Below are 107015 nucleotides of genomic sequence, written 5' to 3'. Positions count from 1 at the left end.
TTATCAAACATGTCTGCCAGATCACTATTCCAAAATTTGAAAGTGTTCTTGCATAGGCTATTGTATTATGTACGGTACTGGCAATCTGGCATGTCATTCTTTGAAGACATCTTAAGTACCGTCCAAAAATATACCGTACCTCATATCTAGCCTAAAACGTTTCAAAATACTTTATATAAATATTCTAATACTTCATAAAACCTTTTTTCAAGGAAAGTCTACACAACATAGGTGCACAACTACATGTAGCCTCACTAGTAGTCCAAATAATCTCATTAAATAGAACCACATCCTTAAATAAAATCCAACTCAAATGGTTACTCAAAGAGTCGAAATAATTGCACAGTGATTGATGGAATCTTTATTCTCGGACTGGGAAAGCTTCTTGCAGAGCTTAATCCTGGCAGTTTCGCATACCGTACTTGTGGAGTGCAGTGGTATTTTCAGGGGGGCCAATCGCTCTTCTAAAACATAGAAAAATAACTGCATTTACGATGCTGTTGCAAGGTCGGATTAATGTAGACTTACACATCATTATGTTTTGTGAAAATCGCCACTTCTAAAACTACTTGCTGGATCCTACCCTGGCACAGTGAACGCAAAGTTAAATTAACTTTAAACTTAACTAAAATTCATCTTCTAAACTCAGGTCTTGATCTTGTTTTGAAAATTTTTCCTTGTGAGAGTCAGAAATAAAAACAAACTGTTACTGAACACAACTGGCTTTATTCTTAAAAATTTGATAGTAAACAAAATTACCACAACAGCCCAAATCTCGATTCTTTACAACATAACCAGTGTTGCCAAATGCTGCCAAAAAAAATCTTTAACAAATTCATTTCACTTAACATTTTTTACAACAGAGCTGGTTGGTTTTGAATTTTTGTCCTCGGACTGACAAAGCCTTTGATAGGTTATTCCTGGCAGCTTTGCATTTTGCAGAGGCCTTGAACTAATTAGGGTCATCTTCTCTTCTTACTTCCCTTTCTACAACTTTCTGAAATCTGGAAATTTTTCCAATTCGCCTCCAAACAGCACTGAATTTACAGCAACAACGATTGTTTTTTTTTTCAAAAGCTCGATATTCAATAACTTAAATCGCACAAGTTCAAATAACTTAAATTTGGTGAACAGCCTCATTCAATTTTCAGTGCCCAATTTCTTACTTTCAAAACCCTGATTAGTGGGCCCACATAGGCTAATCTCTGTTTAGAGGCCCACCTATGTTCTTATTTAGTTGGTAGGCAGTAGGCTCAAAGCCTCTGAGAGAGATGTTCACTAGGGGTACGAAGAGTCATTCCGGGCCCCCTCTCACTTCGGGCCCCACTTTCACTTCGGGCCCCTTTTTTCATGGGCAAAGCACGTGATGTTTGCTTAGGCGTATTGCACACAGCACAACCATACAACATTTTACTGCAGAATTGGACATCTGTGCGCAATAATAGTATCAGGATGCAATAAAACTATTAGCCTTAGGGACGGTACATAACGGGACGCGCAACTCTGTTGTTCCTTCAACATTAGAAGGGTCAATTGCCAATTTGACATTTTTTTTACGCTTTACTGCTGGCTTGCTTTCAACTAAAAACCTTAAACTACTTTAAAACCAACTTCACTCTTCTTATAGCCTATAACCTATAAAAAGTAAAATATTTTGTAAATTACAAAAAAACGTAACCCTTCTAGTGTTGCGGATAAGTCAAAAGCGGATGAAGTTTCGCATCCCTGATTAGCCTATAGGCCTACCTTAGTGTTTTGTGTTGTGCATATCTTGTGATCTGTCCCTCGCTAATTTGTGTATCCTGCATTGAATTCGTGTGTCAGTTGTTGATGGTGCTGTTGAGAGATGTCGCTTGTAGGCTACAGCTTTAATGTAAAATTCTCAAACTTATTTATTTATTTCTCTTAAATGTAGCCTATAACTATTCCTGATGAGGACACTATGTGGTCATGTGGTGTCGAAAACGTTGGATTTAGTAGTTTTTTAGTGTTTTTTTGTAGGGGGCCTATGTTCAATAAAAAATGTTAAATCCGTTAACGTCAATGAGTGTTGTATTGTAGCCTACTTGTATGTAAGCTATCTGGTAATTTACAACAAGTCAAGCTCTCTACTACGGCTCAAATATAACATCTTGTAAAAACATAAAACATAATCAAATTAATCATCTGACCAATAACCTTTCTTCATTAACTTTTTCATTCACCACATGCCTGGCATAGGTGATCAAAGTCATTTTTTTTTACTCCGGTTGCACTCTTGCTCTTAAAGTATTCACTCCGGCTCCTGCTCGGAAATTCATTTTAAAGTAAAATAAGCGTGAAACTACCTTTTTCAAATAGTTTTTAAAAAACAAAAAAGCCCAAAAATACCCGCTTTTTAAAAAAGCCCGGATTATTCTCAAACCTGCTTTTGCTGCACTATGCCCTCCGGACAGGAGAATAACCAACTTTTATGATTTAATTTAGGGTGTTTTTAACAAAACATTTTTGCTCGCAAAGCATTAAATTACCACTTTGGGCTCCTAATTTGCGCGGAATGCATTCAATTACTTTCCCGAGCCCTTTTTTTACATTATGGGCCCCCCAGGACTAAAGAAAAACAGCTTTTATGCTTGAATTTAGTCATTTAAGATGGTTTTAACCAAACATTTATGCGTGTAAACTATAAAATCACAATTTCGGGCCCCTCAACAATCAAAGTCCTGGGCCCTCAAGGGTACGCCGTATCATCCGTACCCCCCTCTCATAGGCCTTGAGTAGGCTACAGCGTTTTGCACGGTAACTAATTTGTTAAAGTAGGCTGTTTTGTATTGAGTCTAGCGTCCTATTTTCTTCAAGACAAACACCGTGTTAGCGTATTCTTTTCTTTAGTTTTTGTGTTTCAAGACTGATGCTTTTACATGTTTTCCAGACGGCCTTTTTCATTGCCAAATTATTCTCTAGAAAAGGCCCCGCCAAATTTTTTAGTTATCCATATAGTGCAGGCCCTTTTGGGGCAAAAATGAGCATCTTTAAGCTAAACGTGCTACACGTTGTTGTTTTGCATTTTTTTGTAGTTGATGAATCTAACTTCAATTTTAGTGGGTGCCGCAACTTTTTGGGTCACGTGATCACCCCCAAATCGGGGAATCCCCCAAATCAATTTTGAGCTTTTTTCACGGCATTTTTATGCAATTAGATAGGCTACGTTATTTTTTTATATTTGGACTGACTGCCACTACAAAATACACGAGATAAAAACCACACAAAATTACGTTATTAATGACGTCATTGTGACGTCATATATTAATTTTTTGCTTGTTTTTTTTCTTATTTTAGTCGCTTGTTTGTTGTTGGTGTTACTTTTTTGGTTACAATAGGTTACCAATGCTAAAATAATTACCCCTTCAAATATGACGTCAGCATTGCATCATGAATGACGTCATAATTTTGTTATGTGATTTTTTTCCAGATGTTTTTTTTATAGGTTAGTATAGTAGGTAGTCAATAACTATAGGTAGGGGCATATACTGTATGGTTTGACCCCAAAAAAATTGCAACAAAAGGTTTTTCAACTGATTTGATTAGTATGGGTGTCAGTACTAACATATTATTCAAAATCTTAAGGAATCCAACTTCCGGAAGGTGGTTATTTTTAAGATAGCTTCCAAGATCGCCGCCAAACCATTGAAATAACAGTAAATTGACCATAACTCGGTCATCACATGACCAAAACATGTAGTTTTGGTGTCTATATCTAGGTTTTTATACCCTGTGAAGTCAATGAGACCATTTTCAGAATTGTTAAATTATCTGATAGTCTATAAATTCAATATGGCAATCCAAGATGGTCGCCAAACCATTAAAATAACATAGTAAATTGACCATAACTTGGTCATCATATGACCAAAACATGTAGTTTTGGTGTCTATATCTAGGTTTTTATGCCCTGTAAAGTCAATGAGACCATTCTTAGAATTGTTAAATTATCTGATAGTCTATAAATTCAATATGGCAATCCAAGATGGCTGCCAAAACAATTAAAAATGTACAATAGCAATGTATTGTTTATTAAAAAACCCGGTAAATTTGAGTAAACTGAGCAGGCATAAAGAGTGTATACGATGTGGTCATGTAGACTCTTGACATAATCAGCGTAAAGAAAGCAAATGGATCAAATATTACTAATGCTCATCGCTGTCACTCTCGATGTCATCGTCTGTAATTATGTGATTGCTGTATGGATAGTGAACCAGTATGTCATGGTCCACATCCAGCATGGTATGGTAACACATATCTCCGGCAACTGTAGTGAGGTGGACACGATTCGCAATTGCAGTGTATCATTTTTAGTAGCTTGTCCGGGGCAGCTTTCATGTCCGTCATGATTAGAATCATCTGATTATTGTCTACTTTCCATCCCCAGTCTAGAGCATCCATACCATCGTCAGTAGCCTACCCAACCTGACCATAATCTGGTAGTAAACTCTGAGGCATAGGAATTTGGTGAAAGATGATGTAGGTGGCAAACGTTCAGGGTGAACAAAGGACTTGGCTGTTTAAATTTTCTTGACCAATGTATTGTAGCGCTGTGTTTCTAGGTTACGGTACTACTGCCATCGTTGCCAAACATAACGGTCATAGTTTTGTTTCCAAAATCCTTAATGATGTGGTCTGTCTGATTTGGGAGAATAAAGCAATTTGCACATTCTTTGATTATTGGTTGACCTTTCACTAGTTTCTTGAAAGCGTCTTCTTCGGTTCTTCCCCATACCAAATATCCTTGACGTTGAATCACAACCGGTGAATGCATGAATAAAGAGGAGTTGTGAGCATATGTCTGGTTCGATGATTGCTTTAAGTTTGTTGATGTCGTGTATCTTGGTTGCGTAAGCTTTGTCGGAGCGGAAGTGAAGGTCTTTAATGTCTGGGTCAGTGTCAGCATAGTGTATAGCAGGGCTACTCAACTGGCGGACCGCGGTCCGAATCCGGACCTTCTGGGTGTTGATGGTGGACCTCGTGCTTCTGGAAAAATAACCTCATTGCCACGTTTCAAGGCCTCTTCAAATATATTTCCACTGGAAGGAAGTTTTTTTTGTGCAATTATTGTAGTAACTGGGGAGATTCGCTCCCCAGACTTCCCAACACTTCGTTAAAAATCTAAGTCGAGTTACATTTTACCCCCCAAAAAGTGGTTCAGGACTGGTACTAATAGTTTAACTTTTGTGGTTGCGTGTGAAATTACTAATTCACCGGACCACTAAAAATATTCAACTAGTCAAACTGGACCTTTGTTAAAATTAGTTGATTAACCCTGGTGTATAGTAACAATATTAAAAGGTCTGTGTTTTCACCAATTAAAGTCGTGCTATGTCGATGAGAGCAGTCCATCTGCCGTCTTGACGATGTCCACATCTGCATCACCTGGTGCGTTGATCACATTGCAGCTTCTATTCCTCAGCTGAGCAGAAATTAGAGAAATTAATCTTTCTTTGTTGGAAGCTCGAGACAAGAACTGCTCCTTCTTTCCAATGAATTCGGTTTCTACAGTAAAGTGAACAACCGGGTGGACGTTCATGCCGCGTCTTTGATAGGTATTGTCTTTGATAGACGGACCGCCATATCCATCAAAGATCACCGTTGCTAAGCGATAACGACGAATGGTAAAATCTGCATACGACTGTGCAATAGACCCATTACTGTCTCCAGCTTTCCATGGCACTCGATGCAACAAGAACCATCCATCAAGGACATAGTGATCGGTTTTCGAGGCAGATTCTTTCACTACTTCATAATCGCCTGACATCACACTGCTGGCATGTTCTGTGATGGCGGTAGTTATTTGAGACTTATCTTCTGCAAGAAACAGGCGAGGGTCTGGATGTTACGTGGCTGTCACAAGTAATACTCGTCTTCCTCTCAACTGGTCTGAGTTTTTGAGAAATGACAGCAACAAAACTGCGTTATTGGCTACCAACTGTGATAACTTCAGTCGATCCAAACTTGTCTACGATTGTTGTTACATAGCCTACAGCTTTTAGCAATCAAACATTGGACAATTGGACATGTTTGAGATTTCCCTGTGTGATCATAAAGAGGCAGACACCCGTATGTTTCTCCCAGGGATATCTAGAGAAGGGGATATGAAGGCTCGCAGCGATTGCCTTATTCTCATGACACTACCAGGGCGGTAGTTTGTAGCTAGTGAAACATGAAGGTCTTTTCAAAATTGCAGAAAGTTTTGTAGTGCAACTGGTACAGTCAGCTACCAAAGACAGTTAGTAAACGTCACATAGAGCATATTTAAAGAATACTTGTTTACAAAGACAGTTGAAAAGTTACCAATAAGCTGTTTTTTTAAACAAAGCCTTTGCAGTAGGCTAGATGTACGAAGATGAAGACGCAAGTACGGTATGGGTAGTTGAATTAACAAGCAACCATGAGCATGCTATGAATATCTAGGCCTGATGCTAATAGCGCAATGCAAGTTATCATAACAAGATTTATTAAACTACTATCGGTGCCAATTTACAATATACACATATTATATATATATTACAATATATTACACATATTATATAATATATTACAATATACACACGGTGCCAATTTACAATTGTCATTTTACAATATACACAGATTATTTACGATAAACAAAAGCCCTTCTATTGTCAGACGTAATAAAAGCCTTCGTATCCCCTTCTTTAGACACCCCTTGTTTCTCTATGTGAAACATGGAAAATCCGATGCCATAGTCAAGACAGTAGATACTGATGTGGTAATTATAGCAATTTCGTGTTTTGACTCTGTAAACTATGGGTTGAATTTGGAGTTGGAGAAAAAACTCGCTTCATTCCAATCCATGACATTGTTTCATCTTTACCTCAATCTCTGATGATTTGCGCTTCTTTACCTTTGTTTTATGCTATCACAATCTGTGATACTGTTTCGTCTTTGGAAAAAAAGGCTTGGGATTGTTGGATGCTTAATCTTACCGAAATGTGTGGCTTATATAACTCTCTGAATTTCTCAAGCTCTCCTAGTTCTATAAATGACATACAAAAGTATGTCATAGCATAGCTCTTTATGACAATAGTCCTACTATCACGGATATAGACGAATGCCGTTATACGATGTTTACCAATGGTTGCACTATTGAAAAGCTGCCACCAACGTCAGCTGCTCTGATGCAACAGACACGCAGAGCGATATATCAAGCTAAAATATGGAAATCAAGCCTCGTAAATGCTTAGCAACTACTTTCTCCTCTAGCTTGGGGTTGGAAACATAATGATGCAAATCAGCTTGTTCCGTTTTGGACCTCAACTCAATCCGCATCATCGATTCACGAAATGATAGGCTACATCATTATAGTAGTCAGTCTACTTGTGGCGCTCAATGTTCCTGTAAGAAAAAATCCATAAAATGCACAAGTCTTTGTTCATGCGAGTACGAAACATGCAATTCGACCACAAAATATCCAATTCTCCCTGATGTTTCATCTTCAATCCACATTGACGTTTCATCTCCAATCCACACTGATCATTCAAGAAATGCTTTTGACTTTCTAAACTCTGTGTTGTAACTTGAAAAAACTTGTCGTACGAATTTTTTTAACATCAAATTACGTATGGTAGGAATTTAACATCGAAAACCGCTAGTTTTTTCATCTTGAATTGACAGTGTTAAGACTCTGACATTGCATCATCTGGTGTCGTGTATTAATTTTTTTCGCAAATCTGACAGTATACCCTGTGCTTTTTTTACGAATACAGCACTGATAACTACATATTATTTTAAATTTTAAAGTGGCACGACTAAAAGGGAAATTCACCCCTGGTAGCTGCTTTTCTGGTTATACCCTTGATGCAGTGGCGTAGCTAGGGGGGGGGGGCGGGGGCGGCACTTTCAGACAGGACGTTTTGTTTTTTTTGTTGATAATGCAAAAGTACACGGAAAATAAAAGCAAACAGAATGGCAACGTTCAAAACAGTAGCGTAGCCAAGGGGGAGGAGGGATTTGGGGGTTACAACCCCCCTTTGGCACGCATGTGACGTCACGATATTGAGAATGATGCTTTCAGTCTCTATGTCTCTAAAACAAAGTTTGCCTAATTTTAAACGAAACTCCATTAAAAGAGCGAGTTTTGCCAATACCAAACATTCAAATATCTCAGCCAGAAATTAACAACAAGAAAACATAGAGACTTAGCTGTATTAAGTTACCGAAAAATTCCCAAGAAAACATAATCTTATCCTTTTGCTATGCCACCGGACAGCACCATTTTACAGGAATATATATACTAGGGGATTTATACCCACATTTTTGTTGAAAATGCTCTCAGAATGCACCAAATCCAAAGTAATTTTTCAAAATTTTCTGGGGGAGGCCCCCCAGACCCCCCGCCGCTGAGTGTCGTCTTTGGCGAGGACGCCGTCGGGCTTCGCCCTTAAAACCCCCCCTTTTAAAATTACTGGCTACGCTACTGGTTCAAAACAGACAATAATTCCACTTTAAGTCAATAAAAAAAATTTCATTTTCACATGCTTTTTCTTGAAGGGGCGGCAAAATCTGAATCCGCCCCGGGCGGCAAATTCCCTAGCTATGCCACTGCCTTGATGACGTCGTTATTGCGTTATACTGTACTGGAATTATTGCTATTGCTTGCAATTGTAAAATTTTAAGCATTTGCAAAACTTAGGCCAATAATGAGAGTATTTCATCGCTTTTTTTGTAATAAACTTACCTTTGGTTCCTGAATTTCAAGTTGTCTAGTTTTAATAATGTAATGCTGACGTCATAAAAGATGCAATCATGACGAAACTACCTTTAGGAATTGTGAAATGGTTTTAGTGACCGGTAAAAACTAACTAAAACCAACAGCAAACGACCAAAATAGGTTAAAAAAGCAGAAAAAATGTGATGACGTCATCAATCAAATTATTTTGTGTTTATTTTGTGTCACTTATTTGTATGTGCTTTTTAAGTTAAAATGTGCAAATATCAAATATGTAATTGCACAAAAATGCGTAAAAAGAGCCGAAACATGATTTCTGGAGAAATCCCCGGATCACGTGACCCAAAAAGTTGCGGCACCCACTAAAATCAAAGTTAGGTTGACCAACTGCAAAAAAACAACGTGTAACACGTTTAGCCTAAAGATTCCCCTAAGGGCCTGCACTAATAGCCCTTTGCATTGTTATGTAGTCAAAGACTGAGACCCAACAGATTGTTGAGTCAGTCTGATGTTTTTGATCCGAATTCTCAACCAATAATTTGAAAAAAAAACATTTTAGACACCTTCACTAAAAATTAATATTTCACAGAAGGAAGTAGGGTATGCCAGAATGTGAAATTTTTGGACTTAGCCTAGTCTTTATTCTCTAAACCTAGTCAATTTTCTCCCTTCACAATAAGCATTTCGTCTCAGGTGGCTAAACATTTTCGTGCAATGCTAGTTATATACGGTAGCCACTTTAAAGGCATACTAAAGGAAAATTTCAAACCGGAATTAAGCATTAAAATGAGTAAACTGAACATTCAAGAATACATTTCAAAAACAATTACCCAAAAAAATTTGTTTTCAATGGCGCTGGCAAGGCCCAAAGTCCAGTGTTTCATTTATTTTCATTTTTTTCAAAATGACCAAAACGTGCAAACACAGCTCAAGAATACGTCATAAAGTCCAGCAATAACAAAAGCCACGTTACCAATCTGATGTTTTGAGCAAACTGTTTGCTGTTTTGATGTTAAAATGTGCTGTTTTGATGTAAATACATACATAGCCTACAGTCAAATCGCCCGCAGTAACAATTAATGCGTGATCGGTTGATTGCTAGACTTTATGACGTAGACTTTATGACGTTCTTTACAGTCGCACGCTTCGTTGCTCAGGCAAATCTCGTTTTGAAAGCTCTGACAAAAGCACGCGCACAATGGTGGTCAGACCGCAATGGGGCAAAATTTTATTGAAAATCGTTTTATGGTAGCATGTTAAACACAAAGAACGTGGAAAATCGCCAAGTCAGGTTTTTCCTTTAATACCCCTTTAACAAGTAGAAATTCTGCCACTGCGAATGACTACAATGCAACCGCCAACCAATCAGAACATGTTATAAGAGGCCACCGTCCAATTGTGGCCTTTCTAGCACTCAGCCAGAGAGTTAATGCTTGTTTTGAACTTTATTTGATAATTACAGAAGAAAAAAGGGCAATAGCAGTGCAGGGAATCGAACCCACGTCAATGAAATAACTATTATCTAGTCCTAACCCCTAAGCCAACAAGCTGACAGAAAATCCATCAATTAATTTGCTTTGTATCATCTTCTTTGCGCTCTTTTTCACGTCATAGAAAACGTAGCTTATGATTGGTTGGCGGTGCATTCAGTTCAGTTGTTTTTATTTCTGACCATCATATCAAAACAATACACGTTAGCATAGCAAAGGTCGAGAAAAGGGTAGAAGCGATAAAACGCGAACGTTAAAACGTGCTTGAGACCGAAGTAAGTTATTGAGTTGAAAGAAATTTGGCACGGTCGCAACACCTTCAGTGGCAGAATTTTTCCTTGTTAAAGTGGCTACCGTTATATACGGTACTGTATACAGGGCCGGATTTAGCCTAAGCGTTGCCCTAGGCAGATACGAAAAGTGCTGCCCCCCAAAAAATTTTTTCGATGGTGCGCTACGATTTATATTTTCAATTTCTTACAAAAAAATTATTTGCACTGTTTATTTGAATACATCAATAAATGTCATTGTATAATGGGGGGGAAGAACAAGCACCTTCTCGTGGTCCCTCCTGTCAGTACCATATCTTCAAGAAAAAAAGATATGCGAAGCGAAGCTTGTCATACTCGAGCAAACCAGGCCCAGGTTCAGCGCAGGGTGGATAGGGAAACGCCCTTCTCAGGGCGCGGCAGCTCCTCTGTCGAAAAGTACCGACGACCCACCGTACTGCAGCTGAACACCGAGGGCATTACGGCCAGCAAGCTCAGCATCATCGAGTATCTGGCCACAAAACATCAGGCCCTCGTCATTCTCCTCCAGGAGACCCACTGCACATCTGTGGATAAGTTGGTATTACCCAACTTCACACTCGCAGGCGCAACCATCAGCAGGAAATACGGCCTCGCCACGTTTGTCCATGAGCAACTGAGCTGGACGCCAATAGACCAGTCCAATGCCCAATCGGAGATACAGTGGCTATGCATAGACATATCAGGCTATCACATCATCAATGTCTATAAGCCACCACCCTCACGCTTAACACCAACAGCCATCCCAGTGTTTCCCCAACCCAGCCTCTATGCTGGCGATTTTAATTGCCACCACGTTGACTGGGGCTACATCACCACCAACATCGACGGAAAAAGCCTGGCCTCATGGTCAGCCAATAATAACCTCACCCTACTGCACGATCCCAAGGGTGCAGCGAGCTTCTTCTCCGGACGCTGGAACACTGGTACAAACCCCGATCTGGCTTTCGCAAGTGATGACCCCGATAATTGCCAACCGGACAGACGTGTGCTAGAGAAGTTCCCCAGGTCCCAACATTGACCCTCGATTATCACGGCTCCAACGCTCATAATGCTTGTCCCGAGCAAGCCTGTTAAGCGATGGAACTTCAGAATGGCTAACTGGGAGTACTATAGCATCCTCACAAATGAAGCCACACAGTATCTCCCATCCCCTCACACCAACAACGTGGAAAAAGCCTTTCAGGACTTTTGTGATGCAATAACATCTGCGGCAAAACAATCCATCCCCCGCGGCCGACGAAAGACCTACATACCGTGCTGGGATAAGGAGTGCGAAAGCATCTACTCCGACTTCCTCCACGCCCCTCAGGGCAATGACACCAACAGCTCAGCCACAGCTCTGCTGGCAAGGCTGGACTCAAAGAGGAAGGAGCGCTGGACAGAAGCCGTTGAATCAATTGACTTCACGCACTCCAGCCGCATAGCATGGAGTACACTGCACAACCTAACTGGCAGATCACGTGCCTCTCGTCAACAATGTCCCGTTTCAGCAAATTCCATCGCCTCACAACTTGTGGAGAACGGGAAATACAAATCGAGAGACCGTGAATCAGATAGATCCGTCTTGCAAGAAATGACGGACCTCTGGAGGGTAACAACCCCAGATAGGGACAACATCTCGGGTGAGTTTACCCCGGAAGAATTTTCCGCCGCCCTCCAGCACATAAAGCCAGGTACAGCCCCGGGCCCGGACCACCTTTGCCCGGAGCTGATACTCCATGCTGCTGCCTCCTTAAAGTCCTGGTTAAAAGACTTCTTTTCCTGCTGTTTGCGCCACCTGAGAATTCCCAGAATCTGAAGAAGAGCCCTTGTGGTTGCAGTTCCTAAGCCGAATAAGCCCCCAGGGGACCCGAAGAGCTACCGTCCAATCTCACTGCTCTGCATCCCCTTCAAAATTCTCGAGAGACTCATCTACGCCCGTGTCGAACCAATAATAGATCCGCAGCTCCTCCGTGAACAAGCTGGTTTCCGACACGGACGATCAACCGTAGATCAGGTCACACTTATGACCCAAGACATTGAGGACAGCTTCTCGGCTAAGAAGAAGGCTGGCGCCGTGTTTGTTGATCTCACGGCTGCCTATGATACCGTATGGCATAGCGGCCTTACCTGCAAGTTACTCCGTCTGCTCCCTGACAGACACGTGGTCCATATGATGATGGAACTTGTGCAAAACCGCAGTTTTACCCTCACAATCGGTAGCGGTCGTCAAAGCAGACTACGCCGACTTAAAAACGGCGTCCCACAGGGCTCAGTCTTGGCTCCTCTCCTGTTCAACATATACACCTACGACTTGCCCCCCACCATCTCCAGGAAATATGCTTACGCAGACGACCTGGCACTCCTGCACTCAGAAGGAAACTGGCAGTCAGTGGAGAGGAACCTCAGCCAAGACATGCAAACACTATCAGCATACCTCCAGAAATGGAAGCTACAGCTCAGCAAGTCAAAGACAGTGTCGGTGGCCTTCCACCTTAACAATCGGGAGGCACAGCGTGAGATAAACATCAACATTGATGGGCAACGCCTGCCCTACTGTGCCGAACCTACATACCTCGGCATAACCCTGGACAGGTCACTCACGTACCGCCGGCACTTGAAGTCACTGCGCAAAAAACTATCTACACGCGTCGCACTTTTGAGGCGATTGGCGGGTTCCGGCTGGGGAGCTGGTGCTAAAACTCTTCGTACAGCTACCCTAGCCCTTGTTCATTCCACCGCTGAGTACTGCGCGCCGGTCTGGTGTCCTAGTTCTCACACCCACCAGATTGATACCGCCATCAACGACGCACTGCGTACTGTGACTGGATGCCTGCGTCCCACTCCAACGGACTGCCTACCCATCCTAGCAGGCATCCAACCCGCTGAGCTACGCCGTAAAGGAGCCACGATTTCTCTCGCTCGCCGCGCTTTGGACCTCGACCATCTCCTCCATGCAACATTCAAGAGACCACCACCTATAAAGCAGCGCTTGAAATCAAGACGCCCCTTTGTGCCTGCCGCACAACAACTACTTAAGAACGCAGAAGAACTTGGTTTAAGTGCGGCACACTGGACGAACCATATGTGGAACACGGAGTGGCAAAATCACACCTCCACGCTCCGTGACTTCATACCCGACGCCGATCCCTGTCCACCAGGGCTGTCCCTCGCAAGGCTTGCGTAGGTCAGGCTTAACCGCCTGCAAATTGGCGTCGGCCGCTTTCGTTCGGACATGCACAAGTGGGGCCTGGCTCCTTCATCAGAATGCGAGTGTGGTGCCACGGAACAGACCGCAGACCATGTCATCCGCCACTGCCTAAAGGTGCGTCTACACGAGAAAGTGTTCTTGCTTAGAAATTCTTGCTTAAGCTAGTGATTAAGCTCGTTTCGTCTACACTGACAACCTCGACGAAGATTTTGCTCGCTTGAATCGCGGTCACGTGAGTATCTAATCCCCAATGACGTCACGTTTTAAAAAGTTCGCGCCAAAGCATAGCAGTTCGCGCTAAAGTACAGCAGAGTAGACCAAGCAACTGACTGTTCTTTAACCATTTGAAGTTGTTGCAGTCTTTCAGTCATGGCTTCCCAGAAGTTGTGTAAAAAATGCTGCAAAAAGCGAAGGATGCAAACCCGCAATTTACTGCTTATTGAAGCATTCAGACACCTCAGTGAGGTTGAAATGTTGGAAACAGAATTTCGTGTCAGCGTGGGTGACTGGTAACAACCAGCAAGATCATTCCTCCGCTATTTTTATTACCCAGTGTACAATGGCAATGGTTTTCTGCTGAGATCCTGTTTTAGATTTGAAATTGGAAAATATTGTGCTTTCTATGGGCTATTTCGAGTACGGTCACCGCCAGTTCAGCCCGCAACATTAATAAGAACGGGTTGGGATCAAAACTTAACGAAATCCTTTAACGATACCGCCCTGCCCTGTCTGGATACTGAGCTGAGAGGAGACCTGAGATTTTGGCGGGAAAAAACATTTCTAAGCAAGAGAACTCACTTAAGCGCCCAGTTTTTCGCTCTGGAGCGTATTTTTTCTCGACGGCTCGCTTACTCGCCCATTTTCTTAAAAGTAAGCGGCACAAACTGCGATTAACTTAAAGAAACAAGAAGTTTGGCTAGCTTAAGCAAGAAAACAGTCGTCGTGTAGACGCACCTTAACCCACCGGCCTCCACACGGTGTGCATGGTCTGAGGATCCTGGACGACGAGACTGCTGAGTGGCTGAAGATTTCCTGCCCTCCAATCTAGCCTGGAAAGATCGCTCATTCGCCATCATCATTGTATAATGAACTAATTGTTTAAAATCGCTGCCGGCGGGTTTTTTCTCTTGCAAACAAATCAATAATTTCTTCAAAGTCTGTAGCTGTAGTAACAAGTAAAGATGAGTTAATCCTCAAAAATATGAGACCATTTATTGTTTACATACTTTAAGCCTCAAGGCAAGTACACAAAATAGCCTGCAACTTTTCCATCAACCTAACATTGACTAAAAACATTTTTTTCTAGGCTCCTTTAAATTTACTAACAGTGAAACAAACCGAAAAAAGATTTCCGGTAATAAAAATTGCACAGACAAAGCCTAGTCCTCCATACTAAGCAAAACAGATAAATAAAAGAAGCGCTAAGCAGCACATATTGTTGAAAACCAATCAAGCGTGAAGTACTTTAGGGGCGATGACTTGCCGCACTATGTGTGTGATAACATATTTATTAATTCCTATATATCTGTTGTGAATTATTATATTCACGTACAGTAATATCAATGTAATATATTTGTATATTTTGCCGCCCTAGGCAACTGCCAAATCCGGCCCTGACTGTATATCAGGGTTACTCAACTAGTCTTAACAAAGGTCCGGTTTAACAAGTTGAATATTTTTAGCGGTCCGATAAATAAGTTATTTCACACGCAACCACGATAGCTAAACTTTCTGGGAGTGACTATTTTGGAGTACGGGAGTCGAAGCCCCCCAGCCACAAAAGGGGATGAGAGCTTCATCACCCACCAGGACAAGAAAGAGCTCAACACCTGCTCTCCTGGGCCACGTTGAAACGGGCTTTAGCCTGAGGATGGGTTTCTTTTATGTCCGGTTTTCTTTCTCCATCCTATATTATGACTGCTCATCTACATCAATATAGGAACTGGCAAATTCAATCCACAACACTTTTCATTAGGGGAACGTTAAATTATTACGTAACGCCTTCGAGGGGGTTCAAGCAAAACGTTACGTAACGCTTTCGAGTACGGAATGGTAGTTTTTTGTGCTGAATTTGTAGTGAAAAAGCGTTACATGGGGGAGGTCAAAAATTCGGAAAAAAAGCGTTACGTAATATTTGAACGTTCCCTAGGCTGTTATTCATTACTACATGTGTGCTTCTCTTGTTTTATTTTTTGCTGCGGTATTTGTTTTTTGGCCGTGCTAACTACTGATATATACTATAGCCTACTACATAATTTTTCATTCAGGCACGTTTTAAACCTTTCAAGGTTTTGCCACCTATTCCCGTTCGTTATCGTGCTGGTAGGTTTATATCGATTTTTTCCTTTTTCTTACCAGCCTTTTTATTCATTACACACTCAGCAGTTTTTGTTAAAACCAGCATGAGCCAAACTAGGATTGCAAAGCGAGCGCACCGACACAAACGAATTAAACTGCTGACTTTAAAAAAAAATCAACTACGGTACACATCCTTCTTGGTCATGTGAAAAAAAGTTAGACTGTTTCGAGTAATCTTTTGATCGATGTAAGGAAAATAAATTGTTTTAAAATCTAAAACTGAAGTACAATTTGATTTTACTTTAACTAGAAAAGGAGGGCACACAGTTTTATAAGAGGCCCAAAAAGTGTAAGAACCCTTAGAAATACAGTACACTGAATTGTCGATATAGGCGATTTCTATTGTACTGTTTCTGGAGGGTAAAATCTGATTGTCTTCCTCATCCAAAAACCTGACAAGACGTTCTACAGTAGAATACATTTCGCCCGAGTTTTCACCAAAATGACAACCAAATCAATAACCAAATTATTGTATTGAGGTCAATATTTCGCTTTCTGAGCTGCGTCTCGGGCGCGCGACTTCTCAAGCTTCCTTCGCTTGGCCAACGACTTGTTACCCATAATACCACCACCCCAGTGACGACGGATCTGCAAAAAAGCAATCGCATTGGACACCCAAGTTTGTATCACGTGTGACTTGGTGATAAATTATTAAATATGAATAAAAAAGCTGCTCAGAGAATGTCAATTCCACATAACAATTCAGGTGAAGAAATTCTCGCATCATTGCAGCTAAAGCAAAAGCTTACCTCATCGAAACGATCATTGTAGTTGTTTCGGACGCTTTCCACAAGCTTGCTCAGTTGGTTTTTGTCCTCACTGAAAAATACATACTTGGACATGAATAAATGATCCGAAATTTCTGAACTTATGAGAGGAAGCCAGGTAGCGCCTCAGAGATCTTGGTGGGCAAAGTGTTATCATAGTCCAAGACTAATCAAGATAGCAAATATTGCCGTCATCATAAGCACTCTAACTACTACGAAATAGCATAGGTTTTAGGAAAATTATAAGCCAAACACAATCACTATTTACATGCAACCTAAACAGAGTAACATACTTGTTGACATCAGTGATTGCAACACAGGTGCAGGTCTTTCTGTGTACAAGCCGACCCAACCTTGCCTTCCCCTTAATTATGCAATAAGGCACGTTCATCTTGCGGCACAATGCGGGAAGGAAAATCACAATCTGGAAGAGAAAGATTATTGAGTTGTGAATGAGCGGTTTCACTAAAACTAAAAGCTGGTAGAGAAAGTTTAATGAGCTGCAAATGAGCGGTTTCATTAAAACTAAAAGCTGGTAGAGAAAGTTTAATGAGCTGTAAATGAGCGGTTTCAATAAAACTAAAAGCTATTTTTGTTGCAGTTCACACCATACAACTGATAACCAGGGCAATTCACCTCAATGGGATCCACATCATGAGCAATGATCACCAACTGAACCTTTTTTCTTTCAATAAGATTGGTCACAGTATTGACACCACTTGCCAAGACGAATGGACGACGTGTAGGAGTATCTGGCTTACCTTCAGCTCTGCAACACATTAAGTGTTAAGTTGTGACTTAGCAATATCAAATATGATGAGTCGAAATAAGATTTCATCCAACACTCTATTATAAGGGATGAAAATACTATTATCATTTATTTCCAATAGTATTACAAAAATAACTTTTGAAAATTTTGATGTGTATAGTAAACACTACTCTAGAAAAGTAGAAGCATTGCTAAGCGATACTGTATTTACAGTGCAAAACACTTGTGAACATGTGCTTCTGATACTCATTTGAAAACTAACACTTTTAATATGGCATACCATCACAAACATCCCTAAAAATTTGTACCTTTCCTCCGCACGCTTGCGCAATCGAAGTTGCTTGGCTAATCGAGTCTCTGGTTGATACTTCTTCGCCAATCGAAATAAATTCGTGGCTATACAAAACCCACAATGCAATGGTAAATTAAAACTGGTTTAAATTGAGATCTTTTGCATTTTATTAAAACCATTTTTAATGTGACACCATTGCATTGATACGGTCTCCACCGAAGTGGGATAAACTTGCAAAGCTAAAAGCTTATGCAAGGGACAGCATTTTATAACAAGCAACCTGCAGAACACAACTGGTTGAAAAGATAATACAATCATACAACACTCCTCTTTACATTTACTCAAGTAGTATTGTTTTTAATTAATTTTGTATGAATTACCAGATACTACTCTGCTACATTTAATCGCAGTGGCTACTCTTACCATGTATTGTGAGTATACCCTCAGGATGTACGCACACGATGCATGTTTTTACCTAATCTTTTAAAGCATATACCGGTACGGTAATAAGAAAACAATGATAAAAATGCGTATGTAACTTAAATTCAAGAGTTTACTTTTTAACTGAATTGGCAGCGTGCACGCTGTTTTTTTAGGTTGGTATTCCAAAGGATATTATTTCTATACAGCCTGAAAGCACGTTTTTTAAAAACTTAATGCTAATTTAATGCGAACCATTATGAACCTTAAATTTGAGTAGCCTGCAGCCCAATTGTTTGTTTTTTCAAATATACTGTGTTTTTTAATTTGTTGGAATTTTGAGAATTTCTCTGATTAAGTTTTTGTTTTGTTTTAATGCACTACATTTCTGTTGTTTAACAAGTTGTTTGGTGGCTGTAAAAAGTATTATTATTAAAGTGTTATCCAAATACCTATGATACAAGAGGCCATAACTTAAAATTGTATAAGCCACAAACTATGTCAAGGCTGAGAAGCAACTTTTTCACAGTACGTGTAGTAAATGCCTGGAATAATTTACCACTAACAGTCATAAATGCACTTAGCTTGAATGCATTCAAGGCAAGGCTTGACAAGCACTGGAGCAGTGATCCATTGAAATCATCTTATGATGTTATGTATCAAGTGACAGTACTATTGTGTATGTATTTTTTATGTACATATGATCGTATTTTTTTCATTTTCTGCTCCCACTAATATGTCTTCTAAAAGTTTATATATGTTATTAGATTTTATTGATGGTTAGAGTTATTAGTTATGAAACTAGCTGTTAACCTAATTAACAGCAAATGCGTTACGGTATGTATATCAAAATGATGAAAAAGCACATCGGTGCTTACATCAAATATTTATTAATATTATTATAAGGAAAAATAGCTTTATCAATGTTTAGTTCAGTTTTTTTTATTTTTGACTAGGCCTATGACATGCACGCACTTAATTTTTGCAAAAAGATAAAGCTAAAGGCCTATATTATCCCACTGCATATTTAATAGTTTTAAATTATATAAATATAAAATCAGTACCCGTCTGCAAGTCAAGTGTATTTGAAAATTGATGAATTGAAGGAGGAATCTTCAGTCTCTTCTTTAAAATCACTTTTTGCCTTTGCAGTCTAATATATTTTGGCCATCTCACAAAGCGAGTTAAGTCACGCCTTGGTTGAATGTCCTGACCTGGTTAAATGTTCCCAAATTAAGCAGAGAAAATTTATCATGAATGAGTAAACATGGAAATAGTTCTATACACCACCTCAGTAGAACGGTTGCTTTTAACAGTTGCAATCCTACTACCGATGCATCCTATTGGCAGAATTAGCCTTTTGATCATCATTGGTGGTGAGACGTAATAACCTACTAAAACATGCTTACAATATTTTCGATCACTCCTGTTTGTGACAAATTAAGGAAGTAAACAAAAGCTAGATTGTGAAGCTCACCGATTCCAAAGTTTTTTGGCCGTTTCTCAAATAGAGGATTGGTTACTTTTTTTGGAACCACTGGCTTTTTTGCCAGAAGTGGCGCAGGGGCAACTTTCTTTCCTCGGCCTTTCTTTGGTTTAACCTATGCACAGACTATGTTTTAAAACTTACTAAGTACAATATTCACTGTTACAGAAATAAATTGCTGTAATGCCTCAGGAATTTAGTGTCACATGACATTACTTCCAAACACACCCGAGTTCAACATGTTGTTTAAACTGTAATTACTTTAACAGTCCTCAGAACAACATGAAGACGTACATATATCAACGAGCTGTTATTTTGAAATTTACTATGGCTGTTGTTTTCCGACAAAGAAAAATAAATTAAAAGTACAGAATTAGTTATGCATATTATTGAAATAATTTCCTCGAATAGTTTTTGACACGTTAATCTACAAATTGATATATCCATGAAGCAACATATCTAAAAATATTCATTACTTGGTTAGGAGTTTTGTTATGAACAAACTGCCTAAGATTTAGTGCGATACAATTGCTAACAAAAAATACCCACCATCTTGCAACATGCGTTTCACAAAAGAGAACGTAATCGTGCAAGTCGTGTCGTTTTGTGACGTTCTGCGCATTAAGCCAACCGAAACGGTATTTTTTTGGTTCGGGTTCTAGTTAAAGGTGTTTGTTATAGAAACTATAAATTAAAAAAAAGATATTATTTTTCTGGGGACGGAACGCTCCAACAACTCCTCTTCACCAGCTCAATCATACAAACGAAATTTATTCTACCGTACGCTATGTTGCAAAGAGTGGTTTGGAATGACTAAGACGACTTTAGCCCACTCATTAACTTGGTCTTTCGCTACCATCCTGATTGCGCCATAATCTAACCAACAGTTGTACAATGCATTGTTTTGACAATTACATTTTACTCTGATTATATGTTAATATATGGCGCTGTTAAAACAAAATAAATTGACTTGACTTGACTTGACATTAAAAATCACCCCCCCGAATTCTAAACGTGGATAGAGCCCCTGGTAGTTTATTCACAAATGTATCAACAAACTCAAAGATATCGATAAGTTTGAAGTCGTACTGTATGGAGATATCATCGTATATCTGATGTGTAGATGCGGGCATGTGGAACAAATTTGAACAAGTTGTACAACAGTGACATTTTGGATGATTTGGTAGGCTACTTTTGAAAAAAAGCTAGCCAGCAAACTTGAGCTGAAAACCGGAACGGGATCACCCCATGATATCTACTCAAGGAAATCACTGATTGCAACTTTCGAAACACTTTTTCAAATGTTTTTGTTGCTTTGAAAAATTGTTACGTAAACCAGTAGGCTACCTCCAACGGTTGCAAGTTGAAAACGCGGCTTCATGACCATCCTTAGCAAGCAGAAATTTGTAAGAATTGTTTACGCTCCACCAGGATTCAAAACCGAGTGAACAGTTTATGCATGTTGTGCATCAAATTAGACCTTGCAAAATCTTTATTATTTGATGCTTTGATCTGTAAATTTGAATTGCAAAAGGTTCGGAATTGATTGAATGCTTTGTTGAGCTATTTTCATTGCCCGCATTGTGTGTTTACAATTTTTCCTCTATCTACTGTAGGCTATTCTAAAATTATCAACTATAACAATTTTGATTCACAACATGACTGGAACCAACGCAGACTTGTCAAGGGAGGAGACGTTATTGTGGCACGAAACAGCTAAATCCGTTTTCGGGATTTTGCTGTACTTCGTTACGTACCACAAACTTAAGTTGTTTCTGATAGAACACAAGGGTCGACTTGCCTTCGCTGAGCACCCCAACATCGGGAGCTCCCACTCTCGCATGTAAGGCAACGTCGACCAACGGATGAGGATTAGCGACCCTCCCCCGCACTGGTGACCCCCGATGTTCAGAACAACGCAGGGCGCTCTACCTTTGCGTGTCTCGGGCCAACCCAGCCCTCAGACACTGGTGGGGTGTTATGTGGCACGAAGCAGCTACATCCGTTTTCGGGATTTTGCTGTACTTCGGTACGTACCACAAACCTAAGTTGTTTCTGATAGAACACAAGGGTCGACTTGCCTTCGCTGAGCACCCCACGTCCCCAACATCGGGAGCTCCCACTCTCGCATGTAAGGCAACGTCGACCAACGGATGAGGATTAGCGACCCTCCCCCGCATTATCACCGACCCAAAAGCGGCTCTTGCAGGATTCCACACAACGAACAGACAAGAATTCATCAGCAAACACGCCCGCACTGCCTTAATACCAGAGAGTTTGAACAAAATTCTTTGGATATGGTGCATTTTTCTTGGAAGTGTCTTCATTTGGGGCCGGAGAATCGGTTTGGTACGGGACCCAGTGATGGGCATTATCGGCGATAATTTACCGGCGATAAATTTTTATCGCTTATCGTTATCGCTCAATTATTTTTTCAGTTATCGTTTATCGTTATCGCCAAAGGCAATATTTGATTATCGCCGATAATCGCCGATCAATTTTATTTCGGATCAACACACAAGTGGAAAGACCATGAAAAGTAATATTTTTACTAGCCACCTTATAGTTACTGAAATTAAAATTGAAACCAGTTCTTCTTCAGTGCCTAAAGTGTGTGTGCACAGGTCGTTGTCAGAGGAGGGGGCAGCGACGGCCCCGACAACACAATAATTTTTAGAGTTGCAAATTGTAATGCAATGAAATGCATGCAACAATTCTCTTGTTGTTTTGCTGCAGTGGGCAATCGCGAGTGAATTTTACAATTAAAATGTAAGCGCACAGGTGCACAGCTTCCTTTGAAGCGAAGCGAAAGAAATTGGCAAGTGGTTTGTGAAAGTGTCGCAATACGAGACCGCTTTCAAGTAAGCATTGCAGCAGAAAGAGAACTCTGATTGCAGCATCGTGCATTTTACCGCACTTTTCAAGATCAAAACTCTGGAGAGTGGGATTTTATTGCATAGGCTTATAGATTAGGGGCGTAGCAAGTTAAAAGTTGTTCCTGTTTAAAGTTAAAGAGAATTAGCAATGCAGTAAGTATGAAGTAGATAGGCTATGTAGGCTATGACTGTCGAGAAAAGATGCAAGAACAATACAGTAGGCCCATAGTTCAGTGCTCTCGCCAGAGCGAAAAAAGTAAGGGGAGGCACCTGCCCAAAGTGAGAGAGCACCGAAATGTTAACCTAATGAACAAGTCATAAAAAAGCCGGTCACATAATAAACGCCATAAGTTTTTGTGGGGCAACAATATTATGAATGCTGAATGGTAATTTTGCAAATCAGAGTTAACAAATAACTAATCAACATAATAAGAAATCGGTTTAGGCTATAAGGAGAGGCCACAGAGACAAAAACGTAACAAATAATAGCCTAGTGAATTTGAATGAAAAATCATTTAAAATTCAGCTAGAGAACTGGGAAAGCGCTGCAAACTCACTCAGTGGAATCCGAGGATCGGAAGCTCAGGGAAGTTATCAGAGAGTTTTTGGCATTAAATGGCTAATTTTAACATTGAAAAATCCGATATTGTTGTTCCGATATTAATTTCGTTTGATTTTGCATTTTTTGGAATTTTTTTAATTATTGCTGACTTTGCTGTAAACAGCCCTTTAAGCAGAAAGCAAAATACAAAGTTTGAAATTTTTTATGGTATTTTCATTTGATTTAATTATTTTGCCTACTGCACGTAAGCGGCAGTGTAACTCAATTGATAAAAGCATCCAACTGGTATCTGAAGGTATAATTATAAGAATGGCGGTTACCTCAGGGGTTTGATTCTGGATAAAGAGGTTGAAGATTCGATACCCACTGCCGCTGTTGCGATTCTATTCATGCATAACTTAGCCTACAAAAAGTTTTGTTTCTTTACAGTAGCCTATTAGGCTATGTTCGATTTTTCGTCATGTTAAAGGGGTATTAAAGGAAAAACCTGACTTGGCGATTTTCCACGTTCTTTGTGTTTAACATGCTACCATAAAACGATTTTCAATAAAATTTTGCCCCATTGCGGTCTGACCACCATTGTGCGCGTGCTTTTGTCAGAGCTTTCAAAACGAGATTGGCCTGAGCAACGAAGCGTGCGACTGTAAAGAACGTCATAAAGTCTACGTCATAAAGTCTAGCAATCAACCGATCACGCAATAATTGTTACTGCGGGCGATTTGACTGTAGGCTATGTATGTATTTACATCAAAACAGCAGACAGTTTGCTCAAAACATCAGATTGGTAACGTGGCTTTTGTTATTGCTGGACTTTATGACGTATTCTTGAGCTGTGTTTGCACGTTTTGGTCATTTTGAAAAAAATGAAAATAAATGAAACACTGGACTTTGGGCCTTGCCAGCGCCATTGAAAACAAAATTTTTTGGGTAATTGTTTTTGAAATGTATTCTTGAATGTTCAGTTTACTCATTTTAATGCTTAATTCCGGTTTGAAATTTTCCTTTAGTATGCCTTTAATGAAAACAGTTCGTGCTGCATGGGATGGGGCAACGCTAATCAAGAAAAAAAAATTATCGTTATCGGCGATAGTTTTATCGTTTATCGTTATCGCTTAACTTTTTTTTGATTTATCGTTTATCGTTATCGCTTTAGGCATTTTTCGTTTATCGATTATCGTTATCGCTGAACTGAAAAATGAGTTATCGCGCCCAACACTGACGGGACCTAAATTCTCCTCTCAACGGCCCTGGCCAAAGGCACCATTTATGAGATGTGTACGTGCACACCATATTACTTTTACTGCAATTCTTTCAAGAGAAAATATTGAGCAACAATGGCAGTTTTGCTGCAAGTGTAGAGTGATTTTTGCTGATTTTCATATTGAAAGAAGTTTTTTTTATGGGCTAGGCCTATGGATATATACGTTGTTTAAAATCGAATCTTTAAAGGAATTCAATTTCACGCTGACGAAAGTAGCCAAGTTCGGCTTAAGACCAGGGATGGAGGAACCATTTTAAAAGTAGGTGGGCCCAGAGGCGCAGCAGTCAGAGTCAATCCAACTTCTGGGGGGCTTCGTACCAACAAGCAAAAAGTTTACATTTTTGGGCCCAATTTGGCCAAAACATTTACAAAATTGTTAAATTGCTTTATAGTGATAAAGCTTTGGTAGAGAGTTTGCTTTGTTGAACCATAGAGAAATAAAACATAGTAACCTTAGCGGGTTTAACATACTTTACTACACACAAAAAATATAACATAATTAAAATAAATTCAAACGTTTTCGACACGTACGTGTGTCCTTGTCAGAAAACAACACATACATTGGTATGTCAACCAGACATTTGTTGACAAGGGCCGGGAAGTACTTAAACCCAAACCTAACAACTAAAAGTGCAATTGAAGAGCACATCGCCTCTTGTGAAACGTGCACTGACAATGTCTCGATCAGCCAATTTAAAATCATCTCTCGAGACAGATCTGATTTTCAGACTAAGATCATGGAAGCCTTAAGAATCAAACGTAACAATCCATCTCTCAAACGGCAGTTATTCGCCTGTGGCTCATCGTTCCTTTTGTGCGTGTTCTCATTGTTTGTCCAATGCCTGTAGTCTACACCTCATACGATCTGTTTCCCACTGCATAATTTACTCGTAATTCTTTGTTCAGTTTGTGATTTTCAGTCCAGAGCGTCGTTACAGTTACAGTGCAAAGTCAAATTTATCTTACGATTTTTCATTTTATGTATAGGTTGCAGATTTAATTCCTGATGAGGACACACGTATAGGTGTCGAAAACGTTTGAGTTTATTTTAAATATGTTATATTTTTTGTGTGTAATAAAGTAAGTTCTGTTAAACCCGCTAAGGTTACTATGTTTTATTTCTCTATGCTTTATAGTGCTGTACAAAATATGGCGATGAACACACAAATAAAAAGGAAACAATTCACACACAGTTATAATACCACCTGGGATAAATAATCTGCAGCATTATACAGTAGTCTGTGCGCATATGTAACAGCCGCAGCACCAATTAGCAAATATAATACTGGCATCAACAATGCACAGCTAATTACCACAAAGTTTCAATACCAGGAGTACCGGTAGCCTACTGGTGTATAGGCCTACACATATTTAACAGTTAGAAAAGTTATTCGGGACTAACAGCCTGCAGTAGATTATGTGCATACACAACAGCTGCACCACCAATATACAAATATAATAGGCCTACTGGTATCAAACAACAATAACAAGGTAATCCAGCCAATTGTTCACCAAATCAAACGTCATATAAAACCGTTATGGTCTGTTTAACCTAGCTGGCATCTTACGTCACGGAAATTGCTAGAAAATGAGCCAACATTGCACCATCGTTCGTAAGACTTGTATCACACCTGTTGAGAATTGCTTCACAATGTTTCACTATTGCGTCACATAACTGCGTACGTGAGTTTGAGATATTGAAATGTATTCTGACCATTCGTAAAATTGTTACTTGGAAGTTGGTCGCAAATTTAACTGTTTCGCTTAGTGCTGCTAGCTGGACAAAATTTCCGTCTTTTATCTAAGTAGTTTGTTGTAGTGACAAGTTTTTAGTGGTGTATTGCGTTGCACCCCATTTTCGATAGCAGCAGGCTAATTTTACAGAAATACACTTTTTGAATAGACGTTTCAAAGGAGTGTTTCTTTTTCGGTCATTACCGTACATACATACGAACGGATCCGGAAATCTTATGTTACAATTTTCCCACGAAGAGATTATGGTTTACCGCTGTGACCACAAGGTTCCTTCAACTGTCACTACATACAGTAACTGCTATACTGTACTACACTTTAAATTTTTTCCTAAAAAATTAATAATACGATCATTGAAAGCAATAAATTCTTGGCAAATTGAGGTGAGATCAACCTGATCGATCAAGTTTTTGTGAATGTGTTCAACTGTTCATCCTATGGTTCAAGTGCTCTTGGGTTAATCTGCTTTTTAAGTAATTTTTCACCAGTCTGTGGCACGAAAAAGACCTGTTTGCAGTAGCATTAAACATAGGGATTTCCAGGTAAAACTGTAGCTTATCAGTTATGATAGATTTATGAAAATGTTTTATCTATTTTAACAGCTTTGCTTGAGTTCGTTTTCGAGAGAATTAACATCAATATCCCGATCTAGCCTGGTTTAAGTGCCTTCTTTTAGAGACAAAGTTGCTGCATCCTCTACCCTTGCTGCAGCTAAAATTACTTTCTCTATATCACAAAAAACTGCACGTTATCTTGGTCAAATCTTTCGCTACCTTTTCAAAAATATTTGACTTTCAAAAGTGGGTGGGCCAGGCCCACCTAGAAAATAAAGTAGGTGGGCCCAGGCCTACGTGGTTCCTTCATCCCTGCTTAAGACACATGATGCAACGCATGATCCAAATTTGTTACTTGTATTTTTGATGAAAAATGTTTTTTTTGGCGCCCACTTTTCGCATTGTTTCCCGACCAGTCATGATTCCTCTCGGAGGCCCTGAACTGAGCTATCGGGGTGTATGTGTAAGCGGACAAAAGCATGTGTAGGTGTATGATGTAGCCTGCATGGTGTTGTGTTAGTCTGAGATTTTGTGTGATGATCGTTAAAAATTTGAAGTCTATGGACTTTGTGCCTGATGCAAATAAATAATAAACTGGCGACATCCAAAGTGGCTCACTGTGGCTTTTGTGCATTTGCAGTTTGTTTCAAACATTCGGAATTATATCGTTTTCATTGAAACTCTCTAAAATTAAGTTTAAGTCCAGTTGAAAAGTAACCCACAGAGGGTTTAAAAATATTCTTTGCTAAAATCTTGTGTTGCCTGTCAATTCGCAAAACACAAGCTGGTGGCTTTCGTTTACAGTCGATTTTTTGGGCTATAGACCTCATTAAGATTAAACTCTTCAGTTTAGTTTAAAATAGCCAGATCAGAGACCCATCACTCTTAACATAAGATTCATGATCTTTGTCACTCATTTTGCCATTAGGCTACAAATCACAACTTTATTCTTAGCGATTTTTTTGTGCCTTATATAGTAGGGTGGCTCATTTTCCTTGATGTTCTTTAAAATTTTTGTCAGTTTAGAATAATGTTCCATTTTGCTCACTGATATTGACAAACCAAAAATTTTTGTTGGGTTTTGACCTTTGACCCTGGTTCACCCAAGGAGAAGTTCTAAATTTTTCAGAAAAATTAGTAAATTTTGAAGTGGTTTAGCAGTGTCTGAAGAGGAGATTTCTCAAAATTTGACCACGTGATTTTGACGTCACTTCCTCTGTTAACTTCCACGTGGAACATCTTCACCCAACTCCAAGTCTGAAAGTCACTAATAGTGCATGCTTTTAGTGTCATTTTAGTTGATTTTACAGCCTTTTTGCAGTCAGTGAATCTGTAACATATAAACCAACAAAAGTTTTTGGCACAAAATATGAGAGTCATTTTAGAGCATTTCAGGGCCCCTGATTCCGAAAATGCACTTAGTTTTTTCGAATTGGCTCTAGTTTTCGAGATATTCGACAATGAAAATATTTTTGAAATCGTTACTCAAAAGATTTGAATTAGCAAATTACTTATTTTCAGCCCTGTTTACCACTATGATGTCATAATTGCACTTGTCTAGTTCAATTGGTTCATATTGCGCGAAAGTTCAAAACGCAAGCAAAGGTTGAAATGAACTGTGTTTAACGTAAGGGAGCCATAAATATTCAATGAAAACAGTTGTGAATCAGTAGGCCTACATGACCAAGTCTTTGCTGCAAAGTTTTTTTCTGGTCTATAGGCTAAATAAATGGCATATAGGCTAATAAAATATGCTTGACAAGTATGCTTGTACAAACAACCCAGATATATGTTACTGCATGCAGGGGCGCCGGAAGCGGGGGGGGGGGCAGGGGGGCGCCTGCCCCCCTGCCCTCAATTTTTCTGCAGATGGAGGGGCAGGGGGGGCAATGGTGCTCTTTTAAATTCATGTAAGCTCCTGCACATTTTGCAATATAAAAATTTCTGCTATTCGCTTTTAGCCTAATTATAATCATTCATTTTTGCCTCAAAATAATATATAAGTTACGGCACAAAATTTTGCAACACAGTAGGCTACAGGCCTTAAAACTCGTTTTTTTTCGGCAGCCATCGTGGCCTACCGGGAGCTCCTTCTCGGCGGCCAAATCTGCGTGCTTGGAGGCCAAAGTACAAAATAAAAATAGCACAAGTAAATAGAATTAAACTTGAAACAATGCAAAAATGATCACTTAGCGTTGTTGAAGTCTGGGCCTGGGCGACGTCCTACAATAGAATCGTTGTACCACGCAATAACTGCTTTATCGGGCTTGTAATCCAGTACTGCGGGACCATCTAACGACACTCGCACGAGTGTCTCCAATGTGGCTGATTTTAAACAAGTTCGCCACTCCCCTAGAATCAGTGGTGGGCACTAGTTACTTTCAAAGTAACTGAGTTACAGTTACAGTTACTTCGCTCAAAAAGTAACTAGTTTCAGTTACAGTTACCCTTTTTAAAAAAGTAACTAGTTACAGTTACTAGTTACAGTTACTTTTCAAAGAAAATGGTTGCATATGAGTACTGATCTACAACTACTCTTCTTTGCATGAAGTACAAGTTGAAAAATACATGATAAAGGGCAAAATGATACTTTGTTCGTAGCTGTTGTCTTACTACAAAACAGCGACCACTCTTCTAGCTGTCCACATACTATAATGCTTCTAAGATTCCATAATCTAACCCCAAAACGTCCGCCTACCAAATATGAAACAATAATCGAAAAAATGACATGCACAGGACCAGTGCCGGCCTTAGGGTATTTCGGGCCCTGTGCGGAATATGCTTTGCGGGCCCAAATGACAATTATCCAAATCATCCAATTTAGTAGCGTAGCTAGGTATTTTGAAAGGAGAGGAGGTTTGACGGCCGGCGTGCGAAGGCTGACGGCGTGTGCACCGAAGGCGACCCCCAGCGGCAGATGGTCTGGGTGGCCTCCCGCAGAAAATTTTGAAAAATTACTTTGAATTTGGTGCATTCTGAGAGCATGTTCAACAAAAATTTGGGTATGAATATTACTGTAAAATGGTGCTGTCCGGTGGCATAGCAAAAGGATAAGATCATGTTTTCTTTGGCATTTTTTGGAAATAAAGCTGAGTCTCTATGTTTTCTGCATTTTCTGAATTGCGGCCCCCTAATTTGCTGGCCCTGTGCGATCGCACGGTTTGCACACTTGAAAGACCGGCACTGCACAGGACATTCCTTGATAAGCAGTAGGGGGTGTCAATATTTTTATACGGGTACGTATCTAAAATGAACGAAGAGGCACAACATCAATTTCTTTTCACAAACATCAGTATTTCAAAATGTTGACTGCTAAGTCCAACTTGGTTTGGCTTCAAAATATCCTTTCCAAGGGAGAGCAGTCTTTCAACAGCAGCACTGGAGGGGATAGGAGTATTGTATCGCAAGAACAAACGCCTCATGGCGTCATTGGGGAATGCATCAGACGTAACCGCCTTTGTTGTGTTACGTTCGAGAAATTCATTTAAAATTTTTCCCGCACTCGCTTTCTTTTTTGTGTTTTCAAATAACGAAGCAAAAAGTCATCTGCTTCATGCCTGTCAACATCAGTGTCACGGTTGCTTGCTGCATCGTCGATGTTGGAATTGCTGTGGTTCTGTAATAGGTTAACAATTTTGAGATGTAGAGCCGTCTTAACTTCTTTACCCTTGTAAAGCCAAGAAAGTCGGAATTGTGGGTGAAACGCAGCAGCTAATCATCAAAGACATGGCCAAATCTGTTTTCCAAAGTTTCCAACAATCTGGTAAGTAATGGCAGGCAGACAGCCATCTTGATGCTGTTTCGAAGTTCTTATAGTCTTTTCCTCGTCATGCCCATATATGCATTCTCTTCTGATTGCAGAATGTCCAGAGATTGGCATATTGGTCGCATAACCAGTGGGGTTTGTTTCAGTCTCGGATACTTTAGACAGAAACTTATCCATTTCGACTTTTGACTACTGAGTACTGCAGGCTTGCCAGATTTTTTTTACAAAAAGTAGCAAAAAAGTAGCAAAATGGATTTGAAAGTAGCCCAATTTCTGAGCGATGTTTTTCTTTCAAGGAAAACTGTATTTTGTATGTTGCATAATTTTCCAACATGTCCCAATTGTAAGATATTGCATTGTATATCAGTTCCTACTGTACAATTAAACTTTACAACCTTAAATTACCTAAACAGAAAAAATATTATAGGCTACAGTATTGACAGTCAGTAATCGGAAAGATCACAAGAACTATATATAATACAAGAGCAGAAATATATGCAAAATAATGCTTACACCAACAGACCAAGAAATGAACACCAATACCGTTAATTGTTTTAATGAAACCTATACGAGTACTAAAAAAAAAAATCTATTGATTGTTTTACAATACCACTAAGTGATGTATATATATAACACAAAAATGTCAACATAAATCTTACAATACCCACATAGCAATGACAAACCTCACGGAGTTAAGAGTTATTTATGCATTCATATCTAGGTAGTGCTGCATAATTGTGCTCATTGAAATATTCATTACTATCAAATATCTCTATGAATATTCAGTATATGTGATCTAGACAGTTTTGTTCATGGCAAGTTGAAAATGGATATAGGCCTATATTGTAAGGTTTAAAACACAGAAGAAAGTGAGCAATAATGGTAGCACAACAAAGATTGACGAGAAGAGTTTAGTTGGTAGCGCTAACCAGAGAAAAACTGGTCACAAAATTGGTTTTAACGTCACTCAATTAGCTTTATTGTGCTACCATTGTTGCTGACTTAAAATATTAAAAGACTGTCACAGCTAGCCTCCATTGGGTTAATAAAATTTGCTACATTACTACCCAGTGGCGTAGCCAAGGGGGGGGGGGGGGGGTTTGGGGGTTACAACTCCCCCCTTTGGCACGCGGGTGACGTCACGATATTGAGAATGATGCTTTCAGTCTAAAAAAAATTGCATAATTTTAAACAAAACTGCATTAAAAGAGCGAGTTTTGCCAATACCAAACATTCAAACATCTCAGCCAGGAATTAGCAACAAGAAAACATAGAGACTTAGCTTTATTTCCGAAAAATTCCGAAGAAAACATGATCTTATCCTTTTGCTATGCCACCTGACAGCACCATTTTACAGGAATATTCATACCCACATTTTTGTTAAAAATGCTCTCAGAATGCATCAAATTCAAAGTAATTTTTCAAAATTTTCTGGGGGAGGCCCCCCAGACCCCCCGCCACTGGGTCGTCAAAACCCCCCCATTGAAAATTCCTGGCTACGCTACTGTTGCTACCCACTACACCTCTAGTTTTTGTCTAATTAAACAATACCGTACATATCTTGTTTAAAGTTTACTAATTCAAACTTAAACCCAAATCTTAACCACAAAAAATAAGTCTATCACAAAATTCACACTCTAAGTCTAATCTATCAATAGCAACTACTTACAAAACCCCCTGGGAAACTTCTGCCTTATAACAACAAACGCATAGATCTAGATGCTGATAGTGAGGCGACAATAGCCAATTACTCGAGTTCGACTCGGCCAAGGCCAACTGGGTAAAACTCAGCAAGACGCTACTCGCTCATTGGCTAGGAACAGTACACGTGGTCACGTGGAAGGGGTCATCACGCCATTTTTACCAAAATAAGAGAGAAGAGAAAAAACGTAAAAACGCTCCAAAGTGAGAGATGTGATGCAAGTCGATTATTCTGTGATTCTTTTCACTTTCATCTTTGTTAGGCATTGGGAAGTAAAAAGTAGCCCAAAAAGTCGCAAATTTCAAAAAATCGCAAACCTTCAAATTCAAGTCGCGAAGCGAATTAAAAGTAGCCCAATTCGCGATAAGTAGCCCAATCTGGCAACTCTGGAGTACTGACTACCTCGTCTACCTGTGCTCAAAGCTATATAACCCCAATCTACAAAAAAAGAATCGCTTTACAAAAAAGGAGAACCTGAAATTTCTAAAAACAGACAGCTTAGTGGGGGAACAAACAAAGGATTGTGGCGTCACAGACATCAATCCTTATAGAACACCGCGAAATCCTACCTCGCAGTTTACGCGGCCTCCTTTCTGTCGATGGTACACCGCAAAATCCTATCTCGCAGTTTACACAGCTCCTTTCTGTACACAACCTCGCTTCTTGTCTCGAATGCCTATAATCTCTTCCAAACAGATAATTTGACCTCTACAAATAAACTGCAATAAACGACTAATTTTTGTTCGGGAAATCAAGTAACTGTAACTAGTAACTGTTGAAAAACGCTAAAATAGTAGCTAGTTACTGCTTATCGTTACTTTTTCAAAAAAGTAACGAAGTTACAGTTACAGTTACTCAAAAAGTAACTAGTTATGTAACTAGTTACTTTTTTAACTAGTTACTGCCCACCTCTGCCTAGAATTCTCTCTAGCAACGAAAAATAACGTTCGACATGATTGTGTTGACGATGACGGCAAGGTAATAAAATAAGTATTTCAATGATGTGAAGGACATTACTAAAAGAAGCATAATTTTTGCAAAATATGATCAAAAAATGTTTTCCCCTCGGATGTTAACTAACCTAGTTCTCCTTTTTAATGTCCGACAACATCGAAACGACATAAAAACGACAATATTGCCAGCCGATGTAAATTAGCACTTCGGGTTAAGACTTTGTTAAAATAAACGTCGGTAATTACAAACAAGACTTACAGCGCTGGTGATCGCAGATGGATATATTCCATCAATAACAAATACTCCTGCACAATGCAACAGTGGCGATTATGACGCGCTAACCTAATTTTGCGTCACTCTTTGATACTACATATTTTCGACAGTTAATCCACGATCATTCTATTGCGAAATTAAATAATTGACTAGAAGAGACCGGCGGCCAAACTTGGCCGATTGAGGAAGTAGCACCGGCGGTCATTCAAGCACTACTTAGCGGCCATGGCCGCAGGCTGCTTTGGCTTGACAGTAGGTTACATCATTATAACATAGCATGATGCCCTTCTTTGTATACCGGACACTTGTACTGTAGGCTATCATTACTCAATACATAGTGAGCTGATAGATTAGCATTGTCGCTATATCTTATCTTACAACTTGAAAATAATTTGGCCTTTTAGTAAACAATAGTGCCCTTTTTTCGTAATCTTGCCCCCCCAGTCAAAAATCGTTCCGGCGCCCCTGACTGCATGAGGCAACGCAGAGGAGCAACGCATTCTGCGGTAGACACAGCGCTATATCAAAACAAGCATTATTATTATTATTACTTTGACATGAAGCTGGGTGATCAAGATAAGTCCTGGGTTCCTCCGAAAGTATGCAAACATTGCACTCAAACCGGTTTCTGGGCTCAAGGCTAAGAAGTTCAGAGTACCATGGCATAAAGAGAGCCGTGGAATCACCATGAAAATTGATAGTTTTGTACGGTGAACATGTTCGAAGGAAGTTGGAACATCATGTTTACAGGGAGTGTGCAAGGCAGTCATTGCGTGGACGTTGCTATTTCTGTTTGCCCTCTCTTGTTTCAAGTGCCTTGCTTGAAACAATAGGAAAACGGGCATGACTGAGAGTAACCTCAATACCTTCAGTAATGTTTTGGAGCAAGGTCAAGCTTTTTTCTCAAAACCATTTCTACCATCTACTGTAGTAGTTAAAGATTTAGTTATCAAAAGTGGTAGCTGGAATCTTTGCTAACTCAAAAACTAGAGCCAATTCGATAAAACTTAGTGCATTTTCAGAATCAGGGGCCTCGAAATACCTTAAAACTGACTCTCACATGTCCTGCCTTTATATAAAAACTTTTTTTGTTGGCCTGTGAAAATCGATAAACATCGTCAAATGATTCAAGAAACTGAAAGCAGTAGATATTTACTACAGTGAACGGTGCACAAAGAAAATCATGTCTGAAATGTGGTAGAATTCGACATTTTGAGAGTAGTACACGTGTCAGTGTTCATGGAGCTGCTAATTAAACCACTTTGCTTGCTACAAGTTTGTGTTACTGCGTCTTATTGTGTCCATTAAGATGCTAGAGTGCATTAGAAGATAGCGAGTGAGCAGTTTCAGGGATAAGCGAAAATTCGATATTTTGAAAAAATTCAAACCAGGTGAACCAGGGCCAAACGTTAATATTTTTTTGTGAAATTTGGTATAGGAGATACATTTACCAAAAGGAACAATATTCCAAACTGACGAAAATTTTAAAAGAAAAAAATTTTTTTTCGATATTTTGCGCTAGCCTAATTATAGGCTAGTGTGTTTTCCAGCTTAGCCTACCTTATGGATTAGGCTGCTAGCCTAATTTTTTTATAGCCTATATTGGTCTTATTATCCGCAGATGTTACTGCAGGCGTAAGACAGAAGATATGTCCTTGTTTTCAAATGAAGATCTATACACTATCAATGAAGTGCAATGACAATGTGCTGGAGATCTAAATCTTTATAGCCTAATAGCTTGAACATATCACATGCGTTTGTGTTTATTTTAATCTATCTTTCAAGGGGTTTTAAAATTTTTGAGACGTGCTATAGCTAAACTATTTACAGGGTGCCAAAAAGGATGGCAATGGTATCATACAAAACTTGATCAGCCACGGTATGCAAAACTTCCCAGATTAAGTGCTCAAAGAAGATTTTTCAGATCTGAGATACAGATTCGACAATTAATCAATGAAGTTGTCATTTCTTCAATAAAGAAAACTCCATTTCTAAGTGTATTGTGCAAGTTTATAAAAGTGGACAGTAAACAGATAACATGGCAATGAACAGAAAAAGCGTAAGCTACCTAAAAATTTTTTTATTTGCCATTCTTTAGATTTAACGTTCAGTTTAGAAAAAAGCTCCTGTAAATTGGAATGTTTTCATCATTTTGGATTCTTTTTTTGTAGGGAAAATTCACAACGATACGTGGAGAAAAGATTTAATGTTTAAAGCAATGCATAATTAATATTTTTCGAATACACTGAACAGTTTTTGGCTTTGTCACCGGCGCGACTCATGTTACAAGCACTGCAATAGTAGACAGCTGTAGTCTACGCAAAGTGTCACTCAAAAACAACACAGCTTCTCAAATGTCAAGAACTCCCGCATAAAAACTGCTGAGATTAAAGTACTGTCCTTGATGATTTCAGAGCACCAACACTGTCATCAATGCCTATCATAAATGAATAGTTTACACTTCAAGCACACAAAAAACACCCGAACTGGAAAAAAAGTAAAAATTTTACGCAGTCAAAGATAATTATGATATTATTTAGGATATTTAAGATATTTGCAGTGTTATTAAAGAATAAGCAAACGATTGACTTAATAATATCTAAGCAGCAAATGATATTATTGAATGCGATTCAAGTGAACTTGTGAGAAACATCACACGTGACACGATACAGACCCAACATGGCGCTGTTGACAGTAAAAATACGAAATGACAAATTTCAGATGATTCAAAAATGCTATGAATCGTTTTCTTTTTTTAAAACCCGGACTGTGTCTCTTCTTGTAACGTAGCCAATGCCGGATGCAACAGTGGTACATGCGCTTAAGCCCCACAACGCCTTCAGCAAGATGTGGTCCACAAAGCCAAACACTGGAGATGCCAAGGAACTCCAAATGACGAGCACTTGCAAAAAGGTGTTGAACTGTTCAAAATAAAAAAATAAAAATCAGTTGATTTGTTGTATGATATACGTAAACACATCATCCCCAGCAAGAAACCGAAGCTGCAGAGAACATGATTCGAAAATCACAAAAAAACATTCGATTGTTCTCAGTTTCCTTATTGATCTCATTTAAACGTTCTGTAGGCTAGCCTATTCGATGGTATAGGAAGTTATTTTATTATTACAATAAGTATTAAGAGTAACAAAAACTTGTTAAATACTATACCTTGCTCAAGGAGGTAGGCGAGAGCTTCGTATTGACTAACGTGGGATCGAAATATCGTTTCAACGTAAGAGGACGGGGACAGGTTTTGAAACGAAGATAAAACACGGCAGCAACTAGAAGCACGTCTCGTCCGACAAATAGAGCAGCCAAAGCAACTAAATGACATGAGAACAGTTCAGTAACTTGAAAAACGTATTTCTATCCCAGATAGCAAATCAGTCCTTTTTTACATTGATTCAATGTCTGTAGACGAATTGATCCACCAATGAATTTTACACAAACCGATTTTCCATTAACAAAGCAGACAGTTAGCGTAATCGACAGGTAAAAAAATCCGATGTCTGTTCATCCAACCCTAGAAATCTTTTTGAAACAAGTACCATTACCTGGGATGATGTTAACGTAAGTTAAAGTCAGTGCAAGAATAGAAATGAGCACTTTATCAGCAAGAGGATCTAATGCTGATCCCACTGCAGACTGTTGGGATGGCCATCTTCTGGCAATGTATCCATCTGCCTAAAATATAGAGCAACACTTCTGCAACTGCTGTGTTCTGCAATTTTCCACAACTTTATGATGTTTTACAGATGTTGAATACTAATAGTGGTAAACGGTAGACCAGAAAAATTGGCAAATGGCTATTTTGCAGCATGTTTGCGAATTTTGGAAAAGCAGCCTATACAGAATTGTTTTGAATATATTCATTTAAACTAACTGATTAGTGACTTCATCATCATCATTGAGTTCCATACTCGTACTGAAGGTTGAATACAATGCACCATTGTTCTCGACCATGAGCTGTTCGCAGTGCACTTTCATAACTTAATTTTGTCCATTTAGTCATGTTTGTTGTCCAAATCATTCTTGGTCTGCCTTTGTTTCTTTTACCTTTATCTTCCCTTCTATTAATGATCTTGGTAATGAGTTTTGCCTTATTGTGTGTCCGAAATACCTCAATTTTCTTTTTTAGACTATTTGTAAGAGAATTTTGCTTGAATTTAACTTGAATTAGTGACTTGAGGCATTTGAAATAAATTTTCTGCTGGCAAAATAAGAAACAAACAATATATACCGTTTGCTAAAACTTGCAAACATGTTGCAAGGCAAGCCACACATGATGTGTTTGGTCTGGACGTGAAAACTTTAAACACGAATTTTCTTTAAACATGTTTTTTTTCCATGATTGATTTGTTTCTTTCATGATTGTAAAATTGAACACGAAAATAAAACATAAAACTATTGTTTCAAACTTATGGTCTCATAAAGTTAAAAAGTTGAGCAGCGATTACAACACAAAGGCACCAGAATGGGAAGGTGTCGCCAATTCAAGAGGTAAGTCAATGTAGCAAATATTTTGTTGAGCTAAAATATAAGCAAGCTTCATTTGTAAAATACCATAACTTAGATTTAATGAAATGAAGTTAAGCTAACTTAAAAATTTAACACTCCACACAGATTTCATAGATGACTTACTAAGTCTGTCACTGCAGCAACAAGTGCCAGTACTAGAGCAGGAGTATAATTTTGATGAAGAACCAGATACCCAAGGTAGGGGGAAATAGCCATTCTTACAACACACAAAAAGTTTGGAATTGTGTAAACATTTTCTTTCTGAAAAATAAAAACTTCATAATGAAGACGTTACTAAGAAAGTTTTTTTACGTACTAAAAATGAACATCAATGAAAAAAAATTGTTATTTTAAAAAAATTTTTCCAAGACATTTCATACAGTGAAAAATAATTTTGTACGTTAGTTATCATATTTCTTGCCAGACAGAAGTAACCCTTCTATCTTCTTGTCATATCTTAATATTAAAATGTAATACATTTCTGGTTGCAGTAAAATAAACAAAAGGCAAATATGATGATGTTTATATGAAACATTATGATGTTTCATACAAAACCACAAAATCAGCATGAAGCTGTGTACATACCTTTACTGGAATGGCATCTAGCATCAGTTCACTTTCTTTTCTAGTATGAAGATTTTCCCATTTTCCTTTTTTGGAAGACAAAAATCTGACTGATAAGTTTTGGCTGAATAAAAATCCATTAGAAAACCATAATTCAGATGGTATGCACAAATGTGTATTATGTAACTGAAGTCTGGTTTGAATAAGTTGAAATTGATGACAATACAGGCGACTTCTTGAACCAACAAACAAATTAGACTGCAGACTAGACAGGCAATGTACAAATTTCTTTGAAAAACTTTGATGTTGATAGCATTTACAAAAAACAGATACAAGAGTCTTCATGATTTTTCCAACAGTTTTCTTGAACTTGTTGTCGACAAAATAACTTCACTGCAACTGCTGTGAAACAACTGGTGCTTCACAATGTATCAAAACCCCTAACCAAAAAGTAGGATTAACAAATCATCTTTTAAAAAGATAATACTATAGACATGATACAACATGTAATTTCAAAGCATAGGATACCGGTATATTAAACGAAGTGGGTGTAGCCAGCGCTTGCAAAATATTATGGTTATCCAAGCAGATAAAAGTTTACGGAACTTTTCTATTTCTTCAGCTGGTGATCCAAGTTTGGTTTGTCCCTGTTTAGACTAGGTGCTGCAACAATATTCTCGGGTAACTTATTCCCTTCATTGACAATGCGGATCGGAAAATTTTTTGCATTCACTAAATCCGCCACTTTGGTCGTGGACGCGCCGATTGCGCCGCCCAATTTTGCAAGTTTCAGTTCAGTCCCGACTCTCTCTTTGGTCAACTAATCAACTGACATTGTCGTAGTGTTGCCAAACTGGGTGACATAAGTTTTCCAAAGCTGCTTAGCAAATTCCTTTCATCTGCACTGTTTGACCAGAGTGTATATAGTGGCTCTGGTTTGACTGTAATTGCGTTTCAAATGCATTTTTGTAAAATTTACAACAATCTCTATAAAGGTCTTCAACTAATGTAGAAGTTTTTTTTGTGAAAGCATATGTGACTTTAAAAAGAAGAAACTAAAACACAGGTCTTAATCTCATTATGATGTTGTGTACTACCAAGTTATGCGTCCTATAACCTCTCAAAAGAAAAAAAGATGCTTTCAGTGCAGACTTCATTTTCCACTCCTTTTTTCTGGAATCGTCAAATTTTTCCATTTTCAAACTTTTGTCTCCAATGATCTTTAAATTGTTGAAAAGGAGCGATCTTCCTGGCGTCAGCACTACCTGACTACTCACTATAGAACAGCGAGCATTGTGTTTCGCTAACCATACCGGTGTAGCCTCCACACTAGTCATTAAGACTTTTCCAAAACATATGTTTCTCTGCAGTCGAGTGTAGCAGAAACTCATCGATAATGGTGGCAGGCAGAAACTAGTGGTGCGGTACTGATGAGCCTAGCCTCATGGACGAAGCACGTGTATATCACTGAGTTTTTGCTACACTCGACTGCCGAGAAACAGATCTTTAAATTTCCAATGATTTGTGACAAATACCCTATTTGGCAACACTGATCAGTCGTCTTCGCTTCTCTTACCGGTATTTGATTATATGGCATCGCGGTGATCGCGCATTTGTCAAAAATGTTTTTGCACTCATGCGTAAATTCTTAATGTTGCTCTCTTTTACAATGAATGAATTTGTGCAATACACAAAATGTGGCATGTTTTCCAGTATTCACTGCCATTTTTTATTCATTTGATGAGGCAACACACTTCATTGGTGAATGCAAAAACCAGCAATTGGAAAAAAAATCAATATTTCTCATCATGTCTTCCAAAAGCAGCAGTGATCCCAAAACAAGCCAGGGCTAGAAATAAAGTAAAGTGGTGCATAGTTACCTCAACGTAAATGAGTTCTAGTTATTGAATCAGAGCCACTCTAAGTGGCTCTGATCGAATAGAGTGTTGCTCAGTCGATTTCCTGTCTGAACATAACACTTTTTTGCTGATCTTCACCAAAAAAAGTATTGCTTATTTCTTACACTTATGCACTGCGTATGTTATGTTGGCTTCGTTATAAGTTTAATTTTTTTGAAATGAAAAATAAAACTAATAAATAAATAAATGTGATGAAACCATTAAAAACTAGTAAAATAGAACTGAAATACAGTAACCTTGATTGATAGAAATGTTATTGGGAAACCTTTGGCTAAACTTTGCATGTCAAAGTTGCCAATTTCTCAGTTTTCACGCGGAATTGAACTAATTTTGTTCAGCACTAGCACAAAACTTGAGCATTTCCAATAATGTAAAATTATGCAATATAAAGTAAACGAATCATAATTTTGCTGTAATGCAATAATCTTTGTTTTGTTTCGAATTGAGTTTGATAGAAAACAACTTCGTTTAAATGCAAGAGAATTTATGTCCAACAATCTTATTAGTTGAACAAACGTAATCTTTTCTCAGTGTTTGGTAGAGAGTTGGAATGAAATATTCAAAATTATGAATTTTAAAATTTTTTGTGTTGTTCAATTTATTTTTTTCTCTGAACCTTATTCCTAACCTTGTTTTACAAAAATAACTTTGGAAATATCGACTTACCTTACCTACTATACGTTTCTTTCGACACCAGTGGTTTTCATTTCATTTCCTTCGTTTATGAGATAATATTTTTTTTTTTGATCAGGTCTACTTCTTAATTGGCAGACTGTTTTTCAAACCTTTGTCTATTTTTTCATATTGTGGGATGTTTGTGAGTCTAACAGGCTAGGCCTGATAATTTTAAAAACTGACAACACTGGTGCACGTTGACAAGTCATGGGAAGCTATATAAGTTGAATTCGCTTTAGCTTTTTTACCTTTCAATTTCAAGCATTAGGAATATTTTTTTTGCGTTGGAACAAACAGACTTGCTGACAAATATCAAAAACATATCCTGTATTGCATCCACGTTAACTATTGAATCACATGAAAATACTGCTTTATGTCTAAGTGATTTGTACATCTAATATCGGCTGTTACTGCTTGGGTCATTCCATTATATTTCAGGTCATGAAAAAACCAATACTCTTGGAAATGTTTCATACTTTGGCAGTTAGTTCACAATCATTAACTGAGCACACCAAAAAAAAATTTTTTGAAATTGACCAAGTGGTTTAGAAGTTGTGGGGGTTTGAAATTCACCACTTGACCGGGGCATCGTGCCCCCCCAAAATTCAAATTTTGCTAATATCTCCTAATTTATAGCTAAAAAAACAACCAAAATATGTAGAATACCATTTTTGGGGCAAGGAATCTGAATTTCCAGTCAAAATTGGTGAAAAGATATCATTTATAGATGAAAACAACGTTTCAAAAATTTTGGGGGGGATAACTTTGGGGGGTGCTTTGGCCATGTAGCCATGACCAAACTCAAATTTTTTTTTCCTGAAATTATTTACCTGTTCATGTTATGTCTTTATGATGAGTTATTTTAGTTGTTCCATGTGTTTTTTGAGAGGGACTGCAGTTTCAAACTGATACCCAGTTTGGCAAAATTCCAATTTATTTGACATGAAGTTTTGGCACTTTTGAAACAGCAAATTGCACTGTCTGTCATCTGACAGTGATTTGTTTCAATCCATATGATCAAAAAAGTTAAAAGTATTATTAAATCCCATAGGTACAGTTTAGAAATTATTGAGTGAGCATCAAGTTATAAAAAATACACCAAATTGCACATCAGTCTAGTTAAAAAGTTTTTCAAGTTTGTTCAGTTCTGAGCTAAAAGTGTAACTTCTACCATTGGATGTAGAAGGTGGAGTTAGTTTCAAAAGTGCAGAAGTGGGTGGCATCCAGCATATATGGTCTTTTCCAAACCAAACTGTTTAACAACTTCTTTCCTGCTGAATAATAAAAACATCATAGCCAGGCACTTTTCTACTTCAATGAAAAGTTAGTTCAGAAATGATAAGGGTGCATGTGCTGGTTTGATAAGAAATGGTAGCAAAATCTTGATCAGACTAGCTGTGTGATATCAGCTGAATAATAAAACATTGGTAGTTTGACACATAAAAACAATTCTTCAAGAAATGGACCATAATATGGCTGAACCCTGCAAATATTGTGACAAAGCATCAGTTATGTTTCAATTATTTTCATTTTTTTGATATGTATGGGTTGATATTTTCTAAGTTGAATATTTTGGTTTATGCAAAACTTACATCAATCAAATTTCGTGAAAATATTATACCGGTACTTAATTGCTTTGTTTGAAAAAGAAATTTGTTTTGCGATCTTTTTCTCAACGCTCCGAAATATTCCCCCAAACTTAGCGTATCAAAAATAAATTAAGAAAAACTTTAAACCTAAATAACTAAATTATCATTTGAAATGTTCATCTTGGCATATTTTTAATTGCAATTTAAATGAATTCCTTGGATCTTAAATTGGTAAAATGCATGTTTTCAGTGCGAAAATCGTTCAAGGTAAAGAGTTATTGTCAAAATATCAAGGCGCAAAATGAAAAAAATGGCTGTGCTCAGCTTCAAAAATCCTACTAGTGGCCGAAAATTCAAAGTGCTCTATCTCAGCCCCAATTAAGATACTTCAAAAAATTTTTTTGCTATTGTCATCATTTTTTAGTATGTATGTACAAAATATGTCAAAATACGCAAAATTTGTGACTAGTGGTTACAAAATTTGAAAAAATCTGATGATTATAAATGGAATGCCCCACTGTACAATGTTAAAAAGGTATTTAGAATTTGCAAAATTTTATAAAGAATTTTGACCACCAGTCCAGGCAAGGAACAATATGGAACAACAAAATTGGAGTGTGTTTATCAAAATATAAGTCCAAATTAACATCACCCCCAAAAAAAATGTTTTTTTTTTCTTCGGCTACATGGGCAAATTTTTCCCCAAAATATATACCTCAAAAAATATTTATAATCAAATTACTCCAAAACTACATGTTTTTCTTATATTCTGTTTGCAAATTTGGATTCCTCATCCCCCAAAATGGTATTCTACATATTTTCATCAACTTCCTAGCTTCAGTATAACAGATATTGGGGCATTTTTACTCTTTGGAGCTGAAATACTGCCACCATGCGGTTAAAATTGAAAATAGTGTAACTTTAAAACCCCTTGACCAATTTTGAAAATTTTTTTTTGTTGAGCTCAGTGGGTTGCCATCTCTCACATATGTCAAAATCAACCAAATCGGAGAGGGTGGGTGGCATTTCCTCTAATTTTGACCTGAAATATAATGGAATGACCCGCTTGTTTAACGATGATATCGCATACCGTAATCTGCCTATGATCTTGTTCGTTCATACCCCCTGTATTGCTTTTGTCTTTGGCTATGATCAATTAGCTTTATTTCACTTTGATCAAAAATTGATTGTGTGCAAATGAGGTCATTGCAGCTAAAAATTCTAATTGTAATGTGTAAACTACTACCGTGTATTCCATCTAAGTGTGTGGTATCAGTGATCTTGGCTCAAAAGCTTCATAAAATTGCTTTAATATTTATTTGCATCATACACAAAGTTCCTACATATCAATCACATTCAGTTGACATCACATTGTGCTACAGAAGATTTAGAATAAATAGGGTTAATCTTGCTGTATACAGCATTTTATGAACTCATCAAATCGCTTTCGATTTGGAGTATTAGGTGTTACAAGGTTCTGTACATGATACATTTTAGTCCATACGCTATCTAGACAAGTTGTAAATACCTATACAATGACTACTGCCAAGAACAAATATCCTAGTTGATTTAAATCAAAAATCTATTAATTAATTATTCTAGCCTATAACTGAAAAAGCATGCAATATCGTACTACTGGCTACAGTAGAAAATCAAATTAATATCAGCATAATACACATACTGATACTCTAGTTAGCGCAGTAGCCTACATCTTTTTCAGCCCTCGAAATTAGCTTTCATCTACGACGGCAAAAACATTGCCGTCGCCAAATCAACAAACCTTGGATTGCGGCGGCAATTGCCGTATGCTTTAATTAAACAAAATTTTATGCGCTTCTTCATCGTGTCATACGGCGGTAGCCCAGAGCATCACGCAAACTGTTTTATGCGCTGACAATGCTCTTGTAAACTGTAAAAAGTTTGCAACCTTATAAATACTGGCTTAATTGTTACCCAAAAGTTATTCTTTCATCGAATGCATATTGTTTACCGGTGTCGTTGCGAATATAAATCATGGCGAAGGAACATACAGTTAAAAAGTGGAAGTTATCTGCTGTAGGTTATCAAACAGATGGAAAAGTTAGTATGGTATTGTGCAAAAACTGTAAAGAATTTTATGACAGAAACAAATACCGGTAATCCGGTACCTAGGAATTAGAAAAGCTACCGAGTCAAGTTAAAAATATAATACAAAATTGGATAAATGGTTCCTCGGCAGTGAAGAAAAGTAATGCTTCCGATCATATGGCATCGCGCATTCATGAACGGGCAATTTTGCATCTTCAAGTATTCCAGTGACGACGCGACAACCTCATCCTCTGATACAGCATCTGATGATTCTGATTCTGACAGCTAGTTCTTTATCCAACAGACTTTGTGTTGCTCGCAGTATCCAAATTGTGCCGAAATTATGTTAGTGTAAACGTAAATCGAGGCAATCTTCTTGCAGGGAGCTATTAATTTGTTACCGGTACCTGGTTGAGCAATTAACGTTATTTTATGATAATTCAACATCGCTAGATGGCGAATTAATGTAAAACAAACGTAAATTTCTTATCGGGCATTGGTAATACGCAATATGACCCGCCGAGAAAGTTAAATCGATTTTTGCTGACTCGAACGTTGATTCAACCCAAAATTAACTTACTTTTTAGTTTTTCCCCTGAGTTATTTAACGTGAAACTGTAACAGCGTTCGTATCACGTTGCTCGCTTTATCGCTACTTTTGGTATTATTACATCACAACAAATCAAACAGTGCAGTCGTGATAGACTACTCTAGTATATTTTTCTTGTTTTGCATGTTTTGGTACAATTTTTTTGTAATAAACGTTCACAGCAACTGCCGAGGCAATTTCAGCTTTTGCTGTTTGGCCTCGGCAAAGTTTTTGCCAAGTAAAAATATGTTAATTTCGAAGACTGCGTGAGTGTTCACAGCAAGTAAAATAATCCGAGGTGAGGTTTTGGTGCAATGTTTCTGCTGATCAAACTCCCGTCGCGAGTAAATGACACAGGAAAAAAATTTGAACAATTTTTTGTCCTAATTAAGTGCTCATTTTGCGACAGCATTTTTATTGCCGTAGCAGAATGGCCATTATGACGTTTGCGGCAGCATAATTGCCTCGTGCCGCCGCTAATTTCGAGGACTGCTTTTTGTTAGTTGCTTTTATATGAATAGGCCTATATAACCTAGAACTGCTAAAAATAGTTTGTAAAAATACATTTCTCATAAGAGAGAAGTATTTGTTTACTTCAAGTCTTAAGTCCTGTTGTGTCATTTTGTATGTATACATCAGATATTAACTTACACTGCTGCATTAGCACAGCTGAAAGTGTTGAAAGATTTACAATTCTTAAAGTCATCATTGACGCACTGCTGCAGTGATGGTAAGCAAATAATTTTATTAATTTTTTAACAATGCTAATCAAGTTTACTACAGTACCGGTACATATTTCTAATGTTAGTTTTGCTTATTGTGTGACATGAAAAGTATTCACTCAAAGCGACTGAACAATAATAAAAAAGTAAAATTTAGGACTTGTAACCGCATAGGCTAACTGTGTTTCATAAAAATGTAGTACCAGCTCAAATTTTATAATGATGTTTAATATTATATAGCATGGTACGGTACCTAAAGTTGTTTTAAAATTATGTTGAATACTATACTCTGTGAAACTAACAAACGATTGCAATTTTCAATTTTTCCTGGCAGTGTTATGACAATTTCTTGTGTCATAAGCAAGGAAAAGTGCTGATGCAGTAATTTTATTGTACAGGATTCTTTAAAGCGATTTTACTTCCATTCAACAACTTCTAAAGTTGCTCAACAAAAGGAAATGTTGCAGGATATTAACACTTATCTATTGACGAAACCTGGTGAGAAAAACTTTGTGCCATAAATGTTTTGATATCGTACCTCTTTTATATATTTAAAATATTTTTCTGCTTGCCACAGTATATCATATATAGCCTACCTTTTTTTTAAAGAATGTTGCTGTAGAAGTACAATGTTAGCTTGAAATAAGCAAATAAACACAAAGTTTAGTCATGATCATATAATGCAAGTCATCATAATGTGGTTTGGTAAGTATTTTAATGTTGGTTTTATTTTGACTTTTATCATTGCAGTTTAGCAATCTCGTATTGTGCATAAGTAAGTATTAATACTGATTGTCTTTCAGATCTTCCCCAAACACCAATTAGCGCATGCATCCATTCACTTTCTTGCACCTTGGGGTTGTACTACAACTCTGATGTAAGAAGAAAATGCATAACACTGATCTGTCTATTGGTTAAAAACTATCCCAATGTGTCGATTTCTTTGTTGACGAAAGTGTTGGATGAAGTGGCAAATTTTCAACTTTCGAACAAAAACCCCAGGTAGTTGCTGATTGATGCGTGACTGTTTTCTATCTGATTGTAGTTCTAATTTCCATCACAGTTATTTTACTTGCACAAGGCATTTTTGTACCATATTATCAAACTCTCTGTATTATTACAGCCGAAGTGAATCAGCCAAAGCTTTAGTGGCCTTGACATGGTCATGTGCTTTTGCCAAGGAATGCTATGTTGAAGACTTAAAGAGTTCTGTTGATTGGGATGAGTTCATTCGATTGCAAGCTGCATTGTTTTACGGTGCACAAGCCAGTCAGAAAAAGTCGATTTGTAGCAGCTCTTTGAAGAGTTTAAAAAACTTATGGAAACAGGTAAATGTTTTATCGTGTTAACTGTTTTCTCATTAAAAAATATGTTTATTTATATATATAGTATGGTATGCTCATGGCTTTTTGCTTTAAGTAAAACCTTTTAATATATATATATCTCTTTTTTGAGTAGCTGCCAGATCTATCAAAAATGTATGTGGACAAACTCACTTCAAAAAAGAACGCCAATGCTTCAGATTGTGTCTTATTGGCAGCATTGATGTTTCACGACAGAAGTTTATTTGCTTCAAAGAAGAATGAAGCTTTGAACGTCTTTGTTTCTTCTGTGGTGATGAGCAAGACACCTGTTGCAACACATGCCTTGGTAAGAAAGTGTTACCTTTGTTAAAATTGCTTTTTTTCATTATGCTTGTCTTTCGTATTTGCATATTGATTGGTTTGTTACTGTACTAACTACTAAAATATAGTTGATCTACACCTATCCAATTGCTTGTCTCTGCATTGTTTCTGTAAAATTTTAGCTCAAGAAATTTTGTATTGCTGGAGAGTATTTAAAATCTAACTATATGATATACCAGCACTCGTGGCTCAGTGGTTATCGCCTTCGGCTCTGGTGCTGAACTGCTTGGTAGCCCTGGGTTCGATTCCAGGTCGGGTCATACCAAAGACTTTAAAAAGGGTTCCGATTGTGTTCTTTTTTGCATAACGCAGTGAGTATAAATCGGGTAATAATCTGGTGACATATCACCCTCTTCCATTCTGCCTTGAGCCAGCGTGGAAGCAGTACGGCTCATAAAATCACATGGAATCCTGTCAATCTGCTGCAAGCAGAGATAGCGAATGATTATTATATGATATACGGTAAGCAGACATCTTTAATTAAAATGACATTAATGTTTATCTTTTATTTCTGCAGGCTTGTTGCATTCCATTCATACTAGAAATAGATCATTCTGCTTTCGAGAAAACTGTATTTCCTGCTTTGCAAAAGTCTCTTTTGAGAAGTCCAGAGAACTGTTTACCAAGTAAGATCATTGTTTTGTACTACTGTATAACAATAAAGACCTCAACACTTTCAAGTGTAAAAATGGAAATTGTAATTGTTTGTAAGTGTCTTCTTTGACGCTCTTGCTCATAACTCTGTACAAAGTGTTGTTTCAGTATTTTCAAAGCTATGTGCCAAAAATGGCATAAAAAGGATTTACTGTCACACTTTAAGAATTGTAGCCAACATATCTTGTGTTATCAGACAGACTTTTTAACCATGTATCAAACAAGATGCAAAAAAAATTTGCACAGTTATTTTGGACTGAAACTTAAAGTTTGTCTCCATGTTGTGTGGAAATATAACGATTGGCATGAAACGTAACTGAAGCGTTTTAATCAGCTTTTTTTGCACTTTCAACATCACTCATCGTTCCAAATGTGCATCACAAACAGAAATAAATACGTTCTTGGTTTTCATAGTTATTTTGATCATAATGAAGAACGTGACCATTGATCTCAGTCGTCATTCTTTACCATTGGTCAAAATGCTCGGTCCACAACTCTCATCCAAGAATGATGTGAATAGAGACGTTGCCTGCGAGGTCGTCTCCGCTCTGGCATTCCAATGCAGTGATGCTGAAGCTGTTGGGAATGCAGTCAAGCACCTGTTTGCTGTACTGAAAGGCAAGTGAGATTGATTGTTGCGTCATTGTTCTAAGTGCGAATGCGAATCTTGATGACGTTTCTTGCTCACTGATTTTTAGGGTCCGAAGGAAAATTGACTCTTTCCACTCAAAAATGTGCCGTTCTGAATGCGATTGGAGGATTCGGTGAAAGTCCTACTGGAAGCGGCCAGTTTTCTCTCTCATTGGTGTCCTCTGTGGTGGTCTTGTTCCTACCTTTCCTGCAACTGGTATGATGCTTTTGAAGTAGTTATTTCATGCGATTTATCCTAAACCTATTTCATACAGATTACTGTAGTTGTTTCACATTTACAGCAAACGTTACTGCTGTTTTTCTTTCTTTTTGCTTTTGCATAAAAACACGGACCTTCTACTCCCGAAGTAGTTAGCTTATTGGTATTGGAAGTAGCATGTTGCTTGGTTGTCCATCCAGTAACAGAATAATCTATACGTTTTAGGAAGTCCATGATGTGACTTTGGTGTGTGCTGTGTCAGCGTTGACGACTTGGTGCATGAAGTTGAGAAATGACATTCCAAAAGAACTGTTGGATTGGCTTGCCAAAGCTCCTTCTCTAAAAACATCGACACCAATTGTCAGAGCTGCATACCTGGACTGCATGGCTGCTATGTTTAAATCGGACAACATTGAAAAGGTGCGTTTTACGTCAGAAAAACCGTAATTTGTTTTAAATTTACCTAATTTTCTCAGTTTAAATTGCACTACTGTCACATTGCTGTATATGTTGTTTGGTTTTAAAATTGTTTGCAATATTCTTAAAATAATCATTTTCAAGTAAAATCTACTTCTTTCTCATTGGTGTGAATGGCACTTTGACATTGGGATACTTCCAAAAATTAACGGAATTTGACATTTATTCTCAAACCTTCATTGTCTTTTCATATATTTCTGTCAAGGCGAGTTCGCTTTAAAATGCATATGAAGCAGTTGGCGGTTGCTAATCAAAATGAATATTTTTGTGACTATCGCAAACGTATCAAGCCAAGTATCAGTCAAGAATCATTATTTTACTTAAACGCAAGAAATTAGCGTTTTCGACTGTCAAGGATTCGTCATTAAGTTTAATATGGTTTTGGAGTTAAATTAAAGTATTTGTTATGGTAGTTGTGTTTATTGTTTGTTTGTGTTTATTTTTGATCATTACGTTTATTGTTGTTCAGATCGAGCCATTCATTTCCTATCTTCTTCAAAGTGTCGAGAAAGCCAGTCGTCAGCTGACACAAATTCCTCTTGTTACTGAGGCCCTATATGCTTCTTTGCTACTGTCAAAAATTGACAAGATTGTATTCAAGAAAGGTGCATTCTTTTTTGTGTTAAAATAAAAGCTTTATCTAACGATCTTGGCGATTGTTTGCTTTCCAGTTGCTTAGCAGAAAATTTAAATATTCCAAAGCTCGCTTGAAAATGTCCTGTTTTTCTGAATATTATGACTAAAGGATTTACTTTCTCACCAACGTCATGTGCAGTGCCCAAGAGCACTACCCATCAGCAAAATCCGTCACTTTTACATCGATTTAACGTCTGCAAACGTTAAAGCAATGTAAAAATCACGAATTTCGCTGTCTGGGTATGGATGCGGATGATCATAATTATGTTTTATTTTGCAGTCGTTGCAATGACATAAAGCTCAATGCATCATAGATGCAACACAACAGACAACAACGGGGCGTGTTCTCATCAAGTCAACTGCTTCCCTTATTTAGGCATGCTACATGTCTTGCCGAGACACCGTTGCATGCTCTAAGTCTAAAGCGTTGTCGAGCCGATCTTTGTTGAAGACTGAAGAGTCTCGCAAGGGTTCTCATCACTCGGCCATGCGTTATCTAATTTTATGCTCATCTTATCTATCTAATATTTTCTTCGCTATTACTATAGTTTTAAGATAGCTTTTTTGTATTCAGATTATAAATTCTCTGCATTTTGGACAACAATTTTGGATTCCAAAAACTTAATCTTCACCTCGGACAGATTTCTACAAAATGCCTCTGAAGATGCTTTGGGAAAGCTCCAGGAATTTATTTGCTGCCTTATGATGGACCACCCCCAGAAAATGCAAGAGGATTTGACAAAGTAATCGTTCATAACAGCGTACCCACATTTGTTCATTCAGTATAGCTTTTCTAAACTAAACATAGCACTTAAGCATTGAAATTTATGTCGGTTGCATGGCCGAGTGACGTTGCATGACGTATCAGGGTGCCACCTGTTGTGCGTCTACGTGACTGCGGCTAAATGTCGTGCTCCGCTGAGAGACGACATCATTTGCCCGACGCTGAAACGGACGGCTCTTGGAAAACGGGCGCTTGTTCTAAAGCTGAGCAAAATATACAAGCGCTGGGCAATTGACGCGTGAAAACCAGGGTTGTAGTGGGTAGCTGCCTAGGGCCCGGGTGGGCTTGGTTTTTATGGCTAGATCTACAAAGGACATGGCTAGATCTACAAAACTAGTGTTGCCAGATGAGGAATTCTGCTCTAATTTGAAAAAACTTTAAAGCTGTTCAAGAAAAAAGCTTATGGCAACATGTGTGACAGAACGAAGCCTTTTCTAAAAAACTTTCAAAACCCATTTTTGCCCATAAAACCTTTTTTTACCAAAAAGTCCGTTTTTATCCTGAAAAACCGGATGGGCTGGGTTTTCTTAAAAAAACTCAGTTTTTTTACCATCCTGGACTGAAAACCTTCTGAACATGTGTCATAGAAGCAATCATTTAAGATTAAATACTTTGAATTATTTTAAGAAGTCTTAAGAGAAACATTGCAGTAAGTTACTTCTTTTATGAGCACTATTAAACTTTCTGCGAGATGAACATTGAACAATGTTTTGGTTTTAACTGGACTGTGTTTTTTTTATCAGATCTTACTACAAAGCTCTAGTGCACATTCTACTCAACAAATCGTGGAAATTGCAACAAACTGTTAAAAAATCCATAAAAAAACTGCTTTCATCGCTTACAGGTTCGGTAGCTTTTCATCGATTGTTGGTTTTGTTAATTGTATGCGTTTTACTGACTTCTTTGAACTGAGTCCTAACTCCTGTTTGATGATCTTGACTTTCTTTTCATTGGTTTAAATAATTGTTTGACTGTAAAAGGCATATTGCCAGTGATTAATCAACGAATGAAAATTCGTTTCATTTGCAAAAAAGCTTAAGAACTTGCAATGGAATTATTTTAGATATGTACAGTAGATTCTGCTTGTAAATGGCCGCTCGTGTTAAACAAAACATAGATATACCATCATCCCATGGTCTCGCCTGCACTAAAACAACCCACATTTTCTTTGTTGGACTTCCAGGAATGCAATATTGCTCTTCTTTACTTACTGAGCTCTGTGCCGCTTTTGATTCTGATTTGCTTGGCTTTGATTCGTGCGAAGATGAAATCGAGTCTCTGAAGATATCGCGCATCTACTGCGGCGCTCTCCTCTCTGTGCTGGTTCTTCCTAGCTTCAAGACTGATAAGAATTCAGTCGGAGACGTCGCGATGAAGATCCTAATTGATTCACATCGCCCCTGCATAAGTATGTCCTGTGAAATTCCAACTAAATGCTTTATACAGTGATGTTTGGTTTTGTGCTGTTTTGGTTTGTACGCCAAGATGTATTGTAGCATTACAAACTGATAGTGACCCTCATTGCAAACGTTTACTTTACCAAGCTTTTAATTTAGAGCACGAAATGATTTAATTGTTAAAGCACTGGTTAATTTTCAGTACAATTTGGGTAGAGAGGTTAATTTCTTGAACCATAATCAGACATAACTAATCAACAACATTAAATTTAACATTTTAAAAACAAAAAAAAAACAATTAGCGAACGTTTTCGGCTAGTCATATTATAGCCCTTTTCAAGCCTATAAGAGAAATGTTGCAAAAGAAATACTAAAGAATCATACAGTATCACAGCAAAAATATGGTCTACTTTAAACTTTTGAGAAACTGCTTAACTTGCCCACACAATATGATAACTGAAAGACTACGCGGCACAACCGGTCAAGTGTTTGAAATAGGTAAAGTTGATTGTCCAGAGAAGCAGCCAACCAGATTACGAAAGATCGACAGAAGCACAACAACATAACGGGTTAGCTTTCAGCCGAGAGATTTTTCGATAGATTCACTGCAGCATTGTTACCATTTTTCATTTTGTATTCATCACAGCACTCGCCAGCAGCAAGTTTTTCTTGAGATTTCTTCTCCGCTATCACGTAGACCCGTACCAATTCATCAGCAATAGACTGGCGGAAATAACACAGGCTTTGGTCTATGTTGAAACTTGTACTAAAGTAAGTACCTGAAGATGGAATATTGTCAATTCTTTACCCATGCTAGATGTGCTTATTCTTGTTTCTCAATTTCAGGCTCAACTGGAAGCCCTAACCACTGTTACAGAGTTGGCGGCAGACATCCTCTTGCCCGTGATCACCAGTCAAGTCATGAAAGTGTTCACGAGTGGTCCGCTTGGTCAAATAACCAAGCGAGAGTTTGAAATCATGAACATTGCCGAAGGAGATTTGTGGAACATTGATGTGATAAAAAGGTGGTGTGATGCAAGTTTTACATGACGTTTTTTTGTTTGACAAACTTTTGTTGCAGTACTTACTGCTTACGTCATATTCAACGCTGTGGTTTGCAAGGATCTGTCGGTAGTCGTTGGAGCAAGAAATGCATGTCGAAAAATTTATCGGGCTAAAACGTAACCTTGTTTTAACGCATATTTCCATAGCCTTCTATTTATCTAAATCAGGGGTGACGAACCTTTTTGCGGTCGCGGGCCACTTTGTCAATTACGCATGAGTTATCGGGCCACACAAATTTTTAATCGTAACCTACTATGAAATCTTTTAGAAGCGACTCAAGATATTATTTATGAAAAGTAACAAACGGCAGATGAAAGTAATAAAACCTACACAGTTGAAATTATCTTACGCAGAATTGAAACATACAACAGTAAAAATAAAAACAAATCAACTTGAGCAAAAAGGATAGAGCAACAGTACTTGCACTGAAGACAGTTTAATTTTCCAGTTTAAGCGTTTGCTTTCATATGAGTATGATTTCTTCTTTTTTTTGGCTCTATCCTTTTTCCTCAAGTTGACGAAATGTTTCGACCATTATGCTCCGAAGCAACAAATCAGTTAATGAAATTTCTTTTTCAAACAACAAACAAAAGCCCATGCGAATCATACAGCTAATGTAGCATTGAAGCAAAAATATTAAAAAATAACATTGAAACATTGAATTTTTTTGCTTAGTGGGATTTTTGGAAAGTATTTTGCCTGACTAAGCGTTCAATATTAGGTCGAACAGACGATGTGGCAACTCTCAACTGCACACTAAGATTTTCATCTGTCAGTCTCGACCTGTAACAACCTGTATCAAAGGAAAGGTGCACCAATGAAGGCATAAAACAGCTTTGAGATGTCTTTTGTCTTTAATGCATGAGCGATTGTCAAATTGTTTTGCTGGCCGCACAAAATTCTTTGACGGGCCGCAGGTTCGTCACCTCTGATCTAAATGTTGTAATGCCTGAAAAATTTTGTTTTGTAAACAATATTATTTCATTGTGGCCTCAAAGCTTAGAACAAAAGAAGTGTGCTGAAATGCGAAATTTCTTAACTTGTTCCATATTTTGCAGAATTACTTATTCTAATTTATTAGAGATTTGTGAAAGCTTTTTTTTATCTTGATTTCGTTTCGAATTATTTCAATTGCACAGTGAAGAATTTTGTTTCAAAACAACCCAACAGCAATCAGTTTTCTTATGAGTTTCTGCCAAACGGTTATGCTTTTGTAAATGCATAAAAAATAAATGCGCATAAGCACCTGAATCTTGTTTTCTGTTGTAAAAGTTAGCACTTTATTTTCTCTCAGTGCTCCTACCATTGCTGAAAGCAAAAAGATGAAACGAGAGAACAAGGCTTATTCCTTTAAGGATCAGCTCATGGAAGAAGAACTCAGACAGGAACTCGAGAAAAAGAAACAACAGAAGGATACTGGCGGGGTGAAGGGGTCGGGGGGCGGTGACTTCGCTGCCCCCCGCATACCCCAAAATCTTACAAAGAAGCAAAAAGAACTTGTAGACCAGGAATTAAAAACAGAAGCTATTCTTAGAGCAAAGCTACAAAAAGTGAGTTATGTGAATGAATATTTTTGCTTCGTGTTTCAATTGACTTGATTTATTAGTTATTGATGCCATATCTTTTATCCTAGGCTTAAGAAAGGCTTTTTGGAAGCATAACTTTTTTTTGGAAGCGTATGACAGTTTCGTTTGCTTGTCGATGCTTTGAATCACTGATGCAGGCCCGGTAATTGACAGAATGAAGTTTTCGTCGACCTTTGAATTGTTGTTGACTTTAGCGGCCAGCTTTTGGTTTAAACACGACCTAACAAATCGCTATTCTCCAGATTGACAACGAATTCGAAACTTCCTCTCAAATACTTTCTGCGGCTATGAGCATCAACGACTACGGAGAGTGTCTTCCATCCAATGTGCTTCCATTGATGAAACCTCTTCTCTCACTATGCTCATCTGCCATGGCTTGCCAACGAGCTCAAGAACTCTACATTGCTCTCGGCACAGGAATCATGCCGGAAGACTTAAGATCTCTAGGTGAATCTTCGTCCTGACGCTTTGGTAATTTCTTTAGTAACTGCCGATTTCAATAACAACATGACGTTTTCGTTTCAGGGAAGCAAGTTGCTTACGTCACTTTGAGGTTGCACAAGCCCATTATGGAAGTGAACGAGAGCTGGTGTTTCGAATCTTTGTCCGACAATTCTCACAGGATCTTGCAAATGCTATCAAACGCATTTGGACATCGTACGTCAACATATAGCGTTTATGATACCTCTTAGTCTATGCTAACAACGTAGATTGATGTTATTCTAACGTTTTCAACAACATTCATTTTTCGCTTGGAATAAAACTCCAAACAATTCCACTGCATTCATCATTTCCAACCCTCGGCTTTATTTGTTAGGTTGGCCGTTTTTGGGTTCGTAGACATGGTTCAATAACTATTGACTTTTGAGTTACATCGATAAACCTTTTAAAAGCGGTAGGTACTTTTTTTTCTTAACACTCAGCAATGACAGAGAACGGTTTCTGGGAAACAACGTACTCGGCTGCGCCTTTATGCGGCCGTCTTGTAAGTGTTCGTCTTATGAAGCGCTGAGAGCAACGTGTATCTGCGATGTCACAGTACACAGCGATGTATAAACCCACGTTATTATATTTTATGTTTATATTTCACAAGTGAGAAGTATTTTATTCTGGTTAGTTTTGTGAAATTTACTGTTTCAATGTCTACAACTTAAGTGAAATTAAATTAAAAAAAAAATCTGGCAACACTGAATGCGAAGTCAACCATTACAAACCGAGGAGTTGGAGTCGTACAGTGTACGCCCGCCTCCACAACCCTGGTTAAAACACACATTATGGTTGTTTAGATTCCCAATGCGCAGTTGTGTTCTGCTATATTTTTCCCTTCCTCCGAAAGCTTCTTCATGATAGTATGTCCTTGGGTGATGCTGCGGATGTTGATGCGATGTGCTCCGCCCTGAAGTTGATTCTCATCCATGTGCGCAAAGAGGCTGCATCTGACATCCTTCCTAGGGCAGCTCTGCTGGAGTGCATGTGTGGGCTGGTCACAAGCTCACTGGTCGAAGTGCAGCATCTTGCCACCGAGGTCTTACAGGCCACTTGTGAAGCTGCTGGCAATTTTACTGGGTAAATTCATTTCAACGTTTTATTTAAAAAAAAAATTTCAACGTTTGAAAGTTATTTCTCACTAACCTTTGAACATGAGGCTGACAAAAATTTATGTAATTTTTTTTTCTTCCGAAACGCAGCTATTCATTTCTATTTTTACTGATTCTTCATAGAGAACATTTGCAACGAAGCCTTTAAAACAGGGGTTTCCAACCTGGGGGCCATGGCCCCCTAGTGGGTCATGAGCCTTTTTCAAGGGGTCCATGGAAACATTTGAAAAATGATATTTTTTTTTAATTTATCATCTCTTAAGTGCACTCCAACACTATATAACAAAAGAAATAAATTAAAATTTAATAAAAATACTAGTACCGGTTACTGTATAAACAAGTTTTTTAATTAAAATGACGTTTCTTAATTTTTTCAAAAGGTTGAAAAAAATAGGGTACCGGTAGGCCATTATTTTTTCAAAACTTTCAAAGGGAGCCACGGTGTAAAAAAGGTTGGGAACCCCTGATTTAAAATGACATTAGTCATGCCCAGAAAACATTCTTTTTTTCTAAAGGTTTATTGTATTGCAAAAGTGACTTCTTTGCAAACAGAAATAAACTAACCACGAGGCGTGGTTTTCCAAATATCTTCGATTGCATTAACTTCATGTTTAAATATATCGGATCGAAGGCAATGATCGGATCAGCACAAGTTGTTTTAAAATCATGTTTTTAAAGTAACTACAAAGATAAACCTTTTTATCATCAATTACTTGTTTTAGTGACGAAATTTTCGACGAAATTGGAATTCTGTTGCAAGCGCTCTTGTCTGCCTCCAGTGTTGTACGATCTTCTGCTCTCAAGGTTTGCGAGATATAAAAAAAAGTCTTTTTCAATTAACTTTGAAATTGAAGAGTTTCAGTTATAGCCAAATCTTTTTTTTTTTATTTGTAGTTAAACTTGCCTTGTGAAATCTATGTTTAAAGAAGTGAGTTTATCATTCTGTATCTTGTACCAACCTGCAGTACTTTGATCACCTAGGGCTTGTTAGCAATCCACGCTCGATTGAAATCCCTCAGTGACGAGAAACGAGACCAGCTACACGTCATACGCCGCTTGTGGGTGGCGATGCATGACGAAGACGACGTCAACAAAGCGCTCGGAGAGTCGCTCTGGATCAAGTTGCTTTACCACACAACAGGCGCCATATGTCTTGAGCTATTGGTACAGGAAGTTTAACGTAGTTTATTTGTTAGAGATTTCATTTAAAAAAAACGTTAAAGTTAGACTTCTGCAGTATTATTCTAAGTCTTCAAGAAAGGAATCGTTGTCTTTAAGCTTGTTCAATGTTCATTATTATCACGAAAACCTACATAATCTGATATTTCGAGTTATATATTTTTACTAACAATGCTTATGTTTTGTATAGATTATCTAATCTGTAGATTAAATATAGCTGGACCACTCGCTTGTTCAAGCTCAAAGAAACGTCAGCTAAAAACTAAGTTTCGTTTGTACTTGAAGCACAATTGTTGCATTTCTACTTGAAGGAAGATGTCCAGCGTCTGGATGAAACAATTCAGGAAGCTGCCGCTACATCTCTCAACGAGGCAATGCAGCTTCACGAAGATCAAGTTCCTCTTGTTCTTGAAGCGCTCTTTTATCTCTACAATGAGAAGAAAGAGGTGATGCTAAGCTGACATTGATGCGTAAACATTTGGGTTGTTTTATCTACTTTCTCAAGACTCTTAAACAGCTTCTGAAATCTGATTTTCAGCAGATCCTTAAATTTAATCGAAACGCTGTGTTAAACGATGGTGACATATGTCTCCCTTCTCATTCCAGAGACCTCCCCCGATACTGGACGAGCTTGGACGAATTATCGTTGAATCTCCGCCTGATGAGTACCAGACCAGAATCGGCATCGCTCTGGCCCTCAAGGCTTTATCTCCTGTCCTGCCAGAAAGTGAAGTCAAATCCTTGTTTTCATTCTTCGTTCCTGATGGATTGAGCGATCGTAACTCGAAGGTTGGTCATCGATTTTTGTAGCCAGGTTGTTCCATGGCCGACTTACCACACGAGAGGCAGCCATGGTTGTTTTACCAACCCAGCATAACCAACCAAGTCCTTGTGTAGCGATTTGCAGTTCACGTACTCTCACTCACTGCTGTTTCATGCCCATCTCGCAAATCAATCCTTAATTTGTCTACGTTGAATCAATGCAAAAAAGGACTGATTTCTTGAATGGGTAGTCACACAGCTGTGTCTCCATTAAATAATTTCTTGCTTGCGATTGCAATCTTTTTTACAGGTGGGCGATAAAATGTTGGATGCGGCCTTGCAGGTAGTCAACGACCATGGCAAGCAGTCCACCAGTGTGCTGTTGAAAGTCTTTGAAGATTTTCTGAGACAGGTAGGCAACATGGTCAAAAAAAATTTTCAAAGTAATATTTTCTGAACTCTCTAAATGAAGAATGCTTGTACTACTGCACTTATCTTGTGTTATTTGTTTTGTACTATCATTGTCCAAGTTTTGCGGTGATTTATAGAAAGAAATCTTGATAATTGATCAAACCATCTATTCGACATTTCTATGACTGTTATAGGCGCCAACCTCGAAGCAGTACGACCAGGTGCGACAGAAAGTCGTCATTCTGCTCGGAACGCTGGCGAAGCATTTGGACAAGAACGACCCGAAAGTGAAGCCAATAGTAGCGAAGTTAACAGAAACCCTCTCCACCCCTTCACAACCGGTGAGTGCGCTGAAGTGCCAAGGAGAACCATTTTCTCTTGTTGCAAAAGCAAGTTTTTTTTTCTTTACACGAGGCTTCCGCGCTCATGATATCGGGGATAGTTCTTATCACATTCCTTTTTTGCTGGTTGCCTTGAGAAGTCACGTTCGTATAATTTTTTTCTCTCTGGTTTGAGGTACAACAGCCAATGTCACAATCTCGGTACACTTTTTTCATCATCCAGCTTAGTCAAGTTTCTAACCAAAGTTTTATGAAACTGCTTGATTTTCGTAAATCTTAACTCTGTGACAAGATGTAATATGCGTTTTGTATGAACAACGAACATCCAGGTCCAGGAGGCCGTCGCCAACTGCTTGCCTGCCCTTGTGCCTTCCATCAAAGCCGATGCCCCCCAGATTGTGAAGAAGCTTCTTACTATTTTGCTGCGATCTGACCGCTACGGTGAACGGCGAGGTTAGATTTTCTTACGTGCTGCTTTGTCTCGTTCCTTGAGTATTCAGACTATTCACGTATTTGGCAATATACGGCAACGCTAAATTAATGTGCCCTTCATCAATGTATTTTAAAAAATGATAAAAATTAGTTTGGTTCTTTTTTCTACATTCAAGCTTAAGCTTAGTTTCAAGATTTAAGTTATGTGAACGGGAAGGCAAGGTTAGATTTTCTTACGTGTCCACCGTCAATAATGTCAACCTTCATGTCCACCGTCAACCTTCATGTCCACCGTCAATAATGTCAGTGTTGCCAGGTCACATACTTGTGCTCTCGTTGTGTTTCTAATAAGTAAAAGTATCTTGCAAAGCAGCCGAGAATCTGTGGCATGAATTACTGATGAGATCCGGATGAGTCCAGCCTCATTGGCAAAACACGTGTTGATTGCTGTAAATTCTTGCTACACTCGGCTGGCGAAGAAACCAGTAAAAGTATCGCTAGTTGTGATCAGTATCACATCATTGCAAACTTTCCAGAGAGCAAAATCCGTCATTTTTACATGTAAAAAGTAAAAATGCATGTAAAATTTTTACATGTAAAATGTAAAAATGACAGATTTTGCTCTCTTGGTTAACTGTAACACTAACAACTACCACCTCTTCTATTCAGGCGCGGCTTACGGTTTAGCTGGAATGGTGAAAGGATTAGGAATAATCTCATTCAAACAACTTGACATCATGACAACGTTGTCCGACGCTGTGCAGGACAAAAAGAATTCACGGTACAAAAAGTTGCGATAGTTCAGTTTATTATGGAAGCAGCAGTCGTTTCCTCCGCCAGCAGAGTTGATCTTTTGCATCGCTTTAGAATTTAATGTCTCAGATATCATTGGACCCTACTGTTGTTTTTCTTAGAGTACATGGCGTATTCTGTGTAGTAATATCTGACGTCTCAGACGACTTTACCGGGCGACGTTATAATCGTTCTCTTAGCATTATGCCAAATGTAAAAGCAATGTTCAAAAGAGCAACTTTTAGATAGCTGACGTACTAGTCATTGCCCAGACAGCAAAATCTGTCATTTTTTGCTGTCTGGGTAGTAGATATGTTATCGTGCAATCGACATTATGATTCCGTCCCTCACTTGCAGACGGCGCGAGGGAGCTTTGATGGCGTTCGAGATGTTCTGCAAGATGCTAGGTCGTCTGTTCGAACCATATGTCGTTCACGTTCTTCCCCATCTGCTCATGTGCTTCGGTGACAACAGCGAGTTCATTCGAAAGGTGAGATTACAAGTTTGTAAACTTGTGGCCGGGATGTTGTTTGTATGGTGGCTGCAATAATTTTGTTGATAGGATGTGTGGCTTGGGAGAACATGTCAACTGTGCTTAACCCTGAATGCGAATAGATGTCATAATGTATAAAATTGTGCGGCTGGGATGTAGAAAGGTTCTTGGGAGCGATTCAAATCTGTAATTTCACTTTTTCATCAATTCACATTCTTGTTATGTTAATGGAGTATTTTTAAACTCCCAACGATGGCAAAGTATTTCAAACATTGTACAATTAACATTAATGTTTGACTTCTTGTGAAATTTGTTTGTGTAGTACATTTCAACAAGCTTGAGTATGGTCTGTATTTCCCATTAGGCAGCCAATGACACAGCGAAGGCAGTGATGCTCAACCTTAGTGCTCATGGAGTCCGTCTTGTGCTACCGTCTCTTCTAAACGCACTGCAGTCCGAGGATTCCTGGAGAACGAAAACCGGAGCAGCTGAGTTGCTAGGAGCCATGGCCTTTTGCGCCCCAAAGCAATTGTCAGCTTGCTTGCCCAGCATTGTCCCCAAACTTTGCGAAGTGCTCACTGATTCTCATCCGAAAGTTCAAAATGCAGGTGGCAACACTGTGGTGTAATGCAATGCATGTTTTGGCAGTTTGTTGCGTTTTACATGATGGAGTTGGTGCTTTAAGCCTGGTCTACACTACAAGCCCGAAAAGCGCAAACGCCTGCCTTGTCCAGCCTCGACTGACTAAAAACTGTCTACACTGGTAAATTTGATCTTGCGACCGTGTGCATTCAAGCGCTAACAATGTCACTTTCTGCTTGGTTAAGTCAACTGGCTGGAAATTCGCCTTCAATTGATTTATACTTATCAATCAAACGCATCCATCGCTGTACTGACACAGTGTAATAGGTCAACTGAAAATAATCTAGAATAGTATTGTAGACCTAGAGCTATCCTATAACTTGTACAGTTGAACACTGCAATCAATGCAAAGCTAGCAGGTAGGCCAACCCAAGTTTGACCGAAAGCCTGGTGAAGTGCTACCTGAACCTGACCAACAACTAAAGATAGTTTGAATCCGTCTAACTAAGAGGTAGGACCACCGTACTAGCTGGAAGGCCAACTTTAATCATACCAAAAGCCTAGTGAAGTGCCACCTTAACCAAACTAACAGCTAAGTAGGCCTATGTAAGACTTTTTTAAACTTAACCTTTTAATTTTTATCTACACACACCAACTAACCTATTAACTGAAACAGAGTACCATCTTTCCAGAAAACTGAAACTGCCTTTCCACCAAAGTCCCACAAAATGCCAAGACCTGAGCTCAAACTAAATTCTGCGCCAGAATCTTGGTCAAGCGAATCTCTCCAGAGCGTAAAAAAAGCTCGCGATGACCAGACATTTTCAGGCCGACCGCGGCGCTGTTGCCGAGAGAAGCTTTGTGTTAAATAAACAAAGAATGCGCCACGCTCAGCTCAAAATATTTTGTAGTGTAGACCAGGCTTAAGTCTTTGCATTGTTATGTCGATTCATTGTCGTCGTTTTGCTAAATAATTGTGATCGTGAATGTTCTACAAAAGCGATATTGTTTATTTATGATATTTTCACATTGATCGAACCTCCGTAATTTACGTCAAAATTTAAAGTTTTTGAATTTATTTTCAATTTTATATTTTTATTAAAACTTATGTCTATATATAATGTCCGTCCCCACACAGCATTTTAAATTGTTCAAAAAGTTATAAAAAAAAAAAACAGATTACAACCGAAATTACCCTTGTTTCTTGTGTTTTTCCACTGCAAGGTGAGCAAGCCCTTAAGCATATCGGCTCAGTGATAAGAAACCCCGAGATACAAGCCATCAGCGTCCAGTTGCTCTCCGCCCTCAGCAATCCCTCGCAGAAGACTTCCAAGTGCCTAGAAACGCTTCTCAACACAAAGTAAGTAAACAGCTAAATATCTTCTAACTAATTATCATATTTTAAAATACCCACTCCAATGGACTAGGAGAGAAATAGGCTCCATCAGGTTTTGCTTCGTTAAATTCTTTAGCTTGAATAGTTCAAACTTGTTGGCTGGTGCAAAATATATTTCGAAATTGTTGTGTTCGTTCTAAGCAAGTCAAAACAATATTTGCAACGTTTTTAACCTGATGATTTCTAACCGACTCTTGGCTTCTTTTGGATTAGACTTATGTGGTTGAATTCATATGACGTATGTATGAAGTATTATAATATGCGTGTGTTTCCTCGCAGGTTTGTCCACTTCATCGATGCGCCTTCTCTCGCTTTAATTCTCCCTGTTGTGAAGCGATCGTTTTTAGACCGCTCCACTGACACCCGCAAGATGGCAGCACAGATCATTGGCAACATGTATTCCTTGACTGATGAGAAGGTAGGCGATCGTTATTGCGGCTGCGTCAAATAATTCAAAATTACCTTTCGATCGTGTTTCACATGACCACTTTTCACCAGACTTTCCCAACCAGCAAATCAGTCATTTTCTTTTCATTGACTGATTTTCTGTCTGGGTGGTAGTTGCTGTCAAGCTAAGTGTCACTAAATCAGCCGACGTTAACAGTGACGGACCATTAGACGACAACCAAAACGACAGTAACTTATTTCAGTCGACGAATAATGGATATATCAGTATTCCATTGTGTTGAAGCTTAAAATCTTTGCCATAAAAGCACAACAGTGTCACTGTCATGCAGTCTCGGGCACGCTTTAATCACCTTATTTTCAGGACTTGAAACCGTACTTGGGAGACATCATTCCCGGCCTTAAAAACACCCTGTTGGATCCTGTACCTGAAGTGCGCGCCATTGCTGCCAAGGCTCTCGGCGCTATGGTGAAGGGAAGCGGCGAATCGCAGTTCGAGGAACTCCTGCCATGGCTCATGGAGAACCTCACGTCTGAGCAGAGCTCTGTGGACCGGTAATTATATTACAAACACGTGTTTATATGTTGTACTCCGGTTTTCAGTTCCAGAATTACATCAAATGCTCAAGAAACATTTACCGTTCACTAACTTGACAGACTGTTTCACCCTTATGTATTATTTCCTTGGGTTACTTAGATAAGATGTAAGGGTAGCCTTCGAACTTGTTCTGACTTCTTCACTGTCTTTTAGATCTGGTGCCGCACAAGGATTGAGCGAGGTACTTGCATCTTTGGGGCCAGAGAAGTTGGCCAAGCTCATGTCAGAAGTTGTAAAGACCGCCAACTCCGACGACATCCCTCCTCACATTCGAGACGGCTACGTCATGCTCTTTGTGTACCTGCCACTTACCTTCGGAGATGAATTTGTCGGTTACATTGGCGATGTGGTTCAGCCTATACTGAAGGTATAATTGCCAGACTTAGACAACCAGCACAGCGTAACAAAACTTTATTTTGATTAAATGTCTTGATAAATTACTTGATTAATTTAGTAAATTACCATTTTTAAAACATCATATCCTTTTTCTATATTCTACGTTTGTCTTTTCTTTCTTACGCCTACTCAAAATATTTATTCCTGTTTCGTTCTTTGCGTCCAAAGCTCAAAGTGCTGGAACAAAGGAACATAGTGTGACAAGGAATGCAGTTTTTTTCTTTGTCCAATTGACAAAGCGTGCGCTTGCAAGCGTCGATTGACGTCACCTAATTTGCAGGCGTTGGCCGACGAGAACGAATACGTGCGAGCCACAGCCTTGTGCGCTGGACAAAGAATCATATCGACCTTCTCCGAGACGGCTATTCCTGTTCTCTTGCCACAACTCGAGAAAGGATTGTTTGATGAGAATTGGAGAATAAGGTAGAATCACTGAATCCATCCCAACCAAAGCTAATGCTTGTCAGCAGTGATTGATCGAAAAATTTACATTTGTACCCACACAGCAAAATCCATCATTTTTGCATTGATTCAACGTCTGCAGGCAATGTAAAAATGACGGATTTTGCTGTCTGGGTGCTGAAAGTGTTTTAGTACTCTGTAATAAAAGTGTAACACTCCTGCATGAATTTACGCCGACGTTATCTTTTGACACAATACGCAAACACTCCTGCGTGAAATTATGCCGACGTTATCTTTTGACGTATGGCGCAAACATTTCTGCGTGAAATTACGCCGACGTTTTCTTTTGAAGCAAACACTCCTGCGTGAAATTATGCTGACGTTATCTTTTGACGCAAGACGCAAACACTCCTGCGTGAGGTTATGCCGACGTTATCTTTTGACCCAAGACGCAAACACTCCTGCGTGAGATTATGCCGACGTTATCTTTTGACCCAAGACGCAAACACTCCTACGTGAAATTACGCCGACCTTATCTTTTCTGTTGATTTTGCTACAATAAGAGTACGGTATATGTAACTTTTGTTCCTTGAGATGTTTATAATTTTGTCGCCAGACTGAGCTCCATCCAACTGCTCGGTGATCTCCTCTACCACATATCAGGAGTGACTGGGAAGATGAGCGCAACTGGTGGCGAGGACGACAACTTCGGTACAGCTGAAGGCTTTAAGGTTGGTAATGAGTTAAAACATTTTTTTAAGTTGTGTTGTGCGGTGTACAACCTGTTTAAACAAACCATAGTTTTACTATTTTAAAGTTAATTCAATATGTTTGATTAAAACAAACATTTAACATTTCTAATTTGACATTAACATGTCATTTAACATATATAGTTAAATGGATTATTAGTTTGTTACGTAATAGTTTAGCAACCTAAAACTGAGGTGTGGTGAATACTTTAAGCATCCAATAGGATAATGACCCAGTCCTCCATGATCCCTGGACTCCCTGCATGACCCAGTCTCGTATTGGATGCTTTAATCTTTCACTCCATCAGCAAGACGTTTGTTTATGAGCGCCTGTGATCGTGAAATGACCGATCACATAACACAGTTCCAAACTACAACCCTACATGGGCTATGATGCATACGACGAAGATCAGTAATTCACTGTTGTTTGATTTTGTGTCCAGGCTCTGATTGAGAGGTTGGGCCAGGAACGACGAGATCTTGTCCTGTCCGGGCTCTACATGGGTCGCTCGGACGTTGCCCTGCAAGTCCGCCAGTCCGCTCTGCACGTGTGGAAGATCATCGTCCCCAACACGCCGCGGATCCTCAGAGAGATTCTTCCAACCTTGTTCAAGCTGCTCCTGGGTTGCCTGGCTTCACAAAACTACGACAAACGACAGGTAGACTTTTTGAATAGGTTGAGATTAGCTTGTGCAATTACTTCTTCAGGACATACGCTTAAATTATTATTGTTGACAACTCTCGTCACTGCGTGAAACTTATTGATCATCGTGCAAAATTGGAAGTTTTCTTTCATGTAAAAAGCTATATTGCTTCAAACACGCCAACTATAAGAGGAAAAAAGAGAAGGTGTGTGTTTTGTTTAAGCTTTCAAGTTTTACTTGTGAAAATCACATTTCAATTTAATATCGAAGACTTAATAAAAAAAATTCAACTTGAGTTTAACTACCGTTGCAATTTGGAAGCTTACTGTGTAAATTGATCACACCATGCAGGTTGCAGCAAGAACGTTGGGCGACATAGTGAGGAAGTTGGGTGAGAGGATGCTGCCTGAGTTGATCCCCATCCTGGAGAGGGGACTCGACTCTGAAGAGTCTTCGCAGAGACAAGGGGTGTGCATCGGACTGACAGAGATCATTAAGTCATGCAGCAAGGATGCGGTAAGAAGAGTAATTCTAAAGATTCACTTAGAATAGACGTCAATATGTAGGACTAACAAATGGTACCGATGGCTTTGGAGATGAATGCGATTTTAAAGCACTTTGTGACGTGTGGGGTTAGCATTGAAGTGTAGATTCGAAATGCCGCACTAATTCAGTAGCCTATGCATTTTTTTTACACTGAAACTGTATTAGCCAGAGAGTTCTGACCTATGTACTTACCGGATCCCATCGGTTACTTAGTCGTCATCCGATTTTATCGTCAAGAAAAAAAGAAAGAAATGACCCAAAAGATTACTTTTCAGATCATCGTGTTCACGGACAACCTTGTCCCAACCGTGCGCAAAGCTCTGTGCGATCCTCTGCCTGAGGTGCGCATGGCTGCCTCAACCACATTCGAGCATCTGCATACCACCATTGGCGTGCAGGCCTTGGACGAAATATTGCCGTCTCTTCTCAGGAACCTAAGTAAGAACATTCTCCTGACGCAGTTTAAGTTCTGCGTTAAACCGATATAAGCAGACAGCAAAATCCGTCACTTTTACATTGATTCAACGTTTGCTGACTGAGTAGTGTCACAGCTTTGTGGCTATCTTCAGGATCTTACCTGTTCGTGTGTATTTCATTCTTCAGAAGCAGAAGACACATCAGAACACGCTGTTGATGGGCTCAGGCAGATAATAGCTGTGAAGGGAAGAGTTGTGCTGCCATTCATAGTGCCCAAGGTAATCTTTTTGTGCTCAGGTGTGCACGGAAAATGTCACGAAGCATGCGCATGAATGACAGAACATTTGAATGAATATTACATTTAGTATGGCGACTACCATTTTCGCTCGACCGTGCTTTAATGACTTATTGACTTCCACAAATCCTCATATTTTTGTAATTGAAATGAATAAATAGTTGAAAAATACCGAGTAGAATGTTGATAGTTGTTTCTTCAACAACAAGACACAGCCCCATGTCGTTTCTACGTGCATCTTAATTAAACAAGATGGTTAACATTTGGTTTCCATCTTGTGAAGCGTCTTTTTTTTATTAGCCTTGCAAACTTTAAACTAAAACAAACTCTTGTTACACGTCTGTTTGTTTGACAGCTCATTGAACCGCCAGTGAATACACGGGTCCTGGGCTTCCTCTCTGCCGTAGCCGGTGAAGCACTCACAAGACACTTAGGAACTATTCTTAAGGTGAGCATTTGTTTTTGGGTTTTTGAGTGCAATGTTTGATAAATGGACCGCGTTTCCTGAATCGACATTACAAAGAAAGCCTGCTATGATGGCAACTGAAGTTAATAAAAGTCTTAAAATGTTCTCCAATTAGTCAAGCATCCCGCAAATGAGGTGAAAAGCGGAAGAAAATAGGCTTTCATATTTTCCACATTGCCAGGCGTTGTTTTCCGCCCTTATTGAAGTGGATGAGACTGAATCTTTCGACGAAGTCTTTGAGGATGCGGAGAACGTGATACTGAGCGTGGAAGGAGAGCACGGGATGAGAATCATCATTGATGACTTGCTGCAAGGAATCAAAAGCCAAGACCCACAGACCCGATATGTCTGCATCATGCTTCTGCATGCTTTCTGCAAGGTAAAGTTGAAACTGGTTTAGGTTAGGATCATCTGCTGAACATTTAATGCAAAACTCGTATTGTGCCAAACGTAATTTTGAAGAACCTGATTTTTTTTTCTTACGAGAAAACAATGGAAAAATAATTTTGAATATAAAAAATATAAAGGAGATATGAAAATAGAAAATGATAAAGTACAAAGAAAGGAAAAGGAAAAAAGGCCTTTTGAAGACGTTGATAAAGGAAAGTACCACCATTTTTTTCCATTGTCTCTTATCAATTTGTGGCGATAATATGCACTTGTGTGCATGCTTTCACTTTGTTTAATTGCAGAATACTGAGGAAGACTTCAGCGACTACATATCCGTCTTTATGCAATCTCTCATCAAATTGCTTGCCGACCCGCAAGAGCGCGTGCAAGCAAAGGCTTGGGACACATTGGCAGTGATCACATCTTCTCTTGACCCGGCTAACATGCAGAGGCACATCAGTTCAGTGCGACACGCTCTCCGATACATAAAGAACGACGAAGTTGTCCTAAAAACTGGTGTTTTGCCGGGATTTTGCTTGCCCAAGAAGGTTTGTTTGTAGAACCGAGTAGATAAAGTAGTTCTCAGGCAACAACAAACAAAAACCCAACCCTATCAATCTTAGTGACTGTTGGCGCAAGAGGTTCAACATTAATAACCTTTTACAACTTATAAGCAAGTGAAACTGTATTCACAGCTTTTTCAAAAGCCTTCTCAGTCTGGAGATGGAGATTTTCACAATCAATCTTTCATGTGGCATGCAGCTTTAAAGTGTAGAACATCTTTGTTTTTGTCCAGTTTTAGTTTTTGCTATTGTTTTAACTTCTGCATTTGTGAATCAGACTTTGTGGCTTTAAAGTTTTTTTTACATCTAGACATTGTTTTTAGGGTTTATCTCCTCTTTTGCCTGTCTTCCGCGAAGGAATCCTTAATGGAGGTCCGGACATCAAAGAGCAAGCGGCCAAAGGGATTGGAGAGTCCATACAATATCTTACTCCGGCTGCTCTCAAGCCATCCGTTGTTGGCATTACAGGTTGCCTAAATGTGTGATTGTCATATTCACGTTTCTTATACAACAATACTGTGTAGCTTGATTATTTTTACGTGAAATATATGTTAAACTAATGTTGGCTTTCGCCACAGGTCCTCTCATTCGTATTCTTGGAGATCGCTTCAATTGGAATGTGAAGCTTGCTGTGCTGGAGACGCTGTCGGCACTGCTTGAGAAGGTGAGTGATGCGGAAGAACAATTCATATTTCATTTTTGAATCATTTAACTTGTTCGAATAAGTGTAATCATATAATACTTTTGTTTTATCAGTTTCCTTTTCTGATGTTGTGTGGACTTGCAAGTTTTACATGGTGGTGCTTAGGCGAAGATCACCTTGCTCCGATGATGATATCGGAAATGCGTTTACAAATTTATTAAACCTTTTTCTTGTTATCAGGTCGGCCTGTTCTTGAAGCCGTTTCTTCCTCAGTTGCAAACCACCTTCAGCAAGGCGTTGCTAGATCCCAATCGTTCCGTGAGGTTGCAGTCAGGCATAGCACTCGCCAACCTCTGCACCATCCACACCCGGATCGATCCGCTCTTCTTGGAGCTCTGCAACAATATCAGCTCGGTTGAAGATGTTTCCGTGAAGTAAGTTGCGATGTAAAGTCTGTGTTTCCTATGTTGTATTATGTGGCGAGGTTTTCACAAATCTTATTATTTCCTTGTTTTGAAGTAGCCTAGTGTATGTTCGGAATTTGAATAAACTGATCTCAAAAGTAGCAATTTGGAGATCCTTTGCAACTGATAACTTGGAGTCAGAGATTGGCGAGATCACCACTTTTGGTGATCTTGAAGATCAGATCACTAAAACAACTTGATCTTGAAGATCAAGATCACTTTTGTGTACTTGAAAAAATTAAGTTTTTGATCTTTGATGTTGCAAAAAACGCAAAGTTTACTGTAAGCAACCTGGTTGAAGGTAGTTGGTAGCCTATTGCTAGCTGTTGCTTTTAAATACTCGATCGCTGGCCTAAGAATTGTGATAAGTTAGGGACTGTTGCTATTAGACCTATCAATCGTTGTCGTAGTTTGCATAGGATTGCAACGTCACACCCAAGGCGAGGGTAATTACAGTATTGAAAAAGTCACAAAATTTGCAATTAGTTTTGTGCTTTTTATTTAAAAAAAAAAACACCTTTGAAGTTTGAACTGCAGTATTTTTCACCCAAATTTTGTCTGTCTGAGTATTTTCAACTTTCGCTTGATTATATCAGTGTTTATTTCACCATTTTACCCATCTGGCGACCTTGATGCTGTTGTCTGCTATCAAACACGTGTAGACTTATGTTGTCAGACAACCGCTCCAAACAAATACAAAAGCTATACAAAAAAAGCAGCATATGTTTTCACATTTAATATATTTGTTGACAAGGAAGCAAACATTTTTTAGAATTTACAAAACAGAATTGTGAACAAAGCTGAATGATTTTTTATCATACTGTACCAGTACCTCAACATAAAGTATATATGGAAGTTGACTTATTTATTTTGACCAACACAGAAATTTTTTTAAATGGCACCGTTAGGTTAAACAAGTTAGGTTAAAGCTTCAAATCGACTTTTCTTGGTTATAACAGTGGTGTAATTGCCACTAATTACTTTGTACAGTACGAGTTCAAAAAAATGCCTTTATCTAGTAAGTAAACATCAATTTTCTGTCATGAACAAAATATGAACTATATGTTGATTTGAGTTGTTTTTGTGATAGGGAAACACTGCTACAAGCACTCCGGGCGTGCATTCGGAATGGTGCAAAGAAACTGGGTGACAAAATTAAGTCTGAGGTAAGCGTATTGGTCTTAAAGAATCGTTTAGTACGTCGAAAATCGATCCAAAAAAACGTGTTGATTCGGTGTATTTGTGGTAGTGTTCTTGTTGAATTGCAAGTCATCATCATACGACAAATTATGAGTTGCAAAGGGGAAATCAGACTTGTTCTAAGGCGGGGGTCGTAACCGCCTAGAACTAGGTTTTTTTCTAAGTCATGCGACTCATAAAAACCATTGTCATCATATCCGTAAAACTTATCTGAAGTCCTGTGAAGGACAACAGGTAAGGATTACCCCAGATGCGTCTCACAACGTGCATTGGTGTTTTATGTTCTTAACAAATAAATTTATTTTTGCATTTGTGGAACGTAAACTGTTTTTTCATTCAATCAAAAAGGCTAGAGAAATGATGTCAAACGCTATGAAATGCAATGTTATATCTATGTATTTGAAGGTACAGTTGTAGTTCGCATGCATTTATGCAATAATAGAGAATTAGTTCTAAACGAATGAATAACAACTAATTATATTGTGCTTGATACACATTTTGATTTCCAGCTGATCGAGAAACTTAGCCTGGAGTTGTCAAGTGGTGAAGACAAAGCACGTGGCAGTGCTGCTGCTTGTCTGGCTACTTTGATAAGCTTCATCAACGAACAACAAGTCACTGACATAATAGAGAATCAAATCTTCGGTATGTTTGTTTTACTTTATTCCAGATAACAAAATCCGTCAGTGTGAAATGTGAAAATAACTGATTTTGCTGTCTGAGATCGTACAGTTTTTTTGCATTTTTTGCGAAACGTAATTATTTAAACTACCACGTTGTGCGTTGTAAACTGAAGATGTCATATGATCAACAACATGGAGAAGTTGATGTTACAACTACGCTTTTAATTTTCTAAAGTATAGCCTGCGAACTTTCCAAGAGATTTCATTTGTTCCATTCCAGCCAAAGAAAGCGGAGCATCGTGGTCGCTTCGACAGGGAAGAAGTACTTTGCTTGCGGTTGCGCTCAAAGAGTCTTGCTCTGACGTTCTAACAAACAAATACGAAAGCAAGATTCTTACCCAAGTCCTGACCTACGCCGGAACTGACAGGGTAAACTTTATGGCAGCGCGATATATTCGCACAGCCGTTGTTATGATGATGGAAATGTGTCTTGACTTAATTTAACTTAACCAAAAAATATTAAGTTTATTGTAAAAGCTTTAGAAAAGTCGAGTACGTTATGCTTAAAATACACTTACTGAGCGATTTTATGCAGTTAACTCCGCAAGCAAGATTTCGACTATGCCAAATATTAATTAAGTGTCATAAAAGATAGCAGTACATCATACCTTTAGTAAAACTTAATGCAATGATGAAGGTGCAAATAGTATCCGACGGGATTCACTCGGCTGCTTACCTGCTCTACCATTACTCGGGTACTTCTCAGATGATCCCATCACAAGTAACTGATGCCTTGAAGAAAGTAAGTAGGCATTTTGCGGTTATCTGGAGAAAACAAATTCTGATAAACGCATAGGATAGGGAAAAGGCTCAGGACCAAGTACAAGCGACAAAAAGATAAAATAAAATGATAAACCAACGTCTGCTGAGATGATATGACTTCCTCAGGAGGTGCGTCAGTAAACACGTTGCATCAGATTGAAGAAAATTGTAGAATTTAGGTGGGAAGAAAATGGTGTCATATAAAGTATTTAAATTGTCCCTCTGTAGAATAATTAACATAGTAGCAAGCCTTTAAACTTTAAGTTTTGGGCTTTTTACCCATCTTATTTGCATTTGATTAAGCTTTTAACTGGACTGTAAAAACGTCTGTTTCTTGACCATTTTTGAATGATCGCATGTTGTGGTATTCTCGCAGGGTTTCGAGCACAGTTCGAATGACGTAAGAATCGAAGCTTCTCGTTCGATCAACTGGTGCATGCAGAAATTGGCTGCAACGACTATTTCTCAAGAAGTGAACGGATCAGGTACTTCCGAGGATTTAATCGCAGACTTCTGATTGTTGGAGAAAAATGAAGAGAAATTTTACAATTTTATGTAAAATGCTCAATCCTCATCCTTTCTGAGCTTGGCTATGCTGTAGTTATACGGGTTTGATAGCTCAGTTGGTCATCCGCTCGACTTTGTGCACGAATGAACCGCAAGATCAAGCGACGCTGGTTCGCTTCCCGGGTGGGTATGTGCTTGAGAAACGCAGTTTAAGGACTGTGTTGGACTGCTTTTACGGACTGCCATCCACAAACAAGAATTTCACTCTTCAAAAATTGAAAACTTCACTTTACACCACTGACTTTACACCACTGGCTTTACACCACTGACTTTACAGCCATTACACTACTGACTAGGCCTGCGTCAGTGGTGTAAAGGCTATTCACTTTTTAGGTCCTTTCTCAGGCCGAAGATAAAGATTCCAAATTATTTGACGTTAGAATGAACTTTCTTCGTTACGTGGTGATTTGATGAGATTGATAAACATTTTGTTTGCATGTCTCAGTTTTGAGTTTAATACCTTGCATGCAGAGTGAGTTAAAACAATGTGAGGCCCGTAAAACGTGCTGTTATGGACCCACAAAGTAACTTTACGACATTGCAGAGCAAGCGGTCCCACACAAGACAATGGCCGCCCTCACTTCTCGGCTCGTTGGTCTCACTCGTGAGAAGAACACCGGTGTTCGCTCAGCTGCTGAGTACGCCATTGTTGCCTTGCTCAAGTTGCGCGAAGGTGAACAAGTCATGCAGGTAATACCATGCACATAAACTTACTTGGTTAAAACTCTATTGCTTGCTTTCTAATCTGTGGTTTGGAATCGCTCTTGCTATTTGGTTGTTGTTTGTGTTGAAATTAAACAACATTTACTTACAATAGCTCTATGCTGCTACATGTGACCTAATCTTCGAACTATGTAATAATTGAATGTGTTTAGAATTGTATTGCGATGCTGGACAGCCGAGAAGCTTCTATACTCCAGGAATTGTGCAAACAAAGATTTAAAAAGATTATTTCTTCTTCCGACATAAAAGAAGATATTGATAACACCATCATAAAATCATGAAAAATGCCCAAGTTGTCTTGATCCATCCAAACTTTTCGTCTTTCATTTTCGCTTAACATTGCAATGTGTTGATAACAGCAATTCTGAGCATGTAAAATCTGCCATAGAAACTTGTGATTGAATTTTTAACGTTTTCATATTCGATGTGGGTTTTAGACTAATCGAATTTTAATTATTACGAAAGGAAATGGCAAATATCCAACTGTGTCGATTGTCAGGTGTTGTAACACAAGTGTAAGTGAGCGCGTTTGGTGGGCTTGGACATCCGCTTCGCTTACGGATTGAAAGTAGCTGACTGTCACTTTCTGCTGCACCGCACACAAAGTTCCGAATATCTTTGTTCATTTTAGGAAAATGACAGTAAGCGGTTTGCTCAATAACAAAAAATGATTTTAAACACACAGCCATTTAACTACGTGGGTTGAGGCTGGAATTATTAAATTATTTAATTAGTTTTAAATTATTCACAGTTTTCAATTTTGGTTCATCCAAGTCTTAACTGGCCTTATCCAGCATGATTACACAACAATTCAACGATGTCACTGTTGTTACATTGACAAACAAGCATACAACTGCTGGTGATTTTCTTTGAATTCCAATAGAAACATTTGGTCAGATGACAAAGTATGCCTGGCATCATCCCTAGTCTCAAACAAACCCAAAACTAACTGTGCCCTGCAATCTCAACTTGCACCTTCTCTTGGCTAAGCACTAACAAAAAGACTGAAAAAACAAGGAGTCGTGGTTTGACATTTCAGAGCTTCCTCATAGAAACTGATCATAAGAGCCAGAAAAGGAAAGGGACTGGAACAGCGAGTATTTCTACAACTAGTATGCGTTGGCCTGATGGTTTACTTGCTTGACGTGCTACGCGTGTTGCATTTCTAGCACTTGACGAGACGAATTTGTGCACCAGAATAAGCTAATGGCCGTACCACGTGGTTGGGTTGGTTTTTAATCTTTATCCTCGGACTGACGAAACCTTGATTTGTTATTTCTGGTAGTTTCACATACAAGTAGAGGCTTTTGACGCAGGGCCGGTTACCGAGATTGGCAGAGTGAAGTTTTCGATTGTTGAAATGTTGTTGTCGTGTAGATGCCCTGAAGAGAAACCCCAACAAACAATTGCTCTTGAAGTAGCCTACATTGTGAGTAGGCCGTACTACGACGACTCTACTGGAATGTTGGCTTATTTCGTTTTGACAGGCTGCACGACAGCTAAATGCAAAAGATAAAGAAATTTCATGGCAAATCCTTTTTTAGAACATACCTGTAGAAAAACGTAGCGTCAAAATCGTCGGGCGCATTTTAAAATAAGGCAGACCATGGGATGTTGATGAACTGTTATATTTTGATCAACAGGGCACGAGTACAAAATAATTGACACGGCGAGAAGAACACAATAAACATAAGCCAGTTCAGAGACTTTAAAAAAACCGGCCTGCCACGCGGCCGGAGCGGCGTGATTTTGGGGTGACGATGCACCTCTAAGGGAAGTCCACCAGCCTAGGTCGCGGGGGCCAGGTTGGAAAGTCTAGGTAGCCTACCTGTGGAAAGAAAGTGTGAATGGAAAAACTTTTAAGGACTCGTCCGCAAAATTTAAAATGACGGAGCTGGCCAGTGTTCAAAAGTACGTCCTGGACCCCCTCCCCCCGTCAGCACTACTGACCATAGCAGAAAAAGTAACATTAAGCTACTTGTTATTCGTGTTGAAGTAGTTATCTCGGTTGAGGTGTCCTCACATGAGATTGGGATTCACATAACTACAAGACACATTTTACTTCATACTTTGAGTGGCACCAAAATTTATGTTTCTTGCACACTTTCTGAAATTACACGTTGTTAAAATATGATTGAACACCAACCGCTTTGCGCTAAAGGTTGACGAACCGCGGTTTAGACTACTGAGCCACCGATAAACTTCGCACAAATTCTTTCTCGATTATCTTCTCTAAACAAACGTTTTGCTTTAACAGGGCCTTTAAAAGATCCCAAATTAAAGTGATCACATATATAAAAGTTTTAGGTGGACATTTTAGCAATTCATTGCATGAAAAGTTGTTGGAAATGAAACAAAACTAAATTTAACGATTCAGAAAGTTGGCCTATCCTACGACAAGTGTCTTAAATGTTAATTAACTTTCAAAATGGGAACCAAACTTGTTCTACTGTAAGACGGGACGGTGTCCATCCAAGAACTAATTTAAAAATGATTATCATCATTTGACTGTAATTGCATGCTGAAGCAAATTAGAGTTGCGAAAGGGAAATCAGACTTGTTCTAAGGCGGGGGTCGTGACCGCCTAGAACTAGGTTTCTAATAAGTCATGCGACTCATATAAACCATTGTCATCATATCCGTAAAACTTATCTGAAGTCCTGTGAAGGACAACAGGTAAGGATTACCCCAGATGCGTCTCACAATGCTCAATTGAGTTGTATTATCTTGACCTGAAAATTTATTTTTGTATTTGTGGAACGTAAGCTGTCTTTGGACATGCAAAAAACGTGACATTAAAAAGTTAAAAAGTTTTGAAACGTGGTGTCACAGAAGGCTATTACGCATCAGCTGGATGGAAAGAAAAAAAAAAAAATGAATTTGTTTCCCAACAAATAAACGATAAATGGAGTCTGATTAATAACATTAACCTTAGAAAATTGAGATATTTCGGACACATAGCAAGAAGCAACTCGTTGGAAAATTCAATGTTGACTGGGATGGTGCAAGGCAAACGAACAAAAGGACGACAAAAAATGAAATATTTTGACAATATCAAACAAATTACAGGAATAAAAAGCATACCGGAAACACTAATAAAAACAAAGGACAGAACAAAATGGAGGCAGTTCATAAGGGAGATCACAGCTGATCAAACATGATCAATCTGTTGAAGAAGAAGAAGCTGTCTTTTCATTTAACGTAAAAAGAGTTTGAGAGTTGGAAAATGAATGTCAAATGCTGATAAATGCAATGTTGCATCTGCGGTGTAGGCTATTTGAAGGGACAGGGACAGTGGCGTAGCCAGGAAAAAAATTTGGGGGGGGCCAAATATTTGATGAATTGAAGAGAACGACAAAGTGTTTGATTTAAGACATCGCCACCTGATGTGCAGTGGCGTATCCTGGTGGCTTGAGCAAGGGGAAACAATGAAACTGGTGGGGGTTAGAGCGTGCCGAAGGCACGCGTATTCTAGGGGGGTCCGGGGGCATGCTCCCCCGGAAAATTTTTGCAAAATTACACTTAAATAAATGGATTATAGCGCTTTCTGGAAACACTTTTTGGGTAATATTTGTATGAAATTTATTAGCAGATAAACAGCTATTAACTTATTAAAGGTAGCTCTTACACACAAACAGTCAAAATCTGCCGCTAAAACTAGAGAACACCAAAAACTCAGCTACAGAAAAACCCAACAGAGTAAGCCATTCTGAAATTGCTTCCACAAATTAGTTAAAAAAAACTTAAATCCAGAAAATTTTGTGTGATTTACGATTTGCAAAGTTTATTGGTGTCTTTCTGTGTGTCTAAAACAAGTCCTTGGGGTGTTAATAGCCAGATGTCTTGGAAAACGTTATAAATTTCTGCAAATTTTATTATATTTTCAACAAAGGGCTCAACTTCGGAATCCAAACTTCGAAAATTTGGGGGGGCCATGGCCCCTTTCGCCCCCCCTGGCTACGCCTATGGACAGGGACAGTTGTATTTCGTATGTAACAGAGAGAATTAATTCCAAACTTATAAGTATCAAACCATCGGAATCATTCGGTAGCCTATGTTCATGATTGCTTTATCGTAAAATACAGATTGTAATTTTTATACCACAAGTGGAATTTTTATACCGCAAGTGGAAGTGTTGTTTCTTGAAGCGATTTGTCGCTGCGTCGCATATACGACTTTGAGATCTCAGTGTCAGTTTTATTTCCGAAAATCAAAATAGAAACTAATACGCCTACTCTACTAGCCAATATTGTCATAACATAGTAGCCTAGGACTTAGCAATGCAAAAAAGAGCAAAAAGAACAAAACACGAACGTTAAAGGGTGTGTAGCAGACGTCGAATTGTCTGAACATATCCGCCCAGCCACACCATTACCAAGCTGTAAATGCTACAGCAACATCCTGAGTAGCCTACCAGCTTGGTAGTGGGGATGATCTTGAGAATGATACCTTGGAATTCTGCGAGTATGAGTTTATTGTAAGGAATTGACGAACTTCGATCCAAATTGAAAATGTCGCAGCCAAATAATGCCTTGACTACAAATAGAATGAATTGAACTGATTCAGAACATGAAAACTAAACTATAACCATAACTAATTAACACGTGACAAACATTTTGTTTTAGCACTGAGCGGTTGATTTTAAAGAAGCTCCGTGTGATTAGAATGCTTCAAGCAATGCAGCATGCGACAGATGCACAACGCTACAACGACGTAAAACTACGTATATGTATATCAAGCCCTACAGTACTGGACAATTTATTATGGAAATTTTATTTTTTTGGACAATTTTACAGCAAATTTCAGATTTTTTTTGATAACTGAGAGCACTACAATAAATGTAATGGTGTTTCAAAGCAAAGAAGCTGCAATTCTCCAACATCGGTATTCAAAATCACGTAACTATGCCGGATTGTGACGTCATAATGGCGCAAGCCTCTACACTACAATGCCAGCAGTTTAGTTGAGCCTTTGTGACGTCCATTATGACATCACAATGTGGGGCTGTTGAATGCTGATTGTGTAGAATGGCAGTTTCTTTGCTTTGGGCCACCATTACAATTATTTCTGAGCTCTCAGTTATCGGAAAAACAAAAAAAATTGAGATTTGCTGTAAAATTGTCCAAAAAAAATCCATAATAAATTGTCCAGTACTGTAAGTGGTACAAATTCCAAGGCAACGCCCAAATTCTAGCGTTTCGAATTCTTAACAAACACAGATTTCACAACGACACTGAGACGCAAGGAAACATCAGAAAAGCCGCAGACGCTACAAATGCTTGAGACCGAAATGTTGTATGCAATGATTTTAGTTTCTAATTTTACTGGAGGCCACATAACTCCTTGCAGACTTGCTTACTCTTGCATTGTATCTTTTTGGAAAACGTCGTAGGCTACTGTTTTCAGGCAATTTACGTCTTTGCTCAGTTGCTTTCTGCTTGATTGACATTTGTGTTGGTTTGAAGATTGGTTGATTTTCGATTATGAGATTTCAAATAACCCTTTATTTCGTTTTCAATCATGAGGTTTGGTCATCTTACGCTTAATTTGCAAGTTAACTTCAAAGTTGTTTGAAGTATTGGCCCAGGCTACTGATACGTAATAAACTTCATTGGCTACGTAGTGGTCACAGCGGTAAACCATAATCTCTTCGTGGGAAAATTGTAACATAAGATCCCCGGATCCGTTCGTCTGTATGTAATGACCGAAAGAAACACTCTTCTGAAAACGTCTATTCAAGAATTGCATTTCTGTAAAAATAGCTTCAAGACTGTCGAAATTGCGACGCAACACCGTACGCCACTAAAACTTGTCACTACAATACAAATTACTGAGATAAAGACGGAAATTTTGTCCAGCTGGCAAGCACTAAGCAAAACAGTTAAATATGCGACCAACTTGGTCACAGCGGTAAACCATAATTCTTCGTGGGAAAATTGTAACATAAAGTTCCCGGATCCGTTTGTCTGTACGTAATGACCGAAAAATAAACACACCTTCGAAACGTCTATTCAAAGTGTATTCCAGTAAAATTAGCCGCGGCTATCGAAATGACTGGTGCAACGCCGTACACCTCTAAAACTGTCACTACGATACAGATTACTTGGATAAAAGACGGAGAGTTTGTCCAGCTAGCAAGCACCAAATAAACCAGTTAAATGTGCGACCAACTTCCAACACACGACTTCAAGAATGAATCAGAAAAATTTGTGATAACTCAAAGGCACGCCAGCAGTTCGTGACGCAGCATTTCATGTCCAAACAGGTCTCAAACTGAAACAGGTTTAAACCGGTCTGACACGAGTCTTACGGACGATGGTGCAATTTTGGCTCATGTTTTAGGAATTTCCATGACGTAATATTCAGTAGACCCGAACGGTTTCTACATGACGTTTGACCAGGCGAACAACCGTCTGTAACATAGCGGCCCCTAGTTATGACAGTCTGACATGGCATAACTAAAAAAGAATTGACGACAATTGTGAGCCAATGAATAAAAACACATGATACACAAATTGTTTGAATTACTCACGTTTAAGTTAATACGCAAATACAAAGGGCATGCAAAGAATGAACAGCAATAAGAATAAACACGACGATACATGAAATTGGTACCATAGGTAGTAGGTACACGCAAAAAAATGACGCTATATACCATGGTTGCGATAATAACCGACTGTTCTGGGCTCAGACAAGTGTCGGCCACCGCAGACAAAACCAGGCTCAAACCCTAACACTTAGGTGTTCTTTACGGGGGCGAGGCACGAAATATCCCTCAACACACAGTCTACTTTCACTTTCCCCGTACTCTCATCATAGTTGCAGACGGCAACTTTAGCTCTACGAACTACAGGCTTCCCTTTCCTAATTTGTGGAACTACCTCATGCACCCTCCCAAGCTGATACTTCCCACGTTTACCAATGTCCTGGAGAGAACCTACCACTACAAGTTGACCAGGCTCCAAATTCTCGGCCATTTTTAGCCATTTTTTCCGGCCCTGAAGACCTGGCAAGTAAAAATCAATCCATTTACTCCAAAACTGATGAGAAAGTGACAAATTGAACCGATAATCCCTTCTTAATTGGTCACGATCATGTGGTTGCCCAACAGCACAGTATGGGTCTAAGTATGGGGTCAAAAGTGAGGCAGGGGTGATGACAGTAAAATCCCTAGGGTCGTCACTCAAAGGTACCAAAGGGCGTTCGTTCACGATCCGAACGGCACTGCCTGTGTACGTAAGCAGTTCAATAAATTTGGGCTTACGAATTGAAGAGTCCAAAATGTGAAAAAATGCAATTTTAAATTGTTTAACCATTGCCTCCCAGGCGCCACCTTGCGCCGGAGCATACGGAGGTATAAATTCCCAGTTTATCTCTCTCTGTCTCAGGGCGTTGTGAAATTCAGCTGATCCTATCAACTCGGGTAACTTCTTAGATGCTGCCTGAAAGGTACTTCCATTGTCGGAATAGATAGCATTAACCTGCCCACGTAAATCTGTAAACCTTGTAAAGGCAAGTAAAAAATCACTCAGCGACAATGACGTAACCAGCTCAACATGAATAGCGCGAGATGCCATACATGTGAACAAGAGTCCCCAAGCTTTTTTGTGACTTCTACCTTCAACGAAAGTTAAAGGTCCAAGATAGTCTAAGCCGCAATCAAAAAAGGGTTTCCTATGCGCAGTTGTGCGAGACAAAGGTAAATCAGACATGAGCTGCCTTATAGGCCGAGCTTTCTCAATCGCACATACACCACAATCATTAAGATACCTCTTCACGGAAGCATTACCATTAGCGATCCAAAACTTCTGTCGCGTAGACAACAAAGTGTGCTGTACTCCACAGTGCGCATTTCGATTATGATGCGACAGTACAACAAGCCTAGTGAAGGGGTGTTTCGAAGGCAAAACAATCGGATGCTTTGCTTCTAGAGAAATCTCGGGAGAATTACTTAAGCGCCCTTCAATGCGGATTACACCAGCGTCATCTACACAAGGTCTGTACTTTTTAAGTGAACGTAATTCTTTCAACCGTTCCTTCTCACGTTGCGAAGCGCCAACACTACCTCGCTTTATCACTTCCTCAAGGGCATCCGGCGATCGTTTGGTCATTAAATGTACCACATCGCCATACACGCTCTTCTGAACAAACTTCACAGCCAACTCTGAAGCACTGTTAAGATAAGATGCATCCAGTTTTGGCTTCACAAAGCTACGCTTTCTCGTTTTACAGCACAAAAATTCAACAAAAGCAACCAAATAAGCGATTCTCTTTTTCATAACATACAAAGAAGGTGCGGCCTCGATCAATCTGTGAAGACCACCCTGTCCAACGTCAAGCGACTCCTCTTCGTCACGAAGATATAGGCTGTGGACAGGTACTGGAGTGGCATTTTCTACAGATGGAATTTCCTCACACTGGTAGAGAAGACTAGAACCATTTAACCACAACTCTCGAAATTCTTTCTTTGTAATAAGATTTGGCCTTGTGCCAACATCAGCTGGGTTCGTATCGGTAGGGCAAAAACGCCAATCCTGGGCTCCAGACAACAATAAAATATGCTCAACTCGACGCGTAATAAACTTATTCAAACGTAAATCAGGATTTTTAACCCACTGCAACACAGTACGAGAATCACACCAAAAATACTTAAGGCAGTCTGGCATCTTCAATGCCTCGTAGGCCTGCTTCACGAGTCTGGCTGTATTCAAAGCGGCAACAAGCTCTTTCCTAGCTATCGGCCAAGAAAACTGATTTTTTACAACAATGGTAGATTTACCCAGAACGAAAGACACACTCGGAACTCCGTTAACCAGTCTACGTAAGTAAACAACAGAAGAGAAAGCTTGATTCGAAGCATCACTAAACCCATGCAATTGATATGAAACAATATCATCCGGACTGCACACACCAGAGTTTGCAAAATACCATCTCGGTAACGAAAAATCCTTAAGCAGGTCCAAAGAGCGAAGCCACGACTCCCACTCTTTAACAAAGCTATCAGGGACCTCGGTGTCCCAATCAAACTTGTCTATCGCCAATTGCTGAAGTATAAGGCGTGCTTTTAGAAAAAATGGCGCTCCAAAGCCTAGCGGATCAAAATTTTGTCCAAGCTGACTGAGCATACTTCGGCGCGTGTGTTTAGCTAAGGGCTTTAAGGAACATGCGATACGCATCTCGTCAGACTCGGTTTGCCACACACAACCCAATGTCTTCGCTGATGGCAAAGTCATATTTTCAGTCTGAAAGTCAATGTCACGAATCAAAGGTGAAAGCATCTCATTATCTAAATTTGACAAGACAATCATAGCCTCCTTGTTAGCACTCCACTTACCCAGTTTAAACCCACGGCTATTAAACAAAGCAATTGATTCATGAGTGATTTGCTGAGCTTCCTCTAAGCTATCAGCCGAAAATATAAAATCATCCATGTACATATTATTTGCAATATTGCAGAGAGTCAATTCACCAGCACTGCTGGGATTCTGCTCGATCATTTTCTTTATAGCCAAGCAAGCGATATACGGGCTACTCTTTATTCCCCAAGGGTGTACACAAAAACGAAATGGTACCATCCTACCATTTTCAAGGTCATCATCTTCAAACCACAATATACGAAACAAATCCCTTTGCGACTCAGGTAATTCTATTTGAAAGAAGCATTTAGTCACATCAGCCATGAGACCAAATCTACCAAGCCGAAATCTAGCCAAGACATCTACCAGAGGGTTTAACAAGTCAGGACCCGAAAACATTACATCATTAACACAAGTTCCTCGAAATTCAGACTTGCCATCGTAAACAATGCGCTTTTTTAATTGTGACGTAACAAAGTATGGTAAATACCATTCAAATCCCTTGACATTTCCTGCTTCACCAGTACGCTCAATATAGCCATTTGATTTAAGATCTTTCATGGTGTCAGTAAGGAAATCAAGAAGTTCAGGTTGTTTTAAAGCTTTCTTTCTTAAAGCAGCAGCTCTATCTGACGCCAACACAAAATTGTTAGGTAGATCAATATCTTCCTTCAACGGAACAGGTATCTCAAATCGACCATCTTTCAACTCAATATTCGGTTCAACAAGTTCTCTAGCCAACTTATCATTGCGAGACAATTCACAGGTTTCATTTTGCAACGTCAAATCCTGAATGACTTTATTCAGGTCTGCTATTTCCATATCACGAGACTCAATTTTACGCTGAAAGCCAGAGATGACATCCGACTCTGAAGACGTCTGCACTCTGCACACTTTAGCAACGCTTTCATCTAAGGGTGACTTACCACCACAAGCCAACCAACCGAGAGGAGTGAGCAAAGCATGTGGTTCACTACGATTTTCACCAACACGCTCTTCTTTTGCACACATCAAATAAGCGTTGTCGTTGCCAATCAGTACATCTACAGTACTACAATCATTCAAATGAAACATATTCACGTCATGAAAATGACGGAAACCATTTAAATCTTGTTTATGCGGTAAAGTTTTAACATCGTCAGCCCAAGCTGGGTTAACCACCAAAGTTATATCACAAAACAGTTCATCTGTCTCTAACGACTGGATGTTGAGTTTGACAAGGTCAGCACAAGTAGCTTTCTGACCAGCCAGGGTATCCATTTTAAACGACGCTTTATCGTACGGTTTAAGATCAAGTTCACACACCAAATCACTCGAAACAAACGTCAACTGCGAACCAGGATCATGCTGACAATACACCAACTTCGATTTGCCAGTCATTGGATTCAAAACACGAGCAGCAGTAACGCGGTTAAAGGCTGCTTTAACATTTCCAATCTTAACATTACGCACAGGAACTCTGGCACGAGCATCATCTTTCCCAACCGAATCCAGAGAATCACGTGACGTCACATAAAAATCATGCAGAAGAAAATAGTGTTTCCTATCGTTGTTAGGCCCACACTTACGACAGTTATTTGCATGAACGCAATCCCTAACCATATGCTGGCGCAAACAATTCAAGCATTTGCCAGCTTTCACAATGACATCTCTCCGATCTTTAGGTGTCAAGCGCAAAAATTCTTTACAATTAGACAAAAAATGATATTCAACTTGACCACGTGACGAACAACAAATACATGCCGGTAGGTTTTTACGTTTGGCTTCACCACCGCGCGGTGCGCCAACAACAGTCGAGTACTGCGAACTCCCTGACATCACATCATCATGGGGTTTTACAGACGTCTGCCTAACCGGACATGAAGGCAATTTTCCTTTGCCAAACTTTTTAAATTGCTGCGACTCACCAGAATCGCCCATTAGCATAATGCTAAAATCAGTCGACTTACGCGTTTCCTCCCGTACTACAAATTCAAACAAACTCTGAAAGGTAGGCTCATCAGTGCCACCATACTGATCACCTAAAAAGTCAAGATAACGCTGCTTAGCGTCAAACGGGAGTCGCTTAGCCAAATCCAAAACAAAACGTCCTTCTAATTTATCACGCTGACCATAAGCTTGCGCGTAAAGCAAACACTGCGATAATTCATCTTTAAACTCTTTCAGATCACTGGAAGAGGTCGAAGTCAATTTGCTACCATAGCGATACTTTCTAATTTCCGGTTCTGCAAAAAGACCTCCACGAACCCCAAAACGCTGGGACAAGCGAGCTAACGACATTTCTATCCCGTCTTCCTCTGACAAGCCAGGGGTGTCAGAAACCAAATTAGCAATCGTTTGCGCAGCTGTCCTAACACAAGCTGCTTGTAACAAAGTCAAACGAGTCCCCTTAAAGGGCGAAGCTGCCATTAAGGCCGTAACACGATTTTTAAAGAAGATAAATGGCATATTATTACCATCGTAACCAATCAAGGCCGCCTTATCGAAAAACGTCCTACTATTTTGGTATTCAAAAAAGCAATCCTGCTGTTGAGAACTCGATTTAGCGGGAGAAGACAAGCTATATCCCTTGAGGGGCTGAGTGGGCTCAGTCACATGCACAGCCCGATCACGATCCTCACACACGTTAAAATCAGTAGACGCGATACGCCTCTCACAACCACCCAAATTACGTGTAGCTGGGCGATCAAAACCTAGCGGCGCAGAAAACTGTAAAGGGGGCAAAGCATTACTACTAATGGCGGCCCCGTGACCTGTACGCTCTGGGGGAGGAGTTCGGTTGTAATTCGCAGACCTTGGCTCTACAGCATTCGGAAGACCCTTAGCCGCGGCCCCGAGACCTCCTGAAACAGCTGGAAAACGTGTGGATTGCCCTGGTCCACTCACAGGTTGAACGGGCGTTTGGAAAAGGTTATGTAAATTAAACTGCGATTGATGTTCATTTCTGGAATGCCTAGAAGAGCTCTTCTTAGAGCTACGCCGGGAGCCCGCCTCTGATCGATATTCAGCTAAAACTACCTCTTTTCGTTGTTCAGCCCTCAACTGAGCGTCTTTGAGTGCGAACTCAGCAGCTCTCGCTTCGGCTCTCGCGGCGGCCTCTGCAGCTCTCGCAGCAGCCTCAGCTCGTATGGCCTCAGCTCTCGCTTCGGCCTCAGCTTGTATCTGGAGCTCCTCTCGTTTTAACTGTAGGTTAATTTGTGTAACTATCCGTGACGAGCTCTCAAACATCCTAGTGCTTACGTTTGAGGCGCTATCCTCAGGATGTATGTCAGCATCCAACCTATCTGACAACTCACTTTCTTTTTGTTCGAAGTTATGTTTTAAAGAGTTAAATTCGGGATCTACCCTATCACGAAGTTCTGCCAAGATTGCAGAGTTAAAGATTTTAGTCAAAAGAGCATGGAAATGCCGTAATTCCTCTTCTAAAGTAGATAACTTAGATCTAAAAATTAACAGTTCCTGCTTATCACTCAAAGAACCTAGGGCCACAGAAAGTTCCCCAATTTGAGTCAAAATATCCCGTCTAAGATGCCGGGCCTCTCGAACTGACTTAGCCTCATCGTTATTGGGTCCCTCCCCAGAATGGCCTGCCCGACCGCAAAGAACATCATCAGGCTTAAACTCAGTCGAGTCTACGGCGGTCGAGTCCTTGTCGCCACCGACTGTAGACATATTAAATGTTGGGGCTAAATTAACAATTAAAAAAATTAAGTTACACAAACACACAAAATTATTAGGCTACAGTAGTTATAAAAAACTTAACTGCAAAGACCGTAAAAATACAAAAAAGAATTTAAATGCACGATACCGTAGCTGTACGAGTATGAAGTCCTAAAGTCCACAAAACTTGCTTGGATTCTTCCACTTGAATCTACAAGCACAGATGGATTGTCTTTTAATCTTCTTTCTTGCCAATGAATGTCAAAGTTATTTTTCTTCTGTACCAAACTGAGAAGAATTGTCTTTACTTTTCTTTGCTTCTGTAAGAGTGTAGACTACCAACCAACAAATCTTCTTTTATTATTTCTTGTACTTCTAAGTAGTTCTTCTGCACTAGCTGACAACAAACACGTCGTTTATTTTTATGCCTTCAAGTGCTTCTTGGCCTACCAGCTAACAAAAATCGTCGTTTATTTTTCTTGCTTTAATTTCTTCTTGACCTACCAACTGACAAGAACTCGTCTTTTATTTTTTATGGTCACAGCGGTAAACCATAATTCTTCGTGGGAAAATTGTAACATAAAGTTCCCGGATCCGTTTGTCTGTACGTAATGACCGAAAAATAAACACACCTTCGAAACGTCTATTCAAAGTGTATTCCAGTAAAATTAGCCGCGGCTATCGAAATGACTGGTGCAACGCCGTACACCTCTAAAACTGTCACTACGATACAGATTACTTGGATAAAAGACGGAGAGTTTGTCCAGCTAGCAAGCACCAAATAAACCAGTTAAATGTGCGACCAACTTCCAACACACGACTTCAAGAATGAATCAGAAAAATTTGTGATAACTCAAAGGCACGCCAGCAGTTCGTGACGCAGCATTTCATGTCCAAACAGGTCTCAAACTGAAACAGGTTTAAACCGGTCTGACACGAGTCTTACGGACGATGGTGCAATTTTGGCTCATGTTTTAGGAATTTCCATGACGTAATATTCAGTAGACCCGAACGGTTTCTACATGACGTTTGACCAGGCGAACAACCGTCTGTAACACAACTCTTCAAGCAACAATTTTAAAATGACGAGAATAGATTGCAATATTTCAAACGCACGTAAGCAGCTTCTGTGACGTAATAATGATAAGCATTATGAAGCTATTCAAACACCTGTTGAATTTGGCTTACACCATATCTCGTAATTCAAGATTTAACGATTATGTAATGTTTCACAGGTGTGACCATAGACTTTACATACGTAGACGGGAAACTTGGCTTTTTTCGTGCTTCATCTCCGTTCCAGTCACGCTTCAGTGGTCCTAACTGACTTCTCTCAGAAACCACCCTCATTCTGGCAGAATAATTTTTCCGCTTTCCGCCTAAAAAAGTCATCCGTGAATAAGTGCGAGGTATACAATGCGACCCGAGGTACTTTCGACAAATCTCAAATAAAACTATAATCCGCAACATATGCCACTTAAATTTTACATGCATCGGATTCAGTATTGAATTACCTTTCCAGGGGTGTGCACCAATAGGTGGGAATTTGGTAGGAACTCCCAGCAGAACGGTTCAAAGATTGAGGATATATTTACGATAGACATTAAAATAATACAATTTTTGCATAATTGACACCTCTCCAATAAACCTCAAATAAAACTATAATCCGCAACATATGCCACTTAAATTTTACATGCATCGGATTCAGTATTGATTTGCCTTTCCAGGGGTGTTCACCAATAGGTGGGCATTTGGTAGGAACTCCCAGCAGAACGGTCCGAAGATGGAGGATATATTGACGATAATCAAGAGAATAATGCAATTTTTGCATAATTGACACCTCTCCAATAAACCTCAAATAAAACTATAATCCGCAACATATGCCACTTAAATTTTACATGCATCGGATTCAGTATTGAATTACCTTTCCAGGGGTGTGCACCAATAGGTGGGCATTTGGTAGGAACTCCCAGCAGAACGGTTCAAAGATTGAGGATATATTGACGATAGACATTCAAATAATACGATTTTTGCATAATTGACACCTCTCCAATAAACCTCAAATAAAACTATAATCCGCAACATATGCCACTTAAATTTTACATGCATCGGATTCAGTATTGATTTGCCTTTCCAGGGGTGTGCACCAATAGGTGGGAATTTGGTAGGAACTCCCAGCAGAACGGTCCAAAGATGGAGGATATATTGACGATAAACAAGAGAATAATGCAATTTTTGCATAATTGACACCTTTTGATTGATTGATTGAATCTTTATCCTCGGACTGGGAAAGCTTCTTGCAGAGCTTAATCCTGGCAGTTTCGCATACTTGTAGAGGCTTCGCATCACTGACGCAGGCCCGGTCACCGAGATTGACAGAGTGAAGTTTCCGATTGTTGAAGTCTTGTTGCCGGGGAACTATTCCATCCATTAGATGCCGCTGAATGGAGAGCAGTCCTTAACGTGCGTTGCTCAAGCGCACACCCCGAGAGTCGAACCAGCGCCGCTTGATCTCAAATAATCTCAATAAACCTCAAATAAAACTATAATCCGCAACATATGCCACTTAAATTTTACATGTATCGGATTCAGTATTGAATTCCCTTTCCAGGGGTGTGCACCAATAGGTGGCATTTGGTAGGAACTCCCAGCAGAACGGTTCAAAGATTGAGGATATATTGACGATAGACATTAAAATAATACGATTTTTGCATAATTGACACCTCTCCAATAAACCTCAAATAAAACTATAATCCGCAACATATGCCACTTAAATTTTACATGCATCGGATTCAGTATTGAATTCCCTTTCCAGTGGTGTGCACCAATAGGTGGGCATTTGGTAGGAACTCCCAGCAGAACGGTCCGAAGATGGAGGATGTATTTACGATAATCAAGAGAATAATGCAATTTTTGCATAAATGACACCTCTCTAATAAAGCTCAAATTAAACTATAATCCGCAACATATGCCCCTGGAAAGGTAATTCAATACTGAATCCGATGCATGTAAAATTTAAGTGGCATGTGTTGCGGATTATAGTTTTATTTGAGGTTTATTGGAGAGGTGTCAAATATGCAATAATCGCATTATTTTATAGTCTATCGTAAATATATCCTCAATCTTTGAACCGTTCTGCTGGGAGTTCCTACCAAATGCCCACTTATTGGTGCACACCCCTGGAAAGGTAATTCAATACTGAATCCGATGCATGTAAAATTTAAGTGGCATATGTTGCGGATTATAGTTTTATTTGAGCTTTATTAGAGAGGTGTCAATTATGCAAAAATTGCATTATTCTCTTGATTATCGTCAATATATCCTCAATCTTTGAACCGTTCTGCTGGGAGTTCCTACCAAATGCCCACCTATTGGTGCACACCCCTGGAAAGGTAATTCAATACTGAATCCGATGCATGTAAAATTTAAGTGGCATATGTTGCGGATTATAGTTTTACTTGAGGTTTATTGGAGAGGTGTCAATTATGCAAAAATCGTATTATTTTAATGTCTATCGTCAATATATCCTCAATCTTTGAACCGTTCTGCTGGGAGTTCCTACCAAATGCCCACCTATTGGTGCACACCCCTGGAAAGATAATTCAATACTGAATCCGATGCATGTAAAATTTAAGTGGCATATGTTGCGGATTATAGATTATAGTTTTATTTGAGGTTTATTGGAGAGGTGTCAATTATGCAAAAATTGCATTATTCTCTTGATTATCGTCAATGTATCCTCCATCTTTGAACCGTTCTGCTGGGAGTTCCTACCAAATGCCCACCTATTGGTGCACACCCCTGGAAAGGCAAATCAATACTGAATCCGATGCATGTAAAATTTAAGTGGCATATGTTGCGGATTATAGTTTAATTTGAGCTTTATTGGAGAGGTGTCAATTATGCAAAAATTGCATTATTTTCATGATTATCGTCAATATATCTTCCATCTTTAAACCGTTCTGCTGAAAGTTCCTACCAAATGCCCACCTATTGGTGCACACCCCTGGAAAGGGAATTCAATACTGAATCCGATGCATGTAAAATTTAAATGGCATATGTTGCGGATTATAGTTTTATTTGAGGTTTATTGGAGAGGTGTCAATTATGCAAAAATCGTATTATTTTAATGTCTATCGTAAATATATCCTCAATCTTTGAACCGTTCTGCTGGGAGTTCCTACCAAATGCCCACCTATTGGTGCACACCCCTGGAAAGGGAATTCAATACTGAATCCGATGCATGTAAAATTTAAGTGGCATATGTTGCGGATTATAGTTTTATTTGAGTTTTATTAGAGAGGTGTAAATTATGCAAAAATTGCATTATTCTCTTGATTATCGTCAATATATCCTCCATCTTTGAACCGTTCTGCTGGGAGTTCCTACCAAATACCCACCTATTGGTGCACACCCCTGGAAAGATAATTCAATACTGAATCCGATGCATGTAAAATTTAAGTGGCATATGTTGCAGATTATAGTTTTATTTGAGCTTTATTAGAGAGGTGTCAATTATGCAAAAATTGCATTATTCTCTTGATTATCGTCAGTATATCCTCAATCTTTGAACCGTTCTGCTGGGAGTTCCTACCAAATGCCCACCTATTGGTGCACACCCCTGGAAAGGTAATTCAATACTGAATCCGATACATGTAAAATTTAAGTGGCATATGTTGCGGATTATAGTTTTATTTGAGCTTTATTAGAGAGGTGTCAATTATGCAAAAATTGCAGTATTCTCTTGATTATCGTCAATATATCCTCAATCTTTGGACCGTTCTGCTGGGAGTTCCTACCAAATGCCCACCTATTGGTGCACACCCCTGGAAAGGGAATTCAATACTGAATCCGATGCATGTAAAATTTAAGTGGCATATGTTGCGGATTATAGTTTTATTTGAGCTTTATTAGAGAGGTGTCAATTATGCAAAAATTGCATTATTCTCTTGATTATCGTCAATATATCCTCCATCTTTGAACCGTTCTGCTGGGAGTTCCTACCAAATGCCCACCTATTGGTGCACACCCCTGGAAAGGTAATTCAATACTGAATCCGATGCATGTAAAATTTAAGTAGCATATGTTGCCGATTATAGTTTTATTTGAGCTTTATTAGAGAGGTGTCAATTATGCAAAAATTGCAGTATTCTCTTGATTATCGTAAATATATCCTCAATCTTTGAACCGTTCTGCTGGGAGTTCCTACCAAATGCCCACCTATTGGTGCACACCTCTGGAAAGGTAATTCAATACTGAATCCGATGCATGTAAAATTTAAGTGGCATATGTTGCGGATTATAGTTTTATTTGAGCTTTATTAGAGAGGTGTAAATTATGCAAAAATTGCAGTATTCTCTTGATTATCGTCAATATATCCTCCATCTTTGAACCGTTCTGCTGGGAGTTCCTACCAAATGCCCACCTATTGGTGCACACCCCTGGAAAGGTAATTCAATACTAAATCCGATGCATGTAAAATTTAAGTGGCATATGTTGCGGATTATAGTTTTATTGGAGATTTGTCGAAAGTACCTCGGGTCGCATTGTATACCTCGCACTTATTCACGGATGACTTTTTTAGGCGGAAAGCGGAGAAATTATTCTGCCAGAATGACGGTGGTTCTCAGAACTCTATGCTCAGAAGGTTGCGAGATTGCCGCATTTGCCTGCAGCATATTAAAGTGAACTCTATTGCAGAAAATTAGCGGTTGGTTTAATGGAATGATGCTTGTGTACGGTAATTGAGATGTCCAGTGAGACCTTATATTATTATTATCATATTATAGACCTAGCTAACAGTTGCATTATAAGCATTTCAGCAAGGTATGTAGGCCCAAATCAAGTTACGGTACTTAGTGGTATAACATTATATAATTCCATGGCTCCAAGTTTCTGTTGTGTTCCTGGATGTTCTACCAGGTATAAAAAGGGACACTATGTTTACATTAAGCAAGTGAAAAGTTTAATGTTTTTGAAGAAAGACACTGATGAATATCAACATCAAGAATTGCTTAATCGTTTGGTATTATCATATCGAAATCCAAATGCAAAAGAAGATAACATAAAGTCTCAAATTCATCGTGGGCAATGTGGAATTTGCGAGAAGCATTTCAAAACTTGTGATTTCATCTTGAGTAAGTTTTGTTGAATTTCATCATTGATTGCTGGCATCAGTTGAAAAATCGGTAGGTTTACAGACAGTAGGCCTATCGGTATGTTTAATATTCATATTGCGTTAGGTGACTTAGGCCTGTACCAGTATATGGTTTTTACTAATGTCCAATATGTTGCTCTGCAACATTAACAGTCTTAATCAACTTTATTAAAGGTACCGATAAGCTAAGCCTACTTAGTACTGGGAGGGTAGCATGATGATGCAGTGTAGACTCAGCGACTGCCTTGAATTGTATCACATAATATGTTGCATACAACAATCTTACTTTTATAGGTTTGAAGTGTTGTCTTTACTTATTTCTTTTAGCTCCAAATGGAAAGAAACGTATCAAAGTAGGTGCAATTCCTACGGAGTGTTTGCCAGAAAAATCTGTGCCAAAACGGAATACACAGCCAAGACGAGAAATAGTAAAACATCCTTTACCAACACCAGTAGTGCATCACGATTTCAACAGCATTTGTGCATCTGTTAAAAAACAATGTTGGGAAAAATCTTTATCTGACTGGAACTTTACAGTCTCTGATTCCCAAGTAAGCAAAATATTTTTATCATAATGGAGATTGAGTGTGTGTTGTGATATGATGTTGAATAAATTATGTATACCTACCACGACTAATTAACTTTCATAGTTTCTTCATGAGCAATCTTGTACAACTTACTGCATTAGGTTAGTTTGTAAATTTAGCTTATTGTTTGATCTCTTGTTATGGGTAAACCAAAGTTTGTGATCTACTTCGTCATTTTGTTATCTTGCGTCGATTGTGTGCACCATATCATGTTAAGATGTTTAGGGTATCAGTTGCTTTATTTTACACTTGTAGATATAGAAATATGCTAAATTAGGCAAACTGAATTGTCCAAAAATGTTTCAGCAATTGATACGTTCTTAAGAGTTTTGACCATGGTAAATGTTGTTTGAGTGTAGGCTACTGTGTATGCACATGGATTGGCATATACGTTAAATGCAGTACTACTATAGTTGGAGTTTGTGGTAAAAAAAGATAACCAAAAACTTAGGGGAAAAGATATGTTCAAACCTTCAGTTTTCCAACAATTTTTTTAAAGTTAGTCTGTCAGCCAGCATTAACTTTAATGCAACTTTATTTTAGATTGTTGCTCGCTATAAAACTGATGTTTCTTCCATATTGGAGTTAGTTATTACAGCCAATTTTTCATACAAGTTGTTTTATCATGGATTTAAATGTTCGATTGCTGCAGTTGACATGCCAGATATCCGCACTTGCACAATCAAGACTTTTTTACAAAGAGTGTTATCTCTTCTTTCTCACTTATGTTCAGGTTTGTTTGCTGCAACCTGCAATACTGTACAAATTACTAATTGTGTTTTTATTCAATGTGTATCATTTCTCAAGGTTGTTAATGAAAATTACTTTCTAGTTTACAGTTCTTACCTTGTCTGTGTTTGCATAGAGGGTCACCACAGTTGCATTACTATGGCGTTTTTATGACATTGTTAGGCCTATGTGAAATTGCAGAAAGGCTTGAGTATTTACCGGTTGTAAGCATAATGTGAGCCTGAAATTCTAGACCAGTTAAGCGTAAGCGAACCTAACCTAGCTAAATTAATATACTTGTAAATGTACTGCTAAAGTTACTTTTTTTTTGGAAGGATTTTCTTTCAACTTCAAAAATGCTATCCGCCATGTGATTTCAACTCGAGAGTGTGATGATTCTTTACTTCAAACTGATGTTTACCGTTCACCTTCATGTCCTGTCATCATTGTGGGTTCTGATGGTGATATTTGCAAACATTGCAAATTTTGCATTTCGATGAATGCAAAATTGCAACGTCAAAGAGAAGCTTATAATTTTCAAATTGGCAAGTTACCTTTACAAAAATTTTCCACACGGGCAACAAAGAGTCGACTTCTGCAGACAGCTAGGAAACAAAAATCAGAGTGAGTTTAGTTTGTGTGATGATTTTGTTCTACTTTTTAAAGTATCAACAGCATAACATCTTTGTAAAACGAATATACATGTTTAGAATTGCAAGAATAAAACGAAAGTTATCCAGAAAGGAAGATATTGTTGCATTGGATTCTCCAATTGCTTCAGATATTCATCAGCTTATGGAACGAAATTCTGACTCGTTTTATTCCCTGTTTTATCGGGAACAATTGAAAATGCAAAAACAACGTAAAAACGGACTACGATTTCATCCAGATATCATCAGGTAATTGTTAACACTTCACCAATAGTGCAAACGAAGCAATTAAATTGTAAATTAAACATTCTTAACATACATGATGCATGAAATAAAACTGGAAATTGAGTTACCCCGTTCAGTTTTCAAGGTTACTTTAAAGTGCTACTGCACGATGACTTTGACCGCACTTTATCTGAAAGAGCATGTTTCAATCTATAAATACCAATCTCGCCCTTACTTTTTAAGGCTATAATTATCTCAATAAAAATTATCAAAACTATGGTTTTCCACGCGCTTGTATTTTTGGCCACGTTCCGCCTGCATTGCGCAACACGCAGATTATGACGTCAGTTGGAGTCAGTCAGATCGAAGCGACAACTGGTTTTACAAGTCTTTTACTAGTTTTAGTTTAGCTAGTTGTGTTTGTCCTAGACCTAGAGGAAGGAAGTTTTTTTTCGCTGCTTCGATCTTGTTGCACGTGCTTTTTATGTGAAGACAGGTAGTATAGGCTCTTTGCAATCTCGAGTTTGAAAAAAATAAGCCAGGTCTGTTGACTTATCTATTGAAATTGTTGGTGAAGGGACAGACCAAAGCTGTCATAGGCCATGCAAGGTAAGGTATGGTACATCTTAACCAATGTTATGTGACATTCTTGTAAGCTTCAAGTCTTTAGTTCAAATATATAAAACTTTTAAAACAAAACATTTCTCTTGCAACTTCGTTTCTTAGATTATTGTAGTTCTGAGCCAAACATTTAAAATGGTGAAAATTTGCTCTATCTATCACACAAAATTTGTTTCTGGTGCAAAGGTGACATTTTTTGCCTTCCCTAACGATTAACGTTTGCGAATTAACTGGTGCAAGTTTGCTCATCAAGTCCGCAAATGGAATGGACCCTTCCCTACCAGTGTTATCTGCTCAAATCACTTTCTTGAGCAGGATTTTGAAAATTATTTTGAAGTTAATATGGGATTTTGCAAACGTTACATTCTGAAGAAATCTGCTGTTCCCACCATAAAATGTACTTCTGCTACCGGTACGTCTGATGCTACTGCATCTAAGCTGGATAGAGATCATCGAATGCAAAAGCGGACAATAGTGAAGGTTTGTAGTTACACAATAGAAGCTATAGGCTGCATATCCTATGTAATGTTTTTAGGCCTACTTGTTTTAAATTTTATGAACATACAATGTGCCATCTGCTCAAAACAATTAAGTAGTTATGTAATACCGGTACCACTGTTATAGTCTAATTACAACAGATCACAACCTTGCAAAACAGCAAGGTTGCAAAACTTACTGTGTTGCTTACGGTACTTACTTTGACATAACACCTTTTATCTCTCAATTGGGATTAACAACTTTTGGCTCAGAATATATGGCTTAGCAATTTTTTATACAAATTTGATGTCCAGATTGTTTTCTTTCCTAACTTTTACAGAATGCAGCTAGTGGGATTCATAATCTGATCATAATTCAATGTTGCCCAAACTACAATTGTGCTACCCAGGTCTTCATATGTGTTCAGGAGGTGTGTGAGACATACAGTAATCTGATATTAACTGTCAATGTTTTGTAGGCCATGAATGATGAAATGGGTGCGGGTTCGACCAAGAAAAGTAAAACCACTGCATCTCAACAAGCTGTGACGACTGCTGCTGAAGATTCCATTGACGTTGCTATGCATGATGAGATGACAGTTTGTAGCCTTGCATTGTTGTATTGATGAACCAACATAATTAATATAGGCTACAGGTTCAATCTAATGTGCTGCTTGTATTCTGTTACGGGTGATGTCCTCCTCTTTTATCTCTGGTGGTGGCCGAGGGGTTTATCGTTCTATCATATTTCTTTCTTTTTTTGTAAATTACCCAGTAGTCAAAATCACCGCATAATGCTGTTGCATTAATCTCTTATGTACAATTCAAGTGCATCTAATACTGGCATGGTACCAATTTCAAAACGTTATAATCTTCAATGGTTGTTAATAAAGCAAAGTGTACTTTACAATACATATTAGGTATTGGAGGTTGCGGAATGCGGATGTCGACAAACAAATGGTTAACTGCGAGTTTTCAAGTGAGTCATTTGGATGTTTCCACCCGGTGTGAAACAGCATCTTTCCAATCCAAAGCTTGTCAGGTTTCATTAAAACAGGAGCAGACTACAAAGCGATCTGTTGGTGAGTCACCTACCAATAAGTGCTTATCTGCTATCTTTTTTTTAAAGTTTGATTGATTCTGCAGTCAATGTTAAAATGTTTCTTTTTGCTTATTTACAACTACTCATAACAGTCTATTGTGCCACTACTACAGCATTAGTTCTCAACAGGTACCCAAACGTGGTTTGGACGAAATACCGTGGGCACGAACACTGAAACAATGTTGCTTTCCAGTCTGGTTAAGCCAGTTGCATCTTCTACCCCACTTAAAAATAGAGATGCATCTGCTCATTCTTCATTTTTCTATCTGTCATCTGAATATGAACTATCCGAGAAGTCGTGGGACACAACAATTGAAGGGCAGCAATATTTGAAATAAAATAGTCAAAAAGATTGGTGGAGTATTGTAGAGTTACCTTAGTAGTGTAACAATTGCATGTTATAACCGGCATATCTAGTATGCTCTTAAAACATATCCATTTGCATATGGGTGGAACCAGTATATGAAGTACAGTATATTCCTTCATTGCCTTGTAGGCTATTAGGTTTACATTTCTATTGACATCTCTTTTTCTTATGAGTGCGTTCACTTGAGCTTGTTTACTGTTCATTGTTCAACAGCCTTTCAAGAGCTGGTTGCGTAATTGTTCCATTCATTATTAAACGACTTGCTGTTACATTTCCCAGGCAATTCAGGCTGGTCGCCTATAGGCAGGTGCTGGAGTGGCTGTTAGATGGAGAAGTTCTGGGCAAGTCCAACAGAGTCGTGCTGCCATCCTGCATTGTGTCATTTATCCGCAGAAAGTATCCCAGTGACGATGGAGACTATGCTGGGTTCCAAAGACCAGTGTTAACATTTTAGTCTTGGTTTAACCTGGTTTATTGCAACCGTTTCGTTTATTTTTAGATTTGGTGTTTTTTGGTTTGGTTTGTTTTCGATTTGTGTGTCGTAATGTGATTTGTCATCAGTATTGTATGTTGGTTTATCCTTTTACTTTATTTCTGCTTCAATTTGGCTTATTCTAGTCTTTTTTTAGCTTCATCTAGATTATTTTTATAGAACGGAGATGTCAACACCGCCGAAGACAGTCCCAATGAATGCTAAAGCGTTATCGCATGATAGTCGACTGTACTATGTCCTGCAATACCGTACAATACAACATATTTTCGATATAACCAAGTTTGGCTGTTGTAATCTACGAAACTAGCCTTCGGCGATGGGCTTCGCAAACCACTCCTGGCACACAAGCATGAACAACTAAATTTGTATAATGCTGGCTGAAAGATGCGTCTTCACTATGGATGCCTTATAAATTTGCGCATTCAGTAGCAACCAAGCCTATCTCGGCTAGTTTGGTCTCGACTCCAACTGACGTCATATCGCTAGGTGGCGTTGACGAGTTTGCTACTTCCAGGTAGCGTGAGAGAGAAGCGCTAGAGAGCGTGAGAAATGGGTCGGTTTCTCGACTGTGGGCCTCAATTGTAAGGAAGTGAGTTATTCAACAGGTTCCAGATGTCTTGGCAATGGATTCTAGCCTATGTTAATTCAATCGTGCAGTTGCACTTTAATAACCCAGCTTCACTCACTATCTATAACTCTACTTACAAAGTTGAAAAATTCTTTGCTGAACGTATAACAATTAACGAACCTCAGGTTGATTAAGCAGATATGCATGGTTAATGAAAAATGTAGTTTGCAGGTGATAAAATTTTACGCTTTTTGAATGTGTTGCTTTTTTCTTTTTTTAGATTTGCTTTAAATTTAGCAATGAAAAGCGCTTCTTGTTATGATGAATTAAGACGAATTTTGATTTTACCTTCACGTCGCACTTTGATTGATTATCGGTAAGTATTAACGGAGCTAGATGATGTAAAAAGATAAAAATAGAGTTTATGGTACTGCAGTTACTTTCTTGTTTTTTCCTGTTCAAATGATATCGAAATTTTTTATTTTGAATGCAAGCTTGTGGAAAGATTTGAGTGTTGTAGTCTCATTATTTGCCCTTGCGGTGGATACTTTTTTCATTACAGCCGATATGAGACAAGAGTTTTCTTTTTGTTGTTTATACCAGTCTTGCGATGGCTGAATCTGCAGTTGGTAATTTTTTTTTGTAACCGTATTGGTTCATATGACACAATGGCAATACTCTCTCATACGGAAACGTATATTTGATTTCAGAAAGGCGAATTAGCTCGAAATCGCTTGTCAGCCCGCCACATTCGATTGACAAGCTATTCCAAAATGAGTGTGAAGTTGGCAGCTCAAACATTATCTGCTTCTGTTGCTACGGCCATGAAGAACTTTTTCCCAATTGAAAAAAGGGAAGAAATGAAAGAGACTGCAGATTTTGTTTCAATGATGGACTCGTGGTTCGACTACATGAATACTCGACCAGGCAAGGGGAAAAGAAGTGTTCGAGTTTACAGGTATTTTCTATTTTCGTCGCCATTGTCAAATGTATTGTACAGATTTTAGGTGTGTGTGAGACAGAGAGGAAGACACCTAGCTATATCCAAGTCATATGATTTATTGTGTAGGTTTTGCGGACGGTCGCTGGTAAAGCAGTTTTCAAAAATTTTCTAACGCAGTTTGCAAATTTTGTAAAAACAACAAGCTGGTATGCTGGCGATTCCGACAAGAATTGAAACACAATTTTTCCGATAATACTTTCTTCAGCTCCCGTTCACCGATACCGCTAACAGACGCCCAGCACACTCCATATTCATAGTTTTCAATTTTTTCAGCGATATCCATGATGACCGTCATAGTTGGTTGGAAAACATCTTCATTCCGCGATTAGAGCAGTGGAGAGAAGCTAACATGCAGAAGTTTGGAAGAAGCTCATTAGAAAAATCTTTTTTATCAAAACAAACGTTTGATGGCTTACGCTTGGCCACAAAGAGCATGGTCGAGCTTGTCCGTTATCTTCTGCGTCGTGGTTTTGGGTGCGTAGCAACAAGGCGAATATCTCAAGACAGCCTCGAAGCCTACTTTGGTCACCAAAGAGCGTTGGGGAGAAGGCACCAAAATCCCAATATTCATGAGTTTGGATACCGAAACAACACCATTGTGTTAAAGCGCGAATTACATCACGGTTGTGCAATTGGTCAACCTATCAAGAAACGCCGGAAAGAGTAGTGGTCCATTTATAAATTTGCTTGTGACTGCCTAGTGTTTTATGATAATGTTAATGTTGAGTTTCTGCGAATGAATTATTATTGGTTGATATTCTTTTTGGAAAAAAAAGCAACAACAAATAACTGGAAATACTTGTATTCAATAAGCGAAAAGAAAGCAATTCGTCCTCTACTTTAGTGTAAGGTCATAAGAGAAATAACACATGACTTAAAAAGGCAAGCCGAATAACAGATGAAATACAACAATCACAGCCAGCAAATAAGAATACGGCACAGAACACAAATAGAAAAAAACGAATCACTTACGGTACAGAGTTCAATAGCAAGTTACAGCTTTTTCAAAGAGTTGCGAAGAGACTTACTGTTCTTTGCTGTGGCATTTTCTGCTAATGACTTAGCAAAACGATGGCCCCTAATTTTAAAAAATAAGCGAGCAATTCTATGGACGCACGAGACGCATGGCCTGGTATCTTCAAGATCCATATGTACGCACATTTGTTGTATATGTGCTTGGACATGTGGCGATGCCAGACACTCGTTCATAATATTTAAATTGATACCAGCGAACGACTTGCTCTTTCGAAAGGCTTTTTCCAAAGCAATCAATATGCGAAGAAGGAGGTCAGTTATTTCGAGCAGTGAAGAATCCGAACTTTTTTTAACGCACCTTTGCAAAAAAAAATTTTCTGTTTCCTTGTTCCAAGATTTGCGTAGCAGATTTTTTATTATATAACCTCCAATATACTTCACTGTTTTTTTATCCTCGTCACTGATAACAATGTCTGATGTCTGAAGATTGCTGGCAGTAGCTTCATTCTTCCGTTCGCAAAAAATTATTGGAATGACATCTAAACATTTTAGGACCTCACCTATCGAAAGACCAGTTTCGCAGGACAACCGCTTAGCATCTTGAGAAAATAGCCGTATCAAACGCCCTTCATCACGACTTTTCAAAAACTCTGAAAAAGAAAGCACAACCATCTCAATGTTAGCTATATCTGTAAAACAGGAATACATTTTACTTTATCAAAAATCAGCCGACCAAAAGCCTTACTCTTACCGCTCTTACAAAAAGTAACAATATTTCTTTTATCATGCACATTGCACACTCTCTAAGGGGGCTGAACTGAATTAAAATCTCGGTAGTAGGACTATTTGACAAGATCAAACTTCAAATGAAATCGGAAACTTGAATGTGGAAACTCCCAAGCAGGTCTGGATCAAATGGTCCTATGCATAACGCCTCCGCCATTTTCCCGTAAATGGAGGATAAAGATGAAGAATTAAAAAAAAAACATGCAACATTCTTCACTAGTTGGTTGTTCTTAAATCGATTGTTGTCATAAAATTAGCCTACAACTTACCGTCGTAAATGGAAGTCATGACTTCAACAGCTTTTGGAGTAATGTCGGAAGACTTCTTTGCCAATCCTGATGCAACTGCTAGGCACGATCCACGTTGAATTACAGTATTTCCGACAAAGCATTCGAGTGGTATCTGGTTGGTGTATACCGATGTATTAAGACTTAAACTTAAAGCTTTGTAATCAAAGTCACAACATACTATCTCATAACTTTTGAATCATGCAGCTTATTGGCGGAAGTCGGTATGAGCGGCAAAAGTCTGGGTCGCAGACCTTTACACAGCTCCAAACCTAAGAATCATTGGCTCCAAAATAGGCAGTTGTAAAGAGAACCACAACAAACAGTCTCTGTTTAAGTAGATTAACATGTTAAACCATAGATTTTAGACAGACTATATCAACGACAGAGTTGAAGTATTACCAGTAAAAGTTCCGCTGAAATATTTTACTGTCCGAAGCACGGTCTCCATTCACAGTCCCTAATTGAATTGAATTACTATATTAAGTTATATTATTAATATAGAGACTGTGCTCCATTATTACCTCCACGTGTATTTCCCAATCTTCATCCGAAAGGAACAGTTTTCACCAGACACTGCCATTGCTTTTCCTGTATAAGCAATAAGCTTCCGCTTCCAGAAGTTTGAAATTGTAAGAAAGTGTCATTTTCTGTTTTGCCAATGGAAAGCCAGTTAGATTCAGTCATGCGTGGCAAGGCAGACACATGATTTTAACGTCGCTTTGGTTTGTTGCATTAAAATCGCTTTTTTCTTTTTTCGCAGTTTCCCGTCTACGTATGTAAAGTCTATGGTGTGACAATAGTGATGCAATCTATGCTTATTTCTAGCAACAGTCCATGACGTAAGACGTCAGGTGCAGTAGACAACGGTTCTATGTGACGTTTTTTATGTGACGTTTTTTATGTTGTTCTATGTGACGTTTTTTTATGTGACCTTTTCCTTTTGTTGGTTTTGTTACTGTATTTCTTTTTTACAATATCATTTCTTTTGCGTTCTGACAAAGAAAAATAAATTGAATTGAATTGTTTGATTTAAAAATTGTCCGTCACACGTAGTACGTAATGTCTCCTATGATGTCACTGTACTAAATAGCCTGTAATAATTTGACACAGTCCCCACATCACTCGGTCACGCCCCCAAGCAGTCAAAAGCCTCTAGTCTACAAGAATGCGAAACTGACAGAAATAACGTATCAAGGCTTTGTCAGTCCAAAGATAAAGATTCACAACCAAGCCGACGACAGAGAAATGATCTTCAGCCGCAACCTACCCTTTGTAAGTTAAAATAATACGATTAGGTAGGCATAGTGGAAGTAGGTCAATTAGAAGTAGGTTATATTTCACTGTTCTTACCATTAGTATGCACAAAATTAATAGGTAGCCTACTCGTTGTGTTGATAAACGCAGTGGCGGCTCGTGGTATTTATAGCAGGGGGTGCTGCAACCGGAGGTAGCCTATACGTGAAAGAGCGAGCGCCAAAGGCGCGATGCCAAGGGGTCTAGGGACAAGACCCCCATAAAATTTGACCTTATTTTAGTGGTATTTCATGAATTCTGAGGCTATTTTAGCACTCAATTTCCTGATGTTCAACACGTTTAAATAGGCTGTTTTAGCATGTGACCTTTGGCCTTAACTTATTGTCGTACCGGTAAGTTAACAATGAACCTAGGTAAAATTTAATTTAACAACAATAATGAAAACCTAGTCTAAGCTTTATCTTTTCGTGCAGAAAGTAAAGCACATTAGTCTAACCATGTAACAGCATCAGTCGCAGCCACCTAATATCGTGCTTGAAAACAACAGTATTTGCAACAGTAGCTGGCCTTACCACGTGACCAGCAACTGCAAAATTTGCAGTTCGAAATTGTGGGATTTGAAGCAACCTCAGCCAAAATATGACGTCACAATTTCTCTTTGTTCTTCTTTTATAAGATCGCAACTGCAGGGCTTGCAGTTCAGAGCTGCCAAATACAAAACTTAAAAAATCATAATATTTTTTAAAATCCAGAAATTATGAAACTTCTAGTCAGTAGGATCTATAGAAAAAATGAAAAAAAAACGTGAAATTAATAAAAAAAATAAAATTCTGAAATGTGCAGGGGGTGCTGCAGTTCTGCAGTTTCTATAGACGAGCCGCCACTGGATAAACGTGTGAAGAATCAGCATCGAAGTAATTCGTACTTGCCTCTAAATTTGTGAAATCATTTTTCCGTTTTAAAATGCATCTGGCAACTTTGCAAAAGCTTTTCTTTCACCAAGACTACGAGAACGAGACCTTACGCAGAGCAGAGAAGTAGCAGGGCCAGGGTATGTAGTGACTAGGCTTGGCCGTGTGTGTTTTGCACTTTAGCGTAGTTCTCAGATACACCGTCAATAAACAAAGCCGTATTCTACTATATTTTGTGTAAATAAACTTTTTTTGGTGCTTTCTTGTTACTGCAAGTTAAGGTTGAATTGATTACAGCCCTCGAAATTAGCTTCCATCTACGACGGCAAAAACATTGCCGTCGCCAAATCAACAAACCTTGGATTGCGGCGGCAATTGCCGTATGCTTTAATCAAACGAAATTTTATGCGCTTCTTATTCATCGTGTGTCACACGGCGGTAGCCCAGAGCATCACGCATGCTAGTTTATGCGCTGACAATGCTCTTGTGAACTGTAAAAAGTTTACAACCTTATAAATACTGGCTTAATTGTTACGCAAAAGTTATTCTTTCATCGAATGCTTATTTTTGACCGGTGTTGTTGCGAATATAAAAAGTGGTACAAAATTGGATAAATGGTTCTTCGGCAATAAAGAAAAGTAATGCTTCCGATCATATGGCATCGCGCGTTCATGAACGGGCAGTTTTGCGTCTTCAAGTATTCCAGTGACGACGCGACAACCTCATCCTCCGATGATTCCGATTCTGAGTAGTTCTTTATCCAACAGACTTTGTGTTGCTCGCAGTATCCTAATTGTGTCGAAATTATGTTAGTGTACTGTATACGTAAATCGAGGCAATCTTCTCGCAGGGAGCTATTGATTTGTAATCGGTACCTGATTGAGCAATTAACGTTATTTCATGATTATTTAACGTCGCTAGACGTAGAATTAATGTAAACAAACGTAAATTTCTTATTGGGCATTGTTGTTACGCGATATAACTCGCCGGGAAAATTAAATCGATTAGTGCTGACTCGAACGTTGAATCAACCCAAAATTAACTTACTTTACCCCCCCAATGAGTTATAACGTGAATCACTGTAACAGCGTGCGTATCGCTTCATCGCTACTTTTGGTATTATTACATCACAACAAATCAAACAGTGCGGTCGTGATAGATTATAGGATTATATTTTTCTCTTCTCGTTTTACATGTTTTGGTACAATTTTTTCATAATAAACGTTCACAGCAATTGCCGAGGCAATTGCATCTTTTGCCGTTTGGCCTCGTCAACGTTTTTGCGAAGTAAAAATATGCTAATTTCGAAGACTGTGTAAGTGTTCACAGCAAGTAAAATAGTCTGAAGTGAGGTCTTGGTGTGATGCTTCTGCTGATATAAACTCACGCTGCGAGTAAATCAAACAGGAAGAAATTTTGAACAATTTTTGTCCGAATTAAATGCTCATTTTGCGACGGCATTTTTATTGCCGTAGCAGAATGGCCATTATAACGTTTGCGACGGCATTTACCACGGCATTTGCCGTGTGCCGCCGCTAATTTCGAGGACTGGATTATAAATCATCAGGTAAAGACAGACTGACTGGCGGTATCAGCTGATATTTGGGCTACAGACTAATAGACAAAGATGTACGTATACGCCGCCTACTTGTGGCGTAGAATTTTTGTTTGCGCTAACGCTTGCGGCCACATTTTTTTAGATAATTTGCGCTTGAGGCTACGCCGTAAAGTTTTTGCGTTTTTTAGCGTATAGAGTCAACACATACTTTTTAATGTATTTTTTTCGCTACAACACGCCAATACCTTCCAGCGCTGCAGTTGAAAGAATGTTTTCAACGAGCAAAGACATATTGGAACCAAAACACAGCAAAATGTCAGATGAACTTTCAGATGCTTGTGTTTTTTCGTGGAAATTCAAAATAAAACTTGTTTGTTTCGAGTGGTTTATACCGTGTGAATATTTGGCACCTAGCAAACAAAATTAGTTTATGCTAGTGTATGCGCTGACGCCGCCAACTTTTTTTTACAAGTTACGTTGACTCATACGGCGTCTGGTTTTTTGAACGTTTGCGTTAACGCTGACAGCGTCAATATTTTTTGTATGCGCGTACATCACACTACATCACATCCGCCCCGATAGCTCAATTGGTTAGCGCGTCACTTCTGGAACGAAGAAACTTCAAGATCAAGCGGCGCTGGTTCGACTCTCGGGGTGTGCGCTTGAGCAACGCACGTTAAGGACTGCTCTCCATTCAGCGGCATCTAATGGATGGAATAGTTCCCCGGCAACAAGACTTCAACAATCGGAAACTTCACTCTGTCAATCTCGGTGACCGGGCCTGCGTCAGTGATCCAAAGCCTCTACAAGTATGTGAAACTGCCAGGATTAAGCTCTGCAAGAAGCTTTCCCAGTCCGAGGATAAAGATTCAATCAATCAATCAATCAATAGGTATGCAGGATTAGCTTTAATCTACCATGCCATTTAAAAAGGACCATTCTTAGCCTTTGTTCTTGGTGTGTTAAACCCTGTATCATAATTCCTCAAACTCACTCCCTCACTTCTGGATTGAAGAAGCTTCAAGATCAAGCGGCGCTGGTTCGACTCTCGGGGTGTGCTCTTGAGCACGCA

At 38.8% G+C, this 107015-nt stretch overlaps 5 protein-coding genes, 1 long non-coding RNA gene and 3 other non-coding genes across 9 annotated transcripts; 3 read left to right on the top strand and 6 right to left on the bottom strand.

Moving 5' to 3' along the window:
* Positions 1 to 16519: 16519 nt before the first annotated feature.
* On the bottom strand, positions 16520 to 20388 carry LOC145783891 (large ribosomal subunit protein eL8-like). The gene is made up of 8 exons (XM_082595646.1): positions 20349 to 20388; positions 19791 to 19914; positions 19378 to 19527; positions 17910 to 17997; positions 17469 to 17601; positions 17126 to 17256; positions 16815 to 16884; positions 16520 to 16653 (listed from the first exon to the last, which is right to left on the bottom strand). Exons 1-8 carry the CDS (start codon positions 20349 to 20351, stop codon positions 16546 to 16548), a joined length of 807 nt encoding a protein of 268 aa, XP_082451772.1. The 5' UTR covers positions 20352 to 20388; the 3' UTR covers positions 16520 to 16545.
* LOC145784931 (small nucleolar RNA SNORD24) lies at positions 16955 to 17035 on the bottom strand. Its single transcript, XR_014291093.1, has one exon. It is a non-coding gene; the product is annotated as a small nucleolar RNA SNORD24 (small nucleolar RNA).
* A 14517-nt stretch (positions 20389 to 34905) lies between the features above and the next one.
* LOC145784443 (cardiolipin synthase (CMP-forming)-like) lies at positions 34906 to 39391 on the bottom strand. Its single transcript, XM_082596258.1, has 5 exons — positions 38603 to 39391; positions 38141 to 38278; positions 37054 to 37183; positions 36668 to 36822; positions 34906 to 36420 (listed from the first exon to the last, which is right to left on the bottom strand). The coding sequence occupies exons 1-5, from the start codon at positions 38924 to 38926 to the stop codon at positions 36235 to 36237; spliced, it is 933 nt and encodes a 310-aa protein (XP_082452384.1). The 5' UTR covers positions 38927 to 39391; the 3' UTR covers positions 34906 to 36234.
* Positions 39392 to 46057: 6666 nt separating this feature from the next.
* LOC145784230 (stalled ribosome sensor GCN1-like) lies at positions 46058 to 74974 on the top strand. Its single transcript, XM_082596013.1, has 52 exons — positions 46058 to 46150; positions 46541 to 46640; positions 46946 to 47144; positions 47266 to 47470; positions 47601 to 47792; positions 48345 to 48453; positions 48896 to 49099; positions 49180 to 49328; positions 49557 to 49751; positions 50278 to 50413; positions 51019 to 51187; positions 51972 to 52072; positions 52412 to 52636; positions 53272 to 53396; positions 53472 to 53650; positions 54985 to 55240; positions 55519 to 55723; positions 55802 to 55933; positions 56563 to 56842; positions 57597 to 57678; positions 57856 to 58038; positions 58365 to 58499; positions 58660 to 58842; positions 59126 to 59227; positions 59421 to 59567; positions 59897 to 60020; positions 60669 to 60780; positions 61149 to 61281; positions 61649 to 61892; positions 63091 to 63226; positions 63542 to 63680; positions 64032 to 64222; positions 64419 to 64632; positions 64942 to 65084; positions 65680 to 65794; positions 66256 to 66471; positions 66808 to 66972; positions 67278 to 67440; positions 67606 to 67697; positions 68070 to 68162; positions 68362 to 68559; positions 68873 to 69118; positions 69457 to 69601; positions 69712 to 69797; positions 70017 to 70210; positions 71331 to 71406; positions 71950 to 72085; positions 72344 to 72492; positions 72761 to 72865; positions 73262 to 73370; positions 73997 to 74142; positions 74328 to 74974. The coding sequence occupies exons 1-52, from the start codon at positions 46148 to 46150 to the stop codon at positions 74454 to 74456; spliced, it is 7995 nt and encodes a 2664-aa protein (XP_082452139.1). The 5' UTR covers positions 46058 to 46147; the 3' UTR covers positions 74457 to 74974.
* Positions 71548 to 71694, bottom strand: LOC145784933 (U8 small nucleolar RNA). Its single transcript, XR_014291095.1, has one exon. It is a non-coding gene; the product is annotated as a U8 small nucleolar RNA (small nucleolar RNA).
* A 1751-nt stretch (positions 74975 to 76725) lies between the features above and the next one.
* On the bottom strand, positions 76726 to 76871 carry LOC145784932 (U8 small nucleolar RNA). The gene has a single exon (XR_014291094.1). It is a non-coding gene; the product is annotated as a U8 small nucleolar RNA (small nucleolar RNA).
* A 16016-nt stretch (positions 76872 to 92887) lies between these two features.
* LOC145784803 (uncharacterized) lies at positions 92888 to 100019 on the top strand. Its single transcript, XM_082596647.1, has 7 exons — positions 92888 to 93328; positions 93676 to 93899; positions 94479 to 94668; positions 95000 to 95288; positions 95375 to 95563; positions 99447 to 99542; positions 99877 to 100019. Exons 1-7 carry the CDS (start codon positions 92941 to 92943, stop codon positions 99887 to 99889), a joined length of 1389 nt encoding a protein of 462 aa, XP_082452773.1. The 5' UTR covers positions 92888 to 92940; the 3' UTR covers positions 99890 to 100019.
* On the top strand, positions 96165 to 97601 carry LOC145784654 (uncharacterized). The gene is made up of 3 exons (XM_082596520.1): positions 96165 to 96640; positions 97116 to 97235; positions 97557 to 97601. Exons 1-3 carry the CDS (start codon positions 96503 to 96505, stop codon positions 97599 to 97601), a joined length of 303 nt encoding a protein of 100 aa, XP_082452646.1. The 5' UTR covers positions 96165 to 96502.
* A 1624-nt stretch (positions 100020 to 101643) lies between the features above and the next one.
* On the bottom strand, positions 101644 to 102835 carry LOC145784090 (uncharacterized). Its single transcript, XR_014290977.1, has 3 exons — positions 102742 to 102835; positions 102200 to 102332; positions 101644 to 101794 (listed from the first exon to the last, which is right to left on the bottom strand). It is a non-coding gene; the product is annotated as an uncharacterized LOC145784090 (long non-coding RNA).
* Between the last annotated feature and the right edge of the window lie 4180 nt (positions 102836 to 107015).

This window comes from Aplidium turbinatum, chromosome 15 (assembly GCF_918807975.1).
Source record: "Aplidium turbinatum chromosome 15, kaAplTurb1.1, whole genome shotgun sequence".
NCBI lineage: Eukaryota > Metazoa > Chordata > Ascidiacea > Aplousobranchia > Polyclinidae > Aplidium > Aplidium turbinatum.
The sequence above is the reverse complement of the archived record's forward strand: the minus strand, read 5'-3'. Positions and strand labels throughout refer to the sequence as shown.

Excerpts from the sequence above, each read along its gene's own strand:
- LOC145784803 (XM_082596647.1), top strand. The coding sequence starts at position 92,941 with ATGTCCAGTGAGACCTTATATTATTATTATCATATTATAGACCTAGCT. Across the intron at positions 93,329-93,675 it reads AACTTGTGATTTCATCTTGA|CTCCAAATGGAAAGAAACGT; the intron begins GTAAGTTTTGTT and ends TATTTCTTTTAG. Across the intron at positions 95,564-99,446 it reads TTTCATCCAGATATCATCAG|ATTTGCTTTAAATTTAGCAA; the intron begins GTAATTGTTAAC and ends TTCTTTTTTTAG.
- LOC145783891 (XM_082595646.1), bottom strand. Across the intron at positions 17,257-17,468 it reads ATGATGTGGATCCCATTGAG|ATTGTGATTTTCCTTCCCGC; the intron begins GTGAATTGCCCT and ends TTTCTCTTCCAG. Across the intron at positions 16,885-17,125 it reads GCAATCACTGATGTCAACAA|TGAGGACAAAAACCAACTGA; the intron begins GTATGTTACTCT and ends TGTATTTTTCAG.
- LOC145784654 (XM_082596520.1), top strand. The coding sequence starts at position 96,503 with ATGGGATTTTGCAAACGTTACATTCTGAAGAAATCTGCTGTTCCCACC. Across the intron at positions 96,641-97,115 it reads AAAAGCGGACAATAGTGAAG|GCCATGAATGATGAAATGGG; the intron begins GTTTGTAGTTAC and ends AATGTTTTGTAG. Across the intron at positions 97,236-97,556 it reads CTATGCATGATGAGATGACA|GTATTGGAGGTTGCGGAATG; the intron begins GTTTGTAGCCTT and ends AATACATATTAG.
- LOC145784230 (XM_082596013.1), top strand. Across the intron at positions 49,329-49,556 it reads TCCTACCTTTCCTGCAACTG|GAAGTCCATGATGTGACTTT; the intron begins GTATGATGCTTT and ends TATACGTTTTAG. Across the intron at positions 60,021-60,668 it reads CCGCTACGGTGAACGGCGAG|GCGCGGCTTACGGTTTAGCT; the intron begins GTTAGATTTTCT and ends TCTTCTATTCAG.
- LOC145784443 (XM_082596258.1), bottom strand. The coding sequence starts at position 38,926 with ATGAAGACTCTTGTATCTGTTTTTTGTAAATGCTATCAACATCAAAGT. Across the intron at positions 37,184-38,140 it reads TTGCTGCAGTGACAGACTTA|GCAGATGGATACATTGCCAG; the intron begins GTAAGTCATCTA and ends TCTATATTTTAG. Across the intron at positions 36,421-36,667 it reads CGCCTACCTCCTTGAGCAAG|TTCAACACCTTTTTGCAAGT; the intron begins GTATAGTATTTA and ends TATTTTGAACAG.